Source organism: Ranitomeya imitator, chromosome 2 (assembly GCF_032444005.1).
Source record: "Ranitomeya imitator isolate aRanImi1 chromosome 2, aRanImi1.pri, whole genome shotgun sequence".
NCBI lineage: Eukaryota > Metazoa > Chordata > Amphibia > Anura > Dendrobatidae > Ranitomeya > Ranitomeya imitator.
The window spans coordinates 483,519,348-483,663,526 of record NC_091283.1 but is presented as its reverse complement, the minus strand read 5'-3'; the positions used below and the strand labels follow the sequence as shown (position 1 = coordinate 483,663,526).

The 144,179-nt window shown below is 44.9% G+C and overlaps 1 protein-coding gene across 3 annotated transcripts; it reads right to left on the bottom strand.

The window, feature by feature from the left end:
• Window positions 1–49,504: 49,504 nt before the first annotated feature.
• MAP3K14 (mitogen-activated protein kinase kinase kinase 14) lies at window positions 49,505–93,898 on the bottom strand. 3 transcript variants are annotated; one of them, XM_069751371.1, is made up of 16 exons: window positions 93,750–93,898; window positions 79,863–80,113; window positions 68,344–68,416; window positions 67,233–67,425; window positions 64,980–65,465; window positions 62,974–63,111; window positions 62,449–62,578; window positions 58,192–58,323; window positions 57,555–57,659; window positions 56,120–56,283; window positions 54,952–55,102; window positions 54,086–54,325; window positions 53,052–53,149; window positions 52,793–52,922; window positions 52,296–52,396; window positions 49,505–50,533 (listed from the first exon to the last, which is right to left on the bottom strand). In XM_069751371.1, exons 2-16 carry the CDS (start codon window positions 80,095–80,097, stop codon window positions 50,315–50,317), a joined length of 2,595 nt encoding a protein of 864 aa, XP_069607472.1. In that variant the 5' UTR covers window positions 80,098–80,113; window positions 93,750–93,898; the 3' UTR covers window positions 49,505–50,314. The 3 variants fall into 3 exon arrangements, with proteins under 3 accessions (XP_069607472.1, XP_069607471.1, XP_069607473.1); XM_069751370.1 differs by lacking the exon at window positions 93,750–93,898 and adding an exon at window positions 93,554–93,692; XM_069751372.1 differs by lacking the exon at window positions 93,750–93,898 and adding an exon at window positions 81,193–81,313 and having other exon boundaries at window positions 50,171–50,533.
• Window positions 93,899–144,179: the final 50,281 nt, after the last annotated feature.

Here is a 144,179-nt window from a genome sequence, read left to right as displayed (position 1 = left end):
TGCTTTTGCCATTGCCAGTCCCTGAGAGGCCCTGGACGCATATTTCGATGGATTTTATTTCTGATCTTCCGGTCTCCCAGAAGATGTCTGTTATCTGGGTTGTTTGTGACCGGTTCTCTAAGATGGTTCATTTGGTGCCTTTGCCTAAATTGCCTTCCTCTTCAGATTTGGTTCCGTTATTTTTTCAGCATGTGGTTCGTTTGCATGGTATTCCGGAAAATATTGTGTCCGACAGAGGTTCCCAGTTTGTTTCTAGGTTTTGGCCGGCCTTTTGTGCTAGGCTGGGCATTGATTTGTCTTTTTCTTCTGCATTTCATCCTCAGACAAATGGCCAGACCGAGCAAACTAATCAGACTTTGGAGACTTATTTGAGATGCTTTGTGTCTGCTGATCAGGATGATTGGGTGGCTTTCTTGCCATTGGCCGAGTTTGCCCTTAATAATCGGGCTAGTTCGGCTACCTTGGTTTCGCCTTTCTTTTGTAATTTTGGTTTTCATCTTCGTTTTTCTTCTGGGCAGGTTGAGCCTTCTGACTGTCCTGGTGTGGATTCTGTGCTGGACAGGTTGCAGCAGATTTGGGCTCATGTGGTGGACAATTTGGTGTTGTCTCAAGAGGAGGCTCAACGTTTTGCTAATCGTCGTCGGTGTGTTGGTTCCCGGCTTCGGGTTGGGGATCTGGTCTGGTTGTCTTCCCGTCATGTTCCTATGAAGGTTTCTTCTCCTAAGTTTAAGCCTCGGTTTATTGGTCCTTATAGGATTTCTGATATTATTAATCCGGTGTCTTTTTGACTGGCGCTTCCTGCCTCTTTTGCTATCCATAATGTCTTCCATAGATCTTTATTGCGGAAATATGTGGAGCCCGTTGTTCCCTCTGTTGATCCTCCGTCCCCTGTGTTGGTTGATGGGGAGTTGGAATATGTTGTTGAGAAGATTTTGGATTCCCGTTTTTCGAGACGGAAGCTTCAGTACCTGGTCAAATGGGTTTTTGCCTCTGATGTCCATGCTGCTGATTTGGTCCGTGCCTTTCATCTGGCTCGTCCTGATCGTCCTGGGGGCCCTGGTGAGGGTTCGGTGACCCCTCCTCAAGGGGGGGGAGTACTGTTGCCCCCATAAGATGCTCCACAGTATATGCCTCATATGCTGCTCCATTATGGTTGATGGCCCCATAAGATGCTCCATAGTATATGCCTCATATGCTGCTGCATTATGGTTGATGGCCCCCATAAGATGCTCCATAGTATATGCCCCGTATACTGCTCCATAAATGTTGATGGCCCCCATAAAATGCTCCACAGTATATGCCCCGTATACTGCTCCATAAATGTTGATGGCCCCCATAAGATGCTCCATAGTATTATATGCCCCGTATGCTGCTGCGATATATATAAAAAAATAACATACTCACCTATCGTCGCTGGGCGCCAAGTGCTGGGGGGTCTGAGCAGGCGGGGACACCGGCGTGCTGTGGGGGTCAGGTGCCGGAGTCGCCGCAAGCTCAGGCCCCCGACACTTGCTATAGTCTCCTGGCCCTGATCCAGCGCTGCGTGCCCCTCCGTCTTCCGGGTCCTCTGGCTGTGACTGTTCAGTCAGAGGGTGGCGCGCATTAAGCGCGTCATCGCGCCCTCTGAACTGAACGTCACAGGCAGAGGACCCAGAAGACGGAGCGGCACGCAGCGCTGGAACGGGACAGGTGACTATAGCATACTCACCCTCCTGGCACGTCCCTGCTTCTCCGTTGGAGATCGCGGTGTGTGTTCAGTGCTTACACATACCGCGATCTCCTGGGCTGCATCACTCTGTGGGGTCCAGACTGCGCCGGCGCTTGCGCTTGCCCAGTCTATAAAGGCTTCGGACAGAGTGACGCTCCCAGCGTTATATTATAGATATCTACTATATAATTGTCTAAGGGTCACTTCCATCTGTCCTTTCTTTCTTTCTGTCACGGATATTCATTCGCTGATTGGTCTCGGCAGCTGCCTGTCATGGCTGCCGCGACAAATCAGCGACGGGCACAGTCCGGAAGAAAATGGCCGCTCCTTACCCCCCCCGCAGTCAGTGCCTGTCGCTCCCCTCCGGTCACCACTAACACAGGGTTAATGCCGGTGGTAACGGACCGCGTTATGCCGCGGGTAACGCACTCCGTTACTGCCGCTATTAACCCTGTGTGTCCCCAACTTTTCACTATTGACGCTGCCTATGCAGCATCAATAGTAAAAAATGTAATGTTAAAAATAATAATAATAAAAAAAAAAACCTGGTATACTCACCCTCCGTAGTCGCTCGCGTCGGCCGCCATCTTCCGTTGCAGGTTCCGGTGGCAAAGATGGTATGGGAGAAGGATCTGCCATGGCCCATGACGTCACGGTCATGTGACCGCGACGTCATCAGAGGCCCTGCGCGCCTGCGCTAGAAAGACCTGCCATGACAGGTCCTGCGCTCATACCAACCCTTGGACCGTAAACTGTCGTGGACTACAAGGGGCCCTCGGAAAGGTGAGTATATGTTTATTTTTTATTTTTTAACCTGTGACAAACCTGGCTGGGCAATATGCTACGTAGCTGGGCAATATACTACGTGACTGGCCAATATGCTACGTGGCTCTGTGCTGTATACTACTTCGCTGTGCAATATACTATGTGGCTCTGTGCTGTATACTACGTCACTGGGCAATATACTACGTAACTGGGCAATACACTACGTAACTGGCCAATATACTACGTTGCTGTGCAATATACTATGTGGCTCTATGCTGTGTACTACGTCACTGGGCAATATACTACATAACTGGGCAATATACTACGTGGCTCTGTGTTGTATATTATGTCACTGGGCAATATACTACGTCACTGGGCAATATACTACGTGGCTGGGCAATATACTACGTGGCTGGGCAATATACTACGTGGCTGGGCAATATACTACGTGGTTGGGCAATATACTACGTCACTGGGCAATATACTACGTCACTGAGCAATATACTATGTGGTTGGGCAATATACTACGTGACTGTGCAATATAATACGTGGCTGGGCAATATACTACGTGACCGGGCAATATACTACGTGGCCGGGCAATATACTACGTGACTGGGCAATATAGTACGTGACTGGGCAATATAGTACGTGACTGGGCAATATACTACGTGGTTGGGCAATATACTACGTGGCTGGGCAATATACTACGTGGCTGGGCAATATACTACGTGGGCTGTGCAATATACTACTTGGACATGTATATTCTAGAACACCCGATGCGTTAGAATCGGGCCACCATCTAGTATATATATAAATAAGAGACAGAGTAAGACGGCCTTGAGGGGAGATATTTATCATTGAAGTTGGTAGCTTCGGTGATGTATGCTTGGAAAGTTGGTAGCTTTGTAGCTTGATGCTCCAGCTCGTACATTGCTGGGAGAGTTAATATGGCATTCTAGGGCGGAGTTTTATGAGCAGTCAAAAGAGATGGTGGGAATGACTGCTCACATATCACCACACTGGTGGCATGATTTGGCAGATAAAATTGAGCCCAAGTGTCTCATTCAGTGCCTGGGTCTGGAGATGTGTGGATCTCCTGTGTGTTGGTCTGTGCTAAGGCCTTAAGAACTGGACAACACTATCCTGAGCGGGTGAACCCGCAATATTCTATGGACCTTTTAATTTGTGTTTTTACTCTGTGCCGGAAAAGGCTGTTCTTTTGTTTGGTATGCAGAGCGGTTTATGCAGTCTTAATAAACCTGCCTGGACATTTTAACAAAACTGCTTCCTGTGCCTACTTCACCCGCGGATGAGTGAGTCCGAACCTCTACAATATATACATATAAACACACATAGTCATGCAGTGGCGTATCTAGGGGGGCAGGGGGGCGCAGTTGGGCCGCCTAATGTGGCGGTCCGTAGTGTCTTCCCCAGTGACTGCATTCTGCCGCCCTCCGGACTGAGAGTCGGCTGTTCTCTGTGCCGACTGTCAAGCTGACAGCCGGCACAGAGAAGCTGCAGCGCGCCGGCTCCCAACATGTGCGGACATACTGCACCGGGGCACGGCGGTGGAGAGGCCCCTGCAGGGTGGCTTCGGTGGGAAGGGAGAAACCTCTGCAGCTCCGCTGCCTACAAGAGAAAATAGCAGCTGAGCTGCAGCGATCTGTCTTCCTGCCCGCGCATCCTCTCAAACAGGCAGCGCCAGTGGATGACGTCATCATTCAGCGGCCGGCTGTGTCAGAAGAAGGCGATGGAGATGCTGCTGCAGAGCGTGTGGAGACGTGAGAGGTTGTGTGTGTGTATAGAGGTGAGAGGTTGTGTGTGTGTGTGTGTGTGTGTATATAGAGATGAGAGGTGCTGTGTGTGTGTGTGTCTATTGAGGTTGTGTGTGTGAATAGAGGTGAGATGTGCTGTGTGTGTGGTGTGTGTGTGTGCATGCTTAGCACTGCGGATGAATGTGCAGAGAGGTAAATGGTTCTGTTTGTGTCTGTGTTTGTGTGTATGGGGAGGAAAGGGGAGGACAATGATGGGGCTGACGGGGAGAGGGCAATAATGGGGATGGTGGGGGAGGAGGAAATGATGGATGTGGTGGAATGGGCAATGATGGGGGTGGGAGGCAATGATGGAGGTGGAATGGGCAATGATGGTGGTGGGGAGAATGTAATGATGGTGGGGGAGGAGGAAATCATGGAGATGGTGGAAAGGGCAATAATGGGGGGAGGAAATGATGGAGGTGTTAGAATGGACAAGGATGGTAGTGATGGAAAGGGCAATGATGATGGTGGAGTGGGAGAAAATGATGGAGGTGGTGGAATGGGCAAGGATGGTGGTGGTGGCAGAAAGGACAATGATGATGGTGGTGGAAAGGGCAATGATGGGGATGGTGGGGGAGAAAATGATGGATGTGGTGGAAAAGGCAAAGGAGGAAATGATGGAGGTGGTGGAATGGGCAATTATATGGGGTGGTGGGGAAGAAAGCAATGATAGTGGTGGTAGAAAAGGCAAAGATGGAGGTGGTGAAGAGAGCAATGATGGGGTGGGGTAGATGACAATAATGGCATGTGGGGGGGAGGAGGACAATGAGGGGTGTTGGGGATTGAGATGGGAGGAAGGGGGACTTATAATGGACTTAGGAAAAGGGGGAGGAAGGCATTATTATTGCTTATTATATCTTACACAGTCCCTTAGTATAGAGTGTACATACGTATTATGTATAACACAGTCCCTTAGTATATAGTCTACTCACTTATATATAGCACAGTCCCTTAATATATAGTGTACTCACTAATTCTGTATAATGCCATCCTTAGTTACCTCTTAGTTTCCTCTTTTATTATGTATAACGTCATCCCTTATTATGGACCATCCTCTCTAGGTATATATGGTGCCGTCCCTTATTATATAGCTTCCTCAGCTGTTATGTACAGTGCTGCCTCTTACAGGGGGATTTATTATGTGTGGAGACAATTTGAGTGGGGATAGGGGGACTTATTATGTGTGGGGAGAATTTGAGTGGGGATGGAGGAATTTATAATGTGCGGGGTGAGATTTGGAGTGGGGATGGGATTATTTATTGTGTCTGGGAGGATTTGTAGTGGGGATGGGGGGGATATAATGTGTGGGGAAGATTTGAGGACACAAAATGAAGAGCAAAGGGGGAGATGGGGGCATATATGAGGAAACAGTACAGGGGAATGAAGGGCATGTATGAGGAAACAGTATGGGGGAATGGGGGGCATGTATGAGGAAACAATATGGGAGAATGAGGGTATGTATGAGGAAACAGTATGGGAGAATGGGGGGCATATCTGAGGAAACAATATGGGGGAATGGGGGCATAGCTGAGGAAACTGTATGGGGAATGGGTGCAGACAGTATGAGGAACGAACGGGGAATGTATGCAGACACAGTATGAGTAGCGTTGTGAAAAATGTATATGGACAGAGTACGGGGAGTGAGGGTGATGGGATGTGTGCAGACACAGTATGGGGAGTCAGGTGAGCAGGCAGTATAGAAAGTGAGAGTTAAATATATGAAGAGACAGTATGGTGAACAGGGGGATGTGAGAGGAGACTGTATGAGGAGGGAGAGGAATAGTATGAGGAGACAGTATGCGGGGAGAAAAGTGAGTGAGCACAGAATAGAAACTGAGTAGTGGGGGCGTAGCATGGAAGGACAGTGTAAGGGCACAGCCAGGACGGGACAGTATACCAAGGAGAGGGAGTGTGATGGGCTGAATTAATCAGTTCAGACTGGCCGCGGGTCCCCTGACCTAAACGCAACAGTCTCATTAGCATTTATAAGGCTGTGGAGTTTCCCGGTTTCTCTCCCGGGACTGGAGGGTATGTATACGTTATACATACTCCCAGCCAGGGTCTGTCCAGACAGCTTGGCCTTGCTGCATACACATGTATTCAGTGAGGCCGCGCCCAATCTAGTGACCGACTAGAAGGCATGGCTTCGCTCCATACAAGTGTATGGAAGCGAGGCTGCGCCCACTGGCCAGGATTCATTGGTCTGCAGGCACACAGACTGCAGACTTATCGATTTGGGCTGGACAACCCATTTAAAAAAAGCCTGAATCATGCCTCATCATTTTGAGTCTGTTGTAAGCATTTTTGCCTAAAAAAAATAAGACGCTAATTGGAGGGTGGATGGAGGTCTTACTTGGAGAGCGGAGACAGTCGTAGGTGTTACTGGGAAAGCAGGGGTGTCCAGAGGCGTTTCCGGGGAAGTGGAGATGGTCTGGAGGTGTTACCGGAAGTGACGGTGGCCAGAAGCATTACCAGGAAAGTGTGGGTGTCCGGAGGTGTTACCTGAAAGGTCGGGGTGTCCAGAGCTGTTACCAGGAGAGCAGGGGCATCTGGAGGCATTACTGGGAGAGTTGGGGTGTCTGGAGACATTACTGGGAGAGTGAGAATGTCCAGAGTCGTTACTGGAAGAGCAGAAAGGGGGTCTGGAGGCATTACTAGGAGAGCGGAGGTAGCTGCAGATGGTACCGGGAGAGCAGAGCTGTATGGAGGCATTACCAGGAGAGCGGAGGCAGCTGGACATGGTACCGAGAGAGCAGAGATGGATGGAGGCATTACAGGAAAGCGAGGGCACCCAAAGGTCTTACTGGGAGAGCAAGGGCAGACAGAGTCCTTACTGGGAGAATGACAGCATCCAAAGGTGTTACTGGGAGAGAGTGGATAGAGATGTTACTGGGAGAGCGAGGGTGGCCAGAGGCATTACCAGAAAAGCTGGGGTGTCCGGAGGTGTTATCGGGAGAGTAGGGGCATCCAGAGGCATTACTGGGAGAGTGGGGGTGTCTGGAGGCATTACTGGGAAAGTGGGGGCGTTTGGAGGTGTTACTGGAAGAGTGGGGGTGTCTGGAGGCGTTACTGGGAGAGTGGGGGCGTCTGGAGGCGTTACTGGGAGTGTGAGGGTGCCTGGAGGTGTTACTGGGAGAGTAAGGGTGCCTGGAGGTGTTACTGGGAGAGTGGGGGCGTCTGGAGGCGTTACTGGGAGAGTGAGGGTGCCTGGAGGTGTTACTGGGAGAGTGGGGGCGTCTGGAGGCGTTACTGGGAGAGTGAGGGTGCCTGGAGGTGTTACTGGGAGAGTTGGGGTGCCTGGAGGTGTTACTGCGAGAGTGAGGGTGCCTGGAGGCGTTACTGGGAGAGTTGGGGTGCCTGGAGGTGTTACTGGGAGAGTGAGGGTGCCTGGAGGCGTTACTGGGAGAGTTGGGGTGCCTGGAGGTGTTACTGCGAGAGTGAGGGTGCCTGGAGGCGTTACTGGGAGAGTTGGGGTGCCTGGAGGTGTTACTGCGAGAGTGAGGGTGCCTGGAGGCGTTACTGGGAGAGTTGGGGTGCCTGGAGGTGTTACTGCGAGAGTGAGGGTGCCTGGAGGCGTTACTGGGAGAGTTGGGGTGCCTGGAGGTGTTACTGCGAGAGTGAGGGTGCCTGGAGGCGTTACTGGGAGAGTTGGGGTGCCTGGAGGTGTTACTGGGAGAGTGAGGGTGCCTGGAGGCGTTACTGGGAGAGTTGGGGTGCCTGGAGGTGTTACTGGGAGAGTGAGGGTGCCTGGAGGCGTTACTGGGAGAGTTGGGGTGCCTGGAGACATTACTTGGAGAGTGAGAATGTCCAGAGTTGTTACCGGAAAAACAGGGGCGTAATCTGGAGGCATTGCCAGGAGATTAGAGGCGGCTGCAGTTGGTACCAGGAGAGTGGAGGCGGCTGCAGATGGTACCGGAAGAGCAGAGATGGATGGAGAGCGGGGGCGCCCAAAGGTGTTACCGGGAGAGCGAGGGTGTACGGAGGTGTTGCTGGGAAAGCAGCGATTGTGGACGGAGGCCTTACTGAGAGGGTGTAAAGGCCCCAGAAATGTTGTGAGTGACAGTGGTAGAGAAATCTGCCTTGTCTGCATCATACTTAGGCTGTGTTCACACGTTGCGGTTTTTTCGCGGTTTTTTTCGCGGTTTTTCCCGATAAAAACGCTATAAAACCGCAAAAAAAAAAAAACGCATACAATAAGCATCCCATCATTTAGAATGAATTCCGGATGTTTTGTGCACATGATGCGTTAAGGCTATGTGCACACGTTCAGGAATTCATGCAGAAAATTCCTGAGAATTCCGGACATTTTCTGCATGAAATCCGCGGTTTTGACGCGTTTTTGCCGCGGTTTTTTCCAGACACTTCCCAATGCATTTTGGAGTGGGAAATCCGCAAAAAAAACGCAAAAAGATAGAGCATGTCCGGATTTTGTGCGGTATGCGTTTTTTATGCGGAAAAAAACGCATCATGGGCACAAAACATGCGGAATTCATTCTAAATGATGGGATGCTTATTGTATGCGTTTTTTTGCAGTTTTATAGCGTTTTTATCGGGGAAAAACCACGAAAAAACCGCAACGTGTGAACACAGCCTAACAGTTTAGCAATGGTGCTGATACACTTCGGCCGCCTACAGGGAATGTGAGCGGAAATTGCACCAGTGAGCAACGTCACTTTGGTTTTTTCCATAATTTGATTTCAGAAATAAATTGAAAGCTACAGAATTTTGTTAAACACAGTTGGAATCAGTTTTATACGTGGATTACAGCCCCAAAATCTGACATAAAATTGTTTCGTGTGAAGATAAACATTTTTGGGGAAGGAGATGAAACATTCTACCTAACGAAACATGCCCAAATTAGAGGGAAATAAGGGCCACATGTGTCACACCTGAGGCGATGCTGCGAGTTTTACCCCGGCTCTTGTGTGCTGCAGTTCGGGGAGTCTGCAGCCTGACCCGCTTGTTGCCCAGCAACAGATGACAAAACGACTCACTGGATCGCGCCGCTTTATGATATCCGCAGCTCACAGCGCCCCTGCTGGCAGGAATGGTGCACGGCAGTAGACGGCGTACTTCCTGATCATGTGATATTATTCCGGCTGCTGCTGCTACAGAGAGAACCTTAGGTCGTGTGACGTCATCCGGCAGTGCACTATTCTGGGGGCCATACTACTGATATCATGGAAATGATAGCTCAGCGCTCAGTGACCCTGCGTGCCAGCCACTGCCCAACAAGCTGACAGCTAGAGTTACCTTATAAGTGCCAGCCATAGCCTGGCCTGTGCTGCCATACATTATATGGCTGCCACATGAACACATACACAGCACAGTGCACCCTTGTGTTAGGAAGTATAAGTGAATATCAAAGACATAAGAAAAAAATGGCTTCCCAAGGCATGCTTGCCCAACGTATGCCCAAAGGACACTTTTTTTTGTAAATGTACGGACAGATATAGGCTACAGATACGGTCAGGATATCATCTAGGTTAATTCCCAGCATAAATGTAACAGAGGGCTTCTTTCACAGGCTTTTTTGTGTGCATTTTTTTAGCGTTTCTGTGAGCAGCGTATGATCCGCATAGATCCGCATGCGTCGTTTCGCGGTATGCGGCAGTTTCTGGCGAACGCAACATGTTGCATTTTTTGAGACGCAACGTTGCATTTTTTGAGGTGTCAAATATTGTGTAATCATGATTGCGGATGAGTGTCAAAAAGCGCATTACTGTCTATGGAAACGCCTTGGTACCAAAGGAGATGACCGGGCCAATTTTTTAAAATCTGACACATCACTTTATGTAATATTAACTCTGGAGCGCTTCAACAAATCTCAGTGATTTTGAGATTGTTTTTTTCGTGGCACATTATACTATGATAATGGTAAATTTAAGTTCATATGTTTTGCGTTCATTTATAAAAATATCAGAAATTTGACAACAAATTTTTAAACATTGCAATTTTTGAAATTTGAGCAACTATCCCTTTAAGGCTGGAGTTACACACAACGTATAAAATATCGGACCGTTTTACACGGGCGAGAATTGCAGAACTGTTCCCTGAACAGTGATCTGTGTGCAGTGCGAGGATGCGATTTACTCGCGTGTAAGCATCCTTGTGACATCCGTATGGCATCCGTATGGTGAGATTTTCTCGCTTGGAAAATGGACATATAATGGACTTATGGGCTCAAATATTCGTGAAAACATATATACAGTCTATATATATATATATTTATATATATACCGTATATATATATTTCATACAGAGCTAGATAGCAGAAGAGCCGATAATTCAAATGTTGGCATCTGTAAAATCCTTACAGAACCCAGCAGGATATGAGACATGGTTTACATATGGATCGCCCCCACGTAAGGGCAATGGGGTAGCCGGTCCCGGGTCCTTCAGTTCCCTCAGCGAGGATGTCACGGTGGCCCGCCCCGGACCGTGGCCCTATGAGGGGCGCCCAACTAAAAGGCAGAGTTCATAGATAACGGTAGTGTTCGTGACGCCACCTGTGGTATTCGGTCAGAGTGACCGATGCTGCTTAGGGGTCTGCTGGGGTGATGGAATGGCAGCTAGATGGTATACCTTCCCACAGGTGAAGTATATCCCCAGGGCTTCCCAGAAGTGTAGATGATGATGGTGGATGGTGCAAGGCGCGGTGAATAACGAGGACACAATGGGTGCAGTATCTTTACCTTTACTGAAGGCTTCAGCATCCACAGTCCAGAGTGCCAGATGACAGGGTAGGCAGGGTTCGGCCGGTCTGATAGCAATTCCAGAGTCCCCTTATCCAGGTGGAAATCAGTAGCCTTCCCCTTGCGCACAGTAACATAGTAGGTCCCTACTTGCATTAGCTACCATAGGGTCCTCACTGTTGTTGTTTCTTCTCTCTCTCTGTCCCCCAGATGGATAGGACAAACCTGTATGATGGTGGTGGCCTGAGGCTATTTTATAGGGACCCTAGTGACGCCCCTCCTCCACAATTGCCACCGTGTCTGCCTAGGTGTTTAGGTCGGACAGCCAACTTGGAATTCACTGCCCTGCCGGTCTCTGAAGTAAAGCGTAGAGTCTATTACTCCCTCGGTGTTCCGGCCACTGGGTCTGCGCTTCGGAAGAAGGCAGCCTGCTTCTAGCTGGTCTACCACCGATGTTTCACTCCTGTTGCTATGACTTCTTTGCTCACTCACTACAGCACATTTCCTTTCTTGTCCTTCCTTAGGATGCTGCCGCATGGGTTGCAGGTGCAGCTCCGTGTCCTTCTTTCCTTCCTCCTCTCTTCCTCAGACTTCAGTCTGGCTCTGACCAGGGATCACCCCAGCCAGCTCGACCTGGAGACCTTTCCTCGTCGGTCCCCGGCCAGGATCTCCCCTCTCCTCCGACTCCTGTTATGACCTGGTGGTCAGGACAATAATGGACCTGGAGGTTAAGAGCACACGGAATGACCTGATAGTTACTGATAATATAGGACGAGCTCTGGGACGTGGGAACTCTGCTGACCGCAATCCCTAATCCTATCAACCACACTAGAAATAGCCGTGGATTGCTCCCTATGCTCCCTATGCAACTCGGCACAGCCTAAGGAACTAGCTAGCCCTAAAGATAGAAAAATAAAGCCTACCTTGCCTCAGAGAAATTCCCCAAAGGAAAAGGCAGCCCCCCACATATAATGACTGTGAGTAAAGATGAAAATACAAACACAGAGATGAAATAGATTAAGCAAAGTGAGGCCCGACTTACTGAACAGACTGAGGATAGGAAAGGTAGCTTTGCGGTCAGCACAAAAACCTACAAAAAGACCACGCAGAGGGCGCAAAAAGACCCTCTGCACCGACTCATGGTGCGGAGGCGCTCCCTCTGCGTCCCAGAGCTTCCAGCAAGCAAGAAAACAATCCAAATAGCAAGCTGGACAGAAAAATAGCAAACCAGAGAAAAACAAGCAGTCACTTAGCTTCTGCTGGGAAGACAGGTCACAAGAACGATCCAGGAGTGAACTAGACCAATACTGGAACATTGACAGGTGGCATGGAGCAAAGATCTAAGTGGAGTTAAATAGAGGAGCCAGCTAACGAATTAACCTCGTCACCTGTGGAAGGAAACTCAGAAACACCCACAGCCACCAGAGAAAGTCCATGGACAGAACCAGCCGAAGTACCATTCATGACCACAGGAGGGAGCCCGACAACAGAATTCACAACAGACTCCTTCTCACTCTGCCTAACTTCCTAACCAACCCACCAGTTTTACCCTATATGAGGAGTGGCCTAGTGGATAGAACCCTTAGCTCCCCCTGGTGGACTGGAGTGTGAAGTGTGTGTGTGGCTGTGATACCTGGTAAGGTGAACTCCTTTGGTGCCATCATATGTAACATCACTCCCCCTGGTGGAAGAGCAACATTACTGCAACGACCAGGACTCTGGGACGCTGCACATACACTAAACCATTGCCTATCCGTTAGATTTTTATATGTCCCTCACTAATAATGTTGTGTGTGTCAAATTTTGGAGCTGTAGGTGTTAAATTAAAGTATTAATTCACGGAAAAAACTGGCATGGGCTCCCGTGCTATTTTCTCTGCAAGAGAGGGAAAGGCAGTGACTGGTTATTGCCCCCCCCCCCCCCTCGGCTAAAAACATCTGCCCCAGCCACCCCAGAAAAGGCGCTTCTGTAAGATGCGCCTATTTCGGCACTTAGCCTCTCTCTTCCCATTGCCCTGTAGCGGTGGCATATGGGGTAATAAGGGGTTAATGTCATGTTTGTATTGTAAGGTGACATTAAGCCTGGTTAATAATGGAGATGTGTCATTAAGACACCTATCCATTACTAATCCTATAGTTAGTAAAGGGTTAAATCAGCACACACTAAAAATAAAGTATTTTAATGAAATAATTAAACACACAGGTTTACCATCTTTATTACACTCTCAATACAATCAAAGCCCTTGTTCGCCTGTAAAAAAATCCAAAATAAAAAAGCAATAACCATGTTCACTCTCTAGGCTATTAATATGTTCCCTTTATTTTTTTGAGCAGTATATATATATATATATATATATATATATATATATATATATATATATACAGTATATATCTACACTATGTGTAGAGATATACTTCATCTATTCTATTTTAACCTGTCAGTGTGATTTTACATTACACAGCACTGAATTGCCGAAAATGGTATGAAAATTAACAATGTCTCGCCCGCACAAAATAAGCCCAGACAGCTTCTTCAACTGAAAAATGAAAATGTTACAGATCTTGGGAAATTGTGACACAATAAAAAGTTATTTTTTTAAACAAATTTCAATTTTTTTTAACAAATAAAATATTTAAACAAACTGTACAACTTTGGTATTGCTGTAATTGCACTGTAATCATACTGCCAGGTCTTTTTTTAACTCACTATGTACACCATAATAACAATTCCCAAAAAATAATGTTAGAATTGTGTTTTTTTATGTGCAATTCCACCGCATTTGGATTCCCCCCCCCCCCCCCCTTTTCTAGTACATTCTGTGGTTAAGTGAATGGTGTCATTTAACCCCTTTGTGACCTTGGGTTTTTCTGTTTTTGAGTTTCCTTTTTTCGCTCCCCTTCTTCCCAGAGCCATAACTGTTTTATTTTTCCATCAACATGGCCATATGAGGGCTTGTTTTTTGCGGGATGAGTTGTACTTCTGAAGAACATAATTGGTTTTGCCATATAATGAACTAAAAAATGGGAAAAATTCAAAGTGGGTTGAAATTGCAAAAATAGTACAATTCCACAATTTTTTTAATCATGTTCACTAAATGCTAAAACTGACCTGCCATTTTGAGTCTACAGTTCATTACAAGAACTCTTTCTATCTGACAGCCACCAATATATGCACCGTGTCCTTTTTTGGGCATGGTACATTGATGATCTACTATATAATTGTCTAAGGGTCACTTCCTTCTTTCTGTCCTTCTGTCTGTCTGTCTGTCACGGATATTCATTGGTTGCGGCCTCTGTCAAGGAAATCCAAGTCGCTGATTGGTCGTGGAAAAAAAGCCACGACCAATCAGCGACGTTCACAGTCCGGAAGAAAATGGCCGCTCCTTCCTCCCCGCAGTCACTGCCCGGCGCCCGCATACTCCCCTCCAGCCACCGCTAACACAGGGTTAATGCCGGCGGTAACGGACCGCGTTATGCCACGTATCGCACTCCGTTACCGCCGCTATTAACCCTGTGTGTCCTCAACTTTTTACTATTGACGCTGCCTATGCGGCATCAATAGTAAAAAATCTAATGTTAAAAATAATAAAAAAACAAAAAACCTGCTATACTCACCCTCCGTTGTCTGCCGAGCCGCTCGCGGTGGCCGCCATCTTCCATTCCAGGCGATGCATTGCGAAATTACCCAGAAGACTTAGCAGCCTCGCGAGACCGCTAAGTCATCTGGGTAATTTCGCAATGCATCCCGGGAACGGAAGATGGCGGCAGCCGCGCGCTCATCGCCTGCGCCAGATCCGAAGGTGAGTATGTTACAACTACAATGGGCCCTCGGATCCGAAGGTGAGTATGTTTATTTTTTATTTTTTAACCTGTGACATACGTGGCTGGGCAATATACTACGTAGCTGGGCAATATACTACGTCACTGTGCAATATACTATGTGGCTGGGCAATATACTACGTCACTGTGCAATATACTACGTGGCTGGGCAATATACTACGTGGCTCTGTGCTGTATACTACGTAGCTGGGCAATATACTACGTGGCTGGGCAATATACTATGTGGCTGGCCAATATACTACGTGGCTCTGTGCTGTATACTACGTAGCTGGGCAATATACTACGTGGCTGGGCAATATACTACGTCACTGTGCAATATACTACGTGGCTGGGCAATATACTATGTGGCTGGGAAATATATACGTCACTGTGCAATATACTATGTCGCTGTGCAATATACTACGTGGCTCTGTGCTGTATACTACGTAGCTGGGCAATATACTACGTGACTGGGCAATATACCACGTCACTGGGCAATATACTACGTGACTGGGCAATATACTACGTGGCTGGGCAATATACTACGTGGCTGGGCAATATACTACGTGGCTCTGTGCTGTACACTATGTCACTGGGCAATATACTGTACTACATCACTGTGCAATATACTACGTGGCTCTGTGCTGTATACTACGTCACTGGGCAATATACTACGTCGCTGTGCAATATACTACGTGGCTCTGCTGTATACTACGTGGCTGGGCAATATACTACGTCACTGGGCAATATACTATGTGGCTGGGCAATATACTATGTGGCTGGGCAATATACTACGTTGCTTGGCAATATACTATGTGGCTCTGTGCTGTATACTACGTCACTGGGCAATATACTACGTAGCTGTGCAATATACTACGTGGCTCTGTGCTGTATGCTACGTCACTGGGCAATATACTACGTCGCTGTGCAATATACTACGTGGCTCTGTGCTGTATACTACGTGGCTGGGCAATATACTACGTCATTGGGCAATATACTACGTGGCTGGGCAATATACTACGTGGCTGGGCAATATACTACGTGGCTCTGTGCTGTATACTACGTCACTGGGCAATATACTACGTCGCTGTGCAATATACTACGTGGCTCTGTGCTGTATACTACGTAGCTGGGCAATATACTACGTGGCTGGGCAATATACTACGTCACTGGGCAATATACTACGTGACTGGGCAATATACTACGTGGCTGGGCAATATACTACGTGGCTCTGTGCTGTATACTACATCACTGCAATATACTACGTCGCTGTGCAATATACTACGTGGCTCTGTGCTGTATACTATGTCACTGCAATATACTACATCACTGGGCAATATACTACGTGGCTGGGCAATATACTACGTGGCTGGGCAATATATTACGTCGCTGTGCAATATACTACGTCACTGGGCAATATACTATGTAGCTGGGCAATATACTACGTGGCTGGCCAATATACTACGTCACTGGGCAATATACTACGTGGCTGCGCAATATACTACGTAGCTGGGCAATATACTACATCACTGAGCAATATAATACGTGGCTGGGCAATATACTATGTGGCTCGGCAATATATAACGTGGCTGAGCAATATACTACGTGGCTGGGCAATATACTACATGGACATGCATATTCTAGAATACCCGATGCGTTAGAATCGGGCCACCATCTAGTATCTTTATAATTTGGAAAGGCACACCAGAGACCTTAAGTGAGTTCATAACAATACCAATGACCTAAATATTCATCTCACTTACAAAACGTCCATTCTATTGAACTGTTGGACGTCACAGTCAAACGTGACTCCTCAAACATATTACAAACGGACTTGAAGAGGATGCCTACATCCACAAATGTATTATTACATTAAACGTTCAATACCTGTAAGGCTACTTTCACTCTTGCGTTGGTACGGGTCCATTGCTATGCTATGCTATGCGTCGGGCCGACGTACCGAGGCACGTTGTGAAATTTCTGCACGACGTGGGCAGCGGATGCAGTTTTTCAATGCATCCGCTGCCCATTCTGAAATCCGGGGAGGAGGGGACGGAGTTTCGGCCGCGCCTGCTCGGTAGAAAATGGCGGACACGACGGACAAAAAAAGTTCACTTGAACATTTTTTCGTGCCGACAGTCCGCCAAAACACGACGGATCCGTTGCACGACGGACGCGAAGTGTGGCCATTCGTCACGATCCGTTGCTAATACAAGTCTATGGGCAAAAAACACATCCTGCGAGCACATTTGCAGGATCCGTTTTTTGCCCAAAACGACGGATTGCGATGGATTTAAAAAAACGCTAGTGTGAAAGTAACCTAAGTCAGTTTTTGCAATTAAAACATCTGTGTTGGACGGATTTCAATTTTGAAAAGCAAGCAAGGGATCTCAAACTGAGATTCCTGGATCGAGCCCACAGCAATAGATGTATCAAACAATCGAACCATAGAGCCAAAAACACTCTCAGGAATAACTTGCTCTATTCCTCTAAAAAATCATCCCCATCTGCCACAGTTCGGTTCATTACTGATTATCACTAACAAGCAGATTTGATGAGCGTGATTTTGAAAAAATCTCGGCCAATTCTCCTATCTGATCACACCTTGGCCCAATAACTCCCGAGCCAACCCAGCATCACTTACCGTCGATCAAAAAATATTCGAGACATGTTGGTACAGAGTCACTACCAGAAAGATCCACAGACTTTTTTTTTAACAAAATACCACTACGCAAAGGCACTGTTCCTTCTGGACATTGCTTTATGTGTTCAAATATGGAGAGAGCCAATACATTTGCAAATTCTGTGGGCTCCAAGGAATTCACCATTAACCATTTTATGAACTGTGAATCTAAAGCGGCCATTTACTACGTGGTATGTCCATGTCCGAAAAGACGTTCCTTTACATGTATGGACAGAACATGGACGACATAATATGCGGTATGATCAGTGACCCCCATATTGAAGATCGGTGACGGTAGGTATCTGGTGCAGTAGATCAGAAGTTGTTGTTCTCGCTCCTCCTTTGTGCTGGGATTAGCCAGAAAGAAAACACAATCAGATAAAGGATCAATCACACAATGTCCAGAAGCTTCAAATCATTAACCCCTTCCCGACCTTTGACGCACCGTATGCGTCATGAAAACCTGTGCCATTCCGACCTGTGACGCAGCATATGGGTCATGGCCGGATTGGGCTCCTGCAGGCCGGGTGAAAGGGTTAACTGTAATTTCACCAGGCCTGCAGGGACAGGAGGAGTTGTACTTTAGCCCAGAGGGGGTGGCTTCACCCCCCCCCCCCCCCCCCCCGTGGCTACGATCGCTCTGATTGGCTGTTGAAAGTGAAACTGCCAATCAGAGCGATTTGTAATATTTCACCTAAAAAACTGGTGAAATATTACAATCCAGCCATGGCCGATGCTGCAATATCATCGGCCATGGCTGGAAACACTGATGTGCACCCACCCCACCCCACCGATCGCCCCCCCAGCCCTCCGATCTGTGGTCCGCTCCCCTCCGTCCTGTGCTCCGCTCCACCGTCCTCCTGTCCGCTCCCCCCGTGCTCCAATCCCACCCCTCGTGCTCCAATCCAACCCCCCTGCACTCCGATCCACCCCCCGCACTCCGATCCACCCCCCCGCACACCGATCCACCCCCCTGCACACCGATCCACCCCCCGTGCTCCAATCCACCCCCCCGTATTCCAATCCACCCCCCCGTGTTCCGATCCACCCCCCCATACTCCGATCCACCCCCCCGTGCTCCCCCCCCACGCCATCATACTTACCGAGCCTCCCGGGGTCCGTCCGTCTTCTTTCCTGGGCGCCGCCATCTTCCAGAATGGCGGGCACATGCCCAGTGCGCCGCCTAATCTGCCGGCCGGCAGATTCGTTCCAATGTGAATTTTGATCACTGTGATAAAACCTCACAGTGATCAAAATAAAAAAAAACAGTAAATGACCCCCCCCCTTTGTCACCCCCATAGGTAGGGACAATAATAAAATAAAGAATTTTTTTTTCCCACTAAGGTTGGAGTTAGAACTAGGGTTAGGGTTCGGTATGTACACACGTATTCTGCTCCTCTGCGGATTTTTCCGCAGCGGATTTGATAAATCCGCAGTGCTAAACCGCTGCGGATTTATGGCAGATTTACCGCGTTTTTTCTGCGCATTTCACTGCGGTTTACAACTGCGATTTTCTATTGGAGCAATTGTAAAACCGCTGCGGAATCCGCAGAAAGAAGTGACATGCTGCGGAATGTAAACCCCTGCGTTTCCGTGCAGTTTTTCTGCACCATGTGTACAGCGATTTTTGTTTCCCATAGGTTTACATTGAACTGTAAACTCCTGGGAAACTGCTGCGGATCCGCAGCGTTTTCCGCAGCGTGTGCACATACCTTTAGAATTAGGCTATGTGCACACGGTGCGGATTTGGCTGCGGATCCGCAGCAGTGTTCCATCAGGTTTACAGTACCATGTAAACATATGGAAAACTAAATCCGCTGTGCCCATGGTGCGGAAAATACCACGCGGAAACGCTGCGTTGTATTTTCCGCAGCATGTCAATTCTTTGTGCGGATTCCGCAGCGTTTTACACCTGTTCCTCAATAGGAATCCGTAGGTGAAATCCGCACAAAAAACACTGGCAATCCGCGGTGAATCCGCAGGTAAAACGCAGTGCCTTTTACCCGCGGATTTTTCAAAAATGTTGCTGAAAAATCTCACACGAATCCGCAACGTGGGCACATAGCCTTAGGGTTAGGGTTGGGTTGGAATTAGGGTTGTGGTTAGGGTTAGGGGTGTGTTGGGGTTAGGGTTGTGGTTAGGGGTGTGTTGGGGTTAGGGTTGTGGTTAGGGTTATGGCTACAGTTGGGATTAGGGTTAGGGGTGTGTTGGGGTTAGAATTGAGGGGTTTCCACTGTTTAGGCACATCAGGGGGTCTCCAAACGCAACATGGCGCCACCATTGATTCCAGCCAATTCTTGTATTCAAAAAGTCAAATGGTGCTCCCTCACTTCCAAGCCCCGACGTGTGCCCAAACAGTGGTTTACCCCCACATATGGGGTACCAGCATACTCAGGACAAACTGCGCAACAATTATTCGGGTCCAATTTCTCCTGTTACCCTTGAGAAAATAAAAAATTGCTTGCTAAAACATCATTTTTGAGGAAAGAAAAATTATTTTTTATTTTCATGGCTCTGCGTTGTAAACGTCTGTGAAGCACTTGGGGGTTCAAAGTGCTCACCACATATGTAGATAAGTTCCTTGGGGGGTCTAGTTTACAAAATGTGGTCACTTGTGGGGGGTTTCTACTGTTTAGGCACACCAGGGGCTCTGCAACGTGACGTCAGCAGACCATTCCATCAAAGTCTGCATTTCAAAAGTCACTACTTCCCTTCTGAGCCCCGACGTGTGCCCAAACAGTGGTTTACCCCCACACATGGGGTATCAGCGTACTCAGGAGAAACTGGACAACAACTTTTGGGGTCCAATTTCTCCTGTAACCCTTGGGAAAATAAAAAATTCTGGGCTAAATAATTATTTTTGAGGAAAGAAAATGTATTTATTATTATCACGGCTCTGCGTTATAAACTTCTGTGAAGCACTTGGGGGTTGAAAGTGCTCACCTCACATCTAGATAAGTTCCTTTCGGGGTTTAGTTTCCAAAATGGGGTCACTTGTGGGGGGTTTCTACTGTTTAGCCACATCAGGGGCTCTGCAAACGCAACGTGACGCCCGCAGAGCATTCCATCAAAGTCTGCATTTCAAAACGTCACTACTTTACTTCCGAGCCCCGGCATGTGCCCAAACTGTAGTTTACCCCCACATATGGGCTATCACCGTACTCAGGAGAAACTGGACAACAAATATTGTGGTCAAATTTCTCCTGTTACCCTTGGGAAAATTAAAAAATTCTGGGCTAAAAAATTATTTTTGAGGAAAGAAAGCTTATTTATTATTTTCACGGCTCTGCGTTATAAACTTCTGTGAAGCACTTGGGGGTTGAAAGTGCTCACCTCACATCTAGATAAGTTCCTTTCGGGGTTTAGTTTCCAAAATGGGGTCACTTGTGGGGGGTTTCTACTGTTTAGCCACATCAGGGGCTCTGCAAACGCAACGTGATGCCCGCAGAGCATTCCATCAAAGTCTGCATTTCAAAACGTCACTACTTCAATTCCGAGCCCCGGCATGTGCCCAAACAGTGGTTTACCCCCACATATGGGGTATCAGCGTACTCAGGAGAAACTGGACAACAACTTTTGGGGTCAAATTTCTCCTGTTACCCTTGGGAAAATAAAAATTTGCGGGCTAAAAAATCATTTTTGAAAAAAGAAATTTTTTTTTTATTTTCATGGCTCTGCGTTATAAACTTCTGTGAAGCACTTGAGGGTTCAAAATGCTCACCACACATCTAGATTAGTTCCTTTGGGGGTCTAGTTTCCAAAATGGGATCATTTGTGGGGGATCGCCAATGTTTATGCACACAGGGGCTCTCCAAACGCGACATGGTGTCCGCTAATGATTGGAGCTAATTTTCCATTTAAAAAGCCAAATGGCGTTCCTTCCCTTCCGAGCCCTGCTGTGCGCCCAAACAGTGGTTTACCCCCACATATGGGGTATCTGCGTACTCAGGACAAACTGGACAACAACATTTGTGGTCCAATTTCTCCTATTACCCTTGGCAAAATAGGAAATTCCGGGCTAAAAAATCATTTTTGAGGAAAGAAAAATTGTTTTTTATTTTCATGGCTCTGCGTTATAAACTTCTGTGAAGCACCTGGGGGTTTAAAGTGCTCAGTATGCATCTAGATAAGTTCCTTGGGGGGTCTAGTTTCCAAAATGGGGTCACTTGTGGGGAAGCTCCAATGCTTAGGCACACAGGGGCTCTCCAAACGCGACATGGTGTCCGCTAACAATTGGAGCTAATTTTCCATTCAAAAAGTGAAAAGGCGCGCCTTCCCTTCCGAGCCCTGCTGTGTGCCCAAACAGTGGTTTACCCCCACATATGAGGTATCGGCGTACTCGGGAGAAATTGCCCAACAAATTTTAGGATAAATTTTATCCTATTACCCATGTGAAAATGAAAAAATTGAGGCGAAAAGAAATTTTTTGTGAAAAAAAAGTACTTTTTCATTTTTACGGATCACTTTGTGAATCACCTCAGGGTTTAAAGTGCTCACTAGGCATCTAGATAAGTTCCTTGGGGGGTCCAGTTTCCAAAATGGGGTCACTTGTGGGGGATCTCTAATGTTTAGGCACACGGGGGCTCTCCAAACGCGACATGGTCTCCGCTAAAGAGTGCAGCCAATTTTTCATTCAAAAAGTCAAATGGCGCTCCTTCCCTTCCAAGCCCTGCCGTGCGCCGAAACAGGGGTTTACCCCCACATATGAGGTATCAGCATAGTCAGGACAAATTGGACAACAACTTTCATGGTTCAGTTTCTCCTTTTACCATTGGGAAAATAAATATATTGTTGCTAAAAGATAATTTTTGTGACTAAAAAGTTAAATGTTCATTTTTTGCTTCCATGTTGCTTATGCTGCTGCGAAGCACCTGAAGGGTTAATAAACTTCTTGAATGTGGTTTTGTGCACCTTGAGGGGTGCAGTTTTTAGAATGGTGTCACTTTTGGGTATTTTCAGCCATATAGACCCCTCAAACTGACTTCAAATGTGAGGTGGTCCCTAAAAAAAATGGTTTTGTAAATTTCGTTGTAAACATGAGAAATCGCTGGTCAAATTTTAACCCTTATAACTTCCTAGCAAAAAAAAAATTTGTTTCCAAAATTGTGCTGATGTAAAGTAGACATGTGGGAAATGTTATTTATTAACTATTTTGTGTCACATAACTCTCTGGTTTAACAGAATAAAAATTCAAAATGTGAAAAATTCCTTTAACAAAACATCAATGTGACCTGATAGATTCTGAATGATTCTGGACATAGAAGAGTATACAGTCTAATCAAAACGATTTTCTGACTTTCTGCTCAATCTACATTGTGCTGCAATTCTGTGCTGGAATAATAGATTTTCTGGAATTATCAAATGCTGGATTAAAGGACTGGCACAATATTTTCATATTAAATGAGAAATGCTTTTATTTATAAAATAATCTCACAAGAGAAGTATCCAGGTCCGAACACACATTCCTGGCGGAGGTAGAAGTCCTAAAGAAAACAGAATCCGGTCAGTGTCCACTTATCACTCCTCAGGGGTGGAGAACAGGACAGGGGGTCTGGTTATAATGTAGCTGCTGACCCACAGAGATCCGCGGCTAGCTGCCATCCTGTATATATCTTCTGTAGTAACCATAGAAAAATCTGAGAATTCAAAAAAGTTTTAGTTACAGATCTGATAAAGACACAAACACTGCAGCTTTCCACACATATTCATAGTGAACGTTCCCCCGGTATCGGACCCCCATTACACTCATACATTACTGGTGCTTGTGCAGTCTCCTGATAGCAGAGGCCCCAGTATAGATAACACCACATACAACACATAAGGTGCACTGGATTGTACTGGCGCCCTGTAAATAAAGGTACATGGCATACAGGTATTTCTGTGCTCTTCATGTCCATAAGTACAGGTTCATCCTCAACAATGACTGTTCTGCCCATCTTAATGTGCAGAGAGTTAATTATCATGTTATTCAAGTTGTGGCCACTGGAGGTCATCAGTTGCCTACTTTTCATGTTGTTTACCAACCTTTCCCTCCTAAGAGCAATATCTTATGGGTTAGTTCCGCCCACATTCTTCTTGTGAAGACAAGCTTCAGTAGCCATTTTTCCTCAGATCTGCAGAGAGGCACACGTGCTCCTGTCTCGCTTGCTTTCTTACCCCTGTCCTAACGGATCTCGGTACGTTTATAAAGGTTTAATGCATCTTATGTTTGTGTTAGTATTTAAGCCTTATGCAGCTCCTATAGTCAGATATAGTTAGGCAGATGTGCTTTGCAGCTTGCAGTTAGGTTAATGTGTACTCTGCATTTAGATAGATGCATTCTTGTATAGAATAGGGCAGTGCTGTTAGAATTACTGTGTAATGCACTCTGTATAATTCTTGCTGTAATGTCCCAGTTATTTATGAGATTGCACCCTGTATGTGCTTATACTGGAATGCTGTTATTCTTTACAGTTTTTCACTAGTCATCCACTATGATCAGTCATCCACTATGATCAGTCATTCACTATGATTATTCACTGAACATCCACCTTGTACATCAACATCATTCACTATTTGATCATCTACTATGAATACTGTCCACCATTGTTGTTCAACGTTATAGTTTTGGTTATCATCACCCTAATAAATATGACTTAAGCATCAACACAGTCTGTTTACTGGGATGTGGATGAAGGTTTAGCCGTATGTTGGAATCCACACAGCATCCTACATGGAGGAAGGCAGAACAGTGAAAAACGAGACCGCCAGTCGCAGGCGGTGATTGTAAAGTAAGATCAGATTAGCTGCCTTCAGTGAAACTGATAGCCGGTCGCAGGCTGTAGTTGTTCAGACTGTACGGAACCGCTAACACCCACACTGCTCCGCATTCGGGTATCACAGCAGCCGCCATACAGCCGCGGGACTATACTGCAGCCCGCCAAGAGGAGCTACATCATTCCCGCCACGCGGAAGCTCACCGCACCTAGACTGTTTCCCGCCAAAACACTCAGCAGTACGCAGCTAAGCGCACAATGTCTCGAAACAGCACATCCTCACTCAAGACGAGGTCACGAGCAAGCTCGAGCAGGTCATCATTAGCAGAGCTGGCTGCTGTCGCTCGTGCTGAAGCTGAAGCAGCCAAAGCGAGGTCCTCCTTTGCCGAGAAAGAAATGCATCTAAAGCTGAGACAAGCAGAGCATGAGGCAGAAAAGGTGCGTTTGCAGGCAGAACAAACTGCACGCCTGCAAGCCGAAACCGCACGTTTGCGGGCAGAGCATGAAGCAGAAAATGCACGTTTGCGGGCAGAGCAAGAAGCAGAAGGTGCGCGCCTGCAAGTGTCTCTAGAAAGACTTATGGTAGACAAAGAGGCAGCAGCTGCAATAGCTAAGGCAGAGTACTTGGAAGCCATGAAGGATCCTGATTATGAGAGACGCAGCAACGTTCTTGGAACAGATCTAGAGCAGCAAGATCCAGCTCAGCGCGTCGCAGAGTACGTTCATCGACACTCCAGCATGGACAACACCCTTGACAGACTACAACGATCAGCCTACGCCGATTATCATCGATCCAACCCCGAACTTCACTACTACAAACAAGAAGACGTCCAAGACAGAGGAGTCGACCACAGCTACCGTTCCACTGAGAAGAAGGTACAGCTCCCACCTCACCTTAAAGAGACATCTTCTTCACCAGAAAGGTACTATGCAGACTGTCCGAAGCCAAGAGCATCTCACAGGTATGGTGATGCACCACACACTAGACATGGCTATAACATACCGGCTCGTACCAACACTGATCAAGCCACCATAGACTTAGCAAAGTTCTTTGCCCGCCGAGAACTGGTAACAAAAGGACTTGTAAAGTTCACTGACAAAGCCGAAAACTACAGGTCGTGGCGAGCTTCGTTCCAGAACGCCATTCAGGGACTGGACCTTTCTAGTAGTGAGGAGTTAGATCTCCTGGTAAAGTGGCTTGGAACTGAATCGGTCGAGCATGCTAAAAGACTAAGAGACATTAACATAGAATACCCACACATAGGTTTACGTAAAGTGTGGGAAAGACTTGACGAATGCTATGGGTCCGTAGAAGTAATAGAGAATGCTTTATTCAAAAGAATTGATGATTTCCCTAAGATAGGGCCCAAGGGTTATCAAAGACTTAGAGAATTGAATGATTTATTGATAGAGTTACAGGTCGCCCAGAAGGAAGGTCACTTGGCTGGATTGGCATTCTTAGACACTGCTAGGGGTGTCAATCCAATAGTACAAAAACTTCCTTACAATCTTCAAGAAAGGTGGATTATACATGGTTCACGGTATAAACAAATTCATAACGTACCATTCCCTCCTTTTGCTGTATTTGTTGAGTTTGTCACCCAGCAAGCCAAGATCAGAAATGACCCTAGTTTTGATTTCATTCTGTCATGCTCCACTACCCCTGGTGTCAAACCCAGTAAGACACCCGTGGCAGTCCATAAAACTGATATTGATTCCACAGGTCCTCCACACAAGACAACTAAGCCCCCTACGGAAGAGAGCAAACCTCAGGATGTCAGTAAGCAGTGTCCTCTACACAGGAAACCACATCCTCTACTAAAGTGCAGAGCCTTCAGGGAGAAGACTTTAGAGGATCGCAAAGGTTTCCTCAAGGAAAACAACATCTGCTTCAAATGCTGTGCTACGACCTCTCACTTCGCCAGGAACTGTGGAGCTAGCGTGAAATGTGCAGAATGCAGCAGCACGGATCACAATACAGCCTTGCATCCTGGACCACCTCCAAGAGTGTTGTCACAAGCAGAGGAGCACGATGAGAAACAGAAGAACACCGATGAAGACACCCCTGCGGTCACCTCTCAATGTACGGAGATCTGTAAGGGACTCAAGGGAGGAAGATCCTGCTCAAAAATCTGCCTTGTCCGAGTCTATCCAACAGGCCACAGAGACAAAGCGCTCAAGATATATGCAATCCTAGATGACCAAAGTAATAGGTCTTTAGCCAGGTCCATCTTCTTTGACAACTTCAGCATTGTAGGCCCCAGTTCTCCCTACTCCCTTAGGACATGTTCAGGTACCATCGAGACGGCGGGGAGGAAAGCAACCGGATACAAAGTGGAGTCCATGGATGGCCAGACCTGTCTGTCACTACCGACCATCCTGGAGTGCAACCAGATTCCTGACAACAGGTCTGAGATACCTTCACCAGAGGTGGCAACGTATCACCCCCAACTGAAGCGTATAACCCACCTGATACCTAAGTTGGAACCAGAAGTGCCAATAGCTTTACTTCTGGGAAGAGATATACTACGAGTCCACAAGACTAGAGAATATATCAACGGCTCACGGAATGCTCCATACGCGCAGAGGCAAGACCTTGGATGGGTCATTGTAGGAGATGTCTGTCTAGGAGGAGCACACAAGCCGGTCTCAGTCGACAGTATGCTTACCAGCACACTAGAAAATGGACGTCCATCTCTCTTCCAGCCGTGTCACAATAGTCTGCTGGTAAAGGAACTACCGAGCAGCACTCCCCTACCTTGCCCTTTCTCAGTTCCTATCAACGAAGACCACGCCTGTGAAGGTGAACAAGACCACATAGGATGTACAGTCTTCCACAGGACAAAGGAAGACAACAAGGTAGCGATGTCTATAGAATACAAGATATTCCTGGACATCATGGACGAACAAATAGTCAAGGATACGGCGAATAGTTGGGTCGCACCTCTACCATTTCGACCTCAGAGGAGACGCCTACCCAACAACAACGAATTGGTCTACAGCAGATTCATCTCCCTAACACTCAAGCTTCAGAAGTCACCTGAGACGAAGGAACATTTCTTTACCTTCATGGGAAAGATATTCCAGAACAACCACGCAGAGATTGCACCTGCACTTCGACATGGAGAGGAGTGTTGGTACCTGCCCATCTTCAGAGTGTACCATCCTAAGAAGCCAGGTCAAATTAGAGTGGTATTCGACTCAAGTGCCAAATGCTAAGACGTGTCATTGAATGATGTCTTACTGTCGGGCCCAGACCTCAACAACAGACTTCTGGAAGCATTACTCTGTTTCCGTAGAGATTCAGTGGCATTTATGGCCGACATACAACAGATGTTCCACTGTTTTCTCGTCAAAGAGGAACACAGAAACTACCTGAGGTTCTTCTGGTACCGTGACAATGACCCGGACGAAGACATCGCAGAGTACCGGATGCGGGTACACATCTTTGGGAACAGTCCTTCCCCAGCGGTCGCAATCTACGGCCTCCGACATTGTGCCAAAAAGGGTGAAGAAGAGTATGGCTCGGACGTCAGGTCCTTTGTGGAAAAGGATTTTTACGTAGATGACTGTTTGAAGTCCACACCGACAAGTGAGGCCGCAATCAGTCTACTAAAGAGGACTCGTGACATGCTCGCTCAGTCTAACCTAAGGTTACACAAGATTTCTTCCAACAGCCGAGAGTTGATGGAAGCCTTTCCCTCTGAAGACTATTCCAGCAATCTAAAGGATTTAGACCTCAGCATCGACCCCCTTCCTATGCAGCGGAGCCTTGGATTGCTGTGGGACCTGAAGACAGATACCTTCACCTTTCAGATCAGCAAGGATGAGAAACCCTTCACGCGCAGAGGAGTTCTTTCCTTCGTGAATAGTTTATACGACCCCTTGGGGTTTGTAGCTCCAGTAACCATCCAAGGAAAGCTGATGCTCAGGGACTTCACCCAAGACACTACTGATTGGGATGATCCACTTCCAGCGGGAAAGGCTGACCTGTGGGCAGAGTGGAGGAAGTCTCTTGAAGCCCTGACCAACCTTTGTGTGAAACGACCGTATGCTCCTGTGCCATCCACAGAGGTCAAAACGCAAACATTTTGTATTTTCTGTGATGCATCAGTCAAAGCGATTGCAGCAGTAGCGTACCTCAAATCCACAGACGTAAGCGGGCAATGCCATATCGGGTTCGTTATGAGCCGGACGAAATTGGCGCCACTTCGTGAACACACGATACCCAGACTGGAACTCTGTGCTGCTGTCCTCGCAGTTGAGTTGGCCAAGCTGGTCTCGGATGCGATGGGCCTGAAGATCGGGGATGCAGAGTTCTACACCGATAGCAAGGTGGTACTGGGGTACATCTGTAACGAGACACGACGATTCTACGTCTACGTCAGCAACCGGGTACTTCGGGTAAGAAGATCCACCGACCCTAATCAGTGGCACTACGTACCTACTCACCACAATCCACGCGACTAGATCCGTTGCACCCAGTCATCTGAAGGACACTTTATGGTTCACAGGTCCTACCTCTTTGTACCGTTCGATGTCCCACATCAGCAGGCCTGAAACTTTCGAACTAGTGGGTTCAGACACAGATGAAGAGATCCGACCTCAAGTGTCTGCTCTACATACAGAGATTTCAAGCTGCCACCTCGACTCTCACCGGTTCAGCAGGTTCTCCACATGGAAGTCACTTGTTCGAGCTATAGCTTGTCTATTTCATGTAACCCAGTCCTACAAGACAGCCCTTTCTAGTGATTCTGGAGATCCATCCATCCTTACTCCTGCAATGTTACTCACACAGAAAACCTGTGTCCCGAAAGCTCCACTCGGAGAATTCAATGACAAAGACCTCTACAGACGACAATGGAGGCAAGTACAAAGCGTGTCCAACGTCTTCTGGAATAGATGGAGGAAACAGTATCTCTCCACTCTGCAAAGCAGGACAAAGTGGCAGAAAGACCGCCCAAACATTCAATCTGGCGATGTTGTACTCGTCAAAGACAGTCAGTCACATCGGAACGAGTGGCCACTCGGCCTAGTCATTAAGACCCTTCCCAGTAAAGATGGGAAAGTGCGGAAAGTAGAGGTCAGAGTGTGCAAGCTTGGAGAAAACAAACTGTTCCTCAGACCCGTTACCGAGCTTGTATTATTATTTTCCCCAAAAGAACCTAATTGTGGCATCTGTTGACGCTAAGCGGGGAGTGTTCTGCCCATCTTAATGTGCAGAGAGTTAATTATCATGTTATTCAAGTTGTGGCCACTGGAGGTCATCAGTTGCCTACTTTTCATGTTGTTTACCAACCTTTCCCTCCTAAGAGCAATGTCTTATGGGTTAGTTCCGCCCACATTCTTCTTGTGAAGACAAGCTTCAGTAGCCATTTTTCCTCAGATCTGCAGAGAGGCACACGTGCTCCTGTCTCGCTTGCTTTCTTACCCCTGTCCTAACGGATCTCGGTACGTTTATAAAGGTTTAATGCATCTTATGTTTGTGTTAGTATTTAAGCCTTATGCAGCTCCTATAGTCAGATATAGTTAGGCAGATGTGCTTTGCAGCTTGCAGTTAGGTTAATGTGTACTCTGCATTTAGATAGATGCATTCTTGTATAGAATAGGGCAGTGCTGTTAGAATTACTGTGTAATGCACTCTGTATAATTCTTGCTGTAATGTCCCAGTTATTTATGTGATTGCACCCTGTATGTGCATATACTGAAATGCTGTTATTCTTTACAGTTTTTCACCAGTCATCCACTATGATCAGTCATCCACTATGATCAGTCATTCACTATGATTATTCACTGAACATCCACCTTGTACATCAACATCATTCACTATTTGATCATCTACTATGAATACTGTCCACCATTGTTGTTCAACGTTATAGTTTTGGTTATCATCACCCTAATAAATAAGACTTAAGCATCAACACAGTCTGTTTACTGGGATGTGGATGAAGGTTTAGCCGACACTCACCGACATCCATCTTCACCGCTCACTGTCCTGTAACAGACTGAGGATCACTGACAGTTTGCTTTCTTTTCAAATTCAATGCAGCGATCCTATTGGCTGCTGACCAGTGTTATGTAAAGGGACAGGACACTCTAATTTCTCTGTAGTGTATTTCATATATGCGTGCTGTAATTCTGCTCTTAACATGAAGCTGTAGAGATAATCTGTGGGGGCACAGCTTTACTTTTCCATACAGATTGAAATTTCATTAAATATCATATCATAACATTAGGGGCATGATTCATTAAAGGGAATGTGCCATCAAAATTTTTTTTTTCAACAAAAACTGTTAATATTTTGATTTATAGAATATATCATTTGTTTTTATACATTATATACACATACATTATACATTTTTATAGCGCCATTTATTCCATGGCGCTTTACATGTGAATACGAGGCCAATATAGACAAATACATTAAACATGAGCATATAACAAGGCACACGGGTACATAAGGAGGGAGGACCCTGCCCGCGAGGGCTCACAGTCTGCAGGGGATGGGTGATGAAACACTAGGAGAGGGTAGGGCAGGTTGTGCAGCGGTTCAGTAACTTCAGGATCACTGCAGGCTGTAGGCTTGTCGGAAGAGGTGGGTCTTCAGGTTCTTTTTGAAGGTTTCTATGGTAGGCGAGAGTCTGTTGTGTTGGGGTAGAGAGTTCCAGAGTATGGGGGAAGCACGGGAGAAGTCTTGGATGCGGTTGTGGGAAGAAGAGATGAGAGGGGAGTAGAGAAGGAGGTCTTGAGAGGATCGGAGGTTGCGTGTAGGTAGGTACCGGGAGACCATGTCACAGATGTATGGAGGAGACAGGTTGTGGATGGCTTTGTATGTCAGTGTGAGGGTTTTGAACTGGAGTCTCTGGGCGATAGGAAGCCAGTGAAGGGCTTGACATAGGGGAGAGGCTGGGGAATAGCGGGGAGACAGGTAGATTAGTCGGGCAGCAGAGTGTAGGATGGATTGGAGTGGTGCCAGAGTGCTAGAGGTGAGGCCAGAGAGTAGGAGGTTGCAGTAGTCGAGGCGGGAGATGATAAGGGCATGCACTAGTGTTTTTGCGGTGTTGCGGTCAAGGAAAGCACGGATCCGGGAAATATTTTTGAGTTTGAGATGGGAGGAGGAAGCAAGGGCTTGGATATGTGACTTGAAAGAGAGGGCAGAGTCGAGGATCACCCCGAGGCACCGGGCGTGTGGGACTGGGGAAAGTGAGCAGCCATTGACATTGATGGATAGGTCTGGTGGAGGGGTAGAGTGAGATGGGGGAAAGATGATGAATTCTGTTTTGTCCATGTTCAGTTGTAGAATGCGAGCAGAAAAGAAGGCTGAAATAGCAGACAGTGCGGGATTTTTGGTAAGTAAGGAGGTGAGGTCAGGTCCGGATAGGTAGATCTGCATGTCATCAGCGTAGAGATGGTACTGCATACCGTGGAATTCTATGAGCTGTCCCAGGCCGAAAGTGTAGATGGCGAAGAGTAGGGGTCCTAGAACAGAGCCTTGAGGAACACCGACTGACAAGGGGCGAAGTGAGGAGGTGGTGTGGGGGAGGAAGACACTGAATGTTCGGTCTGTCAGATATGATAAGATCCAGGAAAGGGCCAAGTCTGTGATGCCAAGAGATGAGAGGATTTGTAGCAAAAGGGAGTGGTCCACAGCGTCAAAGGCAGAAGACAGGTCCAGGAGAAGGAGGAAAGAGTAGTGTCGCTTGCTCCTGGCAGTTAGTAGGTCATTGGTGACTTTAGTTAGGGCAGTTTCAGTTGAGTGATGGGAACGGAAGCCTGATTGTAACCGATCAAAGAGGGAGCAGGAGGAGAGGTGGGAGGACAGTTCAAGATGGACGTGTTGCTCCAGCAATTTGGAGGCATAAGGGAGAAGAGATATCGGGCGATAGCTAGACACAGAGGATGGGTCGAGGGAGGGCTTTTTGAGGATGGGTGTGATCTTGGCATACTTGAAGGATGAGGGGAAGACACCTGTTGTGAGTGAGAGGTTGAAGAGGTGCGTTAGGGTTGGGATGAGGTGGGATGGGAGCGGGTCAAGCGTGCAGGTGGTGAGGTGTGATCTTGACAGGAGAGTGGAGAGCTGATCTTCTGTCATGGTGGAGAAGCTGGTTTTGGAGGAGCAGGGTTGAGCAGCTAAGAGGGGCAGTGGGCGCTGTGGCCCAAAGCTTTCTCTGATTGTATCGATCTTCTGTTTAACCCCTTTCTGACCTCGGACGGGATAGTACGTCTGAGGTCAGAAGCCCCACTCTGATGCAGGGCTCCGGCGGTGAGCCCGCATCAATGCCGGGACATGTCAGCTGTTTTGAACAGCTGACATGTGCCCGTAATAGGCGCGAGCAGAATCGCGATCTGCCCGCGCCTATTAACTAGTTAAATGCCGCTGTCAAACGCAGACAGCGGCATTTAACTACCACATCCGGCCGGGCGGCCGGAAATGACGTCATCGCCGACCCCCGTCACATGATCGGAGGTCGGCGATGCTTCTCCATTGTAACCATAGAGGTCGTGGAGACCTCTATGGTTACTGATCGCCGGTAGCTGTGAGCGCCATCTGTGGTCACAGCACACCTGCAATTCTGCTACATAGCAGCAAACAGCAGATCGCTGCTATGTAGCAGAGGCGATCGTGCTGTGACTGCTTCTAGCCTCCCATGGAGGCTATTGAAGCATGGCAAAAGTAAAAAAAAAAGTTAAAAAAAATGTGAAAAAAATAAAAAAAATATAAAAGTTTAAATCACCCCCCTTTCGCCCCAATCAAAATAAATCAATGAAAAAAATCAAATCTACACATATTTAGTATCACCGCGCTCAGAATCGCCCGATCTATCAATTAAAAAAAAGCATTAACCTGATTGCTAAACAGCATAGTGAGAAAAAAAATTTAAACGCCAGAATTACGTTTTTTTGGTCGCCGCGACATTGCATTAAAAAGCAATAACGGGCGATCAAAAGAATGTATCTGCACCAAAATGCTATCATTTAAAACATCATCTTGGCACGCAAAAAATAAGCCCTTAAACGACCCCAGATCATGAAAAATGGAGACGCTACGAGTATCGGAAAATGGTGCAATTTTTTTTTTTTTTAGCAAAGTTTGGAATTTTTTTTACCACTTAGGTAAAAAATAACGTAGACATGTTAGGTGTCTATGAACTCGTACTGACCTGGAGAATCATAATGTCAAGTCAGTTTTAGCATTTAGTGAACCTAGCAAAAAAGCCAAACAAAAAACAAGTGTGGGATTGCACTTTTTTTGCAATTTCACCGCACTTGGAATTTTTTTCCTGTTTTCTAGTACGCGACATGCTAAAACCAATGATGTCGTTCAAAAGTACAACTCGTCCCGCAAAAAATAAGCCCTCACATGGCCAAATTGACGGAAAAATAAAAAAGTTATGGCTCTGGGAAGGAGGGGAGTGAAAAACGAACACGGAAAAACGAAAAATCCCAAGGTCATGAAGGGGTTAAAGAAAGAGGCGAAGTCTTCAGCAGAAATGAGGGGGAGGGGGGAGGTGCTGGGGGACGGAGTAGAGAATTGAAAGTGTTGAAAAGCTGTTTAGGGTTGTGAGACAGGGAGGATATGAGAGATGAGAAGTAAGTTTGTTTTGCGGCAGTGAGCGCAGACTTGAAGCTGGCGAGGGACTGCTTGTATGCAGTGAAGTGGTCGGTCCATTATTCCATTTTTAATGGAGTAAAATAAGTAAAATAATTTAAAAAGCTGTGATATGTTCCATTTTCCACTTTTAAACACTAAGGGGAGAAGCTGCTGAAATTTTCCATGAAAACTTAATGTAGTGCTGGCTCACATTACGACTGCAGTAAAAGTGGGCGGGATCAGCTCACATGTCTGTGATGTCACTCATCTCCTCCCCTTCTGGGTGTTTGCAAAAGGATAAGGGAGGATGGCGTTTGGGATTACAGTGCGGAGCCATTTTTTTGGTGACTGCACAGTGATACTGACATGTTGACAGTGTCACCGAGGACGGCTGTTAGTTACAGTAGATACTTAGAGTGTAACACACACTGGGAACACATACAAGGCTCAGTATAGTGTATCACACATGATAGGATTAGATACGTGTGGCCCCCACACTATTTATGTGTATGGGAGCAGTGGTGTAATGTGTGACCCCGCTCTGTTCACGACTGTTGGAGCTGTAGTGAAATGTATCCATCCACTTAGTGAAAACTGCTCTATACACTTCTATTAAACCAGTGATGTAATGTGTGACATCCCTCTGGCAACTTTTAGGGGAGAAGTGGTGTAATGTGCGCTCCCCCACTCTGTTCACGACTATGTGAGCAGTGTTGTAATGTGTGACATCATTACGTCAACTTACATGGGAACAGTGGTTCTATCCACTTCTATGGGAGCAGTAGTGTAATTTGTGGCACTGCTCCGTCCACTTGAATGAGAGGAGTAGCGATATGTGTGCCCCCCATTTGATCCACTTCTATAGGAGCAGTCATGTAATGTGTGACCTCCACTCCATCTGCTTGTATGGGAGCCGTAGTACAATGGGAATTAGGTACACAACTCTGTGTGGAATAACACATAATGGGCATTAGATACTCAGTTCTGGATTGTATCACATGATGGGCATTAGATACACAGCTCTGGGTTGTATTACACTTGATGGGCATTAGATACACAGCTCTGGACTGTGTCACATGTTGGGCATTAGGCTCGGTTCACACTGCGCTAGTGTGACCCGTTTAACGGACTACGTTACACCGCGGCATAACGCGGTGTAGCGCAGTTAGTTAACGCCGCCATTACTTTCAATTGCGGACGCAACGCTAGCGCACGCCCACAATGGGCATGCGCTAGCGATGTGCTGCCATTGAGTAACGGACCCGAGACGCGGGCTGCAGCGTTTCTGGGTCCGTCACTGCTAGCGCAGATGGAGCTAGCAGATGCTCCATCTGCGCTAGCGCAGTGCCAAAGTCGGCACTTGCGTTAGTGCAGTCCGTTTAACGGATGTGTTGAACGGACTGCACAACGCAAGTGTGAACCTAGCCTAAGATGTGTAACAAGGGTGACTGGGGGGGTAGTTATGGCCGAGTTACTTAAAGGCGCGGTACACAGATAGAGTCCACTGAGTAAATGGTCAGCGAGCACCCCCGATCCATTGAACATAAATAGACAGGACCGACACAGCTTTTCACACGAGTTACCTTTCTCTTCCTCTGGTCACTGTAGTCCAGGCACAGGTAGACAAAAAGACAATTTCAACACTGGTTTCCTGTTCTCTCCCTGACACTTGCTACAGCCATACCCACAATGGCCGCAGCAGCAGAAGTTCGCAGAAGTCCACTCGCTGGGATCTGGGCGCTTCAGTCCTGTTAAATCCTTGAGTCCTTCTTTAGTTCCTGGAATCCTTTTGAGCCTGGGGCAACAGATATTTCCCATCCGGAAGTCTGGCAATGCCCCATCTGTATTATACGTCTGCCCTGGGCCAACTTGTCCAGGCTACTGAACTGGGAAAGCAGCTTCCTCCTGCCTTTCTGCTGCTGACCTAGCCCTCCAACTAAGGCTACTTTCACATTTCCGTCTTTTGCAGACCGTCACAATGCGTCGTTCTGTGGAAAAAGCGCATCCTGCAAAGTTGCCCGCAGGATGCGTTTTTTGCACATAGACTTGTATTACCGACGCATCGCGATGTATGGACACACGTTCCATACATCGTGCACTGGATGCGTCGGTATTTGGCGGGCCGTCGTATTGAAAAAACGCTCAAGGGAAAGTTTTTTCGTACCTCATGTCCTGCATTTTTTACTGTGCATGCCCGGCTGGAACTCCACCCTCTCCTCCCTGGGACTTACAATGGGCGGCGGACGCATTGAAACACTGCGTCCGCTGCCCACGTCACTCACAAATTCACAAACTTGCGGTACGTCGCGCCGACGCTTGGCGACGGCCGAGTACCGACGGAAATGTGAAAGAAGCCTTAACTATTGCCTGTCCCTAACTCTTCAACAGTGAAAAAGCACAGACGATGTAAAGGGCACTTACACAATACTACAATACAAATAGAACATTACAAGATAAAGCAATTCAATATGATCACATGGTATTTACAATGAACTATAACAACAGTGAGAACATGTCATATACAAGTTTTGTCAAAAAGGAGGTCGTATTGGTCCCTCATGGGGGAAAGGCAGATGAGGGGTCCTGCCACCTCCTTACAGATATACTGTACGACTCTGGTATATAATTAATGATGGGCATTAGATACACTGCTCTGGGTTGTATCACATGCAGAGGTGTATCTAGGGTTTCTGGCACCCGGGGCAAGAATTCATTTTGGCGCTCCCCCCCCCCCAGGACATATGTGATTTGCACACTTAGTCATGTACCGAGGAGCTCCTCTCCCTAAGGGTATGTTTCCACGTGCAGGAAACGCTGCGTGTCTCACGCTGCATAGAGCCGCAGCGTCAGACACGCAGCGTCCAGATGTTACAGCATAGTGGAGGGGATTGAATGAAATCCCGTCTCCACTATGCGTGGTAACACGCACGCGGCGGCCCTGCGACTCCGGACATGCTGCGCGTCTGTTCAGATCGCAGCATGTCCGTATATCTTGCGGCGACGCTGCGTCACCGCAAGATATAGCACAGTGCCCTATGCGATGGGTGCGATGATGCCGGATGTGTGCTGTGAACACATCCGGCATCATCGCGCCCCAGAAGGGGGCGGGGCTTACCGCAGAGCGGCAAAGCCGCTCCGACGATACCGCCGGCCATCCTGAAAGTGGACACATACCTTTATGCTCTTAATGTTCAGTGAAAAACAGAGAAGCAGGAAGCGAAGCTCGATGTCACAGGACCACAAGTATGAAAGTCGCATATGAGTGCCCTTTCCATGTGACGACTACTGGAACCTGCAGAGCTGAATCCTGACATCGCAGCTTGTGAATTCTCACAACGAATACACTGCATACTTTTAGGATTCTCCCTTGCCTGTGGACAGTCATGTCAGCACAAGATTTGTATACCTCTGGCCACATTCCGACTAGACATGCCCGGCCTCGCTCAGTTCATTTTCATTGAGTGAGGCCACACATGTCTAGTCAGCACGTGACCGCACGTATGTAAATCGCCAGCATGAGAGAATCCTGACAGCGTGCAGCGAGAATTCAGAAGTCTGCAGTCACAAAGAATGACTGCAGACTCATCACAAACCTAGACATCCCGTTTAAAGCTCCTAACATAAATAAAAACAAGAGAGTTAGTTAGTATCACAAATAACATTTACATCCAGGTACCTTATAGATGATGTCATCTCTGGAGTCGTTCTCCTTCTTTTCTTCATCTTGTCCAGACCCCATGATGAGTTTTCTCATCCACAGCCGTCTCTGAAGACTTCCATCTTCTCCGCTCTTTTGCAGAAAATTTCCACATGATGCCCTTAAAGATACAAGTGTCATTAAAATGCTCCTGAATAAAAAATTGCCCCTCACTATATTGTCTGCACAAAATATGACCCCCACACTGTCAGTTTTATGGTTCATGCTCTTCACACTGACCTCTCCTTTCCATACCGTCCCCCTCTTCACACTGTCCTCTCATACTGTGTTCTCCCTATAGGGCCCAGTATTTATACTGTACTCTATCATCACACTCCCCCTCCTTGGTATATCCCATCCTGGCTGTGCCCTCACACTGTCCCTCCATGCTACACCCCCACTATTCAGTTTCTATTCTGTGCCCACTCACTTTTGTCCCCCCATACTGTCTCCTCAAACTATTCCCCTCCGTCCTTATACTGTCTCCTCACATATCCCCCTGTTCACCATACTGTCTCCTCATAGATTTACCCCCTCACTTTCTATACTACCTGCTCACCTAACTCCCCATACTGTATCTGCACACATTCCATCTGTAACAACTCTGCTGGCATCACAGCATGGCCTCACATCTCTCACACAATCTTACCCACTGCTCCAGGCCATGATGTGCTTTCTCTTTAATGCCAGCTCCATGTTCTGTGTCTCTGCTCGCTGCATGCCTCATGGCTATGTGTATAGGGGGCCGGCGCCTGAACTCTCTGGTTCTTATAGGAATCAGGTGCATCTGTCTAATCAGTTTCTGACCAATTACCAAGAGGCCTCCTGTATATAGTGCAGCTCCACCCTTTGGTCTGGGCCTGTGCAATGTGTTAGCTCAGTTAGTGTTTAGCTGCTGAGTTTGCCTGGCCTTGCTCCCTCTCTGGAGGCTTTTCTCTGTGCTATTGCCTTGATCTTGTAGTCCGCCCTCCAGGAGGCAGAATATCCTGGTCCCTGTGTCTTTGTCCCTGTGTCTTGTTCTATTGCCTTGTCTGTACTTTGTCTTTTCTCGGTCTCCTTGTCTGTGGCTTCCTTCCCTGCTTTCTTTCCTTGTGTTTTCTGTCTGCTTACACTCCGCACTCTTGCGGCTCTGCACTCAGACTCTATCTGGCTCCGCTCTTTGCGGTACTATCTGGCTCCGCCTCCTGTGTTTCTGCACTTGGCTCCGTCTCTGCTCTTGGCTCCGCCTCAAGCGTCTCCGCTCTTGGCGTTACCTCCAGCGTCCCCGCTTTTAGTTCCGCCTCCAGCGTCTCCGCTCTTGGCTCCGCCTCCAGCGTCTCCGCTCTTGACTCTGCCTCTAGCGTCTCCGCTCTTGGCTCCGCCTCCAGCGTCTCCGCTCTTGGCTCTGCCTCCAGCGTCTCCGCTCTTGGCTCCGCCTCCAGCGTCTCTGCTCTTGGCTCCGCCTCCAGCGTCTCCGCTCTTGGCTCCGCCTCCAGCGTCTCCGCTCTTGGCTCCGCCTCCAGCGTCTCCGCCTCTTGCGGCTCCGCCCTTGGCTCTGCCTTCTCCTTCTCTTCTCTTAGTTCCACCTTCTACTTGTTACTTAGTCCTCCTGTCTGAACATGTTCCAACCTGTTCCACATACCTGCCTGCAGACCGGTCCCTACCGGTTCTTCCTATGTTCCAGCCGTACCTGCCTGCCTACCAGAGAGCCAGCCGTGTCCGCCTGCCCGCCAGTGTCTCTGTTGTACCCGTCTGCCTGCCTGTGTCCCAGCCGTGCCCGCCTGTCAGCCAGAGTGCCAGCCGTGCCCGCTCCGTTCCTTAGTGGCATCAGCAGCCACAGCCAGACATCACCCTTGAACAAAGAAGATCCAGGAAAACATACTCAGAAGGGAGGTAAGAACATTTCTAAAACAATCCACAGCGAGGAGATTGGAACAAAACAAAATCCTCTAAACTGCATGCTCGCAAACGCCAGAAGCCTGACAAACAAGATGGAAGAACTAGAAGCAGAAATATCTACCGGTAACTTTGACATAGTGGGAATAACCGAGACATGGTTAGGTGAAAGCTATGACTGGGCAGTTAACTTACAGGGTTACAGTCTGTTTAGAAAGGATCGTAAAAATCGGAGAGGAGGAGGGGTTTGTCTCTATGTAAAGTCTTGTCTAAAGTCCACTTTAAGGGAGGATATTAGCGAAGGAAATGAGGATGTCGAGTCGATATGGGTCGAAATTCATGGAGGGAAAAATGGTAACAAAATTCTCATTGGGGTCTGTTACAAACCCCCAAATATAACAGAAACCATGGAAAGTCTACTTCTAAAGCAGATAGATGAAGCTGCAACCCATAATGAGGTCCTGGTTATGGGGGACTTTAACTACCCGGATATTAACTGGGAAACAGAAACCTGTGAAACCCATAAAGGCAACAGGTTTCTGCTAATAACCAAGAAAAATTATCTTTCACAATTGGTGCAGAATCCAACCAGAGGAGCAGCACTTTTAGACCTAATACTATCTAATAGACCTGACAGAATAACAAATCTGCAGGTGGTCGGGCATCTAGGAAATAGCGACCACAATATTGTACAGTTTCACCTGTCTTTCACTAGGGGGACTTGTCAGGGAGTCACAAAAACACTGAACTTTAGGAAGGCAAAGTTTGACCAGCTTAGAGATGCCCTTAATCTGGTAGACTGGGACAATATCCTCAGAAATAAGAATACAGATAATAAATGGGAAATGTTTAAGAACATCCTAAATAGGCAGTGTAAGCGGTTTATACCTTGTGGGAATAAAAGGACTAGAAATAGGAAAAACCCAATGTGGCTAAACAAAGAAGTAAGACAGGCAATTAACAGTAAAAAGAAAGCATTTGCACTACTAAAGCAGGATGGCACCATTGAAGCTCTAAAAAACTATAGGGAGAAAAATACTTTATCTAAAAAACTAATTAAAGCTGCCAAAAAGGAAACAGAGAAGCACATTGCTAAGGAGAGTAAAACTAATCCCAAACTGATCTTCAACTATATCAATAGTAAAAGAATAAAAACTGAAAATGTAGGCCCCTTAAAAAAATAGTGAGGAAAGAATGGTTGTAGATGACGAGGAAAAAGCTAACATATTAAACACCTTCTTCTCCACGGTATTCACGGTGGAAAATGAAATGCTAGGTGAAATCTCAAGAAACAATGAAAACCCTATATTAAGGGTCACCAATCTAACCCAAGAAGAGGTGCGAAACCGGCTAAATAAGATTAAAATAGATAAATCTCCGGGTCCGGATGGCATACACCCACGAGTACTAAGAGAACTAAGTAATGTAATAGATAAACCATTATTTCTTATTTTTAGGGACTCTATAGCGACAGGGTCTGTTCCGCAGGATTGGTGCATAGCAAATGTGGTGCCAATATTCAAAAAGGGCTCTAAAAGTGAACCTGGAAATTATAGGCCAGTAAGTCTAACCTCTATTGTTGGTAAAATATTTGAAGGGTTTCTGAGGGATGTTATTCTGGATTATCTCAATGAGAATAACTGTTTAACTCCATATCAGCATGGGTTTATGAGAAATCGCTCCTGTCAAACCAATCTAATCAGTTTTTATGAAGAGGTAAGCTATAGGCTGGACCACGGTGAGTCATTGGACGTGGTATATCTCGATTTTTCCAAAGCGTTTGATACCGTGCCACACAAGAGGTTGGTACACAAAATGAGAATGCTTGGTCTGGGGGAAAATGTGTGTAAATGGGTTAGTAACTGGCTTAGTGATAGAAAGCAGAGGGTGGTTATAAATGGTATAGTCTCTAACTGGGTCGCTGTGACCAGTGGGGTACCGCAGGGGTCAGTATTGGGACCTGTTCTCTTCAACATATTCATTAATGATCTGGTAGAAGGTTTACACAGTAAAATATCGATATTTGCAGATTATACAAAACTATGTAAAGCAGTTAATACAAGAGAAGATAGTATTCTGCTACAGATGGATCTGGATAAGTTGGAAACTTGGGCTGAAAGGTGGCAGATGAGGTTTAACAATGATAAATGTAAGGTTATACACATGGGAAGAAGGAATCAATATCACCATTACACACTGAATGGGAAACCACTGGGTAAATCTGACAGGGAGAAGGACTTGGGGATCCTAGTTAATGATAAACTTACCTGGAGCAGCCAGTGCCAGGCAGCAGCTGCCAAGGCAAACAGGATCATGGGGTGCATTAAAAGAGGTCTGGATACACATGATGAGAGCATTATACTGCCTCTGTACAAATCCCTAGTTAGACCGCACATGGAGTACTGTGTCCAGTTTTGGGCACCGGTGCTCAGGAAGGATATAATGGAACTAGAGAGAGTACAAAGGAGGGCAACAAAATTAATAAAGGGGATGGGAGAACTACAATACCCAGATAGATTAGCGAAATTAGGATTATTTAGTCTAGAAAAAAGACGACTGAGGGGCGATCTAATAACCATGTATAAGTATATAAGGGGACAATACAAATATCTCGCTGAGGATCTGTTTATACCAAGGAAGGTGACGGGCACAAGGGGGCATTCTTTGCGTCTGGAGGAGAGAAGGTTTTTCCACCAACATAGAAGAGGATTCTTTACTGTTAGGGCAGTGAGAATCTGGAATTGCTTGCCTGAGGAGGTGGTGATGGCGAACTCAGTCGAGGGGTTCAAGAGAGGCCTGGATGTCTTCCTGGAGCAGAACAATATTGTATCATACAATTATTAGGTTCTGTAGAAGGACGTAGATCTGGGGATTTATTATGATGGAATATAGGCTGAACTGGATGGACAAATGTCTTTTTTTCGGCCTTACTAACTATGTTACTATGTTACTATGTTACCCTGGAGTGGCACCTGGTAGCTTCCTATTGCACAAGTCTGACCTCACCATCAGAGGCTCCAGCGAACACCTAGGAAGCTACTTAGTTACGCCCCTTCCAGGGAAGTTTGGTCTGTGGTCCAGTGGGGCCACACCCCCGTATGCCCGCGCCAACCAGTCTGGGCGCGTGCGTGACACCATCACCCTCACTCCCTGTACTCTGTCCACATACATTTTTCACATCGCTACTCATACTGTGCCCTCATTCTCCCATATTGTTTCCTCATACATACCCCCCATTCCCTCATACTGTTTCCTCATACATGCCCCCAATTCCTGCATACTGTTTCCTCATACATGCCCCCCATTCCCCCATACTGTTTCCTTATGCATGCCCCCATTCCCCAATACTGTTTCCTCCTACATGCCCTCATTCCCCCATACTGTTTCCTCATACATGCCCCCAATTCCCCTGTACTGTTTCCTCACATATGCCCCCCATTGCTCTTCATTTTGTGTCCTCAAATCTCCCACACACATTAAATCCCCCATCCCCACTCCAAATCTCAGCTCACACATAATAAATTCCCCCATCCCCAAATTCTCCCCACACATAATAAATCCCCCTATCCCCACTCAAATTGTCCACACACATATTATTGTCCTCTACCCCACCCCATCATTGCTCTCTTCACCACCTCCATCATTGCCTTCTCCGTCATGCCCATCATTGCCCATTTCACCACCTCCAGCATTTCCTCCCCAGCAATCCCATCATTGCCCTTTCCACCACATCCATCATTTCCTCCTCCCCCACCATCCCCATCCTTGCCCATTCCACCACATCCATCATTTCCTCCTCCCCCACCATCCCCATCATTGCCCATTCCACCACTTCCTTCATTTCTTCCTCCCCCACCATCCCCATCCTTGCCCATTCCACCACTTCCATCATTTCCTCCTCCACCACCATCCCCATCCTTGCCCATTCCACCACTTCCATCATTTCCTCCTCCACCACCATCCCCATCCTTGCCCATTCCACCACTTCCATCATTTCCTCCTCCCCCACCATCCCCATCCTTGCCCATTCCACCACTTCCATCATTTCCTCCTCCACCACCATCCCCATCCTTGCCCATTCCACCACTTCCATCATTTCCTCCTCCACCATCATCCCCATCATTGCTCTCTCCCCGTCAGCCCCATCATTGCCCTCTCCTCCTCCACCATCCCCATCATTGCACTCTCCCTGTCAGCCCCATCATTGCCCTCTCCCCGTCAGCCCCATCATTGCCCTCTCCTCCCCCACCATCCCCATCATTGCCCTCTCCCCGTCAGCCCCATCATTGCCCTCTCCTCCCCCACTATCCCCATCATTGGCCTCTCCCCATCAGCCCCATCATTGCCCTCTCCTTCCCACCATCCCCATCATTGCCCTCTTCCCGTCAGCCGCATCCTTGCCCTCTCCTCCCCCTACACACACACATACACCATTTACTTCTCTGCACATTCCCCTGCAGCGTGACACACACACACACACCCGTCTCACCTCTCCTCGCGCTCTGCCGCAGCATCTCCGTCGCCTTCCTCTGACACACCCAGCCACTGAATGATGACGTCATCCAGCGGCGCGTCTGTGTGAGAGGAAGCAGGAAGACAGATCACTGCAGCTCCGCTGCTATTTTCTCTTGCAGGCAGTGGAGCTGCAGGGATTTCTGCAGGGGCCCCCCTCCACCTCAGCACATGTTGGGAGCCGGCGCTCTGCAGCTTCTCTGTGCCGGCTGTCAGCTTGACAGTCGGCACAGAGAACAGCTGACTCCCAGACCGGGGGCGGCAGAATGCAGCCGCCGGGGGAGACACTGCGGACCGCCACACTAGGCGGCCTGACTGCGCCCCCCTGCTGGCCGCGCCCGGGGCACATGCTCCGGCTGCCCCCCCTAGATACTCCACTGATCACATGATGGGCATTAGATACACAACTCTGGTATAACATGCATGCTGGGCATTAGATGCATGGCTCTGGACTGTATCACACATGATGGGCATTAGCGACAAGGCTGAATCAGTGTGATTGTTACACTGCCACTCTCTGATCACTGCGGTAACAGGAGCGGGGAGCGGTGATCAGCAGCTTGGTATTGTATCATGGTATCAGGCTGCTGATCAGCACTCACTCGCCACCGGAACTGCCACCTGCTGCAAACGCCACACTTCCGTCACTCAAAGCTTCTTCGGCGCCGGGTGCTGCCCCCTCCGCGCTGTTTTCAAATCAAATCTGGCGCCTGCGCTGTTTAGTTCTGCCAGGGGCAGGCGCAGTGAGCGCTGCCCGTCTGACCTCAGATGCAGTCTTGCAGACTGCGCCTGTGCAGCCACCCACCTTGTGAATCCCAGCCCCGCAGTGTGTTATGCTTTATTCATACTACGGGGCTGGGATTCACAGGCAGGGCGTCCGCACAGGCGCAGTCTGCAAGACTGCATCTGAGGTCAGACGGGCAGCGCTCACTGCGCCTGCCCCTGGCAGAACTAAACAGCGCAGGTGCCGGATTTGATTGGAAAACAGCGCGGAAGGGGCGGCGCCCGGCGCCGAAGAAGATTTGAGTGACAGAAGTGTGGCGTGTGCAGCATGGGGGTTAAGACCTGCTTCCGTGTCTAAAGACAGGTATTTTTGCGAAATTATAAAATGCCTTATTTCTGCTTTGACTGCCCCAATAACTAAAAGAGCCACCTTGTCAGAATGCAGCATTACTGCTGCACAAGCTGGCTCTTTTAGTTTCTAACGGCTGGAGGGGGTGACAGAGTCCCTTTAACCTCCAGTGATCGCTCTCACTGAGCACTGTTAATGGTGGCATGGAGAAAGTGTAGCTGTAGGCGTAGCCCATATTATAATCCATTATAATCTGCTTGTGAGTCCAGGATAATCACCACCTCCTCGACTTATCAGCCATTTATTTGAATAGCACAAACACATATAATAATAATTCAGTAGTCACTAAACTACAAAAAAGCCTTGTTAGAAAGCAGGGAAACATTGCTATACATACATGGTGGTGGTTTTGGGGGGTTAGGGTAGTTTTCAGTACTGACAAAGCACACGGGACAGATGGCATTCATCCACTTGCATTGAGGGAGATGAGCTTAGTAATTGCCATACCACTTATATCTCATCTTCTTAGGGTGTATGCAAACTGACTGTTTCTAGGTGGTCAAAAAACACAAGTTTTTTAAACATAAACTGCTACAAGAAAGAATAATTTTTTGTGAGGGTTTACTTTTCCTGAAGTGATTTTGGAACAGTTTTTCATGAAGCGTTCATTGCAGCCTTTTGATTTGAAAGTAACTAATTTGGAGAAGTTTGGTTTGAAGAGTTTTTCAAGAGTTTTTGAGGTGAATTTTGGAAAGGATCCGTTTTAAAAAAACAAAACAAAAACCTCACAAGTATCATAAACATAGCCTTAGACTCTTGTAACAAGATCTGTGGCACAAGATTGGAGGATGGCTGAAGCTACACTGTATCTTTTTCAGGTGGTTCTGCCCCGACACTACTGTGCACATTTTCTGTCCTATGTCGCTTCTTTTCATCACTTTGGAAAGCCAGAGGCGGTTAAAAAAAAGTGACATGCTCATAGTATAGAGTAAAAAACACTGGCAACAGAGCCTCAGTGTTGCGGTTTCACCCCAGCTCGAGATGTGAAGGCCGATTGGTTAGTCAGTGCCTTCCATCTAAAATTTCCTGGGAAGCCTGGTGATCCGGTGGCCCCCCTGGAAGAGGGGGTTCTGTCACGGTTTTACCTCTCAGCGTGTCTGGGATTCAGATACTGACAGTTCAGCCATCCAATCTGGAACAGAGGCGTGCTGAAGCAGTCAGTACTTTGATTGACAGCTCAGTCGACCAGTCTGATGCAGGCATGTGCTGAACTCTCATTGTGTTGATTGACAGCTCAGCCATCCAATCTGAGAGGCGCTGGCTGTCTCCAAGTGTTCATTGTCCCAGGTGATCCCCAGGCTACTTAACTGGGCTGTTACTCCCAGACCTCTGCCAGACTTACATTCAGCTAATGTGTGGTTTGTCTCTCTGTGTCTTGTGATCTTTCGTTGCCTGACCTTGGACCTCGCTATGACCATCCGTCTGTTTTACCCCCTACTGCCCCTATCCACTATCCTCCTAGTATTCTGACCTTAGAACATTGCCTGACCACACCTTTGTCTCTTCATTCTGTTTATGATGTACACTCCTGGCTTTTGACCTCTGATTTCTTGGCTATGGCGTCTTGCAGCTTGGCCATGAGAAGTGACTTGGCGTCAAATGCAGCAAGGATAACAGCAACACCGCCGACTAAGCCAATGGCATTTTACTGAAGTGACTTTGCCTGGAAAAACTCAGGAACTCTACCAGCGTCACCCTTGTGCACATAGCTAGATGTGGTACCAGTATATAAGAAGAATAAAAAGGTGGGTCCGTGTAACTACTGTCCGGTAAATTTGTGGTGTACAAAATGTTTGCAGGCATAATAAATTATAAAACAATGACTATAATGCCTGATGCACATAAATATATATACCGTCTGATTTTCATGCATCTTCTATCTCATACCCTATTGTGTAGTTATTAATGTCCACCCATGAAGTGATGATGGCTCTATTATATATATGTAACTGTAGGCACTCTAGCCAGTCTCTCCAAAAGTATATTTTGCTTTGTGAGATTAGGGAAACCTTCACAAACTTATTTTTTTGTTGTTGTGTTCTTATGTATTTTTTTGATTGTTACATGCTGTGCTTGTCTAAAGATGCCCTTAAACTGATCATATTCATGTTTTCTACAGGCAGCTATCATTCCAACTGCACCATAAACATGAGTGTTCAGCTCGGCCGAACGATCATGTGTTTTCATTGAAGAGTGCAGAGAAAGTCGCTTCCAAACACCTATGGCAGCATCTTATCCCAATAGCAAAAGGGTTTGGAATTTAAAATCAGACCAATCAGACAATCCTAATATCCCCAAACACTATTTGTATAACAAGAGTTGGACAATCCCACCAATATTTGCTTATTGAAAAGCAATAGTGCATATAAATAATACAAGGTAATTAGTAAACACAGTTTTTGACTAAAAAGGCATAAAATTCATCCCACCAGCATCAATGTGTACCCAAATGAGATGGTCCTAACCTCCTAGCATTAAAACTTTATCATGTGTCAAAGTGACGTCAATGTAAATAAGGGTCGAGCAGGTGGGATGGCTTTTTTGAATTTTGCATGCATACCAACTTATACTCCAGTTCCAGTTCAGAGGGGAGGAGAAAGTACTTTCCTTTTCATCTCCTAAATCGTATTCACACACAGCACCCGTTTTCGGGGTCCCAAAGCCCTTCATTCAATTGGATAGAGGATAACTTGATTCTTTGGGGGCAATAACCCTTAGGGCTTGTGAAGATTATAGTTTTGCTCCAAGTGCAATCCGACAAATCATAGGTGTGCATTCAGACCATTATTATTCAATGGGACCGTGCATATGTCAGGCATGCATGATTTGCATTGATACATCAGATTACACTCGGCCATGCAAGTAAATGGGTACAGCAAAAAAATCTGACCACATCTGGATGCCATCCAAGAGTGGTCCAATTTCCATTGACTGACAGAATGGCGACGATGGAGCATTTTTTATCCATCTCCTCCACATCTGAGAGAAAGGGATCACATGAGGGCTTGGCCAATGTGACATGGCACCCTCAAACCTTTCCAGCAAAATCTGAACTCCAATATGATGATTCTTCCCTTCTGAGCTTTGACCTGTGCAAAAGTAGTTTTTGACTACATATGAGGTATGTGTGTACTCAGTTTCTAAAATGGGGTAATTTGGGATGATTTATGCTGCTTTGTCCTGCCATGTGCCAAAACAGTCGTTTTCCACCACATATGGGGTATTGGCGTACTAAAAAGAAATTGCACAACAAATTGTACAGTCCATTTAATCCTATTACCCTTGTGAGAATTAAAAAAAATTGAGGCAAACCAATATGTTTGTGGGAAAAATTTCATTTTTCATTTCACGGCTTAACATTATTAAATTCTGAGCAGCACTTGTGGGTTTAAGGTGCTCACCAAACTTGATAAGTTCCTTGAAGGGTGTAGTTTTCAAAATGGAGTCATTGTCCATTTTCTCCTGTTACCCTTGTGAAAATGCAAAATTTGGGTTTAAAGCAACTCTTTGAAGGAAAAAGCAAAACTTTCATTTTTTCCTTCCCCATTACTTTAATTCCTGTGAACTACCTGAAGGGTTAATAAATTTATTGAATGTGGTTTTGAGCACTTTGAGGGGTGCAGTTTTTAAAATGGCATCACTCTTGGGTATTATCTGTCAATATGTTGTGAAACAACATTCTCAGAATCACTGAGAAACATTGAAGGGCTCCGGAGTTATGATGACCACATAAAGTGACACTGGTCAGAATTGTAAAATGTGGCCTAGTCAGGAAGGTGAAAACAGGCTCGGGGGTAAAGGGATTAAAAATATGATTAACCTCACAGAAAGCAGCAGCTGCTATCTCAGCTGTGATACCTGCTGTCCTGTTTGTTTCCTCTCTTTTGCTCCCTCCCCTGCTCAGGAGATGTGGTATGATCAGACCAGGTTCCTGTACAGTCAGACACCACCATTGCACAGTAGACAGTAGGGGCACAAGTATAAGATTATCTCAGCACAGGAACATTTTATTTTAACACATCCAATTGCGGAAGCTATTATTCCAAGATCTATTAATTCATATAATATGTACTTTGTTCATGGGACAACCTCCAATTTCCCCATAGTTTTGCTTTCCTATACTTATTTAGTATTACTAACTTGAGAATCATAAAAATTGGCATCCAAACTTAAAAAAAAAATTCCAAACATAAGATGAAAAAACAAATATTGTAAATGTTCCATTATGACTTGTATAATATTTTTTTCTATAAATTACACTGTGTATATATAAAATAGTCCATCAGTTATAAAAACGGGGCTTAGTTCACGGAAAGAAGATGTCATCAAAGCAGCACCATGTTAATAAGACCCAAAATGCAGGCGTTTCCTTGCATCATTTTATTTCTCTTCTCTGTCCCTTCTGTGAAATAATACACAACAAAGATGTATCAGAATGTATAAAAGTCAGAAGCAAAGTTGTGGTCGAGTGATTTTTATTTAGCATAGGGTTTACAGAGATGCAGTTACAATAATTCATCCAGTCATTGTTATTTCATCCACTTTATATACCTTACAGATATTTTTTAACCTTTCTCAAAATTGCCAACCATCCTGATTTTGACAGAACAATCCTGGAAACTCAACCAGATGAGAGTCAGGTCTAGCCTTTGTAGAGGTTCCTCATGTGGAGTTTACGTAACGTAATGTTTGTGCTCTAGATACACTGCTTGCCTTGTTAGGTCTATTTGATCTTTACTATGGGTCCCTCTACTTTATATGCACCACTATGGTGTCAATGAAGAAAATAACCAAATAATTTGTATATAACATGAAAGGGTCCAGAAGACCTCAGCTACTGTAACCTCACTTAGTCACTTTTCCTCTTCACCACATAGAGAAAGTGTCTTGTGCAGGGATAAGGTCTCACCCTGAGGAGAATGAATGAATATAAAATTTGTATTAATGCACTCTGAAAGAGGGGGGTTCTGCATTGTGCTATTAATGCCTGCATAAACCCCACAAAAGTGCTATCCATGGGCTACCAAAGGATAACGAGACCTCCCAACATCATGAAGAACCAGTTGTGGTTGATGTGTTGATTGCTTGGTTGCTTCACTAGATGACTGTACAAGAAAATATACTTTTTTATTGAAAATAAAGTTACTACATTTTGTGACATCAAAACATGATCTTGTGTATTCTGCACATGATCTAGGACCCCGGACAAGTAATAAGGCACATGTTTTGGTGACAGAAAGGAGTTTTGTAGCCCCTCAGTCATTGGGTTCACTCTGGGGCTGGAGAAGTTAGGGCGTCCGTCCCTCCGCCTGTATATACCTCCCTTGTATGCCCTTCTTCCATCTTTCCTTTGTTCACTCGCCATAGCCAGCTTCCCCGATCATGAGTTAAAGAACATTGTAGTTCAATTCCACAGTCTGCGATATCTGTGTCCCAAGGGATCGGTGTCCCCTTTGAGTCCACTATTGTGAAGGATTTCATAAGAATCTGTAGAATAGATAGAATTTATAGACGTGTTAGTAACAGGTAATAAACGAGGACTTCACAATGAAAGCAATATTAAAGGCTTCACTGGTGGCTGGATGTAAACTTTGAATGGTACAGCATTGTGCTGCTGTGATCAATGTGTAGTGTCCGCTGCTAGGTACTGCAGAACAGCTCTTATGCAAAGGAATAGGTGCTGTTTTTCAGTACCCGGCAGCTGGAGCTGTTCTTCAGTCCCATGCAACTACGTTCAAAGTGTATACCTGGCCAGCGCCAGCATCGCTAACAGCTAATCATTAGAAAGTACCAGTTCAATGATATTGATGTCCTAAGTAAGTTGACCAGCTTTGTGACATTTCAATTAACACTGTGGATTTGTTGGATTTTTCACCTTCCGTTCAACAGCAGATTTTGCTGTGGATTACCCATCACTCAGAAGCAAAATCTACAAGTTTTGAAAAACGTGCAGTTTTCACAAAGTCTAAAAGCAAATCACTCTACTTACCTTGCCTGGCACTTACGTGGCTCCCTTTTATAGTCCCCCCGCTGGTCTCTGTACTAGTCAGCCTCCTGAGATGATGTATTATCCCATGTGACCACTGCAGCTAATTGGCAACAGCAGTCATTTTGGATAAGGCCTCATAATAGGAGTATAAAGACCAATATGAAACCATGCATGGAAGCCATGTCTGCACCAGGGAGGGTAAGTATAGTGATTTTTTTAAATATCTTACATGTTCTACTGTATTTTGCAGCTGCAGATTTCCTTGTGGATTATTGCGAAATTGCTGCAGAAAATTTGCTCTGCAGTTCTGCTATATTGTGAACATACTGTCATGATCCAGACCGGGTTTTGAGCCCTGTCCTCTCTTTTCCCGGTCTGATCATGTCAGGGGTTAAATTTTCTCAGCCTCCGTCTGGTCTCAGGTATGCTATTTAGCCCCGCTGTGTCCTGCAGATCATGTCAGTTATAGTTTCTACCTAGTGCTGCTGTAGCTGACTCTGATTTCTATGATTTGTCCTGCTGCGTTCGCTGTCTGAACCCGTGTTTCTGTTTTCCCCTGTTCCCGTCTTGACTCAGTGTTTCCCTTTAGTGTGCAGACCCCCTGGTTTGACTTGGCGTGTATAATGACCTGTTTTGGTCATTTGTCTTTTGGCTCATACTCTCCTGACTGTAACTGACCTCCTTACTTGTCTCTGACCTCGAGTTTGCTTTTTCCTTTGGTACAGCGCTACAGTCTAGGATTTGACCCTGCTTGTTTTGCCTATTCTGCTGCCACCTGTGGTAACTTCACTGTCATACTGCAGGTGAGCTCTGTTAGGCTACTTTCACACATCAGGTTTTTGCCATCAGGCACAATCTGGCGAGTTTTGAAAAAAACTGATCTTTTTTTTCTCTTCTCATCTCATATTAGCGCCGGATTGCGCCTGATGGCCACACGTTTCATTCATTTTTTCCCGGATCTGTAAAAAAAGCTGTTTCCGGCAGACGGAGAAATCTCTCTCTCTCTCTCCATACCCTTACAATCAAAATGTTATTCCATAGTACTCTACCACTATCAAGACTATGCTCAGTTCAGGTTATGTGAACCCCATCAGTGCATGCGCAAGGGACGTTTCCGGCACATGCACTGACCATATCCATAGTCCCCCAATTACCCAACCGAGGGCAAAAGAGTGGACTATGGCAAAAACAGCATACTGTGTAGCTTTTTTTTTTTTAACATGGGGGTCAGTGGGTGACATATGCCACTGTGCGGCTTACCTGACTGCTGATCCCAACTGCCAGGTCTCCCAATTTGGTCCTACCAGACTCCCAGATATGCAGTGTCTCTCCATTGAAGACCTTCAGATGGACTTTTATCCCTAAAACATATAAAATGAGACTATTAAGTTTGGCTGTACCAAAATAATAAAATAGTGCAACATTTGTTTTGTCCAAGTGTCAAAGCACCAGTTTTTTGTGATGCATTTATTAGGGCCGAAAACTCAAAATTGTCAATTTGCATGTGCCATTTGGATAAATGTGGTACAGTAAGTGCCATCTTAAGAAATTATCATTTTATGATTCTATTAAAGGGAATATTTACTTCTCGAACATTTATAGCATAGCCAGAGGATGTGCGAAAGATGAAGTCCCAGAAATAGCTTAGTATCTGAGATGAGAATATACCGTACATCAACTGTATGCAGGGGCTGTGCATGACCCAGGAATTCTCTTCTTTATGCATTGTACCCTCAGAAATAGATCTCTCAACTTACCATTGAACCAGCTGGGAGTAGTTGCGATTCCTCTGCTGAAGAGTGAATCACTATGTATACTCCAGGGTTCCATCTGACTGTCCCATGAATAAATCCCAGAACTTTTTGTGTCCAAAGTTGTCAGGGAGTCCTGCAATAATCAGTAAAAATAAACATTGGTGGTTAATGGGCGTTTGTGATTGTATCTCAATCCTGTGGGCAATAATACAAGAAAAATGGTCACTTGTACATTTACGATAGAGTAGTTTTCACTAAGTACCTTGCGACTGGGCAGAGGCTCCAGGCTGGGCTCACTCAGAAACATGTGCTCTTGTTCCTCAAGGGAGTAAGGTTGAGAAAGATTCTCCATGTACAGGTCTATGGAAAGAGGAGTTCATCATCAAGCAGCAATATTTTGATCGTTGCACAGGTATATTATTGGTGTGTATATCCACCTTTTTTTTAGAAAAATTGTGCCCTATCTATACCATATGTGACAGAGTCACTGGTGAAGTGATGGAGGGGAGATACATGTCACTGCGCATGATCACGTCAGTGATGTGAAACCAGATTAGTTTCCCCCAGCACTGCGTGTTGGGACGGAATGTATAAAATTATATAATGGGTTGGTTTTAGTGGCCATTCATAGAGCGGGAGGGAGAATGTCCACGTATCGCCTCCTGAAAAACTGCCAGGACCTGTGTGATGTCAGAATCATGTGATCAGTCACATGATGGAGTCACAAAGTCAGGGCTTAAATGGCTGAGTGGCAGAGCTTCCAGTGTTCGGTTCTTCCTGGAGAGATACAGTAGGACTCCAGGGAGCTGTGTGCCCTAACTGAACTGTGCACATTGCTGTCTGTTAGCGGTCGGATCCCGCTAGGAAAAAGGACTGTGTTTTCTTTCTTTTGTTTCTTTGTTTTGCTGTTTTGCCCAGAGGGCTGTGTTTACTTTTAAGGTTGGTTTATGCTGCTACAATAAACCAAGCACTTTCTTAAAGACACAGTGTTCCAGAGATACGTCTGTGTCCAGCTGAGTGAGGCTCTCTACCACACATATAATAGACCATCAATATTGGATCATAGGTGTCTGACTCTCTGCACCCCACTTATCAGCTACATCCCTTCATTGTTTATACTGATCTTTTGGGCCAAACTTTACGTTGTGGGAGATTTTGGTATTTCTCATTCATCCCACTGAGGTATTTGGGACAAAACAGCTATACCAAGCACGGGTGCTACTGTAAGTACAGCATGTGTAATGGAAATAATGAAGGGGACATAGTTTGCACAAAGCATCATTTTCAGAGCGCTACCTAGTTCTAGACGCTCAATCTCCATTTCACATGATATCCTGGCTTGTTCCAGACTTTTGTGACTTGTGAAGGAGGCATCTTCTGTTATCTGCTGAGTACTGTAGTCCTGAACAGTCATGGCTTCTTCATGAAAAGTCTTGAGCTGACAAGTGGAGACCTCCAGGACATCTGTCACGGTGTGAGGAGGGAACATTCGAGGTTCTTTGTATTCTGTTTTATATGATGATTTTAGACCCCCAACTAGAAGAAAAAAGACTTGTAATTTATTAAAGCGTTATGTCTGGTATATGGTCTATGCAAGCAGGTCTTATTCTTTCCAATAGTGGCATGTTTAGTACATAGATTCCTTTCTCAGAATTATTGTTGCTTATCCGTATTAAAGGGAATCTGTCACCAGGTTTTTGCTATGTAATCTGAGAGCAGCGAGACGCTAGGGCTGAAACTCTGATTCCAGCAATGTATCACTTAATGAGCTTAATTGACACAATTGCTGTTTTTTTTGTTGGTGATCTTCCGATTCTCTGAATGCTAAGCTCTGTATAATCCCACCCACACCACTCATTGGCAGCTATGTATACTGTGCATAAGTAGAAAGCTGCTAATCAGTGCTGGGGCGGAGTTACACAGAGCAGTTGACTAAGAGGCACAAGACACCTAGTCCTGTAGTGATAATCTTCTGCCGATAAAACACTGATTTTATTGAACACACAACCTAGTAAGTGTCACATCGCTGGAATCAGGGTCTCTGCCCCTACGTTATGCTGCTCTCAGATTAAAAATCCGAGACATATTCCCTTTAACAGCATGTAGTCTCATGCTATGGTTTACCTGTTTCCATATCAACTAAAGATTAGTACAGCGCTTACTTTTTTGAATTACAGTTTCCACTTTTTGGATGAGATCAACCGCATCTGGTCTGTTAGTAGGATCCTTCTGCAGTCCATCCACTATGAGACTGCGGGTTAGATGGTTACAGCTTGGGGGTATTTCTTGCAATGGTGGTGGTTCCGTGGCAATCTAAAGACAGAAAAAGAATGGCAAGCTACTTTACTATATGTATGAGCTACCCAAATGATAGAAGATAACAGTAAGTTCTCTGGTGGTCCTACTCTTATTTGTGGGATCACTGGATAGTCGCAGAGGCCCATCAGTTATACATTTATCACATTCATTCATTATATGGATAAGTGATAAATAAATCCATTTATAAAATAAATCTTTAAAGGGAACCTGTCACCTGAATTTGGCGGGACTGGTTTTGGGTCATATGGGCGGAGTTTTTGGGTGTTTGATTCACCCTTTCCTTACCCGCTGGCTGCATGCTGGCTGCAATATTGGATTGAAGTTCATTTTCTGTCCTCCATAGTACACGCCTGCACAAGCCAAGATTGCTTTGCGCAGGCGTGTACTATGGAGGACAGAGAATGAACTTCAATCCAATATTGCAGCCAGCATGCAGCCAGCGGGTAAGGAAAGGGTGAATCAAACACCCCAAAACTCCGCCCATATGACCCAAAACCAGTCCCGCCAAATTCAGGTGACAGAGTCCCTTTAAGGCATCATTTCAAATAGAAAAAGTTTAGAAGTTTTTTCAATTACATTCCATAGCACTAATCCTGCTTTACAGCCTGTTTGGCACTCCAGAGCTGTATTTTCTATTTTCTTGGCTTCATATTGGAAATCTCCCAGCATTCTGTGCTGGATTAAAGGCTATACATCCCTTGCTCTGGTGATTTGCTTTCTGGGAAGTGTTGCCATTGTAGAGCGATCTGATATCAGAAACACTGACTGACCCTTTGCATTGTAGAAGATCAGCTTAGCTGCTAGAGATGGGTCAGTTTGTTAGCTGGATTCAAATACAATGAGCAGAATTGTGATTGCAGCTCTGGAGTATAATAGAAGCTGTAATTCTGGATCGGCACAAGGTAAGTTATTCAGTCGATTTTCAGACTTGATGTTTTGTAATATGAAAGGGTTACATAGCCTTCATTGCTCAGTATGACTTATTGTCTAATATTTATATAGTGGACTTACCTTTAGACATAAGGGTGCTTTGTGGGTACGGCTCCACGGATGCCAGCCATTCAACATGTGAAGAAGCATGCAACATGTACTCCACACATCCATTTTTGTGTCACAAGGTTCCCCACGCACAAGTTCAGGGGCCATGTGTGTTTCAGTGCCTGGGACATAGTCACCTATGGGACACAATAGTACAATTATCATGTTATTATTTTAGCCAAACATGTAATAATTTTATCTTCACTCTAATTAAATATACCGTACTTTCTAATCTCTTGGCCATTTTCACCCCCTTGCATGATGTGATGTCAGATTGTATCTGGCAGCAGAAAAGAACTTAACGCCTATTTACTAGACAGGTGATAACTTATATATTGGTGGGGGTCCGACTGCTGAGATCCCCACCAATCGACAGACATGAGTAGTTTTATCCTGAATAGAATGGAACAGCAGTGTTCATACCCTACTGCCACTCTATGCCACTCGAGCATGACCACGGCCAGTCTATGCCACTCGAGCATGCCCATGGCCGCTCTATGCCACTCGAGCATGACCATGGCCAGTCTATGCCACTTGAGCATTACCACTGCCACTCTCTATGACTTGAGCATGACCACGGCCGCTCTATGCCACTCAAGCATGACCACAGCCCTTCTATGCTACTCGAGCATGACCACTGCCATTCTATGCCACTTGAGCATGACCGCTGCCACTGGATGCCAGTCAAGCATGACCACTGCCCCTCTATTCTAACAAGAAGCTCCCCTTTTTGCCAGTCGGTGTGAATCCTGTTGAAAGGTGATAACTCTTCTCAGTTAGAAAACTCCTTTACAAAGAATCTGTCACCAGCTTTTTGCCACCTAACCTGAGAGCAGCATAATGTAAAGACAGAGACCCTGATTCCAGTGATGTATCCTTTACTGGGCTGCTTGCTGTACTTTTGATAAAATCACTGCTGCATCAGCAGTAAGCCCGCTGCCATGTTGTCCTCTATATTCACCCGAACAACCACCTTCAATTGGCAGCTTTCTGCCTATGCACAGTGTACACAGGGCTGTGAATCAATGGCGTGGGCGTGGTTATACAGAGCTCAGTATTCAGAGAAATGGTAAATCTGTAGCCGATAAAATAGTGGTTTTATCAAAACTCTGGCAAGCACTCCAGTAAGTGACACATCACTAAAATCAGGGTCTCTGCCTCTATATCACACTGCTCTCTGATGGGATAGCTAAAAGCTAGTGACACATTCCCTTTGGACACTCAACTAATAGTACAGGCTGAGCATGAATGTTTATTAGGGGGTCAGAGGGATGGCAGCCAACTTGTATTTCAATTGTTACATCATTTTCTTTCATTGGCGAGATTCTTCTAGTTTGTTTTCTATTCATTTTTCAGTATTTTTTTTTCTATTTCGTGATTTGCATTTTTTTTTATCACTGCCACCTACCTGTCAATAACTGTGTCTTGCAACCTCCAGGAGGCAATTGTGCTGCATGCCCGAAATCACACAAATATGCTGTTTTTCCATTATCAGTCAGGAGTACATTGTCCGCTGTAAAGAGAAAGTTTTCATAGAAGAAATTAGGCAGAAATTGGAGAATACAAGAAAGAGCAATTAAAAATGTCTTTGTCTCATTAGTAAATAACAAGTCCATCTGTGCGCTACAGTACTATTCATTTCAACGGAGAGATGCCATCAGGAGATCGCAAAACCTAAAGGCCCCCAAAACAGTAAAGTCGCTCAAAGTGACCACTGTTTTCGTTAACACCGGCCATCTCTCTGATGTGTGCAGGGACCAACAGATGATCTTGGGGGAGAAATGTGGCCTGTGGCTTTCTTCCCTCTACTCATTGCATAGACATGAACACTAGGCCTAGAGAGCTGTGTATGAATAAGAAGCAGTCAGAAGACAGTTCCTTGAATACCTCTTGTGTTTGGACACCTTTTAAGCCGAAGGGGCTCAAAATTTGAAGAAACACAAGCAATACATCTCAGCTCAACAATAATGCCTTCTAACCTCTCAGAGGAAAGTAAAGATGAGTGTAAAAACTTCAAGAGGCCAAGACTAAAATGAGGTACTGACCTTTTATGTCTCCATGGAGTATATTGGAAGCATGAAGATGTCTCAGGCCTTGCAGCACTTGTCCTGTATAATATAGGGCCCAATCCTCTGCCAAGAAACCACTTCTTTTGATCAGCTGGCCCAAAGATCCACCTAAAAAAACATCAACACAAATTTGTTCCAAGGTTTTTCAGGAGCTTTCTGCAGCGCACAATGCAAAACAAGCCTAATCCATAACGTACAGAACAGTGAACGCTGCCTATAAAAAGGAAAACTACGGTAGATCACCCTCCACCAGCTGTGATGAATCTGAGAGTCCGTGATCAGCGATCCTGCAGACGCTCGATACAAGGTAGAAAGAGAAATGATCCAGCTCCCTGTATGCAGGATGTCAATGAAACAAGCAAATTCTTTATTCCAATTGATTTTAAAAGTAGGTAGGTATCCAGTAGATGTTCGTAGGTGTATATACCTGAATCCATAGTAGAAGAAAAGGGGGGAACATGGAGAAAGAATATAACGTAATCATCAGACGCGTTTCGAACATACCAATTTTAAGAACATGTGATGTTCGAAACACATCTGGTAATTATATTATTTCCCCATGTTCCCCTTTTTCTTCTACTATGGATTAAGGTGTATACACCTACAAACATCTACTGGATATCTACCTACTTTTAAAGCGATTGGAATAAAGAATTTACTTGTTTTATTGACATCCGGCATGCCGAGAGCTGGATCATTTCTCCATCTACGCATCTTGGATAGGCAGTACTATACACCTGCTATACAAAAATCAAACCATTTTAGACTATTGAAAAAAAAAAAAAAAAATATATATATATATATATATATATATATATATATATATATATTCACACAGCAGTATTTTGATCAGTATTTACCATCAAAAGTTTATTAACCCCTTAACTCCCGGAGCTTTTTTCGGTTTTGCGTTTTCGTTTTTCGCTCCCCTCCTTCCCAGAGCCATAACTTTTTTTTATTTTTCCAGCAATATGGCCATGTGAGGGCTTGTTTTTTATGGGACGATTTGTACTTTTGAACGACACCATTGGTTTTACCATGTCGTGTACTTTCTAGAAAACTGAAAAAAATTCCAAGTGCGGTGACATTGCAAAAAAAGTGCAATCCCACACTTGTTTTTTGTTTGTCGTTTTTGTCTAGGTTCACTAAATGCTAAAACTGACCTGCCATTATGATTCTCCAGGTCATTACGAGTTCATAGACACCAAACATGCCTAGGTTATTTTTTATCTAAGTGGTGAAAAATTTTCCGAGACCCTTAGCGTCTCCATTTTTCATGATCTCGGGTTGAGTGAGGGCTTATTTTTTGCGTGCCGAGCTGAGATTTTTAGTGATACCATTTTGGTCCAGATACGTTCTTTTGATCACCCGTTATGGCATTTTAATGCAATGTCACAGCGACCAAAAAAAACAAAATTCTGAGTTTTGAGTTTTTTTCTCACTACGCCATTTAGCGATCAGGTTAATCCTTTTTCTCTTTATTGATAGATCGGGCGATTCTGAACGCAGTGATACCAAATATATGTAGGTTTGAATTTTTTTTAATTGTTTATTTTGAATGGGGCGAAAGGGGGGTGATTTAAACTTATTTATTTTTTTCATATTTTTAAAAACATTTTTTTTTGCTTTTGCCATGCTTCAATAGCCTCCATGGAAGGCTAGAAGCTGGCATAGACTGATCTGCTCTGACACATAGAGGCGATGCTCAGATCGCCCCTATGTAGCTGAATTACAGCATTGCTATGAGCGCCGACCACAGGGTGGCGCTCACAGCAATCTGGCATCAACAACCATAAAGGTCTCCAGGAGACCTTTGGTTGTCATGCCGACGTGCCGCTGACTCCCAATCACGTGACGGGTCAGCGGTGAGCGCATTTCATGCCGGATGGCCGGAAGTGCTTGTTAAATGCCGCTGTCAAAGTTTTACAGCGGCATTCAATTAGTTAATAGGCACAGGCGGATCGCAATTCCGTCCACGCCTATGGCGGGCACATGTCAGCCGCAGCCCGCATCACAGCGGGGGTTCTGCCATCAGACGTACTATTCCGTCCGATGTCAGAAATGGGTTAAATGAGAGGAGTTACCAGTGTGAGACATGTAATGACTGACAGTCTGCTCTCCTGCTTTACATGTCTCATACTGGTAACGCCTCCTTTCATTTATAATAATCTCTGGAGGCAGATTCTCAGTGAGATCAGTATCCGGCCCATAGATCTTATCTGCTTATTTACAAATATGAGAAAAAAATAGATTTCTCTGGAATAAGACATTGGATCGCAGATATCAAGGTATCATGTTATTCCGCTTCCTATGATCTACATGCCTGTATAGACAATGGTTGATCCTATTGACAGATTCCCTTTAAATAAAACCGCCTTAGGCATGGAAATATTCAATGGAGTGGTGGTTATACTATTCCTGTAATCACTAGATGTTACTAGCACTTGTGAAAACAGCATTTTATAATTTCGTTTTGCAAGGATACATGTTAATAAATATGAAAAGAAACACTTATTGCATGCAAATATACCTGTCTCTTTGTGATAATGTCCCTTTAAAAAAGGCTGATAAATGTTTCTGACTCACTAGGTTTCAGCGGTGATTCATTTTGTTATCTAGCAGTTAATACATAATAAACCAGTAACTAAGTGTTTATCTGTGTCTGGTTCATAGGTTTAACTGACACTACAAGAAATTGTTTTTTTTTCACAATAGTGAACGATCAGCCGCTAAAATATATATTTATTCTATCCTCAAGTATTTTAGCAATGCATGTGTGGAGTAATAACCTGACTCATAGTCCTGTGTACTGTCTTGTAGTCTACTTCTGCTGTATATAAACGTTAAAGATTGAGACCCATTTAGACAAACCGATAATTGTGAATGAGCATTCCTAAGAATTATCGGCCTGTTGAAACAAACCGGCAATCACTTGTTGAATGAGCAAAATGCTCATTCATCAGGGGCGGTGGTTTTCAAGCTGGCTTAAAAATCATAATTTTCAGCTGCACCCAGTCCTGTGTAAACAAATGATGTGCTGCAATAAAAAGATATTAACCATTGTTTAGTGTGCTTGGAAGTGCGGCCATCCTGTCTAAGCAGACCAGTAAATGACCACTGATTTACTTGCATGTGGTCGATCAGGCGTCATTTAACGGCTGTGGTCAGTATGTCTAAACCAAGTACTAGAGCGCACATCCAGTGATCCACATTTCAATCTGGTGAATATCCTAAAAGTGTTTAAAATCAAGTTTCTAGTCTGTAATTAAAAAGCCAACGGTTCTGCTCTGTTTGGTAGCTTCCTATTATGATGTATGAGTGTAATAATGGGGGAGGAGGGAGATATTACAGGTGCAATGTTCATAGGAGCCTGACAACTGGTAATAAGGCTTCATCAGGCAGGCTTAGTGGAGACTACACAGCTTATCAGATCATAGGGGTTGCCCTGGCCGTCACCCTTGTACCCCTATATAGGGATCTGTAATTTTGCACAGGAATCCCTATGCAGCTGCTGGCCGGTGGAGTTAGCTGGAGGCAAGAAGGATCACTAAGTGGGGTCAATACCAACAGGAAATGTCAGAGCCAAAATCAGAAAGCAAGCAGGTGAACAAAATCCAAAACAAGGTCAGAAAACAGGATATGCTCATTAGCACAAAGGTACAATGGATCCGAAAGACCAGGTCTGAGCCGAACTAAGTAATTGGCAGCTGAGGCTGTCTTCGGTGTTTATAAAGTAAGGAATCCCAGCCATGGCTCCCAGCAGAGAGCTAATTACATTACCAGCTTGCTGCAGCAAAACACAAGTGGACCAGAAAGGGACAACTAGTCTCAGCAATCTAAAAGCTAAACTGCCACATACTGTCAACGTGCAGCAGTAACCGTGATATTAGTGCAGTGCCGCCTAGTGATCAAGGCAGGATCTGCACTAGTATGCTCAGACATACGTAGTAGTAAAGGTCACATTTTCTATTAGATACAGTATGCTATGCCTATGGATGAAGAAAACCTTTGAAACAAGTGTTTTTTTTGTTTGTTTTTTAATTATTCCATGCTATAAAACATTCAGAACAAGCAACATTTGATGCAATGACTTATGCATTTTGGCATTTAGCCTTAGTGATAGTTTATAAAATCCCTTACAAACAGCTAACTAAGGCCTCATGGACGTACGCCACATATTTCAACTTGTCTTGCTTATAAAGAAGATTGTTGGTAGTCTTGAATGAAACCTACCATCCATAAGCTTCATAAACACAGTGATGCAGGGTCCTTCTCGGACTGCCCCATACACTGGGACTATTTTTTCAGAATTGACAGCCAGGCAGCATGTCAGCTCCTCGTGTCGAAAACTGTTAACATTAATCTGAAAAAAGGAAGATGAGAAGAAAAATTTGGACCTGAAGCAAGTGAACAAATTTAAACTTGTTATTTCATATTTGCACAAAGGCAAGTGTTTAGACCACATGAATATGCCTATGATTTGTGATATTCGTGTATGGACTAGTCACACTTATTTTGAATTGCAAAAACGGAGAATCAGCACACAAAACTTGGCGTACGGATATTTCTATAAATCCCATCCACTTTGCTTGAATTGCAAAATTCAGCATTTTTTACTTAGCGAAAATATACATCACCAAAAACTCATCATGGGAACTTATCGTAATAAAGGGATGACGTGAGTCCACCAAAGTGCTCCTTGCAGCCGCTAGTTTATAACAATATAACATTTAGGATTAATATGCAGATCATACTTACTATTTTAGCTGCAAATTGGTATCCAGTTTTCTTGTCCTTTCCGAAGAAAACATCTCCAAAACTTCCACTGCCTAGCACTTCTTTGCTCTTTGTCCAGTGGGTGTCCGTTCTGTACTCATAATCTTCCATTCTCAGTTCCTACAGAGAATAAATCGTGTAAGTTATGTAGTGAAGCAGTTTCTGTAGTGTGAATGGGATACTTAACAATGCCCCCTTCATTAGATGGATCTTTGGAGATCCCAGAGGTCAGACCTCCAGTGATGATTAAACCATGGCATATTCTAAAGATATGCCATTGTATATGGAACTGAAAATAACTCTTTAGAGGGGTTGTCCAATACTTGGGACAACCCCTTCGCAATGGCTATATTCCCCATGTAAAATAAGAACAACCTGTACTCACCTCCGGCGCTGACTTTGGGACATTGTTATGTCACGTGAGCCGTGCAGCCAATCAGCAACTGCTAATGGGTCTCTTCACTCTCACTTCCTTTGGGTGAAACTGTGAAGAACTGCTGCTTATGTCAGTTAGGTCTGAAGGAAATGAGTGAAGGAGCCCATTAGCGGACGCTGATTGGCTGCAGGGCTCACGTGACATAATGTTATGCAAGCCCCGGGAGACTCAATGATGTTCCAAAGATGATAGCACAAGGCAGAGGTGTTTTTATTTTACATGAGGAAGTGAGAAGGGTTGTCCAAGTAGTGGACAAACCCCTTTAAGCTTTTAGTGATATCTAGGAAATTGGATTTACAGAGACCAGCTTTGTTCATCCAGTTCTGGTTGTACAGACATGTGACCACTGAAGCCATTCACAATGTAGGTATCAATTGGTTGCTGCTGTGGCTATTGATTGACTGCAGTGGTAACGTACCCATCCTTGAGGAAGCAAGGATATCGATCAATGACATTTGTATCATAATTAGTGGAATGGAGGGCATTGGTCGTTATGAACACTTTATTAATTTTTGCACCATGCTGAGACCCTTTTAACCCCTTAATGACCGCCAATACGTCTTTTAACTGACCTGAGATATAAGAGAATAGTATCCCCATACAGGTGACAATCCAGCATCTGTCGGTTGTACACTATAGCTGACAACTTGCTGTACCAGCCACGATCAGTATTTGCACCATCTAAATCTGTTTAACCCCTTAGATGCTGCTGTCAATAGTGACTACATCATTATAAATGGTTAACAGAGTGTGGGGGCTTCTTCTTTGTCACAATTGGTGCCCTCAGATCATGATTTTGTTGTCCTGATGTTTGCGATGGCAATTCATGACCAAATAGCGGCCTTAGAGTCTGACGGCTGTAGTAATCTGTTTTGAAGTTAGCAACATTTAGGTGGTAAAAATACACATTTTCATTTCTGTCATACCACTTTGCATTAATTCCTGTAAAGCACCTGAAGGGTTAATAAACTACCTGACAGCAGTTTTCAATATGTCAGGGGGTGCTGTTTTTAAAATGGTATCACGTTTGCGGGTTTCCCAATATATGGGACCCCTAAAGTCACTTCAAACATGGATAAGTCCCTAAAAAAATAAATTTTGTAAATTTCTTTGAAAAAATGAAAAATTGCTGCTACATTTTTAAACCTCCTAAAATGCTAACAAAATAAAATAACATTTTACAAATGGTGCTGATGTAAAGCAGACATGTGGGAAATGTTATTTATTAATGGTTTGCTGTTGTATGACTATCTGGATTAAAAGGATAATCATTCAAATTTAGAAAATTGCTAATTTTTTAAAATTTTTCTCAAATTTTTGATATTTTTTATAAATAAACACAAAAAATGTTGAACAAAATTTACCATTATCATAAAGTATAATGTGTCACGAAAAAACAGTCTCAAAATCACTGGGATTTGTTGAAGCGTTGCAGAGTTATTACCACATAAAGTGACACTGGTCAGATTTCAAAAATTTGGCTCGGTCACTAAGGGGTTAAATATACAATACAATTTGGACAACCCCAGTGTTTATAAACAGTGTGCAATACCTCTTTCAATAGGATCCCTTCATTGTCCACATCCAGTTCATCCTGATCATCGTGTTTCTTCCAGGATTTGGCTAATGTGCACAAGTTGTAGGCATCTCCACAGCTCACACTATCCTTCAGAGCCATTAATACCCCCTCTTCCACAGATTGGGTTTTTGAGTCCATACAGGAGTTGGTAAACTTGGAGGAACCCCATTGTGAGAAATGTATTTTTTCATAATCGTCATGTCCTAAAATAATGTCTAATACTCGATCTCGCTGTTGTGGTGCATCTAATAGAGTATTGGTTTGTGGCTGAAGCTTTCCAGCACCCACGTGGCAAATGCATTGGGATAGACTGATCAGCTTGTGGAGTACTTTATGATTGTCAGCAGCACAAGGCTGTGAGTTCACAGGGGGATATTCAATGTTTTTATCTGGTTGAGGGATGGAGTTGTAATTCTGCACATCATTTGAATGCCACTGTTTTGACAGAGATTCTTCATCCTATAGAAACCCGGAAAAAAACAGTATTTAAAATTTAGCAAAAATATTTCAACATTCTCAATTTAAAAACTTTCTACATTTTATGTTACTATTAGCCTCTTCAGAGAGGAAGAGGGTTTAAACTTTAATTTCACCTCTTGGACGTAGCAACGCTAAAAGTCAATATCAATAGTCCAATGAGCTTTGACTTTGGGTGAGAAGCCAAACGAGAAACTCCTTTTTCAAACACATGTTTCTGGGTATTTGCCCCACATCAGTGCAAAGCAGGAGGTCTTATTTGATGTATACCACAGAACCTCTCAGTGGGCGTTAGATTTTTCTCCTGTGACAAAACCCGACCACACTGACAGAAACGGTCTGTGGTATAAGCCCCATCGGGTGAAAGATAGGGGACATAACTTTGGGGCACAGAAGAAAAACTGCTCCAGAATCAGTGGAATAGCGCCAATTGGAGGAGGCAGGGGTGGACACAGATAGCTTGGGGCACCGGTGCAGCTGTATGTCCATATGTAATGTACCATAAGAAAGTTATGTACTGTTTAAATCAGGTTTTTGAACTACCGGTAATTATATCTTTAAAGTTTTAGCAATTTTTTTCTTGGTATATCACAATCTGCATTAAAAAATACATAATGGATATTAATCAATTTTCTCACTGGACACTGGGGCTATTTTAGACTCAAACGCCCTGTTTTTTTACAAATTACTTTTCAGAGCTTTCATTATCATCACAAACAGGATTACAGGTTTATATACCTTAAAGGTACCGTCACATTAAGCGACGCTGCAGCGATATAGACAACGATCCCGATCGCTGCAGCGTCGCTTTGTGGTCGCTGGAGAGCTGTCACACAGACAGCTCTCCAGCAACCAACGATGCCGGTCCCCTGGTAACCAGGGTAAACATCGGGTTACTAAGCGCAGGGCCGCGCTTAGTAACCCGATGTTTACCCTGGTTACCAGCGTAAATGTAAAAAAACCCAAACACTACATACTTACATTCCGGCGTCTGTCCTCTCCGGCGCTGTGCTTCTCTGCACTGTGCAAGCGCCGCCGGAAAGCAGAGCACAGCGGTGATGTCACCGCTGTGCTTTCCGGCCGCTGCGCTTACAGTGCAGAGAAGCACAGCGGCGGAGAGGACAGACGCCGGAATGTAAGTATGTAGTGTTTGTTTTTTTTTTACATTTACACTGGTAACCAGGGTAAACATTGGGTTACTAAGCACGGCCCTGCGCTTAGTAACCCGATGTTTACCCTGGATACCAGTGAAGACATCGCTGAATCGGCGTCACACACGCCAATTCAGCGATGTCTGCAGGGAGTCCAGCGACGAAATAAAGTTCTGGACTTTCTGCGCCGACCAACGATGGCACAGCAGGATCCTGATCGCTGCTGCCTGTCAAAGTGAACAATATCGCTAGCCAGGACGCAGCAACGTCACGGATCGCTAGCGATATCGTTCAGTGTGAAGGTACCTTAATACATAGCTGATAACAAAGCATTCACCATTCACAAGAGGTGATGTCGCAGATCACTTTCACATTGGCCTTTGCACCCGCTCATTAGATACTTCAATACAAAAAGACAGTCTAAGACAGTATATAGCTGCTAATGTACTGTATATGTGGATTTCCTGAAAGAACAGGAAGTATGAGTCTAGGCCAGCCCTAGTGGCCAATGACAACATTTGCTTGATGTGTCTATTTTTATATCAGATTGTTATTGAAAAAATTAAATCACTAATAAAAAAACATAAATATAAATTACCTGTACGGGTATGGGTATTCGGGTCTCCTGTTCTGGAGTGGTCTGGTTTCTTCTGGCTGATTTGGCATTGTTATTCTTAACACTTCTTTTCCGCTTCTTTTTCTTGATTTTTGGAAATGGCGGTAGCTTTGCCAATTTGCCTTCAGTTGCATGTACCACATTATTTGGAATATGCTCATTGAATTCTGCTAAGCTGCAAAATGATAAACAGCAGTGTGAATAATTCAGCGGGAGCGGTAATCCTCTAAGGCAGGGGTCCCCAACTCCAGTCCTCAAGGCCCACCAACATGTCATGTTTTCAGGATTTCCTTAGTCTTGCCCAGGTAATTGCATCACCTGTGCAATGCAAAGGAAATCCTGAAAACATGACCTGTTGGTGGGCCTTGAGGACTGGAGTTGGGGACCCCTGCTCTAAGGGACAAAGTAAAGGTGACCAACTCATATACATAATTAGATAAAAGTAGGTTGATGGTTGAACAACCCTGTATTGAACAATAGCCTGGCTCAGCCATACAGATTTTAGCAAATATTGGCCCTTAGGGTATGTGCACACGTCAGGATTTCTTGCAGAAATTTTCCTGACAAAAACCGGACATTTCTGCCAGAAATTCGCATGTGTTTTTACCGCGATTTTGACGCGTTTTTGGTGCGTTTTTTGTGCGTTTTTCCCAAATGCATAGAATTGCGGGAAAAACGCAGAAAATCCGCAAAAATAATGAACATGCTCATTTTTTTACCATGATGCGTATTTTTCGCGGAAAAAAACGCATCCATGTGCACAAAACATGCAGAATGCATTCTAAATGATAGAATGCATAATGTATGCGTTTTTAATGAGTTTTTATAGCATTTTTAGCGCGAAAAAACGCAAAAAAAAACGCAAAAAAACCTGAACGTGTGCACATGGCCTTACAGTCATTCATACTTTCCGAACACGTCCGATGAATCCAAGAAGAAGGACAAAAGATCCTTCTGGGAATGTGCTCTCAAATAAAAAGCACTCGGGGATAGAAATCCTTTTTTCCAATTATCAGGATGAATTTTAAACAAACGTCAAGCACAATTTCAGACTATAACATTCTCTGATTATTAGGACATGCACATTTATTACCTGTACTGTTTGGACTCTGTGATGTACAAGGGACCTTCCTGGGAAGTCGGGCAAATCTCCTGATTATTCTCACCTGGAATGTGATGAGGAAAAGTTCTGTTTACAAGCTGTATATAGTAATAGTGAGGGCAGGACTGAAAGGTCTAAGGCCGCCGTCACACTAGCAGTATTTGGTCAGTATTTTACCTCAGTATTTGTAAGCCAAAACCAGGAGTGGAACAATCAGAGGAAAAGTATAATAGAAACATATGCACCACTTCTGTATTTATCACCCACTCCTGGTTTTGGTTTACAAATACTGATGTAAAATACTGACCAAATACTGCTAGTGTGACGGCAGCCTAAGAGGGATAAGGTACATGGGGTAATAAAAGAGTATTAGAGCTCCTACTCAATTGCGCCGGACTCGGATGAGTCTCGAATGTTAATACCTGGCGCTGCTGCCGGCACTCAGATCGAAGCGTGCGGCCGCATAAGAATACATGCAGCCGCACGCTCTGCTCCTCTGTGCCAGGTGCAGTGCCGGGTATTAACATTCGAGACTCATCCGAGTCCGGCGCAAGTGAGTAGGAGCTTTTAGGAAGAGGTTTAATACAAGGAAATGTATTTGGAGGATATATGGAGTAATAGGTGGAGATATAGGGAGGTTATATGGAGTAATAGGAGGAGATATAGGGAGGTTATATGGAGTAATAGGAGGAGATATAGGGAGGTTATATGGAGTAATAGGAGGTGATATAGGGAGGTTATATGGAGTAATAGGAGGAGATATAGGGAGGTTATATGGAGTAATAGGAGGAGATATAGGGAGGTTATATGGGGTAATAGGAGGAGATATAGGGGAGGTTATATGGAGTAATAGGAGGAGATATAGGGGAGGTTATATGGAGTAATAGGAGGAGATATAGGGAGGTTATATGGAGTAATAGGAGGAGATATAGGAGGTTATATGGAGTAATAGGAGGAGAGATAGGGAGGTTATATGGAGTAATAGGAGGTGATATAGGGAGGTTATATGGAGTAATAGGAGGAGATATAGGGAGGTTATATGGAGTAATAGGAGGAGATATAGGGAGGTTATATGGGGTAATAGGAGGAGATATAGGGGAGGTTATATGGAGTAATAGGAGGAGATATAGGGGAGGTTATATGGAGTAATAGGAGGAGATATAGGGAGGTTATATGGAGTAATAGGAGGAGATATAGGAGGTTATATGGAGTAATAGGAGGAGAGATAGGGAGGTTATATGGAGTAATAGGAGATATAGGGAGGTTATATGGAGTAATAGGAGGAGATATAGGAGGTTATATGGAGCAATACGAGGAGGTATAGGGGAGGTTATATGGAGTAATAGGAGGAGATATAGGGAAGGTTATATGGAGTAATAGGAGGAGATATAGGGAAGGTTATATGGAGTAATAGGAGGAGATATAGGGAGGTTATATGGAGCAATACGAGGAGGTATAGGGGAGGTTATATGGAGTAATAGGAGGAGATATAGGGAAGGTTATATGGAGTAATAGGAGGAGATATAGGGAAGGTTATATGGAGTAATAGGAGGAGATATAGGGAGGTTATATGGAGTAATAGGTGGAGATATAGGGAGGTTATATGGAGTAATAGGAGGAGATATAGGGAGGTTATATGGAGTAATAGGAGGAGATATAGGAGGTTATATGGAGTAATAGGAGGAGATATAGGGAGGTTATATGGAGTAATAGGTGGAGATATAGGGAGTTATATGGAGTAATAGGAGGAGATATAGGGGGTTATATGGGGTAATAGGAGGAGATATAGGGAGGTTATATGGAGTAATAGGAGGAGATATAGGGGAGGTTATATGGAATAATAGGAGGAGATATAGGGGTTATATGGAGTAATAGGAGGAGATATAGGAGAGGTTATATGGAGTAATAGGAGGAGCTATAGGGAGGTTATATGGAGTAATAGGTGGAGATATAGGGAGTTATATGGAGTAATAGGTGGAGATATAGGGAGTTATATGGAGAAATAGGAGGAGATATAGGGGGTTATATGGGGTAATAGGAGGAGATATAGGGAGGTTATATGGAGTAATAGGAGGAGATATAGGGGAGGTTATATGGAGTAATAGGAGGAGATATAGGGAGGTTATATGGAGTAATAGGAGGAGATATAGGAGAGGTTATATGGAGTAATACGAGGAGGTATAGGGGAGGTTATATGGAGTAATAGGAGGAGATATAGGGGAGGTTATATGGAGTAATAGGAGGAGATATAGGGAAGGTTATATGGAGTAATAGGAGGAGATATAGGGAGGTTATATGGAGTAATAGGTGGAGATATAGGGAGGTTATATGGAGTAATAGGAGGAGATATAGGGAGGTTATATGGAGTAATAGGAGGAGATATAGGAGGTTATATGGAGTAATAGGAGGAGATATAGGGAGGTTATATGGAGTAATAGGAGGAGATATAGGGGAGGTTATATGGAGTAATAGGAGGAGATATAGGGAAGGTTATATGGAGTAATAGGAGGAGATATAGGGAAGGTTATATGGAGTAATAGGAGGAGATATAGGGAGGTTATATGGAGTAATAGGTGGAGATATAGGGAGGTTATATGGAGTAATAGGAGGAGATATAGGGAGGTTATATGGAGTAATAGGAGGAGATATAGGAGGTTATATGGAGTAATAGGAGGAGATATAGGAGAGGTTATATGGAGTAATAGGAGGAGCTATAGGGAGGTTATATGGAGCAATACGAGGAGGTATAGGGGAGGTTATATGGAGTAATAGGAGGAGATATAGGGAAGGTTATATGGAGTAATAGGAGGAGATATAGGGAGGTTATATGGAGTAATAGGAGGAGATATAGGAGGTTATATGGAGTAATAGGAGGAGATATAGGGAGGTTATATGGAGTAATAGGTGGACATATAGGGGAGGTTATATGGAGTAATAGGAGGAGATATAGGGAGGTTATATGGAGTAATAGGAGGAGATATAGGGAGGTTATATGGAGTAATAGGAGGAGATATAGGGAGGTTATATGGAGTAATAGGTGGAGATATAGGGAGGTTATATGGAGTAATTGGAGGAGATATAGGGAGGTTATATGGAGTAATAGGAGGAGATATAGGGAAGTTATATGGAGTAATAGGAGGAGATATAGGGGAGGTTATATGGAGTAATAGGTGGAGATATAGGGAGGTTATATGGAGTAATAGGAGGAGATATAGGGAGGTTATATGGAGTAATAGGAGGAGATATAGGGAGGTTATATGGAGTAATAGGAGGAGATATAGGGAGATTATATGGAGTAATAGGTGGAGATATAGGGAGGTTATATGGAGTAATAGGAGGAGATATAGGGAGGTTATATGGAGTAATAGGAGGAGATATAGGGAGGTTATATGGAGTAATAGGTGGAGATATAGGGAGGTTATATGGAGTAATAGGAGGAGATATAGGGGAGGTTATATGGAGTAATAGGTGGAGATATAGGGAGGCTATATGGAGTAATAGGAGGAGATATAGGGGAGGTTATATGGAGTAATAGGTGGAGATATAGGGAGGCTATATGGAGTAATAGGAGGAGATATAGGGAGGTTATATGGAGTAATAGGAGGAGATAAAGGGAGGTTATATGGAGTAATAGGAGGAGATATAGGGAGGTTATATGGAGTAATAGGAGGAGATATAGGGAGATTATATGGAGTAATAGGTGGAGATATAGGGAGGTTATATGGAGTAATAGGAGGAGATATAGGGAGGTTATATGGAGTAATAGGAGGAGATATAGGGAGGTTATATGGAGTAATAGGTGGAGATATAGGGAGGTTATATGGAGTAATAGGAGGAGATATAGGGGAGGTTATATGGAGTAATAGGTGGAGATATAGGGAGGCTATATGGAGTAATAGGAGGAGATATAGGGAGGTTATATGGAGTAATAGGAGGAGATAAAGGGAGGTTATATGGAGTAATAGGAGGAGATATAGGTGAGGTTATATGGAGTAGTAATAGGTGGAGATATAGGGAGGTTATATGGAGTAATAGGAGGAGATATAGGGAGGTTATATGGAGTAATAGGAGGAGCTATAGGGAGGTTATATCGAGCAATAGGAGGAGGTATAGGGGAGGTTATATGGAGTAATAGGAGGAGATATAGGGAGGTTATATGGAGTAATAGGAGGAGATATAGGGAGGTTATATGGAGTAATAGGAAGAGATATAGAGAGGTTATATGGAGTAATAGGAGATATAGGGAGGTTATATGGAGTAATAGGAGGAGATATAGGGAGGTTATATGGAGTAATAGGAGGAGGTATAGGGAGATTATATGGAGTAATAGGAGGAGATATAGGGAGGTTATATGGAGTAATAGGAGGAGATATAGGGAGGTTATATGGAGTAATAGGAGGAGGTATAGGGAGATTATATGGAGTAATAGGAGGAGATATAGGGAGGTTATATGGAGTAATAGGAGGAGATATAGGGAGGTTATATGGAGTAATAGGAGGAGATATAGGGAGGTTATATGGAGTAATAGGAGGAGGTATAGGGAGATTATATGGAGTAATAGGAGGAGATATAGGGAGGTTATATGGAGTAATAGGAGGAGATATAGGGAGGTTATATGGAGTAATAGGAGGAGATATAGGGGAGGTTATATGGAGTAATAGGAGGAGATAAAGGTGAGGTTATATGGAGTAGTAATAGGTGGAGATATAGGGAGGTTATATGGAGTAATAGGAGGAGATATAGGGACGTTATATGGAGTAATAGGAGGAGATATAGGGAGGTTATATGGAGTAATAGGAGGAGATATAGGGAGGTTATATGGAGTAATAGGAGGAGATATAGGGAGGTTATATGGAGTAATAGGAGGAGATATAGGGAGGTTATATGGAGTAATAGGAGGAGATATAGGGGAGGTTATATGGAGTAATAGGAGGAGATATAGGGAGGTTATATGGAGTAATAGGAGGAGATATAGGGAGGTTATATGGAGTAATAGGAGGAGATATAGGGGGATTATATGGAGTAATAGGAGGAGATGTAGGGAAGGTTATATGAAGTAATAGGAGGAGATATAGGGAGGTTATATGGAGTAATAGGAGGAGATATAGGGAGGTTACATGGAGTAATAGGAGGAGAAATAGGGAGGTTACATGGAGTAATAGGTGGAGATATAGGGAGGTTATATGGAGTAATAGGTGGAGATATAGGGAGGTTACATGGAGTAATAGGAGGAGATATAGGGAGGTTATATGGAGTAATAGGAGGAGATATAGGTGAGGTTATATGGAGTAGTAATAGGTGGAGATATAGGGAGGTTATATGGAGTAATAGGAGGAGATATAGGAAGGTTATATGGAGTAATAGGAGGAGATATAGGTGAGGTTATATGGAGTAGTAATAGGTGGAGATATAGGGAGGTTATATGGAGTAATAGGAGGAGATATAGGGAGGTTATATGGAGTAATAGGAGGAGATATAGGGAGGTTATATGGAGTAATACGAGGAGATATAGGGAGGTTATATGGAGTAATAGGAGGAGATATAGGGAGGTTATATGGAGTAATAGGAGGAGATATAGGGAGGTTACATGGAGTAATAGGAGGAGATATAGGGAGGTTATATGGAGTAATAGGAGGAGATATAGGGAGGTTATATGGAGTAATAGGAGGAGATATAGGGAGGTTATATGGAGTAATAGGAGGAGATATAGGTAGGTTATATGGAGTAATAGGAGGAGATATAGGAGGTTATATGGAGTAATAGGAGGAGATATAGGGAGGTTATATGGAGTAATAGGAGGAGATATAGGGAGGTTATATGGAGTAATAGGAGGAGATATAGGGGGATTATATGGAGTAATAGGAGGAGATATAGGGAGGTTATATGGAGTAATAGGAGGAGATATAGGGAGGTTATATGGAGTAATAGGAGGAGATATAGGGAGGTTATATGGAGTAATAGGAGGAGATATAGGGAGGTTATATGGAGTAATAGGAGGAGATATAGGGAGGTTATATGGAGTAATAGGAGGAGATATAGGGAGGTTATATGGGGTAATAGGAGGAGATATATAGGGAGGTTATATGGAGTAATAGGAGGAGATATAGGGAGGTTATATGGAGTAATAGGAGGAGATATAGGGAGGTTATATGGTGTAATAGGAGGAGATATAGGGAGGTTATATGGAGTAATAGGAGGAGATATAGGGAGGTTACATGGAGTAATAGGAGGAGATATAGGGAGGTTACATGGAGTAATAGGAGGAGATATAGGGAGGTTATATGGAGTAATAGGAGGAGATATAGGGAGGTTATATGGAGTAATAGGAGGAGATATAGGGAGGTTACATGGAGTAATAGGAGGAGATATAGGGAGGTTATATGGAGTAATAGGAGGAGATATAGGGAGGTTATATGGAGTAATAGGAGGAGATATAGGGAGGTTATATGGAGTAATAGGAGGAGATATAGGGAGGTTATATGGAGTAATAGGAGGATATATAGGGAGGTTATATGGAGTAATAGGAGGAGATATAGGGAGGTTATATGGGGTAATAGGAGGAGATATATAGGGAGGTTATATGGAGTAATAGGAGGAGATATAGGGAGGTTATATGGAGTAATAGGAGGAGATATAGGGAGGTTATATGGTGTAATAGGAGGAGATATAGGGAGGTTATATGGAGTAATAGGAGGAGATATAGGGGAGGTTATATGGAGTAATAGGAGGAGATATAGGGAGGTTATATGGAGTAATAGGAGGAGATATATAGGGAGGTTATATGGAGTAATAGGAGGAGATATAGGGAGGTTATATGGGGTAATAGGAGGAGATATAGGGAGGTTATATGGAGTAATAGGAGGAGATATAGGGAGGTTATATGGAGTAATAGGAAGAGATATAGAGAGGTTATATGGAGTAATAGGAGATATAGGGAGGTTATATGGAGTAATAGGTGGAGATATAGGGAGGTTATATGGAGTAATAGGTGGAGCTATAGGGAGGTTATATCGAGCAATAGGAGGAGGTATAGGGGAGGTTATATGGAGTAATAGGAGGAGATATAGGGAGGTTATATGGAGTAATAGGAGGAGATATAGGGAGGTTATATGGAGTAATAGGAAGAGATATAGAGAGGTTATATGGAGTAATAGGAGATATAGGGAGGTTATATGGAGTAATAGGTGGAGATATAGGGAGGTTATATGGAGTAATAGGAGGAGGTATAGGGAGATTATATGGAGTAATAGGAGGAGATATAGGGAGGTTATATGGAGTAATAGGAGGAGATATAGGGAGGTTATATGGAGTAATAGGTGGAGATATAGGGAGGTTATATGGAGTAATAGGAGGAGATATAGGGGAGGTTATATGGAGTAATAGGAGGAGATAAAGGTGAGGTTATATGGAGTAGTAATAGGTGGAGATATAGGGAGGTTATATGGAGTAATAGGAGGAGATATAGGGACGTTATATGGAGTAATAGGAGGAGATATAGGGAGGTTATATGGAGTAATAGGAGGAGATATAGGGAGGTTATATGGAGTAATAGGAGGAGATATAGGGAGGTTATATGGAGTAATAGGAGGAGATATAGGGAGGTTATATGGAGTAATAGGAGGAGATATAGGGGAGGTTATATGGAGTAATAGGAGGAGATATAGGGAGGTTATATGGAGTAATAGGAGGAGATATAGGGAGGTTATATGGAGTAATAGGAGGAGATATAGGGGGATTATATGGAGTAATAGGAGGAGATGTAGGGAAGGTTATATGAAGTAATAGGAGGAGATATAGGGAGGTTATATGGAGTAATAGGAGGAGATATAGGGAGGTTACATGGAGTAATAGGAGGAGAAATAGGGAGGTTACATGGAGTAATAGGTGGAGATATAGGGAGGTTATATGGAGTAATAGGTGGAGATATAGGGAGGTTACATGGAGTAATAGGAGGAGATATAGGGAGGTTATATGGAGTAATAGGAGGAGATATAGGTGAGGTTATATGGAGTAGTAATAGGTGGAGATATAGGGAGGTTATATGGAGTAATAGGAGGAGATATAGGAAGGTTATATGGAGTAATAGGAGGAGATATAGGTGAGGTTATATGGAGTAGTAATAGGTGGAGATATAGGGAGGTTATATGGAGTAATAGGAGGAGATATAGGGAGGTTATATGGAGTAATAGGAGGAGATATAGGGAGGTTATATGGAGTAATAGGAGGAGATATAGGGAGGTTATATGGAGTAATAGGAGGAGATAAAGGTGAGGTTATATGGAGTAGTAATAGGTGGAGATATAGGGAGGTTATATGGAGTAATAGGAGGAGATATAGGGACGTTATATGGAGTAATAGGAGGAGATATAGGGAGGTTATATGGAGTAATAGGAGGAGATATAGGGAGGTTATATGGAGTAATAGGAGGAGATATAGGGAGGTTATATGGAGTAATAGGAGGAGATATAGGGAGGTTATATGGAGTAATAGGAGGAGATATAGGGGAGGTTATATGGAGTAATAGGAGGAGATATAGGGAGGTTATATGGAGTAATAGGAGGAGATATAGGGAGGTTATATGGAGTAATAGGAGGAGATATAGGGGGATTATATGGAGTAATAGGAGGAGATGTAGGGAAGGTTATATGAAGTAATAGGAGGAGATATAGGGAGGTTATATGGAGTAATAGGAGGAGATATAGGGAGGTTACATGGAGTAATAGGAGGAGAAATAGGGAGGTTACATGGAGTAATAGGTGGAGATATAGGGAGGTTATATGGAGTAATAGGTGGAGATATAGGGAGGTTACATGGAGTAATAGGAGGAGATATAGGGAGGTTATATGGAGTAATAGGAGGAGATATAGGTGAGGTTATATGGAGTAGTAATAGGTGGAGATATAGGGAGGTTATATGGAGTAATAGGAGGAGATATAGGAAGGTTATATGGAGTAATAGGAGGAGATATAGGTGAGGTTATATGGAGTAGTAATAGGTGGAGATATAGGGAGGTTATATGGAGTAATAGGAGGAGATATAGGGAGGTTATATGGAGTAATAGGAGGAGATATAGGGAGGTTATATGGAGTAATACGAGGAGATATAGGGAGGTTATATGGAGTAATAGGAGGAGATATAGGGAGGTTATATGGAGTAATAGGAGGAGATATAGGGAGGTTACATGGAGTAATAGGAGGAGATATAGGGAGGTTATATGGAGTAATAGGAGGAGATATAGGGAGGTTATATGGAGTAATAGGAGGAGATATAGGGAGGTTATATGGAGTAATAGGAGGAGATATAGGTAGGTTATATGGAGTAATAGGAGGAGATATAGGAGGTTATATGGAGTAATAGGAGGAGATATAGGGAGGTTATATGGAGTAATAGGAGGAGATATAGGGAGGTTATATGGAGTAATAGGAGGAGATATAGGGGGATTATATGGAGTAATAGGAGGAGATGTAGGGAAGGTTATATGAAGTAATAGGAGGAGATACAGGGAGGTTATATGGAGTAATAGGAGGAGATATAGGGAGGTTACATGGAGTAATAGGAGGAGATATAGGGAGGTTATATGGAGTAATAGGAGGAGATATAGGGAGGTTATATGGAGTAATAGGAGGAGATATAGGGAGGTTATATGGAGTAATAGGAGGAGATATAGGGAGGTTATATGGAGTAATAGGAGGATATATAGGGAGGTTATATGGAGTAATAGGAGGAGATATAGGGAGGTTATATGGGGTAATAGGAGGAGATATATAGGGAGGTTATATGGAGTAATAGGAGGAGATATAGGGAGGTTATATGGAGTAATAGGAGGAGATATAGGGAGGTTATATGGTGTAATAGGAGGAGATATAGGGAGGTTATATGGAGTAATAGGAGGAGATATAGGGGAGGTTATATGGAGTAATAGGAGGAGATATAGGGAGGTTATATGGAGTAATAGGAGGAGATATATAGGGAGGTTATATGGAGTAATAGGAGGAGATATAGGGAGGTTATATGGGGTAATAGGAGGAGATATATAGGGAGGTTATATGGAGTAATAGGAGGAGATATAGGGAGGTTATATGGAGTAATAGGAGGAGATATAGGGAGGTTATATGGAGTAATAGGAGGAGATATAGGGAGGTTATATGGAGTAATAGGAGGAGATATAGGGGAGGTTATATGGAGTAATAGGAGGAGATATATAGGGAGGTTATATGGAGTAATAGGAGGAGATATAGGGAGGTTATATGGGGTAATAGGAGGAGATATAGGGAGGTTATATGGAGTAATAGGAGGAGATATAGGGAGGTTATATGGAGTAATAGGAGGAGATATAGGGAGGTTATATGGAGTAATAGGAGGAGATATAGGGAGGTTATATGGAGTAATAGGAGGAGATATAGGGAGGTTATATGGAGTAATAGGAGGAGATATAGGGAGGTTATATGGAGTAATAGGAGGAGATATAGGGAGGTTATATGGAGTAATAGGAGGAGATATAGGGAGGTTATATGGAGTAATAGGAGGAGATATAGGGAGGTTATATGGAGTAATAGGAGGAGATATAGGGAGGTTATATGGTGTAATAGGAGGAGATATAGGGAGGTTATATGGAGTAATAGGAGGAGATATAGGGAGGTTATATGGAGTAATAGGAGGAGATATAGGGAGGTTATATGGAGTAATAGGAGGAGATATAGGGAGGTTATATGGAGTAATAGGAGGAGATATAGGGAGGTTATATGGTGTAATAGGAGGAGATATAGGGGGGTTATATGGAGTAATAGGAGGAGATATAGGGGAGGTTATATGGAGTAATAGGAGGAGATATAGGGAGGTTATATGGAGTAATAGGTGGAGATATAGGGAGGTTATATGGAGTAATAGGAGGAGATATAGGGAGGTTATATAGAGTAATAGGAGGAGCTATAGGGAAGGTTATATGGAGTAATAGGAGATATAGGGAGGTTATATGGAGTAATAGGAGGAGATATAGGAAGGTTATATAGAGTAATAGGAGGAGATATAGGGAAGGTTATATAGAGTAATAGGAGGAGATATAGGGGGTTATATGGAGTAATAGGTGGAGATATAGGGAGGTTATATGGAGTAATATGTGGAGATATAGGGAGGTTATATGGAGTAATAGGAGGAGATATAGGGGGGTTATATGGAGTAATAGGAGGAGATATAGGGAAGGTTATATGGAGTAATAGGAGGAGATATAGGGAGGTTATATGGAGTAATAGGAGATATAGGAGGTTATATGGAGTAATAGGAGGAGATATAGGGAAGGTTATATGGAGTAATAGGAGGAGATATAGGGAGGTTATATGGAGTAATAGGAGGAGATATAGGGAGGTTATATGGAGTAATAAGTAGGGTACTATAGTTATGTATAGACTACTTGGAAAATAAAGCTGTAACTTTGAATTAAAAAATAACAAGTTATGTAAGATATGAAGTGAATTTGGATGAAATATCTGACTTATAATATGACTATATCTCACATTCAGGTTGTGCTATGATGGAGATTCCCAATGCAGAGCTTTCTTTAGTCTCGGTGGCGGTGCCCTTCAGCAGTAGTTTGGCCCAGTGTCCATTCTTATTCTGGAGAAGAGATTTGGGTATTCCTGCTTCAACTTCTGTTTTTACTTCTGGCTCCAGAGGCTTAATAACCTTGAGGGGGTGCACAGGGGTCTTGGTGGAGGTTTGTCGCTGACCGTTGTGGCAGTCTATGGCCATGTTTGTTTTCTTTAGACTAAAGATAAAAGATAGTATGAGACATGCAGTTTTCATACAGACAAAAGTCTTTTTATTTGATAGTTTTTCTTTTACATGGTCTCGGTTTGTGTTGTGTCCATCTACATCTTTAGCGCAGTGTGGTGGATATACCCACTTGCAGCTCATCACAGATGCTGAATTATGTGAGGTTACAGCCGGGAATTACTGGCAGCAATGACATATGGGAGCAGCTTGGGAGTATGTAAAAACGGAGACAAGTAGAATTATAAAATGGGTCGTTAGAAGAAACACAACCATCTCTGCCCTCGTAATCAACCAACAATGCTAAACTTTGCATCACGTCTACATCAAACACCATTTTGGTCTCCAGTTTAGTATCTATTGTTTTCTTTCTTTATGTTGCCAAATAAACCTGAAGCAAACCTGTACCAAAAGCTAAAAGCAGCTGTACATATTGGTAACTGATTTATGCTCCTCCCTTGTGGTGCAATGCAAATATTTCCAGTAATAAGATAGGCCGGAACTGGTACAACTGGATGGACTGGTTTTGCCAAAATTAATTTTCGTTTCCTTATGTCATTGTTGTAACATGATATTAAGGAGCATGTGGTGCAGGATGCACTTACGTCTCCATATTCATAAGGAGGATTCAATGGGCAGTTCTTCTAATTTATAGTTTAAATACTTTTTATTAATCCTAAAATTCCCATAATCTGGAGAGAAATCATATATTGCTTCACTTGGATGGGAAATAAAGCTTTTTCAAGGTCACAGCTTCCTATACGTTTGACATTCTATAAATATATGACTTATTCCTTGCATGACATGGATGACAGTGAATTATGTCTGTTGGGGTCAAGAACGCCCTATCTACCTCTTTAAATCTTCAGTTCATATTAAAAAGTAAATTTTGTCGCTTGACACGAAGGGTGTCCAACCGCAGCGGCTGCGCTCCAGGAGAGGGCAAAGACCAAGTTGGTCTCATCCCTTATTTTTTGGGGTCTCTGATTCTGTCCAGGAAGCTTTGACACCCTGATGGTTTGCATTTCATTTTATCGTGGATTAAGTAGCAGCATTCTACACGTCTTACGTTACCTCTTTCATAAATGAATCATAAGTATCCTGTGGTTAAAAGTCAATTCCACACTGATAGAAAATTCTCACAGCAAATCCGGCAGTGTAATCAGTATCCACAATTGCATTGCTGGTTTGGCAAAATTCATTGGCTGGGACTCTCATTTCACTTTGGACATTTTGTATACCCTTTCAAGCTAAAAAGGGAAACCCTATGCAAAATGAGCTCATGAATTTCAAAGGATACCATATCATTTAACTAATTAAAAGATATATTAAATTTAACTATATTTTTGCAAGACAGAAGAAAATTGCCCACAGATGTAAATCTGCTTAGATTTTATATACGGTATATGTGTACAGTACGTTCTACGTCTTAGGCGATTTGAAAACCTACAAAAAAAAACAAAACTTGGCTTCTCGTAGTAAATGATACAGAACTCAAAAATTTCTCATATTTTACACTGAAAGCACAGATACTGTATATTAGGGGCTGACATATCATTAGTGCAGCCTGTACAGATGCAGAGGGGCCCAAAAGGTAGGGGGTTTCCTTCGAGAATTGTAATGAGCGAACGTGCTCGGAGAAGGGGTTACCGAGTATGTTCGGGTGCTAACCGAGTGTCTTCAGTGTGCTCGAAAAAAAAAAAAAAAATGTCCGAGTCCCAGCGGCTGCATGTCTCGCGGCTCTTCGACAGCCACAACACATGTATGGATTGCCTGCGTGTTAGGAAACCTCTGCATGTTTTGTGGCTGTCTAACAGCCCCAAGACATTCAGCCGTGGGGACTGAAACATATTTTTCGAGCAATCCGAAGACACTCGGTCAGCACATGAGCATTCTCGGATAACACCTTATCCAAACATGTGCGCTCATCACTGGTTGTGTACACTAGATCACTACAAAATAGTAATTTTATAACAAACTTCATAAAAAAAATTGTATAAAACAAACACATATGAAGGTGGAATAACTCAGATAGAAAACGGGTCAGATTGTATGGAACAGAATTCATACGAGACAGAAATGTTAACGTTGTGCATTGGTTAAATATAATGAACTGCTCATTGTCTAAATGCACGAAGCATAGAGCATATAACCAACAAACAAAGAAACAAGTGCATATATCAATAAATGTACAAAACCAACCCTACAGGCTCTCTATACCGCAACATCATGGATCTTAAAAGGGGAGAAAATGCTCATGATTAAAAATTCAAGCAATTTAGTTTGTGGGTAGCCACATAAGGTTTATTATTATTATTTATTACCATTGAGTCTATCGTACAGATGACCGAACACATGACATGGACTCAGGGAAGGTTATTGTTGCCTTAAACGTAACTGGCACAATGCGAACCTTCAGGTGCTGCCGGTCGCAGGTGCCCTACGATTGTTCCAACCCCAGGTTGCTTAAATAATAGTGCCAGCTCCTGAAGACCCCATAATAAGTCGGATGTACATTACTACATTATGTGCTCCTTTTCCTTCTACTGTAGAGGTAAAAGCTATTCACTGTATGACTTCATTTTCTGATTGTATCAATATAAGGTAAAACTATATTATCATCTGATTCTCGTGAGTGTTTTACATCAACACTTATGGTCAAAAAACCACACCTGCCCCAAGCCCACCAACAGTACATGTAAACAGATGCATTTACTCACGCAGCTGTCTGCTTAATCCATGTGCTGGAAACTAGAGTTGAAGAACTATAAAGTGACTATACTTTCAGTTTCTGTAGGAGGGTCACTGAAGCCTGCCAGTAACAGGGCCTCCCTCTTCCATGCTCGCCTGTCTCCTCCTCTCCAGCCCCCCTTCGCTGCACCTCTCCTCTTTTCCCGTTACTCCTCACCCCACCTAACTCTTCTGGCTTTCCTTTTGCTCCCACCCCTCTATCCTGTTCTCCTATTCTTATATTTAGCGGAGTTGCTTCTGCTGCTTTTTCTTATCATAATTGTTTTAATATTATTTTCTTTAGTTTTGCATTTTATAGTACAAATCCAGTATCCTATCTGTTACCATCTTTTCAGTTAGCCATTAAAAGGTATCAACCACTGAGGACTCTCGATTCGAAATATAGTACAAATCTGACAGTTTCTCCATTTACGCACAAAAAAAAAGTGAAAAGGCTAAAGTGAAGAACGTAAAAGATCCCACAGGGTCATTGGGTTGTTAAATCATTTCTTTGGCTACAGGGGCAACTCTGAAAGATGACTTCAAATTAGGAAACTATGCTTACCATTGAGGGAGACCACTGCATTGCCATGATCCCCTCTATGGCAGAATTGTTGGGGCTCTGCACAATCCCATCTTGCGCGTATATCCAAGATGGGACTGATGTGTTGCTTGCTGTAGGTAAAAGACCTGACCAAGGAGGGAAAAATCCATATTTGTTTCTATTGTGTCATCTTTATACAGAGTATCCATTTTTTTGCCGTTTTTGTAACATCATTTTTTAAAGTGGTGTCAGATCTGAAGCTTCAAAAAGTCCAGATTAAATAACGTAATGGAGATAGTGCAACAGATCTAGCTAGATGCAGTTTTAGTTTACCATCCGGAAGGGTGACATGAAGAAGTTAAGTGAGTGCTTATACTACGCCTTTCACTGCCTCCCGCCCCCTCTCTCTGCCTCCTAGGCGAAGAGCTGCAGTTCTTGAAAAAAAATACATATTTTCTGCTATTCTGGAAAGTGTATCTGTGTGATAAACAGGAAGCAGGAGGCAGAGAAGCGCTACGTAAAGTGGCATCACCTGAATCGGATTTTCGCACCCCAGAAGACACCTTCATGAAGCTGTATCTACTTTTAGGAAGATTGAGAAGTTATTGGACGCTCCCGATTCCTGAAGAGGTGCACGTTTCCTCATGAATCTGGAGCATCTGACCAGTGGCGTGCACCTCCACGTTCTCCGCCAGAAATCTTCCTCAAGTCCCTGACTGGCGTAAGATTTCTATCGTAAGGAATGCCACAGTACGCCATGAAATAGACAAGCTGTACCATCATGCCCATGTCACATCTCGCTTTGCCCCTTGTATGAGGAGCTGGGAAAAACTAGAGTGAAAATGCCAAAAGTCGCTAAATTTTTGAGCAATTCAGAGTTGCGACAAAATTTTGTGACTTTTCAAAGCAATTTACCACATAATTCTGGCGAAATTGCTTCGATGAATCAGGGCGAAATTTTTCTAACTCGGTCAATTTGATGTTGGTACTGTACCACTGATGGTTGGATCTATAATCTTCTGCCCCATCAGCTAGTATGGAGAGCATCAGCAAAGTGTGACTCATGTTCTGATGGACTCGGCTCTACCAAGTATTACACAGTCACCCTCTTGATTAGGCAACATTTGCATATGCTAACTACTTCCCCTTAACAGTTGACCTCCCAAAGGGATACATGTAGACGGAATCTGTACAAAATTTGTGATACCTCATCTGAGATCTGTAGGGGCAAAGACCCTGATTCCAGCATCATATCACTTACTTTACTGGTGTTTCAGTTTTGATTAAAAACTGTTTTCTCTGCTTCAGATCTAGCAGTTCTCTGAATGCTGAGCTCACTATAAGCCCTCCGATAATGCTGATTGACAGATTTCTGTGTAGAATGTGCATAGGCAGAAAGTTGGCAATCAGTATTGGGAGCGTGTTCGTACTTCATGGCAGCAGGTTTTCCATTGCCCTAGTAATAATCTTCTGCTGATAAAACACTGATTTGATCAAATCTACACTAAACAGCCTAGTAAGTGACACATCGCTGGAATCGTCATCTCTGCCTCTACATTATGCTGCTATCAGATTAGGTAGCAAAATCCTGGTGACAGATTCTGTTTAAGTAGTAGAGGAACAATGGACACAAGCTAACTATACTAAACCAATGCTGGGTGTTAGGTGAAGAATGCTATTAAGTTTGGATGTTTAGTTTTGTATCCCTGTACATGTACTCGTGTAACAGTATTCAGGATCCCTCCTCCTCCATCTCTTCTCGTTGCCAAGCGGTACGGAGATTAGTCAGCGAGACAGCAGGATATGTTTCATATGAGTAAGTAACACAGAATGCCTGGGCCCCTTACTGACCCGTCTTTTTTTCATTGAGGCTTTTTAATGAAAAACAGATCCCATCTTCCCTACACTCTATTCTAATGGCCATTTAAAGTGGTGAATTAAATCTAAAAAGTAACAGCATGATATTGTGTAATATTCTGTACATCTTTACAAACTGAGTAAAAGGATCCTGGGAACATTTTAGAGACTTAGGCCACGTTCACATGTTCAGTATTTGGTCAGTATTTTACCTCAGTATTTGTAAGTCAAAACCAGGAGTGGGTGATAAATACAGAAGTGGTGACGTGTTTCTGCTACTTCTGCTACACTTTTCCTCTGACTGTTCCACTCCTGGTTTGGACTACACGTAACTGAGGTAAAACACTGGCCAAATACTGAACGTGTGAACGCGGCTTTAGGCCCCAATTCTTCATTATCTTTGCATAGATCTAGTGGTGACTCTTATGTTTGCACCTTAGTTTGTGCTTTTTTTAAGTTAACTTTACTTGGTTTCATCTGTTTCTTTCTATGTTCGGCATTATGGGTGATGTTTTCCATATCCAGATGTTTTAGTCTATTTCATCATTTGCAGCTTTTGAAAATGGTGCAAAATGTTTGCGCACTTGAACTCCGGTGCCCTACCACCGTACAAAATCTGTCTGATTTAATTTCTGCACAGACTAAACATTTTAATAGATTTCCAAGGCTTTATTTGCTTCTAAAAATGAACTAAAAACGTAAAGTAAAAATAGGCATGTTTGCGTAAAATTCACTAACCAGCTTGGGCCATCTTGAAAAATTTGGCCCAAAAAACGGCAACGAATACTTCACACAAGAGGGAAAAAAAAGTCACCCCTTATCCTCCTTATGATGAACTAGATTGTGGCCCGATTCTAACGCATCGGGTATTCTAGAATCTAGAATATGCATGTCCCCGTAGTATATGGACAATGATGATTCCAGAATTCGCGGCAGACTGTGCCCGTCGCTGATTGGTCGAGGCAACCTTTATGACATCATCGTCGCCATGGCAACCATTATGACATCATCGTCGCTGTGCCCGTTGCTGATTGGTCGAGGCAACCTTTATGACATCATCGTCGCCATGGCAACCATTATGACATCTACGTCGATACTGTGCTCGTTGCTGATTGGTCAAGGCCTGGCGGCCTCGACCAATCAGAGACGCGGGATGTCTACGTCCTTTATGACATCATCGTCGCTGTGCCGGTCGCTGATTCGTTGAGGCCTGGCGGCCTCGACCAATTAGAGACGCGGGATTTCTACGTCGATGCTGTGCCCGTCGCTGATTGGTCGAGGCCTGGCGGCCTCGACCAATCAGAGATGCGGGATTTCCAGGACAGAAAGACAGACAGACAGACAGACAGACAGACGGAAAAACCCTTAGACAATTATATATATAGATTAGGGCCTTAGAGACCTAAAAATGTCTTAGTTGTTACCGGTAAATCTTAACAAAATCTATACATGGCCTTAGTAGGGTATCTGGACATCATAGATATGGGTGTCTTCTGTGAGCCACAACAATGTAAAGCTGAAAGCCAATTTATGCTGTTTGATCCACGTTAATCAGAATCCGGTGTTGCCATTTCAGTAAAGTATGTTTTAGTCGGTCAGGTGACTACTTCCATGCTGTTCCCCATGACTGACATGTCTCTCACTTTGTATGTATAGAGAGCGACCTGTCAGTCTAACGGAGCAGGGCGAAGAGAAACTGCCGGGGACTGACCTCTGCATGGTCTTCGACCGAATTTTTACATGTATATATTTTCTTCCAGTTACTGTTTCTCTATTAATCTCACACCTTGCAGACAGTTGCAAGGAGTGCAGTGATAACTCCCAGAGTTTCTTATGCAAATTAGATTGCATACATTAATTACCTCTAACTAAATATGTCCATACCTATATGCTTATACAGGTACTATACAGATGATCAGGTTTTTAAATACATCAGATAGGGATTATATACATTAAGTAGGACTGCTCTATATGGGTATACCTTGACGATTGGTGGAGCAGCTTAGTATACATTTTTTTGCAAAAAAAACGTATCAACTAAATACCCTGTTTTTTCCATGTTTTGACTAGCACTTGCTTATTACTGTGATTTTTTTTTACAACAGAGTATTTTTGACCTCACTGTGCTCTTTTGTGTCTTCTATGAAGCAAGAAAAATGGATGATGGATGTGTAGATGTACAGGAAATATGATTATGGATGATTTAGCTTGAATTCTGACCCTGTTACATACAGATCTGTTGCCACCTCTGGAACATTAGTCATTGCCATCCAAATAGTTGTTGCCAAGAGGAATTGGTTGAGGGTCATGCTCACTGCCATGTAAGATGAAGTGGGTGACTAATATGCATATGAAGTTGTCCTTTGATACCACTCTAATGTATAACCATGGCCAATGCCACCTTGACCTCACGCAATCACATGAGTGGACTCGTCATTGCCTCCCACAGAAATACTATTTGCTTTAGGTTAGGTATTAGATGAATTCTATAAGTATTAAAGGGATTTTTCCATGAAAGACATCGGTTAGGTAGTAAATGTCTGATCACTGAAGTGGTCACCACTGCTATGGACACCACTGATAATAAGAACGATTATACAAGTGAATTATACTGGCTGGTAATTGCAAACTTTCACTCAGTATTATGATAATTTAGAAAACAATCCACTATAGACAGCTCTTACACCTAAAATATAGACCATTAAATGTGGAACAAGATGTCCTTATGGGAATGATCTTATAACCATGGGATGTGAGAAAGACTGCAAGCAAGAAGAGCAGAAATAGGGTTTTAACTGATTGCACAAAAAGCATTAAAAAAAATTATGCACGCTTACCTGGTGGTGTTGCAATTGCAACAAACATTACCCATGTACCAGCTGCTGCAGACCATGGGTCATCAGACCAGAGAAATACTGTGCAGATACGGAGTGGTTTTCACATGGATGAACTCAAGAGACGAATGAGTCAAAGCATTTCGAAGTTATCCAACTTCTTCCTTTGGTATGGTTATGTCCTGAGGAACAAGTTGGATAACTTTGAAGTGCGTTGACCTTGTCACCATTCAATATATATTGTATCCTGAAGTCCTTCACCTCTTGAGTTTTTCCACACAGCAACCATGGGATGGTGGCTCAATATGCATAAAAATTGCTGCGTGGCACTCCTCTATAGGTGGGTGCACAAATAGGATTCCACTCCACAATAATGTAAAAAATAGTTTCAGCTCTCCAAATAGATGCAAAGAAAATAAAAATGCATTATTTATACAGGATCATCCACTGTATGAAAGATTTGATGTTTTGGCCGATTACAAGGCCTTGATCAGAACAGTGGGACCTTCTCAAAAGTAAGGTCTAATGGTGCTGTGGTTAAGCACTACCATGCAGGGAATATGAAGTCCTTGTAATTACGGTGGCTCAATAGTTAGAGCTGCTGCTTTGCAGCGCCGGGGTCCTGGATTCAAGTCCTATCAAGGACAACATCTACAAGGAGTTTGTACTTTCTCCCCGTGGTTGTCTGGGTTTCCCCCTAGTTCTCTGGTTTCCTCACACACTCCACAGACATACGGATAGGGAGTTTAGATTGTGAGCCCCAATGGGCACAGTGCTTATAATGTCTGTAAAGCGCTGCGGAATTTGATGGTGCTATGTAACTGGACTCCAGAATATAAATTCCCATCATGTTTGGCTTCCTAAGCTTCTCAGGTTAATATATACACTGAAACTACGTAATAAACTGTCCAATTATTGTATGTTGCACATGTACACTGAGCTGCCATAACATTTGCACCACTTCCCCAATATTGTCTCGGTCCCTATCATGCTACCAAAAAAAGCTCTATGCACTCCACAAGATCTCTGAAGATGTGGTATCTGGCACAAAGTAGATCCTTTCAAGTGGTGGTTTGTGGCCTAATGGGACTTATATTTTCCTGCTCATACCATAGACACTAAATTTAATTAAAATTTGATGAATTTGGAGACAGAGTCGTTGTCTTGAGCTCTATGCCACATTTCAAAAAAATGTTATTGTACAGTTTTTGCAGCATGACAGGGGTCAATATCCCGCTAAAAGAGGCCACTGACGTTCAGAAATTCCTGTAGGGCAGTGGTGTGCAGCAATGTTTAGGTAGGTGGTACAAAATTCCATCCATGTGAAGGACCCAAGATTTCTCAGCAGAACATTCTTGAGTATCACACTTCCTTGGCCTCCTTTCTTTCTATGGTTTATATTGGTGCTATCTGTGATGAATATGCTCCTGACTATACACAATATGTGAAAAAGACTCTTTTATTGCTTCACGATCCAGTTCTGATGGCTCACATGAATATTGTGTATTCGGTGGTGGACAGTATAGGTACTCTGACCATTCTGTAGGTGTGCAAGTAAGCTGAAATGCATCAACACCTTGACTTCCATGCCAACATTTACAGCAATTGACAAAAATTTGTGCTGTATTATTTATTTTGTGGGATCAGACCAGCCTTAGCTCCCACAAGCTTGAATGATTCTGGGATAGTCATGATCCTGTTGCCAGTTATCCTTCCTTGGACCATTTTGGTAGGTAATAACCACTTTGTACTGGGAACACATCTTTCCTTGGACCATTTTGATATAACCACTGTGTCCTGGAAACACCCCACAAGACCTGTCATTTTGGTGATGACCCTTACGTCTAGTTATCAAATTTTGGTCCTTGTCAAACTCGCTTAGATCCGTACATTTGCCAATATTTCTTATCTATTTTGCCGCTTTCCTTTATCAACCAGTTAAAGAAAACTCAAACCTGCACTCTGATCAGTCACTATGTGTAATAGTACTAGTTTTATGCCTCCTGTGTTTTGTAAGTGTACCCTAGTGGCTTTCATGAAGGCCCTTGTACAGGTACCACTTGCATAGCATATACTGTAGGATATTTCTGGCAGAGCCAGACTTTGTAGACCTCTGCTCTGGAAGTATTGTTTGATAAGAACAATTACAGTTTGCTGTAACCATGATCACTGATAGCGTATCTGGTTTGGCGGTATGTACACGGAAGCAGGTGCCGTTGCAATTTTTTTTTTACAACGGTCAATAAACAAGTACAGTGACTTTACATGACAAAACAACTGATCATCCACACGTACTAATAAAAGGAAACTCTCCATGTAAGAGTGTGTTCACATTTAGCAGATTTGTTACATAATGGCTAATAGGCCATGGTCACACTTGCGTGTGCAATGCAAGAAACTCATGCGAGTCTCTTGCATCAATTCCCGGCACTGCCGCCGGCACTCGGGACCAGAGTCTGCGGCTGCATGTATTTCTAAGCAGCTGAACGCTCCGGTCCCGAGTGCCGGCGGCGGTACCGGGTATTGATGCGCGAGTTTCTCGCGTTGCACACGCAAGTGTGACCCCGGCCTTAGTCTCATACATGTGAACAGGGATACTACAGCAGCTGATGTATGGATTTATGTAACCCCCATTTAGATAATAATAATAATAATATTAATAATAATTAGTATTTCAGATGCATGGATCAATCACAAAAAAGTCTGACTTATCTGAACATACCCTTAGAAACAAACAAAAAGTTATATTTTATAAGGGAGCATACTGCTCAAGGAAGCAAGTGTTGGTATTTGTAAGAGCCCATGGGATCGGTGATATGGGGCCAGCTCAGTAGTGTATGTGAGAAATGAGCAAATCAATTTGCAGAACCATGGTCCATAGGCCTTGACACTGGATCATAACCGCCGGATGTGAGATCTGCGAACCACTACCTACCAGCCGGAATCCCCAACACCTCTTCTGATTAGTAGGCCTAACGTGACGTTGTACATGCATCAGGGTCCTACAAATTGATTTGATCATTTCTAGAGTTCATCTATGGGGATAAATGGAGTTAAAAGTGGCTTGCCAATGTATTGGCCTCTTGATATTAGATGGACACTAAGATACAGCCCTACACAGTTTTCGTCATCTAAAGGTTGACATATATTAAGGATGACATTTATCAAATTGTCAAGTTCTTAAGAATCACTTTGGAAATATCTTGATGCTGGGTTCACATGTTGCCTGCCCTGGGCCATGTTGTGCTGTACAGCCAAGAACTGCGCAAAAAATCTCTTTCAGTTTACTGTTAATTGCCACAGTTTTGTGGACAGTGCAGGTGAGGCACATAAAAATCATGTTTCCACTGTAGTTGCCACAGATCCACTGCGATTTGTGGTATATCACCTGCGTATTTACCACGCGGTTCTTGATCTTGCTGCACAGTACTACCCCAAGGGTACATCATGTGAATTCAATCTCAGTTCCATCCATTTCTATGGAAATTGGGTGGCCACCAAAAAGACCAACATTACAGCCCAATACAAGATGTCACCTTGTCTCTGTTGACTTTAACAAATCTGCCTAATTATGCAGAAATAGTTATGCTACCGATCACCACATATCCATATTTATGGCCCACCATATCTTTTTTACTAGTCTTCACGTCAAGTCATGGCTGGCAGTCCGACCTCTAAGATCGCCACTAATTCCAAGAAGGCATGCACCTTAATGCTTCAACGTATGTGACCGACAAGACACCTGAGTGCTTTACTACAATATACAATGATGGGGGATCATCACTCCATTCAAATGGGGGACTTCAGAGCCACGTTCTCAGGATCAGCAGGATCAGCGAGGGCCCCAGCCAGCAATCAGCAACTTATCACCTATCCTAGTAATGTGGTGATGGTGTGTTAACCCCTACAGGAGAAAGGTGATAACCACTATGGGGGCTTTACTGGATATCACTAAGCCAGAAACAGATAATCACTTTAAGGGTTCTCCAGGGAAAAAGGAAAAAAAAAGAAAGAAAATGTCATTATAACGAAATTCCTTAACAAGTTACATTTGTTTTGTCAAATGAGGTAATCACTGCATTACATAAAAGTGGCCACTGTGTTGTTACACAGGCTCAGGAGTGCACATATCATTGGTGCAATCAGGGGCCCAAGAGGTGGGGGGTGCATTTCCATATTCAAAGCAGGTGGAGATTTGCATTAATATGAACTATTGGGCTGCAAAGGGCCCTTATAATGTTCTTGCTCAGGGGCCCTCTTCTGTCTGTGTTCACCAGCGTACAGACTGCAACCTGTTCTACAATGTTACTGGGCCTGTTGCCTGTGAGCATGTGCAGTCGGAGGCCTCACTGCTGTGACCTGGAAGTAGCTGGTACAGGTCACAGCAGCGGCACTTCTTGCTGCACATGCTCACAGGCAACAGGTCCAGTAACATTACAGAACAGGTTTCTGTTGCAGCAAAACGTAAGCCATTCTTATATACTATAGCGATTTAGCTGCCGACACAAAATTAATATGATTTGCTAATTAAAGACATTTGGGAATTTAGCCATAATGACAATTTGTATTTTCTTTTTTCTTTTCCTGAGGAACCATTTTAAGGATTGAGTGCGTCATGTAAGGCTATAAGACACAATCCATTAATCAAATACATTAAAGCCATAAAGTGACAACAAAGTTGCTGAAATATCCTTCTGTCATAATAAATTCTACCCTAAGAATAGTTGCTGATGTTGATAGTACATATGCATCCACCATTGTCATTAGTAGCCTCAAATATTACTTTGTACATATAAAAATGCAGTTTTTTTGTTACTTTTTTAATTGCACATATAAGGCTATGATCACATTTTGCCTTTTTTTTAATGCAAATTTTAATGCACATTTTACAGTACCAGCAAAAGCTATGAGACTTCAGAAATCTCATGCACACACATTATTTTTTTTCCTGTTTGATTTGGAGAACTGCCAACTGCAGCATGTCACTTCTTTTAGCGTTTTTTCACCCACAGAAAACAATGAGTAAGTGCAATCACGCAACGAAAACCGCAGGTATCAAGTTTTGCTGCATTTTTGGTGCAAAAACCTTAAGGACATTACATCATCATTTGAGGGGGGGGGGGGGCAATAAACTTTATCAGCATGCACAAGAGACAACAAAAGCGCAGTAAAACCTGCCTTTTGTAACCAGCTTCTTTACTGTCACAAGATTTTTTGTCTGCTGAAAAAAAAAACACAGCGAAAAATGCAACGTGTGAACATAGCCTTAAAGTAAATCATGTACAAATCAGAAAAGAAAACATAGCGATGAAAAAGAAGAAGTGGCAACGAAAGCCATCGATCTCGTGTGTGTACAGGAAAGACGTGACTGGTATGTAGAGATCAGGTATACACACGCCAGCCCTAGACATGCACAGGCAGAAGTGATCTTTACGGGGTGAACACACAGATCACGGAGGTCACGCATTACCTGGTCTGTAAGAATAGGCTCATTATTCCAGTACCAGATTTCGGACAATTCTCGCTTGTTGGTGCATACGAGAACACGCTTTCAATCACGCACACCTACTCCGTACAAAGTCTCCTTGTAAACCCCAGTCGTTCTCCTCAAGCTCCAGACCTACAGTCACACCCCTTGGCCATACATAACCTCTACCCGCACTTACCAGCTTCTTTGTATTTGATGTCCTTGAGCTTGACACTTGCCTCTTCTTCACACTGTATGCATGCATCCAGCCTATACTCTCCACTTCCCACCCACTACCACGGATTGAGTTTTTTTTCCTTCTCCTTCCTCAGTCACAGCTCAGTCCTCCTCCTCCTCCTCCTCCACCACTTCTCATGTATGATGATCTCACTCTCCCCTGCCCTCAAGACCTTATTCTGCTCGCTGATTGGCCAACAGACTCATGGAATTTCCCGGCAAAGGCTAAGCTTCTGAGAAAAAGACAGTAGCCAATGAATCTGTAGGCTCTCTGCACTTTAGTGGTTAATTTAACACTTTAATACTTATTCAAAAAGTTTACGCTCCTAATAGGAGGCAACAACTTTTTAAGTTGTTTTTTTTTCCTACAGAATCAGAAAGATAAGCGTGCAGTTTTCGATGATGCAATAAATGTTCATAGCCTGTAAGCTTGTGAGCAGGGCCCTCACTCCTCCATGGTGAACCATGTGTTACTTTGTATTGTATTTATTGTCTGTACAGCAGGCATGTCAAACTCAGGGTACCCCGAGGGCCACATGAGTAACAAGAGGTTGTTGCGAGGGCCGCACACAGCAGCTAATGTCACACACGTATGTTAACAGCAGTCAATGAAAACAAGATATGAAGTAGTAATATGTAACAGCAACATATATTTGCAGTGCGCAACAGCAACTATTATATTCAACAAAAATACAGCAATTAAAAACTAAACATTTATTTGCTATCTTTTTTTTCAATCATTAGTGTTTTGTCCTGAGGCTTGACACCTCAGTCTGTGCACACTGCCAGGTGCGTGCATAACGTACAAACCCCATCCCAGAAGGTGCGCGCACACTGCCAGGTGCGTGCATAACGTACAAACCCCATCCCAGAAGGTGCGCGCACACTGCCAGGTGCGTGCATAACGTACAAACCCCATCCCAGAAGGTGCGCGCACACTGCCAGGTGCGTGCATAACGTACAAACCCCATCCCAGAAGGTGCGCGCACACTGCCAGGTGCGTGCATAACGTACAAACCCCATCCCAGAAGGTGCGCGCACACTGCCAGGTGCGTGCATAACGTACAAACCCCATCCCAGAAGGTGCGCGCACACTGCCAGGTGCGTGCATAACGTACAAACCCCATCCCAGAAGGTGCGCGCACACTGCCAGGTGCGTGCATAACGTACAAACCCCATCCCAGAAGGTGCGCGCACACTGCCAGGTGCGTGCATAACGTACAAACCCCATCCCAGAAGGTGCGCGCACACTGCCAGGTGCGTGCATAACGTACAAACCCCATCCCAGAAGGTGCGCGCACACTGCCAGGTGCGTGCATAACGTACAAACCCCATCCCAGAAGGTGCGCGCACACTGCCAGGTGCGTGCATAACGTACAAACCCCACCCCAGAAGGTGCGCGCACACTGCCAGGTGCGTGCATAACGTACAAACCCCACCCCAGAAGGTGCGCGCACACTGCCAGGTGCGTGCATAACGTACAAACCCCACCCCAGAAGGTGCGCGCACACTGCCAGGTGCGTGCATAACGTACAAACCCCACCCCAGAAGGTGCGCGCACACTGCCAGGTGCGTGCATAACGTACAAACCCCATCCCAGAAGGTGCGCGCACACTGCCAGGTGCGTGCATAACGTACAAACCCCATCCCAGAAGGTGCGCGCACACTGCCAGGTGCGTGCATAACGTACAAACCCCATCCCAGAAGGTGCGCGCACACTGCCAGGTGCGTGCATAACGTACAAACCCCATCCCAGAAGGTGCGCGCACACTGCCAGGTGCGTGCATAACGTACAAACCCCATCCCAGAAGGTGCGCGCACACTGCCAGGTGCGTGCATAACGTACAAACCCCACCCCAGAAGGTGCGCGCACACTGCCAGGTGCGTGCATAACGTACAAACCCCACCCCAGAAGGTGCGCGCACACTGCCAGGTGCGTGCATAACGTACAAACCCCACCCCAGAAGGTGCGCGCACACTGCCAGGTGCGTGCATAACGTACAAACCCCACCCCAGAAGGTGCGCGCACACTGCCAGGTGCGTGCATAACGTACAAACCCCACCCCAGAAGGTACGCGCACACTGCCAGGTGCGTGCATAACGTACAAACCCCACCCCAGAAGGTACGCGCACACTGCCAGGTGCGTGCATAACGTACAAACCCCACCCCAGAAGGTACGCGCACACTGCCAGGTGCGTGCATAACGTACAAACCCCACCCCAGGAGGTACGCGCACACTGCCAGGTGCGTGCATAACGTACAAACCCCACCCCAGGAGGTACGCGCACACTGCCAGGTGCGTGCATAACGTACAAACCCCACCCCAGGAGGTACGCGCACACTGCCAGGTGCGTGCATAACGTACAAACCCCACCCCAGGAGGTACGCGCACACTGCCAGGTGCGTGCATAACGTACAAACCCCACCCCAGGAGGTACGCGCACACTGCCAGGTGCGTGCATAACGTACAAACCCCACCCCAGGAGGTACGCGCACACTGCCAGGTGCGTGCATAACGTACAAACCCCACCCCAGGAGGTACGCGCACACTGCCAGGTGCGTGCATAACGTACAAACCCCACCCCAGGAGGTACGCGCACACTGCCAGGTGCGTGCATAACGTACAAACCCCACCCCAGGAGGTACGCGCACACTGCCAGGTGCGTGCATAACGTACAAACCCCACCCCAGGAGGTACGCGCACACTGCCAGGTGCGTGCATAACGTACAAACCCCACCCCAGGAGGTACGCGCACACTGCCAGGTGCGTGCATAACGTACAAACCCCACCCCAGGAGGTACGCGCACACTGCCAGGTGCGTGCATAACGTACAAACCCCACCCCAGGAGGTACGCGCACACTGCCAGGTGCGTGCATAACGTACAAACCCCACCCCAGGAGGTACGCGCACACTGCCAGGTGCGTGCATAACGTACAAACCCCACCCCAGGAGGTACGCGCACACTGCCAGGTGCGTGCATAACGTACAAACCCCACCCCAGGAGGTACGCGCACACTGCCAGGTGCGTGCATAACGTACAAACCCCACCCCAGGAGGTACGCGCACACTGCCAGGTGCGTGCATAACGTACAAACCCCACCCCAGGAGGTACGCGCACACTGCCAGGTGCGTGCATAACGTACAAACCCCACCCCAGGAGGTACGCGCACACTGCCAGGTGCGTGCATAACGTACAAACCCCACCCCAGGAGGTACGCGCACACTGCCAGGTGCGTGCATAACGTACAAACCCCACCCCAGGAGGTACGCGCACACTGCCAGGTGCGTGCATAACGTACAAACCCCACCCCAGGAGGTACGCGCACACTGCCAGGTGCGTGCATAACGTACAAACCCCACCCCAGGAGGTACGCGCACACTGCCAGGTGCGTGCATAACGTACAAACCCCACCCCAGGAGGTACGCGCACACTGCCAGGTGCGTGCATAACGTACAAACCCCACCCCAGGAGGTACGCGCACACTGCCAGGTGCGTGCATAACGTACAAACCCCATCCCAGGAGGTACGCGCACACTGCCAGGTGCGTGCATAACGTACAAACCCCATCCCAGGAGGTACGCGCACACTGCCAGGTGCGTGCATAACGTACAAACCCCATCCCAGGAGGTACGCGCACACTGCCAGGTGCGTGCATAACGTACAAACCCCATCCCAGAAGGTACGCGCACACTGCCAGGTGCGTGCATAACGTACAAACCCCATCCCAGAAGGTACGCGCACACTGCCAGGTGCGTGCATAACGTACAAACCCCATCCCAGAAGGTACGCGCACACTGCCAGGTGCGTGCATAACGTACAAACCCCATCCCAGAAGGTACGCGCACACTGCCAGGTGCGTGCATAACGTACAAACCCCATCCCAGAAGGTACGCGCACACTGCCAGGTGCGTGCATAACGTACAAACCCCATCCCAGAAGGTACGCGCACACTGCCAGGTGCGTGCATAACGTACAAACCCCATCCCAGAAGGTACGCGCACACTGCCTGGTGCGTGCATAACGTACAAACCCCATCCCAGAAGGTACGCGCACACTGCCAGGTGCGTGCATAACGTACAAACCCCATCCCAGAAGGTACGCGCACACTGCCTGGTGCGTGCATAACGTACAAACCCCATCCCAGAAGGTACGCGCACACTGCCAGGTGCGTGCATAACGTACAAACCCCATCCCAGAAGGTACGCGCACACTGCCAGGTGCGTGCATAACGTACAAACCCCATCCCAGAAGGTACGCGCACACTGCCAGGTGCGTGCATAACGTACAAACCCCATCCCAGAAGGTACGCGCACACTGCCAGGTGCGTGCATTACGTACAAACCCCATCCCAGAAGGTACGCGCACACTGCCAGGTGCGTGCATAACGTACAAACCCCATCCCAGAAGGTACGCGCACACTGCCAGGTGCGTGCATAACGTACAAACCCCATCCCAGAAGGTACGCGCACACTGCCAGGTGCGTGCATAACGTACAAACCCCATCCCAGAAGGTACGCGCACACTGCCAGGTGCGTGCATAACGTACAAACCCCATCCCAGAAGGTACGCGCACACTGCCAGGTGCGTGCATAACGTACAAACCCCATCCCAGAAGGTACGCGCACACTGCCAGGTGCGTGCATAACGTACAAACCCCATCCCAGAAGGTACGCGCACACTGCCAGGTGCGTGCATAACGTACAAACCCCATCCCAGAAGGTACGCGCACACTGCCTGGTGCGTGCATAACGTACAAACCCCATCCCAGAAGGTACGCGCACACTGCCAGGTGCGTGCATAACGTACAAACCCCATCCCAGAAGGTACGCGCACACTGCCTGGTGCGTGCATAACGTACAAACCCCATCCCAGAAGGTACGCGCACACTGCCAGGTGCGTGCATAACGTACAAACCCCATCCCAGAAGGTACGCGCACACTGCCAGGTGCGTGCATTACGTACAAACCCCATCCCAGAAGGTACGCGCACACTGCCAGGTGCGTGCATTACGTACAAACCCCATCCCAGAAGGTACGCGCACACTGCCAGGTGCGTGCATTACGTACAAACCCCATCCCAGAAGGTACGCGCACACTGCCAGGTGCGTGCATAACGTACAAACCCCATCCCAGAAGGTACGCGCACACTGCCAGGTGCGTGCATAACGTACAAACCCCATCCCAGAAGGTACGCGCACACTGCCAGGTGCGTGCATAACGTACAAACCCCATCCCAGAAGGTACGCGCACACTGCCAGGTGCGTGCATAACGTACAAACCCCATCCCAGAAGGTACGCGCACACTGCCAGGTGCGTGCATAACGTACAAACCCCATCCCAGAAGGTACGCGCACACTGCCAGGTGCGTGCATAACGTACAAACCCCATCCCAGAAGGTACGCGCACACTGCCAGGTGCGTGCATAACGTACAAACCCCATCCCAGAAGGTACGCGCACACTGCCAGGTGCGTGCATAACGTACAAACCCCATCCCAGAAGGTACGCGCACACTGCCAGGTGCGTGCATAACGTACAAACCCCATCCCAGAAGGTACGCGCACACTGCCAGGTGCGTGCATTACGTACAAACCCCATCCCAGAAGGTACGCGCACACTGCCAGGTGCGTGCATAACGTACAAACCCCATCCCAGAAGGTACGCGCACACTGCCAGGTGCGTGCATAACGTACAAACCCCATCCCAGAAGGTACGCGCACACTGCCAGGTGCGTGCATAACGTACAAACCCCATCCCAGAAGGAACGCGCACACTGCCAGGTGCGTGCATAACGTACAAACCCCATCCCAGAAGGTACGCGCACACTGCCAGGTGCGTGCATTACGTACAAACCCCATCCCAGAAGGTACGCGCACACTGCCAGGTGCGTGCATAACGTACAAACCCCATCCCAGAAGGTACGCGCACACTGCCAGGTGCGTGCATAACGTACAAACCCCATCCCAGAAGGTACGCGCACACTGCCAGGTGCGTGCATAACGTACAAACCCCATCCCAGAAGGTACGCGCACACTGCCAGGTGCGTGCATAACGTACAAACCCCATCCCAGAAGGTACGCGCACACTGCCAGGTGCGTGCATAACGTACAAACCCCATCCCAGAAGGTACGCGCACACTGCCAGGTGCGTGCATAACGTACAAACCCCATCCCAGAAGGTACGCGCACACTGCCAGGTGCGTGCATAACGTACAAACCCCATCCCAGAAGGTACGCGCACACTGCCAGGTGCGTGCATAACGTACAAACCCCATCCCAGAAGGTACGCGCACACTGCCAGGTGCGTGCATAACGTACAAACCCCATCCCAGAAGGTACGTACACACTGCCAGGTGCGTGCATAACGTACAAACCCCATCCTAGAAGGTACGTGCATGATGTGTACAGGAGGAGGGCCACTCACTTACTTCTTTGCCTGTGCGGCAGTGGGTCCCTTCTTCCTCGGTCACAGTATCCCAGTCACTCTCAGCCTTCCTGACTTAGGACGGAGATCAGCAGCCACGCGAGCCGCAGATGTACAAAACGCGCGATCAGCACTTCCGGCTCTTCATTCATTGGCCGATATCCCTGCATATGACCTGCTTACGTCATCAGCAGCCGACCAAAATACACACATCATGGATTGACACGGAGCTAGTTGGTCGGCTGCTGATGGGAGCATCTGTGGTCCGCACAAAAGTCTCAAACTTTGTGTTTACAGACAAAGTTTGAGACTTTTGTGCGGGCCGCAGATATGCCTGTAAAGGGCCGCATGCGGCCCGCGGGACGCGTGTTTGACATGCCTGCTGTACAGGTCCCCTGCTTAATTGTAAAGTGCTGCCGAATATGTTGGCGCTATAGAAATTAATTTATTTTTTTTATTTATTAGAACACATGGATTATTTTTTCTGGAGGAACCAGAAACAAGATTCTCTGAGGAAGGCTTTTTTCTTTGTATCTATCAACATTTGTTATTTTAGTCAGGCTTTATTAACCACTTAGTGACCGAGCCAATTTTTACAATTCAGACCACTGTCACTTTATGAGATTATAACTCTGGAACAATTCAACGGATCCCACTGATTCTAAGAATGTTTTTTCGTGACATATTGTACTTCATATTAGTGATAACATTTCTTCAATATGACTTGCGTTTACTTATGAAAAAAACGGAAATTTGGCAAAAATGTTGAAAATTTTGCAATTTTCAAACTTTTAATTTTGTGCCCTTAAATCACATAGTATTGTCAAACAAAATTGTTAATAAATAACATTTCCCACATGTCAACTTTACATCAGCACAATTTTGGAAACATAATATTTTTTTGTTAGGATGTTATAAGGGTTAAAAGCTAACAAGCGATTTCTAATTTTTCCAACAAAATTTGCAAAACCATTTTTTTAGGGACCACCTCACATTTAAAGTGACTTTGGGGGGTCAATATGACAGAAAATACCCAAAAGTGACACCATTTTAAACTCTACCCCTTGAGGTGCACAAAACCACAACTACCTTTCACAACTGGTTCAGGACCCAACAAGAAGGGGGGGCACTCAGGGCCGGCTCCAGGATTTTGTGGGCCCCGGGCAAAAGAGTCTCAGTGGGCCCACATACCACAATTCATGATGCACAGATACGGAGGAGAAATATAGATATACTACATAGGGCCTAGCCTTCCCCCTCATCCTTCACATAGGCAGATATGCACACACACAATACGCAGACATACACACACATCTACAGTACGCAGACATGCGCACTCACACACACACACAATACGCAGACATGCACACACACAAATACGCAGACATGCACACACACACACAATACGCAGACATACACATACAGTACGCAGACATGCTGCACACACATACAGTACTGACATGCACACACACACGCAGCACTCAGACATGCACACCACACACAATACGCAGACATGCGCACACACATACAATACGCAGACATGCACACACACAATACGCAGACATGCGCACACACACACAATACGCAGACATACACATGCAATACGCAGACATGCACACAAATACAATACGCAGACATGCACACAAATACAATACACAGATATACACATACAATACGCAGATATTTACATACACATATTTGAAGACAAATTCACAAAAATACATAAATGTGTACAGTCAAACACACTGCTATACACAGATATGCACATCATACAGGCATACACAGATATACAGACAGACACAACACACAAGCCTCACTCACCTCCCCCAGGCTTGTCACCCATCAGGCTCCTCTGGCATGTGGATATGGAGGGAGCACTGCTTGATCGATGGCCGTCACTTAAACAGACATGGCCACCCACAGTGCACGCTGCAGCTGTGTCTGTTACTAATGATGCGGTCAGGCAGACACTGTGCCTTTAACTTTGCTTGTGTGTCCGCACGGCCACGTCATTACTAGCAGAAGCAGAGACATTACTGCAGAGTGCACTATGCGTGGCCATGTTTATTTAAGTGATGGCTGAGCTCAAGTAGTGGAGAAGCTGCTGGGGGAGCAGCCCAGGCTCCCTGGTATCCCGGCCACGAGTGGGCCCCCCCATTTGTTCAGGGCCCCGGCATTTGCCCCGGTACGCTGGGTGCTGACGCCGACCCTGGGGGCACTGCTAGACCTAATATTAACCAACAGGCCAGACTGCATATCAAATATAAGGGTTGGGTGTCACTTGGGTAATAGTGATCACAAAATCATAAGTTTTCATGTATCCTTTAATAAGATGTGTAGTAGAGGGGTTACAAGGACACTAAACTTCAGGAAGGCAAATTTCCAACGGATGAGAGATGATCTTAGTGCAATAAATTGGGACGATATCCTGAGACATAAAAATACACAAAGAAAATGGGAGACGTTTATTAGCATCCTGGATAGGACCTGTGCACAGTATATACTGTATGGGAATAAACATACTAGAAATAGGAGGAAACCAATACGGCTAAGTAGAGCTGTAAGGGGTGCAATAAGTGATAAAAAGAAAGCATTTAAGGAATAAAAGCAAATATCGTATATACTCGTGTATAAGCCGAGTTTTTCAGCACTTTTTTGTGCTGAAAACGCCCCCCTTGGCTTATACACAAGTCACGGTCCCAGAAAGCAGGTGGGGAGGGAGAGCAGTGTGCCGAGCCGGCGGCTGTGGCTAAAGCCTGTGCCGCTGCTGTAATAGCGCTCAGTGCCAGCGGCTTCCAGTACTCATCATACTCAGCTACCTCGGTGCTGGCACTGCATCCTGTTCCGGCCGCTGGCGCCAATGTGCATGGCATGCATATGCATTAACTTAATGAGCGGGGCCACGTGATTGCTCGGCAGGAAGAGTTGCTGGAAGCCGGAGCAAGATGCAGTGCCACCGAGGGAGCGCAGGCAGGTAAATAAGATGGTTTTTTTTTGTTTTTTGTAACAGGAATCATACATAGTGATAAGGGGATAAGGAGCCATGCATACCAGGACAGGGACTGGGGAGCCATGCATACAATGACAGGCACTGGGGAGCCATGCATACCAGGACAGGGATGGGGAGCCATGGATACCAGGACAGGAATGGGGGAGCTATGTACACCACGATAGGGATGAGGGGACAATGCATACCTGGCTTCTACTCGAGTCAATAAGCTAACCCAGTTTTGCGTGGCAAAAGTAGGTGCCTCAGCTTATACTCGAGTATATACGGTAGGCAGTGGTGATGAGGCATTAAATAAATACAGAATATTAAATAAATTCTGTAAAAAGCAAATCAAGGCAGCATAGATTGAGACAGAGAGACTGATTGCCAGAGAGAGTAAAAATAATCCCAGAATATTCTTTAACTACATAAATAGTAAGAAACTAAAAAATGATAGTGTTGGCCCCCTTAACCCCAAGGGTGGTTTGCACACTAATGACTGGGACAATTTTTACAATTCTGACCACTGTCCCTTTATGAGGTTATAACTCTGGAACGCTTCAACAGATCCTGATGATTCTGACAAGGTTTTCTCGTGACACATTGTACTTCATGATAGTGGTAAAATTTATTTGATATTACCTGCGTTTATTTGTGAAAAAAATGGAAATTTGGCAAAAATTTAGAAAATTTCGCAATTTTCTAACTTTGAATTTATATGCTTTTAAATCACAGAGATATATCACACAAAATACTTAATAAGTAACATTTCCCACATGTCTACTTTACAGCAGCACAATTTTGGAACCAACATTTTTTTTTGTTAGGGGGTTATAAGGTTTAAAAGTTGACCAGCAATTTCTCATTTTTACAACACCATTTTGTTTTAGGGACTACATCACATTTGAAGTCACTTTGAGGGGTCTATATGATAGAAAATACCCAAGTGTGACACCATTCTAAAAATTGCACCCCTCAAGATGTTCAAAACCACATTCAAGAAGATTATTAACCCTTCAGGTGTATCACAGGAATTTTTGGAATATTTAAAAAAAAAATTAACATTTAATTTTTTTTCACAAAAAATTTATTCAGCTCCAATTTGTTTTATTTTACCAAGGGTAACAGGGGAAATTGGACCCCAAAAGTTGTTGTGCAATTTGTCCTGAGTACGCAGATACCCAATATGTTGGGGTAAACCACTGTTTGGGCGCACAGCAGAGCTCGGAAGGGAAGGAGCGCCTATTGACTTTTCAATGCAAAATTGTCTGGAATTTAGATAGGACACCATGTGTCGTTTGGAGAGCACTTGATGTGCCTAAACATTGAAACCCCCCACAAGTGACACTATTTTGGAAAGTAGACCCCCTAAGGAACTTATCTAGATGTGTGGTGAGCACTTTGACCCACCAAGTGCTTCCCAGAAGTTCATAATGCAGAGTCGTAAAAATAAAAAATCATATTATTTCACAAAAATGATATTTTCGACCCCAATTTTTAATTTTCCCAAGAGTAACAGAAGAAATTGAACCCCAAAAGTTGTTGTGCAAATTGTCCTGAGTATGCTGATACCCCATATGTGGGGGTAAACCACTGGTTGGGTGAACAGCATAGCTCGGAAGGGAAGGAGCGCCATTTGACTTTTCAATGCAAAATTGACTGGAATTGAGAGAGGATGCCATGTCGCGTTTGGAGAGCCCATGATGTGCCTAAACATTGAAATCTCCCACAAGTGACACGATTTGTAGACCCCATAAGGAAATTATCTAGATGTGTGGTAAGCACTTTGACCAACCAAGTGCTTCACAGAATTTTATAAGGCAGAGCCACGAAAATAAAAATTCTTTTTTTTTCCACAAAAATTATTTTTGTGGCCCCCAGTTTTGTATTTTCCCAAGGGTAACAGGAGAAATTGGACCCCAAAAGTTGTTTACCAATTTGTCCTGAGTACGCTGATACCCCATATATGGGGGGGGACCATCGTTTCGGCGCATGGCAGAGCTCGGAAGGGAAGGAGCACCGTTTGGAATGCAGACTTAGATGGAGTGGTCTGCAGGCGTCACGTTGCATTTGCAGAGCCCCTGATGTACCTAAACAGTAGAAACCCCCTACAAGTGACCTCATAATGGATACTAGAGCCCTAGGGAACTTATTTAGATGTGTTGTGAGAACTTTGAACCCCCAAGGGTTTCACTACAGTTAATAACGCGGAGCCATGAAAAAAAAATCTTTTTTCCACAAAAATTGTTTTTTTAGCCCCCAGTTTTGTATTTTCCCAAGGGTAACAGGAAAAATTGGACCACAAAAGTTGTTGACCAATTTGTCCTGAGTATGCTGATACCCCATAGGTGGGGGTAAACCACTGTTTGGGCGCATGGCAGAGCTCGGAAGGGAAGGAGCGCCATTTGACTTTTCAATGCAAAATTGACTGGAATTGAGATAGGACACCATGTCGCGTTTGGAGAGCCCTTGATGTGCCTAAACATTGAAACCACCCACACGTGACACCATTTTGGAAAGTAGACCCCCTAAGGAACTTATCTAGATGTGTGGTGAGCACTTTGACCCACCAAGTGCTTCACAGAAGTTTATAATGCAGAGCTGCAAAAATAAAAAAATCATATTTTTTCACAAAAATTATCTTTTCACCACCAATTTTTATTTTCCCAGGGGTAACAGAAGAAATTGGACCCCAAAAGCTATTGTGCAATTTGTCCTGAGTATGCTGATACCCCATATGTGGGTGTAAACCACTGTTTGGGCGAACAGCAGAGCTTGGAAGGAGAGCCATTTGACTTTTCAATGCAAAATTTACTGGAATTGAGATAGGACGCCATGTCGCGTTTGGAGAGCCCCTGATGTGCCTAAACATTGAAACCCCCCACACGTGACACTTTTTGGAAAATATACCCCCTAAGAAACTTATCTAGATGTGTGGTGAGCACTTTGACCCACCAAGTGCTTTACAGAAGTTAATAATGCAGAGCCGTTAAAATAAAAAATCATATTATTTCACAAAAATGATATTTTCGACCCCAATTTTTTTATTTTCCCAAGGGTAACAGAAGAAATTGGACCCCAAAAGTTGTTTTGCAATTTGTCCTGAGTACGCTGATACCCCATATGTGGGGGTAAACCACTGTTTGGGCGCATGGCAGAGCTCGGAAGGGAAGGAGCGCCATTTGGAATGCAGACTTAGATGGATTGGTCTGCAGGCATAATTTTGCATTCGCAATGCCCATGATGTACCTAACAGTAGAAACCCCCCATAAGAGACCCAATAATGGAAACTAGACCCCCCCAATGAACTTATCTACATGTGTTGTGAGAACTTTGAACCCCCAAATGTTTCACTACAGTTAATATCGCAGAGCCGTAAAAATAAAAAATCTTTTTTTCCACAAAAATTATATTTTAACCCCCAGTTTTGTATTTCCCAAGGGTAACAGGAGAAATTGGACCTCAACAGTTGTTGTCCAATGTGTCCTGAGTACGCTGATACCCCATATCTTTGGGAGAGCTTGGAAGGGAAGGAGCACTGTTTTACTTTTTCAACGTAGAATTGGCTGGAATTGAGATCGGACGCCATGCCGCATTTGGAGAGACCCTGATGTGCCTAAACAGTGGAAACTGTTATGACCTGGTGGTTAAGAGGCCACACTGAAATGACCTGGTGGCTAAAACGCAACATGGAACGAGCTCTGAGAAGGTGGTATCTCTACTGACCGCAGTCCCTAATCCTAACAACACAACTAGAAATAGCCGTGGGATGTTCCTGACACTCCCTAGACACCTCGTCACAGCCTCAGATATAACTACCCCTAAAGAAGGAAATAGAAAGCTATCTTGCCTCAGAGAAACCCCCAAAAGGAAAGACAGCCCCCCACAAATATTGACTGTGAAAGGAGAGGGAAATGACGAACACAGAAATGAAATTAGATTTCAGCAAAGGGAGGCCAAAACTAAACTAGATAGACAGAGAGCAAAGGATATTGTGCGATCAGTATTAAAAACTACAAAATCCACGCAGAGTTTACAAAAATGAACTCCACACCGACTCACGGTGTGGAGGGGCAAATCTGCTTTCCCAGAGCTTCCAGCTAGCCTTAATAAGACATAGTGACAAGCTGGACAAAAGAGACAAAATGCAAAGCAATAGAGTCCAAGCAAATGGACAAACAAAACTAGCAAAACTTATCTTTTGCAGACAAGGACTGGCCATATGAGAAATCCAAGGGAAGAATCAAATCCAACCAAGAACATTGACAGCAGGCATGGACTAAGGCCCAGAGCAGGTTTAAATAACAAACCCAGGCAAGGCGATTAGTGAAGGCAGCTGCCACAGCTACCTAACGGAGCAGCAGTTCCACTTGAAACCACCAGAGGGAGCCCAAGGGCAGAACTCGCAAAAATACCATTAGCAACCACAGGAGAGAGCTCCAGAACGGAACTCACAACAGGAAACCCCCCAATTCTAACTGAAACCTTAATCCAAACACATCCCTAACCCTAATCCCAATGGTAACCCTAACCACACCCCTAACCCTGACACACCCCTAACCCTAATTCCAACCGTAAATGTAATCCAAACCCTAACCCTATCTTTAGCCCCAACCCTAACCCTAACTTTAGCCCAAACCCTAACCCTAACTTTAGCCCCAACCCTAACCCTAACTTTAGCCCCAACCCTAACTGTAGCCCTAACCATAACACTAGCCCCAACCCTAACCCTAGCTCTAACCCTAGCCCCAACCCTAACCCTAGCCCCAACCCTAACCCTAGCCCCAACCCTAGCCCCAACCCTAACCCTAACTTTAGCCCCAACCCTAGCCCTAACCCTAGCCCTAAACCTAACTCTAGCCCTAACCATAATGGGAAAATGGAAATAAATACATTTTTTAAATTTTATTTTTTTTCCCTAACTAAGGGGGTGATGAAGGGGGGTTTGATTTACTTTTATAGCAGGTTTTTTAGCAGATTTTTATGATTGGCAGCTGTCAAACACTAAAAGATGATTTTCATTGCAAAAAATAGTTTTTGCGTCTCCACATTTTGAGAGCTATAATTTTGCCATATTTTGGTCCACAGAGTCATGTGAGGTCTTGTTTTTTGCGGGATGAGTTGATGTTTTTATTGTAACCATTTTTGGGCATGTGACATTTTTTGATCACTTTTTATTCCGATTTTTGTGAGGCAGAATGACCAAAAACCAGCTATTCATGAATTTCTTTTGGAAGGGGGGGGGGGGGGAGGGAGATTTATACCATTTCGTGTTTGGTAAAATTGATAAAGCAGTTTTATTCTTTGGGTCAGTACGATTATAGCGATAACTCATTTATATCATTTTGTTATGTTTTGGCGCTTTTATGCGATAAAAACTATTCTATAGAAAAAATAATTATTTTTGCATAGCTTTATTCTGAGGACTATAACTTTTTTATTTTTTCGCTGATGATGCTGTATGGCAGCTCGTTTTTTGCGGGACAAGATGACGTTTTCAGCGGTACCATGGTTATTTATATCCGTGTTTTTGATCGCGTGTTATTCTACTTTTTGTTTGGCTGTATGATAATAAAGCATTGTTTTTTGCCTCTTTTTTACGGTGTTTACTGAAGTGGTTAACTAGTGGGACAGTTTTATAGGTCGGGTCGTTACGGATGCGGCGATACTAAATAGGTGTACTTTTCTTGTTTTTTTATTTATATAAAGAAATGTATTTATTGGAACAATATTTTTTTTTTCTTTATTTAGGAATTTTTTTAAATTTTTTTTTACACATGTAAATATTTTTTTTAAACTTTTTTACATTGCTTTAGAGGGGGACATCACACTATAATGTCAGATCGCGATCTGACAGGCAGTGCTCCTGGCTTACCAGCGCCTGCTCTGAGCAAGCGCTTGTAAGACACCACCCTGCAGGACCCGGAAGCAGCCCCGTGGCCATTTTGGATCCGGGGCCTGCATGAAGAAGGAGGTAAGAGACCCTAGGAGCAACGCGATCACATCGCGTTGCTCCGAGGGTCTCAGGGAAGTACGCAGGGAGCCCCCTCCCTGCGCGATGCTTCCCTATGCCGCCGGAACGCTGCGATCATCTTTGATCACAGTGTGCTGGGGGTTAATGTGCCAGGAGCGGTCCGTGGTTGCTCCTGGGACATAGTCAGCTGATACCTGGCCGCCCTCAGCCGCGCTCACCCCGTGAGCGCGGCTGATCGCGCTGGACGTACTATTCCATCCATGGGAAGTAGGGCCCACCCCACATGGACGGAATAGTACTTCCAATGGTAGAAAGGGGTTAAAAATAGTCTGGGTGAAATGGGGAATGAGGATGAGGAAAAAGCCAATATGCTAAATGACTTTTTTTCATCAGTATTTGCACAAGAAAATTCCATGGCAGACAATATGATCAGTGATAACAAAAATTCCCCATTAAGTGTCCCCTGCTTAACCCAGCAGGAAGTACGGCGGTGGCTAAAAATCACTAAAATTAACAAATCTCCGGGCCCAGATGGGATACACCACCGAATACTTAGGAATTAAGTACAGCCATTGATAGACCATTATTTTTAATCTTTTAAGACTCCATAATAACAGGGTCTGTACCACAGGACAGTCGTATAGCAAATGTGGTGCCAATATTCAAAAAGGGGACAAAAACTGAACTCGGTAATTATAGGCCAGTAAGCTTAACCTCTACTGTGGGTAAAATCCTGGAGGGCATTCTAAGGGATGCTATGCTGGAGTATCTGAAGAGCAATAACCTCATGACCCAGTATCAGCACGGGTTTACTAGGGACCGTTCATGTCAGACTAATCTGATCAGTTTCTATAAAGAGGTAAGTTCCGGACTGGACCAAGGGAAAGTGGTGGATGTAGTGTATATGGACTATTCAAAAGATACGGTGCCACACAAAACGTTGATACATAAAATGAGAACAATGGGGATAATGGAAAATATGTGTAAGTGGGTTAAGACCTGGCTCAGGGATAGGAAACAAAGGGTGGCTATTAATGGAGCACACTCGGACTGGGTCGCGGTTAGCAGTGGGGTACCACAGGGGTCAGTACTGGGCCCTCTTCTTTTTAACATATTTATTAATGGCCTTGTAGGGGGCATACAGAGTAGAATTTCAATATTTGCAGATGACACTAAACTCTGCAGGGTAATCAATACAGAGGAGGACAATTTTATATTACAGGAGGATTTATGTAAATTAGAAGCTTGGGCTGATAAATGGCAAATGAGCTTTAATGGGAATAAATGTAAGGTCATGCACTTGGGTAGAGCAAATAAGATGTATAATTATGTGCTTAATTGTAAAACAAAAAATGAAAAAGACCTGGGTATATGGGTGGACGACAAACTCACATTTAGTGGCCAGTGTCAGGCATCTGCTACAAAGGCAAATAAAATAATGGGATGCTTTAAAAGAGGCATAGATGCTCATGAGGAGAGCATAATTTTACCTCTATATAAGTCACTAGTGCGACCACACTTAGAATACTGTGTACAATTCTGGTTTCCGGTGTATAAGAAAGAAAAAGCTGAACTAGAGCGGGTGCAGAGAAGAGTGACCAAGGTTATTAGAGGACTGGGGGGTCTGCAATACCAAGATAGATTATTACACTTGGGGTTATTTAGTTTGAAAAAACAAAGGTTAAGGGGTGATCTTATATTAATGTATAAATATATGAGGGGACAGTACAAAGACCATTCTAATGATCTTTTTACTCTTAGTCCTGAGACGAGAACAAGGGGGCATCCTCTACGTCTGGAGGAAAGAAAGTTTTTATCATAATCACAGATGCAGATTCTTTACTGTAAGAGCAGTGAGACTATGGAACTCTCTGCCGTATGATGTTTTAATGAGTCATTCACTACCAAAATTTAAGAAATAGACTGGATGCCTTTCTTGAAAAGTATAATGTTACAGGTTATACATGTTAGATTCCTTGATAGGGCGTTGATCCAGGGAACTAGTCTGATTGCCGTATGTGGAGTCAGGAAGGAATTTTTTTCCCCAATGTGGAGCTTAGTGTTTGCCGCATGTTTTTTTTTTGCCTTCTTCTGGATCAACATGTTAGGCTATGGGTGGAACTAGAAGACACAAAAGCGCAGAGAGAGGTCAAAAAATACTCTGTTGTAAAAAAGTCACAGTAAATAAGCAAGTGCTAGTCAAAAAATGAAAAAATACAAGGTATTTAGTTAATACGTTTTTTTTGCAAAAAAAGTATGTTAAGCTGCTCCACCAATCGCCAAGGTATACCCATAATAGAGCAGTCCTATCTAATGTATATAATCCCTATGTGATGTATTTAAAAACCTGATCATCTGTATAGTACCTGTATGAGCAGGGTTCAGAGAGAAAATATCCATGTGGAACTTGCAGGATGGAACAGCTACAATGCAAATGACCCACAGAGGAGTGGTGAACTCCCCAGTCTTGTAGAAACAAGAGAACAATTATAAAACCAAAAACACATGGGCTACTTGCACAGTGAACAAGTCTGTAGAAACCTGTTCATACCACCAAAGAGCTTGAAGACACAAAAGCTCAGAGTGAGGTAAAAAAATACTCTGTTGTAAAAAAGTCACAGTAAATAAGCAAGTGCTAGTCAAAAAATGAAAAAAAATACAGGGTATTTAGTTAAAACGTTTTTTTTGCAAAAAACTAGTCTGATTGTCGTATGTGGAGTCAGGAAGGAATTTTTTTCCCCAATGTGGAGCTTAGTGTTTGCTGCATGTTTTTTTTTTTGCCTTCCTCTGGATCAACATGTTAGGCTATGGGTGGAACTAGATGGACTTAAAGTCTTCCTTCAACCTTAAATACTATGTTAGTATGTTACTATTAACCCTTTGGGTGCTTCACGAGAACTAAAGCAATGTGGAATAAATCAAGTTAACTTTTAACTTTTTTCACAAAAAATTCATTTTAGACCCAAACGTCTTTATTTTCACAAGGGTAACATGAGAAAATGGACCACAAACTTTGTTGTGCAATTTCTCCTGAGTACGCCAATACCCCTTATGTGGGGGAAAGCAACTGATTGGGCGCATGGCAGGGCTTAGAAGGGAGGGAGCTCCTTTTGACTTTTTGAACGCAAAATTGTCTGGAATCGATGGCGGGCACCATGTTGTGTTTGGAGACCCCCTCATGTGCCTAAACAGTGTAAACCCCCCAATTCTAACTCCAACCCTAACAAAGCCATAACCCCAACCCTAACCCCCAACACACCCCTAACCACAACCATAACCACAATACAACCCTAATCACAACCCTAACCCCAACAACACAACCCTAACCCCAACACAACCCTAACCCCAACACCACAACCCTAACCTGTTATGATCTGGTGGTTTAGGAGCAACATGGGATGAGCTCTGAAGGAAGTGGTACCTGTACTGACCGCAGTCCCTAAGCTCAACACAACACTAGAAGTAGCCGTGTGTTGTGAATTCCGCTCTTGGGCTCCCTCCGGTGGTTGTAAGTTACACTTTTGCGAGTTCTGCTCTTGGGCTCCCTCTTGTGGTTTCAAGTGGTATGGCTGCTCCTTGGAGTTAGCTCTCAGCAGCTGCTTTCACTGATCGTCTTTTCTGCTCGGCTATTTATGCCTGCTCTGTCCTTCAGCTAGTGCCACTTGTAAATGGTTCCTGGTTGGATTCACATCTCTTTTGGATTTTCCTGTTATCCTGACCAGTTCAGCAAAGCTAAGTTTTTTGCTTGCTCTTTTCTGTTCACAGATTGTGGACTTATCCGTTCTGTGCTTTCTATGTTTGTCCAGCGTTATCAGTATGAATTGATTCTGTCTTGCTGGAGGCTCTGGGAAGCAGATTTACCCTCCACACCTTCAGTCAGGTGTGGAGATTTTTGTAAACTCTGCGTGGATTTTTGTAGTGTTTTATACTGACCGCACAGTATTCCATCCTGTCCTATCTATCAAGCTAGACTGGCCTCCTGTGCTCATCCTGGTTTCATTCTGTGTATGTCTTTTCCCTCTCCACTCACAGTCATTATTTGTAGGGGGCTAATCTATCCTTTGGGGATTTTCTCTGAGGCAAGATAGCTTTCCTGCTTCTTTCTTTAGGGGTAGTTAGCTCTTAGGCTGTGACGAGATGCCTAGGGAGAGTTAGGAGCATCCCACGGCTACTTCTAGTGTTGTGTTGAGCTTAGGGACTGTGGTCAGTACAGTTACCACTTCCTTCAGAGCTCGTTCCATGTTGCTCCTAAACCACCGTGTCGTAACAGTACAAGTGGCCAAAAATGAATTAAATGCATCTCAAAAGAAGGAAAAGAAAGTTCTGAACCATTTTTTTTTTCTGTGCTCTATTTTGTCCTTTTTTTCCTCTTGACATTTGGGCGGTTCAGGATATATGCTCTGGCATGGATATTCAGGGTTTGTTTTCTCATGTGGATCAACTTGCTGCAAGAGTACAGAATATCCAGGACTATGTTGTTCAGACTCCGGCTTTAGAGCCTAGAATTCCTACTCCTGATTTGTTTTTTGGGGACAGATCCAAGTTTTTGAACTTTAAAAATAACTGCAAATTGTTTTTTGCTTTGAAACCCCGTTCTTCAGGTGATCCCATTCAGCAAGTAAAAATCATCATATCCTTGCTGCTTGGTGACCCTCAAGACTGGGCCTTTTCTCTTGAAACAGGGGATCCGGCATTATTGAATGTAGACAAGCGCTCGGATTATTGTATGACGAACCTAATTCTGTGGATCATGCAGAAAAAACCCTGTTGGCCTTGTGTCAAGGTCAGGAAGTGGCAGAATTATACTGCCAGAAATTTAGAAAATGTTCTGTGCTCACTAAATGGAATGAGGAGGCTCTGGCTGCTATTTTCAGAAAAGGACTTTCTGAAGCCCTTAAAGATGTTATGGTGGGCTTTCCTACGCCTGCCGGTTTGAGCGAATCTATGTCTCTAGCTATTCAGATTGATCGGCGTCTGCGCGAGCGCAAAGCTGTGCACCATATGGCAGTGTCCTCTGAGCAGAGTCCTGAACCTATGCAATGTGATGGGATTTTGACTAGAACAGAACGGCAGGAATTCAGACATCAGAATAGGCTGTGTTTTTGCTGTGGTGATTCGGCTCATGTTATCTCTGATTGCCCTAAGCGTACTAGGAGGGTTGCTAGGTCTGTTACCATCAGTACTGTACAGCCTAAATTTCTTTTATCTGTGACCCTGATTTGCTCATTGTCGTCTTTTTCTTTCATGGCATTTGTGGATTCAGGCGCTGCCCTGAACTTAATGGACTTAGAATTCGCCAGGCGCTGTGGTTTTTCCTTGCAGCCTTTGCAGAGCCCTATTCCTTTGAGGGGTATTGATGCTACACCCTTGGCCAAGGATAAACCTCAGTACTGGACACAGATGACTATGTACATGGCCCCAGCACATCAGGAAGATTGCCATTTTCTGGTGTTGCATAACCTGCATGATGTTGTTGTACTGGGTTTTCCATGGTTACAGGAACATAATCCGGTGCTGGATTGGAAAACTATGACGGTGACTAGTTGGGGTTGTCAAGGGGTACATAGTGACGTTCCTTTGATGTCAATTTCCCCTTCCCCCTCTTCTGAGGTCCCTGAGTTTTTGTCGGATTTCCAGGATGTATTTGATGAGCTCAAGTCCAGTTCCCTTCCACCGTACAGGGACTGTGATTGTGCTATTAACTTTATTCCTGGTTGCAAGTTCCCTAAGGGCCGACTCTTCAATCTGTCTGTGCCAGAGCATGCCGCCATGCGGAGTTATGTTAAGGAGTCTTTGGAGAAGGGGCATATTCGGCCCTCTTCATCACCATTGGGATCGGGTTTCTTTTTTGTTGCTAAGAAGGATGGCTCCTTGAGACCCTGTATTGATTATCGTCTTCTTAATAAGATCACGGTTAAATTCCAATACCCCTTGCCTTTGCTTACTGATTTGTTTGCTCAGATTAAGGGGGCTAGTTGGTTTACTAAGATTGACCTCCGAGGGGCATATAATCTTGTTCGTATTAAACAGGGTGACGAATGGAAAACTGCATTTAATACGCCCGAAGGCCATTTTGAATACCTTGTGATGCCATTTGGGCTCTCTAATGCTCCATCTGTGTTCCAGTCTTTCATGCATGATATTTTCCGCAATTATCTTGATAAATTCATGGTCGTATATTTGGATGATATTTTGATTTTTTCCGATGATTGGGAGTCTCATGTGAAGCATGTCAGGATGGTGTTCCAGATCCTTCGTGATAATGCTTTGTTTGTGAAGGGGTTTATGTGCCTATTCGGAGTTCAGAAGGTCTCTTTTTTGGGTTTTATTTTTTCTCCCTTGTCTATAGAAATGGATCCTGTTAAGGTCCAAGCTATTCATGACTGGATTCAACCCACATCTGTGAAGGGCCTTCAAAAATTTTTGGGCTTTGCTAATTTCTATCGCCGTTTCATTGCCAACTTTTCCAGTGTGGTTAAGCCCCTTACTGATTTGACGAAGAAAGCCGCTGATGTGACGAATTGGTCCTCTGCGGCTGTTGAGGCCTTTCAGGAGCTTAAACGCCGATTTACTTCTGCCCCTGTGTTGCGTCATCCGGATGTTTCTCTTCCTTTTCAGGTTGAGGTCGACGCTTCTGAGATTGGGGCAGGGGCCGTTTTGTCTCAGAGGGAGTCTGATGGTTCTTTGATGAAACCGTGTGCCTTTTTTTCCAGAAAACTTTCGCCTGCGGAACGCAATTATGATGTCGGCAATCGGGAGTTGTTGGCTATGAAGTGGGCGTTTGAGGAGTGGCGACATTGGCTTGAGGGAGCTAAGCACCGCATTGTGGTCTTGACTGATCATAAGAATCTGGTTTACCTCGAGTCGGCCAAGCGGCTGAATCCTAGACAGGCTCGATGGTCTCTGTTTTTCTCCCGTTTTGATTTTGTGGTCTCGTATCTTCCGGGATCTAAGAATGTTAAGGCTGATGCCCTCTCTAGGAGTTTTTCGCCTGATTCTCCTGGAGTCCTTGAGCCGGTTGGCATTCTTAAGGAAGGGGTGATTCTTTCTGCCATCTCCCCTGATTTGCGGCGGGTGCTTCAGGAATTTCAGGCTGATAGGCCTGACCGCTGTCCTGTGGGGAAGCTGTTAGTTCCTGATAGATGGACGAGTAAGGTGATTTCTGAGGTTCATTGTTCAGTGTTGGCTGGTCATCCTGGGATTTTTGGTACCAGAGATTTGGTTGCTAGGTCCTTTTGGTGGCCTTCCTTGTCACACGATGTGCGTGCTTTTGTGCAGTCCTGTGGGACTTGCGCCCGGGCCAAGCCTTGCTGTTCCCGTGCTAGTGGGTTGCTTTTGCCTTTGCCGGTCCCTGAGAGGCCCTGGACGCATATTTCCATGGATTTTATTTCGGATCTTCCTGTTTCCCAGAAGATGTCTGTTATCTGGGTTGTTTGTGACCGGTTCTCTAAAATGGTCCATCTGGTACCTTTGCCGAAGTTGCCTTCCTCCTCAGATCTGGTTCCATTGTTTTTTCAGCATGTGGTTCATTTGCATGGCATTCCGGAGAATATTGTGTCTGACAGAGGTTCTCAGTTTGTCTCTAGATTTTGGCGGGCCTTTTGTGCTAGGATGGGCATTGATTTGTCTTTTTCTTCGGCGTTTCGTCCTCAGACTAATGGCCAAACTGAGCGAACTAATCAGACCTTGGAGACCTATTTGAGATGCTTTGTGTCTGCTGATCAGGATGATTGGGTGTCTTTCTTGCCGTTGGCTGAGTTTGCCCTTAATAATCGGGCTAGTTCGGCTACTTTGGTTTCACCTTTCTTTTGTAATTTTGGTTTTCATCCTCGCTTTTCTTCTGGGCAGGTTGAGCCTTCTGATTGTCCTGGTGTTGATTCTGTGGTGGACAGGCTGCAGCAGATTTGGACTCATGTGGTGGAACAATTTGACGTTGTCTCAGGAAAGGGCTCAACGTTTTGCTAACCGCCGTCGGTGTGTTGGTCCCCGGCTTCGTGTGGGGGATTTGGTTTGGTTATCTTCTCGTCATGTTCCTATGAAGGTTTCGTCCCCTAAGTTAAAGCCTCGGTTTATTGGTCCTTATAAAATTTCTGAAATTATTAATCCGGTGTCTTTTCGTTTGGCCCTTCCAGCCTCTTTTGCCATTCATAATGTTTTCCATAGATCTTTGTTGCAGAGATATGTGGTGCCCGTTGTTCCCTCGGTTGACCCTCCTGCCCCGGTGTTGGTTGAGGGAGAGTTGGAATATGAGGTTGAGAAGATTTTGGATTCTCGTTTTTCGAGGCGGAGTCTTCAGTATCTTGTCAAGTGGAAGGGTTATGGTCAGGAGGATAATTCTTGGGTTGTTGCCTCCGATGTCCATGCCACCAATTTGGTTCGTGCTTTTCACTTGGCTCATCCTGATCGGCCTGGGGGCTCTGGTGAGGGTTCGGTGACCCCTCCTCAAGGGGGGGGTACTGTTGTGAATTCCGCTCTTGGGCTCCCTCCGGTGGTTGTAAGTTACACTTTTGCGAGTTCTGCTCTTGGGCTCCCTCTTGTGATTTCAAGTGGTATGGCTGCTCCTTGGAGTTAGCTCTCAGCAGCTGCTTTCACTGATCGTCTTTTCTGCTCGGCTATTTATGCCTGCTCTGTCCTTCAGCTAGTGCCACTTGTAAATGGTTCCTGGTTGGATTCACATCTCTTTTGGATTTCCCTGTTTTCCTGACCAGTTCAGCAAAGCTAAGTTTTTTGCTTGCTCTTTTCTGTTCACAGATTGTGGACTTATCCGTTCTGTGCTTTCTATGTTTGTCCAGCGTTATCAGTATGAATTGATTCTGTCTTGCAGATTTACCCTCCACACCTTTAGTCAGGTGTGGAGATTTTTGTAAACTCTGCGTGGATTTTTGTAGTGTTTTATACTGACCGCACAGTATTCCATCCTGTCCTATCTATCAAGCTAGACTGGCCTCCTGTGCTCATCCTGGTTTCATTCTGTGTATGTCTTTTCCCTCTCCACTCACAGTCATTATTTGTGGGGGGCTAATCTATCCTTTGGGGATTTTCTCTGAGGCAAGATAGCTTTCCTGCTTCTTTCTTTAGGGGTAGTTAGCTCTTAGGCTGTGACGAGATGCCTAGGGAGAGTTAGGAGCATCCCACAGCTACTTCTAGTGTTGTGTTGAGCTTAGGGACTGCGGTCAGTACAGTTACCACTTCCTTTAGAGCTCGTTCCACGTTGCTCCTAAACCACCGTGTCATAACAGCCGTGGGATGCTCCTGACACTCCCTAGGCACCTCGTCACAGCCTGAGAACTAACTACCCCTAAAGATAGAAACAGGAAAACTATCTTGCCTCAGAGAAAATCCCCAAAGGATAGATTAGCCCCCTACAAATAATGACTGTGAGTGGAGAGGGAAAAGACATACACAGAATGAAACCAGGATGAGCACAGGAGGCCAGTCTAGCTAGATAGATAGGACAGGATGGAATACTGTGCGGTCAGTATAAAACACTACAAAAAATCCACACAGAGTTTACAAAAATCTCCACACCTGACTAAAGGTGTGGAGGGTAAATCTGCTTCCCAGAGCTTCCAGATACACAGAAATAATTCATACTGACAAGCTGGACAAACATAGAAAGCACAGAACGGATAAGTCCACAACCTGTGGACAGAAAAGAGCAAGCAAGGACTTAGCTTTGCTGAACTGGTCAGGATAACAGGGAAATCCAAAGAGAGATGTGAATCCAACCAGGAACCAATGACAAGTGGCACTGGCTGAAGAGAGAGCCAGGCTAAATAGCCGAGCAGAAAGACAATCAGTGGAAGCAGCTGCAGACTGCTAAATCCAAGGAGCAGCCATACCACTTAATACCACCGGAGGGAGCCCAAGAGCAGAACTCACAAAAGTGCCACTTACAACCACCGGAGGGAGCCCAAGAGCGGAATTCACAACACTAACCCCAACACCACAACCCTAACTCCAACCCCAACACAACCCTAACCCCAACTCTAACCCTATCCCCATCCCTAACCCTAGCTCTAGCCCCAACTCTAACCCTAGCCCCAACCCTAACACCATCCCCAACCCTAACTCAACCCTAATCCTAACTGCAGAGAATGGAAAAAAATAAATTTTGTATTACTTTTAGCTGACTAAGAGGGTGACAAAGGGGGTTTTGATTTACTATTTTTATTTTGATTACTGTGATAGGGTCTATCACAGTGATCAAAATGAGCCAATAGGAAAAATTTCCTATTGTTTCCAGATGTTGGCCAGCAGATCTCGGTGTGCGCACTGCACATGCTCACGCAATTTTCTTCCAGGAAGATGACAGGGAGGGCTGAGGGACAGCAGGAGGCAGGTGTGTCTGAGGATGGCGGAGGTACCGTGGGAGCTCAGGGGACCCCATTTCTCTCTCCTCTGGTATGCTAGATCATAGGAATATTAGCAAAGAATCAAAATGTGGTTTTAAAACATAACTTTTAGTAGCTAGTCTTCTAAAAAGAGGTCCAAACCTCCATGAAAACAATGTGACCAATAAACCATCACACACAGATATAATTGAATATCTCAACCCCCTGTTTGGGGAATATAATCCAAATCCCAATTCTCTGTCAGAGATAAAGAGTAAATGAATCTTTTCACCTCACATATATTCCGTGAATTGATATAGAACCCAAAATCCCACCTTGGGGAAATCAACTTAGGTTATTCTTGTTTATATTATTCACATCTGTCCTTATATCAGAATAAAATAATTAATTAGATTGCCATACATTTTTTTATGCGTAATGTAGAGAGAAAAAGGAACAATCTCACCAACTGTAGCTTTTCTTTTCCTTTTTTCTCCTTTAACCGCAGTTGTAGGAGTCTGGGTCCGAATATAATCCCTGTCAGTCCCTCCTGATTTTGGCTGACCCTGGTACCCCCATGACTTCCGCCTTTACAAGGGCAGTCCACAGCTAGCCCTGTTTCTAGCCAGCCCTGGACCGACCCTGTGTGCCTCCCGACACGTTTCTTCAACACTGTGATTCATCAGGGGATTGGCACCTTAGTCCTTATCAGGAGCATCTGCTCATTGTCTCCCTTCAGTCAGGGGAAAAAAGAGGCAATGCCTATGGGGGATTCATTATACTACAGAGTCTGCCTATTGGGGGCTTCCTTATACTACAGATTCTGCCTATGGGGGGCTGCCTTTTACTATAGAGTCGAGTCTGCCTATGGGGATTGCCTTGCGCAATAGAGTCTGCCTATGGGGGCTGCCTTATACTACAGTCTGCCTATGGGGGCTTCCTTATACTACAGAGTCTGCCTATGGCGGGCTGCCTTATACTATAGTGTCTGCCTATGGGGGCTGCCTTGTGCTATAGAGTCTGCCTATGGGGGCTGCCTTGTGCTATAGTGTCTGCCTATAGGGGCTTCCTTATGCTATAGAGTCTGTCTATGGGGGTTGCCTTGTGCTATAGAGTCTGCCTACAGGGGCTGCTTTATGCTATAGAGTCTGCCTATGGGGGATGAATTATACAATATAGAGTAGGCCTATGGGGGAGTGCATTATACTATATTGAGGCCTAAGGGAGTGCATTATACTACAGGGTGGGCTATTTATATGGATACACCTGGGTGGGCCATGTATATGGATACACTGAAATAAAATGGGAATGGTTGTTGATATCAACCTCCTGTTTGTGGCACATTAGTATATGGGAGGGGGGAAACCTTTCAAGATGGGTGGTGACAATGTCAGCCATTTTGAAGTCGGCCATTTTTTAATGCAAAATTATAAATGGTCCACCCAGGTGTATCCATATAAATGGCCCACCCTGTATATTGAGGACTATCTGGCACATTATACAGGGTGGGCCATTTACATGGATACACCTGGGTGGGCCATATATATGGATACAGCAAAATAAAATGGGAATAGTTGGTGATATCAACTTTTTGTTTGTGGCACATTAGTATATGGGAGGGGGTAACATTTTTAAAATGGGTTGTGACCATGATGACCATTTTGAAGTTGGCCATTTTTGAATGCAACTTTATAAATGGCCCACCCAGGTGTATCCATATAAATGGCCCACCCTGTACAGTGAGTGGGCCATCATACAGTGTTGGAGCCATCAAACAGTTTGGGGGCTACTAAGGGGTCAGTATACTGTGTGGCTGGTACTAAACAGTGAGGGGGCATTATACTGTGTAAAAGAGAGCATCACACTGTGTATAGGGGAGCTGTACAGGGGGGAGACTCGGGACATTATTAAATGTAAAGTGGGCACTTATTATTGTAGGGGAACTCAGGTTACTGTGACTATCAAAAGGGCACACAGAGGGCAATATTACTTTCTCTGGGGCAAAATATGGGCACTGTTTTCTAGGGCACTTGCACACGGCATTACTATATTATAGAGGGTTGCTTTAGAATTTAGAAGGCACAGTGATCCACACAGTAGGTGCAGTAATAGGGACACATATGGCAGCAGCGGATCAGCATTTGGATATCAGCAGGATGAGAAGTTTGTGCAGGTTGGGAATAGATGGTGATGGGGCTGGAATATGAGAAGTGAAACGTGTCTTTGTTGTATTCTCTGCAGCTGAGACCTGGCTGGAAGAATAAATCAATCAATAAATCTTAATAATAATAATAATAATAATAATAATTTTTATTTATATAGTGCCAACATATTCCGCGGCGCTTTACAAATTATGGAGGGGACTTGTACAGACAATAGACATTACAGCATAACAGAAATACAGTTCAAAACAGATACCAGGAGGAATGAGGGCCCTGCTCGCAAGCTTACAAACTATGAGGAAAAGGGGAGACACGAGAGGTGGATGGTAACAATTGCTTTAGGCTACGTTCACATTAGCGTTGCGCGCCGGTGCGTCGGCGATGCAACGGCGACGCAACGCGCGACGCACCAAAAACGCGCGCAAAAACGCTGCGTTTTGCGACGCGTGCGTCGTTTTTTGACGAAAATCGGACGCACGAAAAATGCAACTTGTTGCATTTTCGTGCGTCCGACGCTAGCGTCGAAAACGACGCACATGTCGAAAAACGCTAACAAAAAAACGCACGCGTCCCCTATGTCAAACATAGGGGCGCGTCGCCGCTGCGTCGCCGCTGCGTCGCTGACGCAACAGCGACGCACATTAGCGTAACGCTAATGTGAACGTAGCCTTAGTTATTCGGACCGGCCATAGTGTAAGGCTCAGGTGTTCATGTAAAGCTGCATGAACCAGTTAACTGCCTAAGTATGTAGCAGTACAGACACAGAGGGCTATTAACTGCATAAAGTGAATGAGAACATAATGCGAGGAACCTGATTATGTTGTGTTTTTTTTTTTTTTAAATAGGCCACACAGGGATCATTAGGTTAATGCAACTAAGATAAGCCCCCCTGCACATGTGATAGCCGTCTGTTGGCCTAAAGTCACCCCGATCCGTGACGTAGGGGTGACGGTCACGGTGTGAATCGTGACAAATTGGTGACAGCGGTCAGGGATTCCTGACAAATTGGTAAATAAATCTTTTTATTTATATAGCGCCAACATATGTAGAATATAAGCCCGCAAGGGCAGGGTCCTCTTCCCTCTATACCAGTCTGTCATTGTTAGTTTGGTTTACTGTAAGTGATATTTGTATTTTGATGTAACCCCTTCTCATCTACAGCACCATGGAATTAATGATACTATATAAATAAATAATAATAACATATTCCACAGCGCTTTACAGTTTGCACACATTGTCATCTCTGTCCCTGATGGGCTCACAATCTACACTTCCTATCAGTATATCTTTGGAGTGTGGGAGGAAACCCACGCAAACACAGGGAGAACATACAAATTCCTTGTTCCTTGCAGATGTTGTCCTTGGTGGGATTCGAACCCAGGACCCCAGCGCTGCACGGTGGCTCAGTGGTCATGTCGGTCTGGGCCAGATGGAAAAGACAGGAAAAGTGAACGATTCCATCAGAAAGAACGTCAGCAGTAAGTCCTTATCTGTAACTGTGCTGTGATCTCTTATATGTTCTGTAGGACTGGTATCTACCACTGACCATATGGCGGTAATATCAATGTTGGTCTCTATATAGAGATTATTTTCAGTTACTGCGCGGTCATCTGCTGAGGTTCTCCTTCATCCACTATTAGGGTGCGTGACCGAGTTGTAATCAAGGTTACCTGGATAGGGGCACACTGAGAAGTTTTGCCCCCCTGAAACGATACCCTAGATGCGCCTCTGGTTGTTTGTCCTTGTTTCCATGTCGAATGAATGGCTTTTTGGCAGCAATTCTTCCATGAAGGCCACTTCTTGCTAGACTTCTCTGTACAGTAAATGGTTGTAGCTAGGTTCCAATGGATGCTGCCAGTTTAGGCAGTGCTGGACAACTTCCAATTTTGAAGGGAAGTACATAGGGCTGCACCTTGCCTCAGGTGGAAGTTTCGGCCTGAGGGTGGCACCAGCAGGACATCATCAGTCTGTCTGGCTGCTATGTGAATAGACATACAGTGGCATGTAAAAATGTGGGCACTCCTGGTCATAATTACTGTTATTGTGAACAGTTAAGCAAGTTGAAGAAGAATTAATCTCTAATAGGCCTAGCCTTCCTCTAGCGCCTGGGTGTTGTAGTACCTTCCTGCTGAGCTTCTCGGTAAAGTCCTCACAACTGATGTAGATGTTCTAGATGTTATGTCTTTCTCTCTGTCCCCCAGATGGATAGGAACAAACCCGTATGACTGGTGGCCTGAGACTTTTTACAGGGACTCTAGCACACCCCAGATCCCACAAGTTGCCACCGTGCCTCCTGGGTATAAGTCGGGCAGGTATCGTGGAATTAGCTGTCCTGCCAGTCTCTGGAGCAAGGCATGGAGACCATTGCTCCCTCGGTGTTCCGGCTACCGGATCCTGCGCCTCAGAAGGAGGCAGCCTGTGTAGGGCAGAACTCCTTCTGGTTTCCTCTCCTTTTGCTATGACTTCGTTTCTCACCCTCTACAATACAGTTCACTGTTCGTGTCCTTTCTTAGGATGCTGCCGCACGTGGGGCAGGCGCAGCTCCGTGACCTTCTGTCTAGGCCTCTGATAGGATACCACCAGGGACCACTCTGTCGGCAACTGCTCAATGATCCTCTCTCCTCTCTGTCTGCCTAACAGGAACTGACTGAGTGAAGCCTAGTCAGCTTCTGACTAACTTCCCATCCAGACCACCAGTTTTACCTAATTGTGAAGGGTGCCCTAATAAATAGGAGCGTAGCTCCCCCTGGTGGACTGGAGTGTGAAGTGTGTTGCATGGTTTGTGATACCTGGTAAAGTGATCTCCTTTACTGCCTTCAGATGTAACATCACTCCCCCCTAGAGGAGAACAATATTACTGCAACAACCAGGACCCTGGGGCGCTGAAAAGGGAAGAATGGATTCAATGAAATTTCATCAAATTCTTGATGCAAACATAACACCATCTGTAAAAAAGCTGAAGTTAAAAAGAGTATGGCTTCTACAAATGCATAATGATCCTAAACACAAGTCAAAATCCATAACCAACTACCTCAAGAGGTGGAAGGTTTTACAATGGCCCTCATAGTTCCCTGATCTTAACATAATTGAAAATCTGTAGCTAGACTTCAAAATAGCAGTGCATGCAAGATGACCCACGAATCTCACAGAACCGGAAGAATTTTCCAAGGAAGAATGGGTGAACATCCCCAAAACAAGAATTAAAAGAAAGAGAATTGTTGACTTGGACAAGTCTGGCTCATCTTTGGGTGCAATTCCAAGATAGAAGACTCAACAAGGAAGAAAACAATTCCAGCGATTGCCGGTATACCCCTATATTGTGGATCCCTCACGGATTTGGAGGGATGCAGCTTTTTCTTTCCCCTGATGAGTGAATTATAACGAAACGCGTAGGGAAATATGTTTCTGTCTTCTGGGGTTTTACACATCTGTTGAAACAGCGTGGATGGGTAGAAGTGCGGCCAGAATTGTAGGCCCCCCCTTCCGGATGCTGGGATCACGAGAGGTCTCACCCACAATAAAAAGAAACTACGAGGTGAGCCCGTTCCAATTATTACTTCTTACTGATCGCACATACTGCATCTTCATGTGACAGGTGGGGACAGGTAATACGTGATTTGCAACATATACGTTAGATATGTGATATATGTATGCTCTCATATACTCCCCCTACAAGGAGTGTATATTGTGCTCCGGCTTCTTTCCCTTTTGAGACTGACACATGCATGTGAATCTACAGGTCTCGGGGATTGGATTATTGTGTTATTCCCTTACATTGGGAATTTTTTTCTTCCTTGTTGAGTCTTCTATGTTCTTACATAGTTGGTTTTACCAACTTTTTAGTGTATACAGTGGGGCAAAAAAGTATTTAGTCAGTCAGCAATAGTGCAAGTTCCACCACTTAAAAAGATGAGAGGCGTCTGTAATTTACATCATAGGTAGACCTCAACTATGGGAGACAAACTGAGAAAAAAAATCCAGAAAATCACATTGTCTGTTTTTTTAACATTTTATTTGCATATTATGGTGGAAAATAAGTATTTGGTCAGAAACAAAATTTCATCTCAATACTTTGTAATATATCCTTTGTTGGCAATGACAGAGGTCAAACGTTTTCTGTAAGTCTTCACAAGGTTGCCACACACTGTTGTTGGTATGTTGGCCCATTCCTCCATGCAGATCTCCTCTAGAGCAGTGATGTTTTTGGCTTTTCGCTTGGCAACACGGACTTTCAACTCCCTCCAAAGGTTTTCTATAGGGTTGAGATCTGGAGACTGGCTAGGCCACTCCAGGACCTTGAATTGCTTCTTACGAAGCCACTCCTTCGTTGCCCTGGCGGTGTGCTTTGGATCATTGTCATGTTGAAAGACCTAGCCACGTTTCATCTTCAATGCCCTTGCTGATGGAAGGAGGTTTGCACTCAAAATCTCACGATACATGGCCCCATTCATTCTTTCATGTACCCGGATCAGTCGTCCTGGCCCCTTTGCAGAGAAACAGCCCCAAAGCATGATGTTTCCACCACCATGCTTTACAGTAGGTATGGTGTTTGATGGATGCAACTCAGTATTCTTTTTCCTCCAAACACGACAAGTTGTGTTTCTACCAAACAGTTCCAGTTTGGTTTCATCAGACCATAGGACATTCTCCCAAAACTCCTCTGGATCATCCAAATGCTCTCTAGCAAACTTCAGACGGGCCCGGACATGTACTGGCTTAAGCAGTGGGACACGTCTGGCACTGCAGGATCTGAGTCCATGGTGGCATAGTGTATTACTTATGGTAGGCCTTGTTACATTGGTCCCAGCTCTCTGCAGTTCATTCACTAGGTCCCCCCGCGTGGTTCTGGGATTTTTGCTCACCGTTCTTGTGATCATTCTGACCCCACGGGGTGGGATTTTGCGTGGAGCCCCAGATCGAGGGAGATTATCAGTGGTCTTGTATGTCTTCCATTTTCTAATTATTGCTCCCACTGTTGATTTCTTCACTCCAAGCTGGTTGGCTATTGCAGATTCAGTCTTCCCAGCCTGGTGCAGGGCTACAATTTTGTTTCTGGTGTCCTTTGACAGCTCTTTGGTCTTCACCATAGTGGAGTTTGGAGTCAGACTGTTTGAGGGTGTGCACAGGCGTCTTTTTATACTGATAACAAGTTTAAACAGGTGTCATTACTACAGGTAATGAGTGGAGGAAAGAGGAGACTCTTAAAGAAGAAGTTACAGGTCTGTGAGAGCCAGAAATCTTGATTGTTTGTTTCTGACCAAATACTTATTTTCCACCATAATATGCAAAAAAAATGATAAAAAAACAGACAATGTGATTTTCTGGATTTTTTTTTCTCAGTTTGTCTCCCATAGTTGAGGTCTACCTATGATGTAAATTACAGACGCCTCTCATCTTTTTAAGTGGTGGAACTTGCACTATTGCTGACTGACTAAATACTTTTTTGCCCCACTGTATTGATTAAAAGTTATTTTTTAGTATTGGTCACACCGTGCTTTAGACTTTAAATCAGACTGGTGCATATCACATTTTGATTTATTGCAATTCAAAGATACCTGAAGGTGCCTCGTTATCTGTACAAACAATTATATGCAAGTACAAACAAGATGAAATGACCAGCCATCATACCGCTCAGGAAGGAGACAGGTTCTGTATCCCAGAGATGATCGTGCTTTGGTCCGACATGGGCATATCAACCCAAGGACAAAAGCAAAAAACGTTGTGAAGATAATGGCAAAAGCTGGTAAGATTGTATCAATATCCACAGCGAAATAAGTACTGTATCAACATGGGCTGAAAGGCCACTTTGCCAAGAAGAAGCAATTACTCCAAAAGAAACATAACGCCAGATTAATGTTTGCAAATGCACACAGGAGCAAACACCTTAATTTTTGGAGACATGTCCTGTGGTCTGATGAAACTAAAATTTAACGTTTTGGGCATAATGACCATCGTTATGTTTGGAGGAAAAAGGGAGAAGCTTGGAAGCCTAAGAACACCTCTCCTGTGAAACTCGGGGGAGGCAGTACCATGTTGTGGGATTGTTTTGCTGCAGGAGGGACTTTTGCACTTCACAAAATAGATGGCATCATGAGAAAAGAAGATTAAGTGTCAATACTGAAGCAACATCTCAAGACATCAGCCTGGAAGTTAAAGCTTTGGTGGAAATGGGTCTTCCAAATGGACAATGACCTGAAGCATACCGTCAAAATGGTAACAAAGTGGCTTAAGGATACCAAAGTCAATGTTTTGGAGTGGCCATCGCAAGATCCTGATCTCAATCCTATTGAAAATTTATGGGCAAAGCTGAAAAGGCCAGTGCGAGCAAGGCGACCAACAAACCTGGATCAGTTACACCAGTTTTGTCAGGAGGAATGGGTCCAAATTCCCACCAACTACCCTGTGTGCAGAATTATTAGGCAAGTTGTATTTTGATCACATGATACTTTTTATACATGTTGTCCTACTCCAAGCTGTTCAGGCTTGAGAGCCAACTACTAATCAAGTAAAACAGGTGAAGTGCATCTCTGTAATGAGGAGGGGTGTTGTCTAATTGCATCAAAACCCTATATAAGGTGTGCTTAATTATTAGGCAACTTCCTTTTCTTTGGCAAAATGAGTCAGAAGAGAGATTTGACGGGCTCTGAAAAGTCCAAAATTGTGAGATGTCTTGCAGAGGGATGCAGCAGTCTTGAAATTGCCAAACTTTTAAGCGTGATCACTGAACAATCAAGCGCTTCATGGCAAAAAGCCAACAGGGTCGTAAGAAGCGTGTTTTGCAAAAAAAGGCGCAAAATAACTGCCCATGAATTGAGGAAAATCAAGCGTGTGTTACGCTGCCGCCGCCACCCGCATCTCCCTGCTATACTTACCTGTCCTCGGCGTCCCGGCGCAGCTCTGCTACTGCAGCGTCCCTCCTCCAGCGCTCGCTCCCGGCGTCAGCTGATCGTCGGGTGCGCACGCACGCCGGCTTCCGTTCTGCGCGTGCGTACCTCTAGTCTCTTCTATGCTGCCTGCCCGGTCCTCTCCATGATCCTGGAGGACCCTCGCCACCCGTTCCTGCGTTTCCAGCTCTCCTTCTGTTTCCAGTGTCCCTGCGTCAGTCCTTGGTTTCCTGAAGTTCCTGTTTCGTCGCTCTTCCTGCGTTTCCAGCTCTCCTTTTGTTTCTAGCGGTACCGTGTTTCTTCTTATCCCTGTCTCCCTGCGGTTCTCTTGGTTTTTCCTTCCTCCTTGGTCCTCCAGCTTCCGTGGCGATAGTCCCTTGCGTTCCTGCCCCTAACACTCCCTGTATAGGGGGTGGTCCACCTGGTCAGCTCGTCCGTAAGGGGATCGTCGTCACGGTCTCAGTGGATCCACCTCTCTCCCCTAGATTCCTCACATTATTATCAGGCCATGGACCCCGCTGGTGTCTCTGCCACCCAGAAGGAATTACTTTTCCTGCGTGAAACTCAGACCAGGATCATGTCTTTCCTTAAAAGTATGGAGTCCCGTCTAGCGGCTTTACAGTTGTCCGATCCTGTTAAGGCCACTCAGCTGGCAGCTCTTCAGCAGGAGCTCGGTCAACAGCGGGATACTCAATCCCATATTTTGAATTTCATGGCCTCTGTGGATGATTGGCTTCACTCTCTCCAAAATGTCGCCTCTGCTCCTGTCCTAGCCTCCGCTCCCCAACCATCGCCTCGTTTAGCCAGGCCTCCTCGGTATGGAGGGGAACCTAAACTTTGCTGCAGATTTCTTAATCAGTGTCAGCTGCACTTTGAATTGTCTCCGCTACTCTACCCCACAGATCGGGCCAAAAAAAGCTTTTATAGTTTCTCATTTGGAGGGTGAGGCGCTGGCATGGGTTAATCCCCTTTGGGAACGAGTAGATCCGTTAGTCACCCAACTCGCACCATTCCTTGACACCTTTCGTAAAGTTTTTGACGAACCTGGTTGCCTGGTCTCTAATACTGAGTCTCTTTTCAACCTTTTTCAGGGGACCCTTTCTGTAGCTCAGTACGCCATCCGATTTCGTACGCTGTCCTCTGATTTAGGTTGGAAAAACGAGGCCTTGGTTGGTGCTTTCTGGCGTGGTTTGTCCTCTCGGATTAAGGATGAGTTGGCAGGACGAGATACTCCCACCTCTCTGGATGATCTAATCTCTTTGGCCATACGCATTGATTTGCGCTTTCAGGAGCGCTCTCGCGAGCTTGTCAGAGAGAAGAAACCCCTCTGTCAGTCAACACCCTCTCGTGGGTCTTCTTTTCCTCTAGTTACCTCGGCTGTTTCCACTACCTCTCCTGAACCCATGCAGGTTGATCGCCTCAAGCCTGCTGAGCAACGCCGTAAGGAGAGACTCGCTTAGGGTCTTTGTTTTTATTGCGGCAGTGCCTCTCATCTCCTACGTTCCTGTCCTCTGAAGCCGGGAAACGCCTCCGCCTAGGGCAGGTAAGAGAGGTCTCCCTAGGTAGCTTTGATTCCTCTCCCCCCTTGATTCTGTCCGTTATTTTACATTTGGGTTCTTGTCGTTTTTCTCTAGACGCCTATGTTGATTCCGGTGCTGCGGGTATCTTTGTTCAACTTGAGGTAGTAAATAAACTTGGGATACCCGTAAGACCTCTGGAGACTCCTAGACATATAGCTTCTGTTGATGGTCAGCTTTTGCGGGAGACCGTCAATTTGGTCACGGACGAGGTTGAACTTCAGATTGGAGCCCTACATCGTGAGAAATTGGGTTTTTGGGTTTTACCGTCCTTGTCTCATTCTTTTCTTTTAGGTCTCCCCTGGTTAAGAACTCATGAGCCCACTCTGGATTGGCGTTCAGGGGATATTTTACGGTGGGGACAGTCTTGTCAGAACAGATGCCTACTCTCCGTCTCACCACTCGGCTCCCCTCGAGCCTCCCCGGAACCTGTGAATATTCCTTCTGCCTATCACTCTTTTTCGGATGTGTTTAACAAGAAAGAGGCGGAGATCCTACCACCGCATTGCTCTTATGACTGTCCAATTGATCTGGTTCCTGGTTCTACTCCTCCTAGAGGCTGCATTTATCCTCTGTCGCCTGCTGAGACCCAAGCCATGTCAGATTACATCCAAGAAAATCTGGCCAGAGGCTTCATTCGGAAGTCTTCTTCCCCTGCTGGAGCTGGCTTTTTCTTCGTTAAGAAGAAGGATGGGTCCCTTCGGCCATGCATAGACTACCGGGGCCTCAATGCCATTACGATTAAGAACAAGTACCCACTCCCACTTATTCCCGAGCTTTTTGACCGTCTACGTGGTGCACAAATCTTCACCAAGTTGGACCTTCGAGGGGCCTATAATTTGGTCCGAATCCGTTCTGGTGACCAGTGGAAGACTGCATTCAACACCAGGGATGGCCATTACGAATACCTAGTCATGCCCTTCGGGTTATGAAACGCACCCGCAGTCTTCCAGGAACTGGTGAATGACGTATTTCGGGATCTTCTTTACACCTGTGTTGTGGTGTACTTGGACGATATTCTCGTGTTTTCTCCAGATCTGCCCTCCCATAGGAGAGATGTTCGACTAATGCTTCAGCGTTTGAGAGAGAACCGGCTTTACGCAAAACTGGAGAAGTGCGTTTTTGAACAGTCTTCTCTGCCTTTTCTGGGTTTTATTATTTCCGATGCAGGTCTGTGCATGGATCCAGGAAAAGTCTCCGCTGTTCTCAACTGGCCATGTCCGCTTGGTGTTAAAGCTATTCAGCGATTTCTTGGATTCGCCAACTACTATCGGCAGTTTATCCCTCACTTTTCTTCCTTGTCGGCTCCCATCTCCTCCATGATTCGTAAGGGTGCCAACCCTCACCAATGGACTTCTGAGGCTGAGGAGGCCTTTCATTCTTTTAAACAAGCCTTTGCTTCCGCGCCAATTCTTCAACGTCCAGTAGCCAGTAAACCTTTCGTCCTTGAGGTTGATGCTTCTGCTGTCGGTGCTGGAGCTGTACTCTCCCAAAGGTCTTCTTCTGGTCGTCTTCTGCCCTGTGGTTTCTTTTCCAAGACCTTCTCCTCTTCTGAAAAGAATTATTCCATCGGAGATAAAGAACTATTGGCTATCAGATTGGCACTGGAGGAATGGCGGTATCTAATAGAGGGAGCCTTACATCGTTTTGTGATCTACACGGATCACAAAAATCTAGCTTACATTCATTCTGCACATAGACTGAATCCACGACAGGCCAGATGGGCTTTGTTCTTCCTTAGGTTCGATTTTGAACTTCGTTTCCTGCCTGGAAGTAAAAACTCCAAAGCCGACGCTCTGTCTGGGTCGTTTCAGTCGGTGGATATTGAGGAGGGGCCTGCACACATCATTGATCCTGCCAGAGTCATCACGGTTGCTCCGGTCTCTTTCTCATCTTTTCCTCCTGGTAAAACCTTCGTCGCGGTAGAGAACAGAAGACGTGTCTTACTGTGGGGTCATGCCGCCAAACTGGCTGGACATGTCGGTTTCAAGAAGACCCTCCGTTTGATCTCCCGCTACTACTGGTGGTCTACTTTGCCTAAAGATGTCCGAAGTTTTGTCGCCTCCTGTCCTTCCTGTGCCAGGAATAAAATCCCCAGGCGATTACCTTCTGGTCTTCTCCATCCTCTACCGGTACCTTCTTCTCCATGCCAACATTTGTCTATGGATTTCATTACAGATTTGCCTCGTTCCTCTGGCTACTCCGTTATTTTTGTGGTCATGGATTGTTTTTCTAAAATGGCTCATTTTATCGCCCTTCCTGGATTGCCTTCTGCACCTGAGTTGGCGAAAATTTTCGTTCATCATGTCTTTCGTGTTCATGGACTTCTCCAGCATATTGTTTCTGATCGTGGAGCCCAGTTCATCGCTCGATTCTGGAGATCACTCTGTAGATCTATGAACATCTCGCTTGATTTCTCTTCAGCTTACCACCCTCAGACCAACGGCCAAGTGGAACGCACTAATCAGATGTTAGTAACTTATCTTCGTCATTTCGTTAATGCCCATCAAAACAACTGGTTTGATTTGCTACCATGGGCCGAATTCTCCTACAACAACCATCCCAGCGAATCGTCCAGCAAGTCTCCATTTTTCATCGTTTATGGTCAACATCCTGGTCTTCCGTTACCGGTTCTTCCTGTCTCATCTGTACCAGCAGCAGATCTTCTGTCTAGAGAGTTCTCCAAGGTCTGGCAGGAGACCAAGTCTTCCCTCAAGTCAGCCCAACTTAGGATGAGGAGACATGCCAATAAAAGGCGTCTTGATTCTCCTATTTTTCATCCCGGGGATAAGGTCTGGGTATCCTCTAAGTTTATTCGTCTTAAAGTTCCTTCTCATAAGTTGGGGCCCCGTTATATCGATCCGTTCGAGGTTTTGACTCGCATTAATGATGTTGCTTATAAGCTTAAATTACCTGCCTCTCTTCCTATTTCTAATTCTTTTCATGTTTCTCTCCTTAAACCGGTGGTGTTTAATCACTTTCATGCCTCTTCCCTTTGTTCTCCTTCACCTGTTTCGGCTGATGATGTCTTTGAAGTTAGCGATATCCTTGCCATGAGAAAATTTAAGGGAAAAACTCTATTCTTGGTGGACTGGAAGGGTTTTGGACCTGAGGAGAGGTCCTGGGAGCCACGGGAGAACATTCTGGCTCCTCAAATTTTGTCTAGGTTTCTTTCTAATCTTAGAAAGAGGGGAGGTAAAAACGGGAGTACTGTTATGCTGCCGCCACCACCCGCATCTCCCTGCTATACTTACCTGTCCTTGGCGTCCTGGCACAGCTCTGCTACTGTAGCGTCCCTCCTCCAGCGCTCGCTCCCGGCGTCAGCTGATCGTCGGGTGCGCACTCACGCCGGCTTCCGTTCTGCGCGTGCGCACCTTTAGTCTGTTCTATGCTGCCTGCCCGGTCCTCTCCATGATCCTGGAGGACCCTCGCCACCCGGAAGTAAGATCTTGCGCTACTATTTCTTCCTGTCTCGTTCCTGCATCTGTGCCTGATGATCACTTGTGCTTTGCAAGTGCTCCTGGTCGCACATTATCTCTATGCATCTTCTGTGCTCTGATCTTGTGTATTGTTGTTCGTTTTCCCGCAGTCCTGCGTCAGTGGCTTCCGTTCCCGAACTTCCAGTCTCGTCACCGTTCCTGCGTTTCCAGCTCTCCTTCTGTTTCCAGTGTCCCTGCGTCAGTCCTTGGTTTCCTGAAGTTCCTTTTTCATCGCTCTTCCTGCGTTTCCAGCTCTCCTTCTGTTTCTAGCGGTACTGTGTTTCTTCTTATCCCTGTCTCCCTGCGGTTCTCTTGGTTTTTCCTTCCTCCTTGGTCCTCCAGCTTCCGTGGCGATAGTCCCTTGCGTTCCTGCCCCTAACACTCCCTGTATAGGGGGTGGTCCAGCTGGTCAGCTCATCCATAAGGGGTTCGTCATCACGGTTTCAGTGGGTCCACCTCTCTCCCCTAGATTCCTCACAGCGTGAAGCTGCCAAGATGCCATTTTCCACCAGTTTTGCCATATTTCAGAGCTGCAACGTTACTGGAGTAACAAAAAGCACAAGGTGTGCGATACTCAGGGACATGGCCAAGGTAAGGAAGGCTGAAAAACAACCACCTTTGAACAAGAAACATAAGATAAAACGTCAAGACTGGGCCAAGAAATATCATAAGACTGACTTTTCAAAGGTTTTATGGACTGATGATATGAGAGTGACTCTTGATGGGCCAGATGGATGGGTCAGAGGCTGGATCAATAAAGGGCAGAGAGCTCCACTCCAACTCAGATGCCAGCAAGGTGGAGGTGGGTACTGGTATGGGCTGGTATCATCAAAGATGAACTTGTGGGACCTTTTTGGGTTGAGGATGGAGTGAAGCTCAACTCCCAGACCTACTGCCAGTTTCTGAAAGCCAGTGGTACACTAAGAAGTCGGTATCTTTCACGAAAAACATGATTTTCATGCAGGACAATGCCTCCAACTACTCCACAGCGTGGCTGGCCAGCAAAGGTCTCAAAGAAGAAAAAATAATGACATGGCCCCTTGTTCACCTGATCTGAACCCCATAGAGAACCTGTGGTCCCTCATAAAATGTGAGATCTACAGGGAGGGAAAATAGTACACCTCTCGGAACAGTGTCTGGGAGGATGTGGTGGCAGCTGCATGCAATGTTGATCGTAAACAGATCAAGCAACTGACAATCTATGGATGGAAGCAGGGCTGCCACTAGGAATTTCGGGGCCCCATACTGGCAAAATTTTTGGGGCCCCCTTGGGAGTCCACCCAGGCCCACCTCCCTCTCTTGGAAAAACTCAATGTCTGCACCACATCCTCACCAATCACACATTAACAGTTTCCAGCACCACAAACATAAGCAGCAGCTTTAGTTTTGGCCAGAAGATTTTTTAATCCGCCACCATGACAAGGTAAACTCTTTTGGCGCCAGGCTCTACTCTACTGTAACTTACTAAACATTTGTTAAAATATCCAATACATTTTCGGTATATTTTTATATATTTTTCAATTTTTAAAATGACCAATAATATCACAAACAAAGAATAAAAACTGCCACACCATAAACAGACCACATATTACCACCATATAGTGATCAAATAATACTACACACAAGGAACAAATATCACCACACCATGTCTAGATCACATATTAACACCACAGTGACCGAATAATAGCACATACAAAGGCACAAATACCACCACACCATGGCCAGACCACATATTACCACAACATAGTGACCGAATACTACAATACTGATCACTAATAAAAAAAACCACAATGCTAATATCACTACAAGTGTCATTATACACAGGAGATCTGTACTTCATATACAGTGTCCATGACATTATATACATGAGCTCTGTGTATAGTGTCAGTGTACAGGTAATACAGTGATGACTGGTGGCATTATACACAGGAGCTCTGTATATACAGTAGCATCAGAGTACAGGTAATAAAGTGATCACCAGTGACATTATACACAGTAGATCTGTATATAGTGTCAGTGTACAGGTAATACAGTGATCACAGTGACATTATACACAGGAGCTCTGTATATAAAGTCAGTGTACAGATAATACAGGAATCCCCAATGACATTATACACAGGAGCTCTGTATATAGTGTCACTGTACAGGTAATACAGGTATCCCCAATGACATTATACACAGGAGCTCTGTATACAGTGTCAGTGTACGGGTAATATAGTGATCACCAGTGACTTTATTCTCCGGAGCTCTGTATATAGTGTCAGTGTACAGGTAATACAGTGATCACCAGTGACAATATATACAGAAGCCCATGCCCATTTCTCTATTTTGTCTTATTCTTCTGCAACACATGAAAAAACCCCAATTCTACTCATCTTTCTCTGCTCCCACGCCACGCGGTGTCCTCTTCTGCAACAAGAGCCGCCAGCTGACTTCTACATCCCCACCATCACTCATGATGGATCGCCCCCAGACACAGGGCCACGAGTTCTCGGTACCGGGCCTCTCTGATTCGGTTCTGAGGCTGTCACGGTGGCTAGACCCGGTCCGCGACCCTGCTAAGGGGCGTCCAATAAAGGTGGTACAGTTTGTCAGGGATTCGTGACGCCACCTGTGGTATTCGGTCAGGGTGACCGACGCTGCTGTGGGGTCCGCTGGGGTGATGGAATGGCAGCTAGATGGTATACCTTCCCACAGGTGAAGTGTGTCCCCAGGGCTTCCCAGTAAGGTGGATGGTGATGGTGTGAGGTGCAGGCATTAACGAAGACCAAGGTTGCAGTCTCTTTACCTCTTTACTGAAGACTTCAGGATCCTCAATCCAGAGCACGACTAACAGGGCTTTCTGAGACCGGCCGGTCCAATGGGCACATCCAGAGTTCCCTTTGCAGGTGGAAATCAGTGCCTACCACTAGCGCCTGTGTGTTGTAGTGCTACCCTGCTGAGCATTCGGAATATTCCTCACAACTTCTGTTCTCGTTCGTTTTTTCTAGTTCTTTCTAGTTCTTTCTCCCTCTCTTGTTCAAGATGTTACTAGTTTCTCGTCCCCCAGGTATGTTATGGCTAGGACGTACCCGTATGACGGGAAGGCTCGGCTCTTCCGGGACCCTAGAGACGCCCCTCTCCACGCGTTGCCCCCTATGTCTTCATAGGAAATTTAAGGTAGACAGCCAACCTATAATTAACTGTCCTGCGGAGTTCGAAGTAAGGCCTAGAGTCAGTTACTTCGGCGGTGTTCCGGCCACCGGCTACGCGCCTCAGTAGGATGTTGCCTCGGTCTCACAGCACGACTCCTACTGGCTCTCCTTTGTGCTTGATCTCGTTTCTTACTATTCCACAATATCCTTCGCTTCATGTCTCTTTCTTAGGATACCGCCGCAAGGTAGTGCAGGCGCGGTTCCGTAATGTTCTGCTCTGTTCACTAGGTACCTGCCAGGTTCCCAAGCCTGACAGGGACCCCCCTGTGTCTTCTCCCTGCAACACCCCCTGCCACGGGATGTTGCCTGAATCCAAGCCAGTCAGCTTCTAACTAACTTCCTATCAAACCCCTAGTTTTACCAGTGTGAGGAGTGGCCCAATAAATAAAACCTTTTTCTCCCCCTAGTGGCCAGAGTGTGAAGTGTAATGTGTGCTGGTGATACCTGGTCAGTAGAACTCCTTTAGTGCCATCAGACGTACCATCACTCCCCTTAGCGGCAGAGTGTCATACTGCAACGACCAGATCTCTGGGGCGCTGCAATGACGTCACTGCCTTATGCCTCCCAGTCATAGGCACACTGAGGTCAGATGCTGGACATAAATTGGTCAGCGGCTGTACTGCAGTGCAGGGAGCTGTGAGATCCCCTGTGCTGCAATATATTTCAGCTGAATGTGCATCCGAGGATGCAGATCGAGCTGAAATATTTGCTGGTGTCAGTGTCCTCACTCCACCCCTGGGCCGAATGCAGCTGGCAATTTGTCTGCCCCAAGAAACCCATGTTAAGTGATATTTACCTTTACACATACTGTCTATTGTGTCTCAGGTACTAATATATATATATATATATATATATATATATATATATACTGCTGAAAAAAATAAAGGGAACACTAAAATCCCACATCCTAGATATCACTGAATGAAATATTCCAGTTGTAAATCTTTATTCATTACATAGTGGAATGTTTTGAGAACAATAAAACCTGAAAATTATCAATGTAAATCACAACTAATATCCCACTGAGCTCTGGAGTTGGAATGATGCTCAAAATCAAAGTGGAAAATGAAGTTACAGGCTGATCCAACTTCAGTGGAAATGCTTCAAGACAAGGAATTGTTGCTCAGTAGTGTATGTGGCCTTCATGTGCCTGTATGACCTCTCTACAACGCCTGGGCATGGTCCTGATGAGGCGGCAGATGATCTCCTGAGGGATCTCCTCCCAGACCTGGACTAAAGCATCCGCCAACTCCTGGACAGTTTGTAGTGCAATGTGACTTTGGTGGATGGTGCGAGATATGATGTCACAGATGTGTTCAATCGGATTCAGGTCTGGGGAACGGGCGGGCCAGTCCATAGCTTCATTGCCTTCATCTTGCAGGAACTGCTAACACCCTCCAGCCACATGAGGTCTGGCATTGTCCTGCACAAGGAGGAACCCAGGGCCAACCGCCCCAGCATATGGTCTCACAAGGGGTCTGAGGATCTCATCTCGTAACCTAATGGCAGTCAGGCTACCTCTGGCGAGCACATGCAGGGAGGACCTCATCTCGGTACCTAATGGCAGTCAGGCTACCTCTGGCGAGCACATGCAGGGCTGTGCGGCCCTCCAAAGAAATGCCACCCCACATCATTACTGACCCACTGCCAAACCGGTCATGCTGAAGGATGATGCAGGCAGCAGATCGCTCTCCACTGCATCTCCAGACTCTGTCACGTCTGTCACATGTGCTCAGTGTGAACCTGCTTTCATCTGTGAATAGCACGGGGCACCAGTGGTGAATTTGCCAATCCTGGTGTTCTGTGGCAAATGCCAAGCGTCCTGCACGGTGTTGGGCTGTGAGCACAACCCGCATCTGTGGATGTCGGACACTCAGACCATCCTCATGGAGTTGGATTCTAACCATGTGTGCAGACATATGCAGATTTGTGGTCTGCTGGAGGACATTTTGCAGGGCTCTGACAGTGCTCCTCCTGTTCCTCCTTGCACAAAGGCTGAGGTAGCAGTCCGGCTGCTGGGTTGCTGCCCTCCTACGGCCCCCTCCACGTCTCCTGGTGTACTGGCCTGTCTCCTGGTAGTGCCTTCAGTCTCTGGACACTACGCTGACAGACACAGCAAACCTTCTTGCCACAGCTCGTATTGATGTGCCATCCTGGATGAGCTGCACTACCTGAGCCACTTGTGAGGGTTGTAGAGTCCATCTCATGCTACCACGAGTGTGAAAGCACAACCAACATTCAAAAGTGACCAAAACATCAGCCAGAAAGCTTTGGTACTCAGATGTGGTCTGTGGTCCCCACCTGCAGAACCACTCCTTTATTGAGTGTGTCTTGATAATTGCCAATAATTTCCATCTGTTGTCTATTCCATTTGCGCAACAGCATATGAAATTGATTGTCAAACAGTGTTGCTTCCTAAGTGGACAGTTTGATTTCACAGAAGTTTGATTTACTTGGAGTTATATTCTGTTGTTTAAGTGTTCCCTTTATTTTTTTAGCAGTGTATATAGACTTTTACAAAATAGGTGCACAGAAGTATGGTAATACACATACTGCAGATGATAGTAAGTCTATATGCATTTTATTACTTACACATGTCGTCCCTCTGGCAGGTCCATTCTTCTATCTTCAGTCCATCCATTTATTATTATTATTATTATTAAACATTTTTATAGCGCCATTTATTCCATGGCGCTTTACATGTGAATTCGGGGCACTACGGGGCCATCAGCACTTACTGGCCAGATCTCCAGCTCTCGCCAGTCCTTCTGCCTCTTCACTACCTCTGATAGCTGCAGATAACAGCCTCCGAGCAGTCAGTGTTTCTGCCACTTCTTCCTTCTGAGAAGTTCTGGCAGCTGCCTGACTTATGTGAACATTGGCCATCACATCAACCTCCCGCCCCCCCTGTAGCCACTTACCACCCCCTGTACTAAGGTGTATTATTGAGGAATGGCTGCACTGGCCCACTCAAGCAGCATTCACACTGCCGCTCCTGCTTCTGAATGGGCCAGTGCAGCGGTTTTCCAATAAAGCCCCCTCAGTACAGGGGGTGCAGGTAGCTACAGGTGGCAGGGCGATTTATGCAAGAGCTCATGTGAACATTAGGTAGTTCAGTTGTCAGAACTGCTCAGAAGGCAGCAGAGGTGTCAGATGTACTGACTGCTTGGAGGCTGTTCCCAGCAACAGTTAGAGGCAGTGAGGAGGCAGAAGACAGGACGACGCAGAGAAGCCAGGGGCATGTCCAGGAGTCCCAGGCACCTGAATCATAGAGCCAGCGCCAGCATCAACTCAGAGGAGAGGAAGGGGCCCCTTCTAACATATTCTGCAGAGTGCACGCTGACAGCAAAGGACTCGGGTACGGCCCTCTTCCTCTCCTCTTAGGCTAAGTACACACGTTGCAGAATTGCCGTGGAAATTTCTGCGGCAATTATGCGCCTCCTGCCGCGGGTATATCGCATGCGGAATTGGCATGCATATTCCTGCAGAAAACTAGCATTTTGTAAGCATAATTAGCTTGCAGAATGCTAGCGTTTTCCAAGCGATCTGTAGCATCGCTTGGAAAGCTGATTGACAGGTTGGTCACACTTGTCAAACAGTGTTTGACAAGTGTGACCAACTTTTTACTATTGATGCAGCCTATGCCGCATCAATAGTAAAAGATAGAATGTTAAAAATAATTAAAAAAAATAAAAAATGGTTATACTCACCTACCGTAAACAGCCGATCTCCTCAGCGGCTTCCGTTCCTATAGATGGTGTGTGTGCAGGACCTTCAATGACGTCGCGGTCAGCGCTGAGGGGCAGGAAGACTCCGGGGGCCATAGAAGGTGAGTATATCACGATTTTGTTATTTTAATTCTTTTTTTTTTAACAATTATATGGTGCCCAGTCCGTGGAGGAGAGTCTCCTCTCCTCCACCCTGGGTACCAACCGCACATGATCTGCTTACTTCCCGCATGGTGGGCATAGCCCCATGCGGGAAGTAAGCAGATCAATGCATTCCTAGGTGTGCGGAATCCCCGCGATTCCGCAAATTTAATGAATATGCTGCGGTTTTTTTTCTGGAATGCGAATCCGCTCAGGAAAAAAATGCAGCATGTGCACAAGAAATGCAGATTACATTCTATTAAATAGGATGCTTAATGTGAGCGTTTTTTTTTGCGGTTTTATAGCGTTTTTATAGCGAAAAACCGCAAAAAAAATGCGAAAAATCTGCTACGTGTGCACACAGCCTTAGAGAGGAAGAAAATTCACCAGCTGATCAGGCCCCCTCTCCTCCTGGGCCACTGTGCAGCTGCACAGGCGGTATGTCCGCCCCTGGGCTGGCGGCTGTTAACTGTTATCTCCTGTTATCTCCTGCACGGCAACAGATTTTAACTGATTGTACGTCGGAGGACGCGCGGGTAGTTACTGAAGCCGCAGCATCCTGCCACTCAGCCCTGTGAGAACAGAAAGGGCCCGCTGCGGGCCCCTCTGGTCATTGGGCCCCATACACCAGTAAGGACAGTAATGCCCTGATGGCAGCCCTGGATGGAAGGCTGTTGAGTGTCATCATAAAGAAAGGTGGATATATTGGTCACTAATTTTTGGGGGTTTTGTTTTTGCATGTCAGAAATGTTTATTTCTAAATTTTGTGCAGTGATATTGGTTTACCTGGTGAAAATAAACAAGTGAGATGGGAATACATTTGGTTTTTATTAAGTTGCCCAATAATTCTGCACAGTAGTAGTTACCTGCACAAACAGGTATCCTCCTAAGATAGCCAAATCTAAAAAAAAAAAAAACACTCCAACTTCCAAAAATATTAAGCTTTGATATTTAGGAGTCTTTTGGGTTGATTGAGAACATAGTTGTTGATCAATAATAAAAATAATCCTCTAAAATACAACTTGCCTAATAATTCTGCACACAGTGTATTGTGAGTAGCTTGTGGAAGGATATCCCAAACGTTTGTCCCAAGTCATTCAGTTTAAGGGCAATGGTACCAAATACTAATGAAATGCATGTAAACCTTTGACTTTGCAGTAAGTAATAAAAATGCCTTAAAACATTCTCTCTCTCTCATTATTCTGCCATTTCGCAAATATTAATAATTATGGTAATCATAAGTGATCTAAAACAGGAAAGGTTTATTCTGATTTCATGTCAGATATTGAGAAAAACATGCATATGTGTCTTTTTATATAGTGTATGGACACTTCTAGGTTCAACTGAATATATAGTCTAAAATACAAAGGAAATGTGTCATTTTTAACTTTAGATTTCCACCTGGATAAGGGAACTCTGGATTTGCCTTCAGACCGGCTGGACTCTGCATGCCCTGTGATCTGGTGCTCTGGACTGTGGATGCTGAAGCCTTCAGTAAAAAAGGTAAAGAGACTGCAACCTTGTGTCCTATTCTTCACTGCGCCTCTCACCATCCACCGCCTACACACTGGGAAGCCCTGGTGACACACTTCACCTGTGGGAAGATATACCATCTAGCGGCCATAACATCACCCCCAGCGGACCCCTAAGCAGCGTCGGTCACCCTGACTGAATACCACAGGTGGCGTCACGAACATTTCCCCTTTAAAGACCTTTCCCCTTTTACACGGACGTCCCGAGGGCCACAGACCGGGTCAGCCACCGTGACATTCCTCTTGAGAACCGAAGAACCCGGTACCGAGTACCCCACTGCCCTTAGGGGGGCAATCCACCTTCACCCTTGAAATGTTCCCCATGCCATTGGCTGCAACATAACCCCAACGCATGATTGATGCTTAATGGTAGTCGAAATGTTCTTTTCCTAAAATTCTGTGCTCTTTTTTCTCCACACATACATATCATTGTGGCCAAAGAGTTCTATCTTAACCTCATCAGTCCACAAGACTTGTTTCCAAAATACATGAGGCTTGTTTAGGTGTTCTTTTGCATACTTCTGATGCTGAATTTTATGGTGAGGACGCAGGAGAGATTTTCTTCTGATAACTCTTCCATGAAGGCTATACTTGTGCAGGTGTCTCTGTGCAGTAGAGCAATGTACCACAACTCCAGAGTCTGCTGAATCTTTCTGAAGGTCTTTGCAGTCAAGTGGCGGTTCTGATTTGGCTCTTTAGCAATTCTACAAGCAGATCTCACTGAAACTTTGCTTGATTTCCCAGACCTTATCTTGACCTCCACTGTTCCTGTTAGCTGCCATTGCTTAATTACATTTCGTACTGAGGAAAGGGAAACTTGAAAACACCTTCTCCTGTTTTGTGGGCATCCACCATTTTCATTTTCAGAGTGCTAGACAGTTTGCTGTTTTTTGGCACAAGGTTAGAGGAGGCTGGATTTTTATAAAGCTGGGAAATTTGCATCACCTGGCCTTTCCTAATGATGATAGTGAACAAGCCATAACCCTAACAGGCTGATTAAGGTCTGAAACCATAGTCAAAGTTCTGAGCACACAAATCTCCAAGGGTGCCCAAACTTTAGCCTTTTCCATTTTCTAATTTAAAAAAAGTAAAAATGACAAACTTTTAAGTTCCACTATAAATTAAAACACTCTACAAATGTATTCTTCAAATAGAATTATTTTTATCTAATAAAGTGCAAAAATATGTTCCGGCACAGATATATAGAAAAAATTAGTTCACTTTCAGTGCCTACAGCTAGATATGAGTGAATTTGATCGGGTCCCTGCTTATTCGGCAAGCTATAGCGCTTACCGAATAAGCTACAGTGGGAACTGGGACACATGGAGTATGCCGGCTGATCAGCTGTTCGGCTCCACAGCTGCATGTGTCGCAGCTGTGTCACAGTCTCAACACATGCATGGAGAGCCCAACACACAGGCTCTCCATGCATGTGTCGTTACTGTGACACAGCCACGACACATGCAGTTATGGAGCCGTACAGCTGATCAGCTGGGGCGCTCCATGTGTCCGGGTTCCTGCTATAGCTTATTTGATAAGCGCTATAGCTTGCAGAATATGCAGGGACCCGATTAGTGATGAGCGAGCATACTCGGTAATGCTCGTTTCTCACCCAAGCATCGCTGTACTCACGGTACTCGGCAAGCACCGAGCATTTCCGGGTTTGCTCTGCGGGAGCTCGGTTCCCTGCCCTGCATGATTGGCGCTCTTTACAGAGCAAATCAACATGCAGGGATTTTCTGCCACACACAGTAATGTCATAGCCATCTTGGTTGTGGCATTACAGTGATTGGCTGGCCGCACAGCGTCATCAGGTCTATAAGAGACCTTTCACTGCTCTGCTCGCCGCATTCAGCTCCTGATTCAGACAGTGAAGTGACAGGTGCTGCCGAGATAGGGTCAGATTTGGCGGTTTATCAGTTAGTGTGGGTATACCATCAGATATGACACAAATCCAACTAAACCAACAGTCCT

Excerpts from the sequence above, each read along its gene's own strand:
- MAP3K14 (XM_069751370.1), bottom strand. The coding sequence starts at position 93,576 with ATGAGCCTATTCTTACAGACCAG. Across the intron at positions 67,426-68,343 it reads ACAGAGTCCAAACAGTACAG|CTTAGCAGAATTCAATGAGC; the intron begins GTAATAAATGTG and ends ATCATTTTGCAG. Across the intron at positions 55,103-56,119 it reads AAGCACCCTTATGTCTAAAG|ATTGCCACGGAACCACCACC; the intron begins GTAAGTCCACTA and ends TTCTGTCTTTAG.